The sequence below is a fragment of the Anabrus simplex genome, chromosome 2, assembly GCF_040414725.1.
Source record: "Anabrus simplex isolate iqAnaSimp1 chromosome 2, ASM4041472v1, whole genome shotgun sequence".
NCBI lineage: Eukaryota > Metazoa > Arthropoda > Insecta > Orthoptera > Tettigoniidae > Anabrus > Anabrus simplex.
Window position 1 is genome coordinate 997257990 of NC_090266.1, and position 144179 is coordinate 997402168.

Here is a 144179-nt window from a genome sequence, read left to right on the forward strand (position 1 = left end):
ATTGATAATATCGGAAAGGTAAACAAATTGAACTATTCTAGTGTTATCACAAACAAGACATAATAGAGTATTTTGAATATCTAGGATTCCACGCTAATCCAGGCACTGCTCACGCACGACACTATATGGTAGTCAAGCTAAACATTTAAACTCCGATGTAACTGATGTAATTATTCTGACAATAGTGAAGATTTGTCACTTAAGTAAACAGTTTTACAGTATTTAAATTTGGAACACCCAACGACTCAAATATATATTAATGTTATGGAACTAACACATATCTAGGTTATGTTAGCCGGGTGGTCTGTAAAAACAGCAGGGCGGTCTGCCCATTAAAAATGTTCTAGGGAGAACACTGCCCATGATGAATTAATAGTGGCGCTCACGATCCCTGCTGTCTTCTAGCCCATACACACACATCTCGTTATATTACCCCCATTTAGGGAGAGAGACCGATGTCTTTCAGAATTGTAGTAAATGTGAAGGGATGCATAAAACTGGATCGTAAGAGGCTGGTGGACCAGCCCGTATATAACAAATTCTAACTTGTACGTTTGGGAAGTTCCACCTTTCCACCACTTTAAAATCTTACAATTTTTCTTAGATTAAAATAACATTAATTTATTTTTAAATTAGTCCGTACATGTTATATTTTTCATGGAAATAATCTGTTATGCCAAGGGTAAGTTAAAAGCTATTAAAAACTATTTAAAATAGTATATGCTTGGCCCACTTTGTCAAGACTTATCTAATACTGTATGATTTCTATCAAAGAACAAACCCTGAATTAGACAACTTGATAAATCTGAAAATAAGTCACCCCCACTAAAACTGATACAGCTTCTCAGACATTGAGTAATTAATCATGAATTTCATTCTCCAATTAAAAACCTAACTACTTTTAACTTTAATGAGATGGAACAAGATATCCTAAGCAAAGGTCCTAAATAACTGGGTGAACCCTTCAATGCACAATAATTTTGTTACCACTATAGCAGAAGCAGAATTAGAACATCCCTTTGGATAAACAGGATGAGGTTAGGTATGAAATTAAAAGAAAACTGAATAAGTACACAGTAAACAAATAAAAGAAAATTTCACTGGGCCCAAAAAACAGTAAGTATATTGATTTTAAGATTACTGTAAACAGCCGAAGATGGCCTAATGCAGCCGAAACAATGTCCTGTAAATTTAATAAGATGCTTTTATAACTTTGAAATAGTAAATAACTTATAAGTATTGACTAGGTGGAACCATTATACTAATTTTTCAATTTATATAAATAACTATTATGGTTATGTTACTTTACCAGCAGGTGGTAGAACCGGCACTAATTTAGTTTAAATTGTACAAAACTGTTCACATATTTGGAGAAGAAAGGATTCTATTAGCCTGCAATATATCATTTAACATACTCCTCTCCCAATGTAGGCCTAATTTCAGGGGCAGAGCTGAATATTCTGCTACCAATTTCTGATATTGTATTCAAGCTTACAAGTTCTATTATACCATTAGATACAGAAATCAAAAGAATGAAGAGAATCTGTAAGATGTCATGCATTTTAAAATGCAAGGCATGTTATTCCTGGAAATATTTTACACTGAAACAGTACCAGTAGATAAAAACTTGGCAAAACAGACAGCTACACAATGGAATCATAGATGATATCTATATACAATAGTTATAGTCTACTGTTGATTATATTGAATACACTGTATTATTCCTTACCTTTGGATAAATTACATTGTGCATATGTAGTGCAATCAAGTGAATATCACAGGAAAAGAAAGAAAATATAGATACATAAATATTTTATTTGCAGAAATTATAAAAATAGAGTTTTACAAACAATAAATATAAAAACCGTGGAAGGATACCACAATCTTTTTCTGAATCGTCTCATTGTAAAATGTTAAAAATGACACAAAGCCCTTGGTGAAATTCAGTGTTTGTTATTAAAATGATTGCCAAACACAGACAGAATACAGGCAATAAATGAAGCTGTAGAAAAGCGTTATTACTTAGGATCCATGCCACGATAAGAAAACAGTACTGTTTAATGGATTGAGGATTAGTCCCATTTCCTTTTTGACTTTCTTCTTTTCACTAGGGGTTTATATCACACCAGCATGACATCTGTGGAAAGGATATTCTTGTTATCACCAGAATATGTCATCTGTGAATCGTCGCTTGTTTGGTTTCCAAAGCCAGGTGTAAGACCGGTCAAGTGAGATATTTTATAGCACTTGTTATGTAAAGTATTGACCTTGGCTAGATTATTGATCTGTTTTTTCTCCCATCTTTCAACAGCTGGCTCCAGAAGAGAGAGTTTTATAGATGACTGAAAACCTCGCACCAATTAAGTTAATCAACTGACGTTGTTATAATTACTATGGTAGTTACCTTTGAAGGCAAGTGATACTAGTGCGCTTGCGTGAGTGTGTGCGCGCACGCATATATGTATTAGTATACTCGATCAGAGGTATGAATCAGCGACCCAGCAGCATTTATTTATATTTTTTAATCATGTCCTTGTGTGGAGTGCTAGGCCGGAGACAAAGAGGGACATGCAAAGCTAAAATCTGTGGAAAATTTCACTCAGGAGGTAGTGAGCCAGCATGAGTTTGCAAGAGTGATAGAGAGAATATGAATTTGAACACAGACCACATGTCCTAACCGCAGAGCCAGGCTGAGTAGCTCGGAAGGTAGAGAGCTGGCCTTCTGAGCCCACCCTGACAGGTTCAATCCTGACTCTGTTCGATGGTATATTTAAAAGGAATCGAATATGCCAGCCTTGTGTCGGTAGATTTACAGGCACGTTCAAGAACTATAGCAGGACAAAATTCCGGCACCTCTGTGTCTCTGAAATCCATAAAAGTAGTTAGTGCGATGTAAAATCAATATTATTTCCTAGCCGCAGAAGCGAGTACAGGAGAGATTTAATATATAAATTTAATTCACTTATGAATCTGAACATTAACAAAAGAAATAAAAATTACACAGTGTATCAGTGTCCTTTATGGACAAATATTATCGGGATGCTCGTATTAAGCATCACTGATTTTGATAAATGACGCATAGGAATGACGCTTGGGCAAGGAAATTTCCTCTCCAATATCTGTTCACCAGATGTTGGAATTTCATCTGCCCCAAATGTGAGTGACCAGGAGGTCACGTGTTTGAATACTACTCCACGTGGAGGGGTTGGCTGTGCATCCATGTTCCAGATGGATGTTTAGTGTATTCACCAAATATTGTAAATTGCTTGTTGTATTTTAGATGTGTGTCAAGTTTGTTGTGTGTTATTTCTTGATCTTGTGTGTTTGTTTGGGTACTGTGTTCGATTCCCTCGGACCAGTCATGTGTAGATGTCGGAGTGTTGTTTATTGTTTCATGCTGATGTCTTTTGGGGGGAATAAAGTACTTAGGGAGGTTCCTCCTACTCAGTTTGGGTGTTGTTTGCATTAACTTTGATCACAGTGTCGTTGTGGAGTTTATAGTAACAAAGATTGTATACAGAATGGTCTCACTTAATCAAATATTGCCTTGGTAATTGATTAAGGGGGTGCTTCCTCACCTGGGTGACAAAGGAGAACTCACAAAAATGGAAATTTTGATAAGGTTTGGCCAGGAGATCAATCCTGCATAACTTGTATAGATTTTGTAACTTTGGTTTATTTTGTGCCATTTTAAGTATCTGCAAAGGGGTGCAATAAACCCATTCTTACAGATTTGTTTACTTCTCATTCACTGTAGTTTTAGCTGTTCCTGTTCCCTTCCCTTCATGTTAGTTTTATCAGACAGAGCCCCCACGAACCAAACACGACCTGAAATCTGCCGGTGCATCTTAAGGGACAGGCGGTAGGGGACAGTATTCAATATTAAGGGAAGATAGTGAAATATTTAATGTTAACATTTCAGTGACAAATTTCCAGAAGATAACCAAATTTCAAATTATCAATGGCATGCAGTGATGTAACTAGAGACATGCACACTAATTTGGAGTGTCATTTTAACTACTACTTTCCACGTTTCCTGCAAGACAATATAAAAGAGTCTGAGATCCCCCACTTCATGTTGAGCCTCTAATTAAGATGGACATATTTGAGCACTGAACAAATGTATGTATTGTTTAAAAGCAACAAAAGTTGAACAGCAGTCAGAACTTTTGTTAATTTTAATGTACAAGTTTAAAGTATTTTTAGGTACTTTCTGGAAATTAAACAGCTACTGTGTAGACAACTATATCACGGATGTGAGCGGAGACTGTCATTCAATTTCAGTGCCAGATTACTTGGATTAACGATGGTGTTCATCAGGGACTTAAAATCTTACCATGAGGTCTTAAACAGGAGACCCGATGCTGGCAGGTTTAAGATGTGAAGCTACCCAACTGTGATAGTCATCAATCCCAAGGCGACGATTCAGCAGTCCAGGATGGAAAATTTAAGATGTAAGTCCACTCATTAACCCTGCACTTTGTAAAATTTGAAACTGTTCTCATTAAAATAGATTAATGTTGATAAATTACCATGTGATATGAATTATCAAATTAACACATGGCAAAATCATCAAAAAACATCATAAGTGCTGCAAAAGCACAAAATAACATAAGCATGGAATTGCTTTACTTTTTTTAATTGGCTTTACATCACACCGACACAGATAGGTCTTATGGCTATGATGGTATAGAAAAGGGCTAGAAGTGGGAAGGAAATGGCCGTGTCTTTAATTACGGTACAGCCCCGGCAATTGCCCGGTGTAAAAATGGGAAAACATGGAAAACAGTCTTCAGGACTGCCGAAAGTGGGGTTTGAATTCACTATCTCCTAAATGCAAGCTCACAGCTGTGCGCCCCTAACCGCATGGCCAACTTGCTTGGTGGAATTCGTTTAAATAATTATTATTACTTATCCTAAATGATACGCTTTAAATTATTATTATTATAGTTATTACCATCAATCCTTGCCTCCTCACCCTCAACTATAAGTGAGGTTTTATTTAAGATAAGATTCTAACACCTCATACTACAAGGTATTGTGATTTATGGATTTAAAAAAAAAATACAATTTAACAACCACACAGAGAATTAATCATTGTAATGTATCGAACAGTAGTGTAATATTAATATTTTACAAATGAGTATGTCAACATTCTAATGGTGAATTTTTTTCGAACAGTGGAACTCAAACCGGCTAACCATGGTGTCAGACCATATAGAAGTGATGCATTAACGATCATAGCCACCACACAGGCTCTTGTTAGTTGATTAATGAAGTATTCAACGTTTCTCAGTTTCACAATCGATGAGGAAAGGGGGCTAGCTAAGTAACAGGATAGCAATTACAGCAAGGGCATATACATCATCCCATCTGCAATTATAGCAATGAGTTATTACGACTATTAAGATTATGTGCTTTCAACTAGCTAGGACCTAATGCATCACATTAATGTCTGTTGCATTAAATATAATCATCAGTATTTGTAGCCAAATATTTCTTAAGAATATGTGTTACCTCTTACTGCCCAGAAACTCCTTTGTATGGAAGCATTAATTAGTGTTTTTCTCTGTGCACCTGTGTCCAAGTCATTACCGATTATCAGAGACTTAGCAATAAATTTTGATACTCTAATTGTGTATAAGCTTTTCTCTCCATTATCATTTTTATTAATTGTAATAATAATAATTTCGTGTGGCTATTTCTAGCCGAGTGCAGCCCTTGTAAGGCAGACCCTCCGATGAGGGTGGGCGGCATCTGCCATGTGTAGGTAACTGCGTGTTATTGTGGTGGAGGATAGTGTTATGTGTGGTGTGTGAGTTGCAGGGATGTTAGGAACAGCACAGACACCCAGCCCCCGGGGCATTGAAATTAACCAATGAAAGTAAAATCCCCGGCCCGGCCGGGAATCGAATCCGAGACCCTCTGAACCGAAGGCCAGTACGCTGACAATTCAGCCAACGAGTCGGACTTCATTAATTGTGCTCATTGAGGTTAAAACTTTGGTGAAAAATTAACTGGAACAGCTAATAAAAACTAATGACAAAGACTACTCACTGAAACACATTAGCTTGAAGAAATCCAATCAAAAATGCAAGCTGAGCAGTTAAGGAAATTGCTGAAGCACCACAGATATTTGAAAGTAGTACATTTAAACCTTCTTAGGACATTTCTGCAGGGGACAAGGAAAGAGAACGTGTTAGCAAGAAAACGTACAATAAGAGGATATGGAAACAATAGATACAATTTTTTCCGACATGAGGGCATTTTGTGCCGTGTATCCACGGATAGAGTGAAAATTATATTTACCATTTCTAAAGATGAGAGGAGACACATTTTCTGCTGGGGATTATACAACAACAACAACAGTGCACTGAAAGGTGTCAAAAAACACCAGTCAACAAATATGAAAACATTTGTAAGGGGCCTGTAACAATATCAACGTATTCTTACACACACACACACACACACACACACACACACACACACACACACACACACACACACACACACACACACACACACACACACACACACACACACACACACACACACACACACACACACACACACACACACACACACACACACACACACACACACACACACACACACACACACACACACACACACACACACACACACACACACACACACACACACACACACACAACCCCCCCCTCTCTCTCTATATATATATATATATATGTTATTAGAAGTCTTCTATTTTGGACTGATCACAGTCTTAAACAATGAATTGCAGGTTACACTCAACCATGTGCAAATGCGAGAGAATGACGCTGCCTGCAATTTTAATGCAACAGAACTTTGACTAAATAGAGTGATCGAGTCAAAGCTCAAAGGTGCAAATTCAACATTCGCGCAACCTCTGCAGCTGTAAAGGTGCGGATGCCAATCCATTTTTCTGAAGGATTTTAATTTTGTTTCATTAGTAAGGAATTTCACAACTATTTCCATACCCATAACTAGGCAATCTCAAGACAAATATGCACCACACTAGTCAACTTCACACAATTATGTTCCTACAACCCACATGTAGGCTATCACATGACAAATACAGTTTTCGCTATCATTCCCTGCATGACTCAACACGAAATAAATTTCTATGATCTGTTCAGGGTAACCTGATGCCCAATGTAAACAAATATACGTGGTAAAGCCTGATTGGTTGCCAGCTCTGCAGCATTGTTTAAACAATATTTCCTATTTTATTACATTTATGGCATTTTTTAACAAATAAATCCAATCAAGAACATTATATTTAAATTGTAAACTTATTTATTACATTTTGTCATGAGAGATTATTTCATACGACAAATATTGCACAAGTCTGAGTGTACAGTCATTTTGTATTACAAATAGCATCTGGGGCAGTCAAAGCTGAAATTCTTCAAACAGCCAAGTCACTGAAAAATATTGTAATAAATATGTCATAGATGACTTAGCAGAGAAGGCTAGACATTATGTCCTAAGATTACAGCCTTTTTATCACTGCGACTTCAACCTCATAGAATTAGTGTGGGACCTTGTTAAAGGTTAAGTAGAAGGCACAACACAATTTTTAGGTTAAGGGACTTGCGTGCCTTAGTTAACAAAGGACTTGCTCATTTAACAGTAGAGAAGTAGCAGACGTGTTTTGACCTTGTGGTGAAGGAAGAGGGAAAGCTATGGGAGTTAGACAGGATTACGGCCTCTGTGGTTGACGAGTTTATAATTAGTGTAAATGCTTCGTCATCAAGCGAAAGCGAGAACTCTGACATGGATATGGAGGGAATCAAGCCACTGCCAGAAGACCACTAATGTGACTACGCAAGTAGAACGTATTTTGATTGTATTGTTTATTTATGAGTCACATCTGCTTATTCTTGTGTCATTTCTTCAAATTTTTATTGACAACAGAAGTTCAGTTACATGGCTTAGTGCGGTTTCTTTTTATGAATGTAATGCTGCAGGTTAGATCTCGAAGTAATCGTCCCTTTAATGAAATTGTCGATTGTATATCATTTGTCATGCACTCGGCAATTTGTACTATAGGCAGTGAACTTTTAGTGGTACAACTCTCCACATGACGAGACAATTCTAACCAATCACAGAGTTTTCTCAGCAAACGCTTTGTTTATATTGGGCATCAGATTACCCCGAATTTTGCATTCTATTCAAGCATAAACAGGCTTACTGTGATATTCAGCAACCTCACTGCTAACTGGCAAACAAAACTGAAAATTCCTGAGGCTAACAGCTTGCTCTGAGAAGATGCAACTTATCCTGTGAAGTTTAGGAATTCAAGGAATAATCCTGTTATCACGCAACTGTGGAAAAGGCTCTTACCAGAGTTGGAAATTACAATGCTTCCACAAGATATAGCAAACAACAATTTTCAGGGCTAGGAAAAATGTGATCATACTAAGCGGTAATAGCGAAAATTCATGACGAGACAAGTGCAGAATTTTTATTTAGATTTAATGTGATGAGAACAATGACTTCGAATTTATGGCAAGTTAAGCAGGAAAACGTGTTAAAGAGGAACACATTAATGAGGTTTCACTGTATTTATATAATAGGATCAGTGGCTGCTCTAAGGCCACTTGTTTCTCCAGCTTATCTAGGAAACATGAAAATACAGATAAAACAGCTGGACAATCATCTACTAACAGTTATAGAACCTGCGGCCAAAATAAGATGGCATGCTTTTATAGGGGAAAGAAAACTTAAAACAATGGTTCTGAGAATGAGAAGGAATTTTATCATGGAATGGACTTTACGTGAAAAAAAAAAAAAAAAAACAAGAGAGAGAGAGAGAGAGAGTGTGTGTGTGTGTATGTGTGTGTGTGTGTGTGTGCTGAAGACAGACTGGGAAGACCTAGCGGAAAGATAAGATACAGACAGCCAATATGATGCTGTGAATTGTGAGGTGATCCCTTGCACTTGATGCCTTGGCAAGTTCAGTGCTGTATTAGAGAAAATACAGCGCCAAGGACTGAACAATAGATTGCCTTCACATTGGTTACTCTTTCTAAACTTACCTCTGTCATCAACCTAAACCTTGCATGCCTTAAACTCCATACATATTCCTTGAGCTTGCTAGTTTGAATGATGTGAATCATCACATGTATCCTTGTCTCAGTCCTTTTTCCTCCTTAGTTGCTCCTCACTTATGTAGTTAACAGATGTTAACCACTACCATAAATCATTTTCCGAATCATTTGAATGAACACCGTTCAATATACTCTCCAATACGTGAGGCATATGGGCAAATCCAGTAGCTGTTGCTGATGCTGAGGCCAGGTGTTCTTGGCGCATGTGCTCATTGAACATATCAGGGGCAGAAATCTTATTTTTCCAAAGTTCGAAGAACTCATCTGAAGACACAGACATATTTCCTTTACCTTCTTGTTTAAGAAATTCAAGCCATACCTGTAAATAAAAAGGAAAACAAGATCAAAAGGAGAGAAACAGATATCAAAAACCATTCAGAAAGTTTGAGAAGAAACTCATAATAAAATATCTGGAAATTTTTTACCCACTGTTATAATGAATCTTAAATACACACCTCAAAAATGTTTTGAACCACCTGTATTATTTTTTTTTGTTTGTCAAAGATGTTTGCTCTAAGACTTGTTGCATGACAAACAGACATCCGAATGATGTGTACGAGGACAGTTTGAAAAGTTCTCAGAATCACCGCTAGATGTCAGTGCTAGGGCAACGAGGTTCCCACGCAATAATCACACATCCTTTGTGAGTGAACACGTAGCGCGTCAGTGCTCTAGCTGCAGGAGTGTGGTAGTGACGACTCTTTGTTGTTGTTCCCACGTAGTGATTTGTGACAATGGGAAAAACTGAGATTCGAGCAGTGATTAAATACTTTGTAAAGAAAGGTATGAAAGCAAAGGAAATTCATGCCGACTTTCAGAACACACTGGGGGACTCTGCTCCTTCATTTTCAACTGTTGCCAAGTGGACCAACGAGTTTAAATTTGGTCGGGAGAGCTTGGATGATGATCCGCGCAGTGGACGGCCAAAAAGTGTTACGACCTCAGAATTTATCGCAAAAGTGCATAAAATGGTCATGGAGGATCGTCGACTGAAAGTGCGGGAGATTGCTGAAGCTGTAGGGATGTCTTCTGAAAGGGTATATTATATTTTAACCGAAGAATTGGGTATGAAAAAATTATCCGCAAGATGGGTGCCGCGGCTCTTGACAATGGACAATAAACGCACCAGATTGGAAATGTCCAAACAAAGTCTGGCCCGTTTTCAGTGCAACCAACAAGATTTTTTGCGCTGGTTTGTGACTACAGATGAAACTTGGGTCCACTACTATACCCCAGAGACAAAACAGCAGTCAACGCAGTGGAAACATGCTGATTCACCACCAGCAAAGAAAGCAAAGGCAGTGCGTTCGGCCGGAAAGGCCTCAGTTTTCTGGGATGCAAAAGGCATTCTGCTGATAGATTATCTTCCCTACTGGCCAAACAATTACGGGGCAATACTATGCAAACCTCTTAGACCAACTACAGGAAAAGATACGCGAAACAAGGCCTGGTTTGGCAAGGAAAAAGGTCATCTTTCATTAGGACAATGCTCCGCCGCACAAAGTGTTATTGCCATGGCAAAACTTCATGAACTGGGGAACGAACTGTTGCCACATCCACCTTATTCACCTGATTTGGCACCATCAGACTTTCATCTATTCCCCAAGCTGAAAATTTTCCTCAGTGGAAGGAGATTTCCTACAAGAGAAGAACTGACAGCCGAATTGGAGAGGTATTTTGCAGGCCTGGAGGAATCTCATTTTTGAGATGGGATCAAGGCATTGGAACATCGCTGGACCAAATGCCTTAGTCTACAGGGAGACTATGTTGAAAAATAAAAGCAGTTCCACCGAGGTAAGATACTTAATTCTAGTACATTCCGAGAACTTTTCAAACCACCTACGTAATGCCGATTGCTAGTGGATGTGGAGGTAATACACGCGGTCTCAGAACAGTCCTCCAGAAGTGTCCGCTGTTGATGTCACCTGTGGACACAGCATGATAAGAGCACATTTGTGTCCTGTGCAGTATGTAAACTTGCCTAAATAAGTCGTTACTGCTTTTGACCATACGCCCATAGTGACATTGCGTCAGCAAGGCCCCTCTGTGAGGGCAAAAACCAGCCTGGTTGGTTTACACCATAGTGACATTGTCAGAATATACAGCCACTATCCTGTGACACAAAATGTTGAAGATCATCCTTGCAGTGGTCGTCCGTGGTCAATGACAGCAATGACAGCAGCTGACGACCGTTACATGCGAATCCTGGCTCACAGCAACCCGGCAGACACCACAATAGAACTGCGTAATGCCTTAACGCAGGCAGTTGGTAGGGCTGTGTCTATGCAGAGAATCAGAAATCATCTCCATAGAGACCACCCACACTCTAGAGTTCCTTGGCGAGCACCTACACATATACTCAACACCATGGCGCCAGGTACAGATGGGCAAGGGAGCACTTGGACTGGACTCTGGAAGAATGGTGGCAGGCCCTCTTCACGGATGAGTGCCGAATGTGTCTGACACCGGACAATTGCTGGAGGAGGGTTTGGAGAGAGCTAGGTAATGCCAGACAAATCCTGTGTGCCATCACACATGCCCATCAGTGAGGCGGATCCGTCATGTTTTGGGGCATCATCCTGCATGGACGCCAGATGCCACTCATCGTCGTAGAGGGCAATATGAATGCTAAACAACATTGGAACAGAATCCTCGGGCCCATTGTCCAACCATACTGACAATATTTCGGCGACAAATTTGTTCTGCAAGATGACAATGCGCGCTCGCAACGCTCCAATCTTGTGAACCTCTTCCTCAGAGGCGCCCACATCCATCGGATGAACTGGCCTGTGGTGTCTCCAGACATGTATCTCATTGAATATGCCTGGAATATGCTGAAACAGGCAGTGCGACGACGAACGAATCCACCGCTCACCCTAGCTGACCTCTGGAGGGTTTTTATCATAGAGTGGGACAGGGTCGACCCGGACAGTCTCATCCGCCTTATGAACAGCATGCCACGACAAGTGTGATCATGCTTCACTGCACAAAGTGAAGTAACACCATACTGAGAGGCAGAATAAGATTCACACGTTCGATAGGTGGATACACGTTGCCGAAAAAAGTGCTTGTGTTGCGCCTGTCATTGCTTGTTATGTACATCAATCGTGTTATGCTTGACATAAAGTGTGTATCTGCATCCCATACATTCCCTAGAGACATCAGCAACCTAGAAACCTGTAACAGCAGGTGGTGCAGAACTTTTTTTAAGGTGTGTATAAAGAAGCTGTTCAATTTGTCTTTATATAAAATGAAAAAGCGGAATTGCCTTCACTGAGCAGTACTGATAAAACATTTCAGTAAACCTGTAGATACGTGCAATACTCACTGGAAAACAAAAATAACCTGTAAAGAATAGAAAACACAAAACTCTCTTCAGCTTATCCTAAGTATTTCTGGGGTCACCAGAGCCACCTGGCTCACTTTGGTTTTGGCCAGGGTCTAAGGTGAGATACCCTTCCCAAAACCATGCGATTTTCATTGATAAAATTCCAACCTGGGATTGACCAGAAATGGAACTGCGGTTATCCAAGTAGAAAGCCATCAGCTAAGTCACTATCCTGATCACACCTATTTATAAACTGTTGAACAGTCACTATAAACCTATAAATTAGTTGGTCAGAGCGTGGACATATACGATCGTATGAACCATGTCAGCCCCTTCTATACTGGTTCATGTCTCTTACTCATACATATGCACAATTTGATTCGGAATGATGTTTCTTTTATGAGTATATGACAGAATATAGCAAGGACATTGAAAAGAAAACAACCACACACATTGTAGGAACAGGACAGCACAAAAACACAAAAATGTTCTGATGTGAGGTATACTGTAGATAGGCAATATATGAGGCTGTGAATTGTCAGAGAATGCTCTGAATAGGTTTTCCTAGGTTGCCGTTCTACTTAGGAAGCCTGAATGATGATGAGAATAATAATAATAATAATAATAATAATAATAATAATAATAATAATAATAATAATAATAATAATAATAATAATAATAATAATAATAATAATAATAACCTTCACTGTTAAGTCACTGTTACAAATTCAGTTGTCTATGTAACTGGACACGAGAGATATGATGCCGTTAAGAATGGCCATTTACCAAACAGTTCTAGGAAAATTTTGATCATGGAAATTACATTTCTGTCCAAATTAATTGGAACACGACAATAACACAACCATTTTACTTTTTTGTTGCTACTGTTGCACTTATTCACGTAAAAAATAAATTAAATCTGTACTAATACCTTTGCTGGCGAGACCTAGTGTTTACAGTGCACTATGTCTTCTGGTATGGGCTACAACAATTTTTTTTACTTCACTTATCTGTCAAAGTCTTATCCTTGGCTTTGACAGCATGAAAAGTGACTGAGGTATGAGTGATGCTAGTAATGCCATTCCTTATGCAGCCAGTCCCTGCTGTAAATGGTGTGAAAATGTTGCTCATAGTGTTGGCTAGTGCATGCATTTCAGTGGGCTTGGCAGACTGATACGTAATAGCAACTTCTGGCTCAATGAGGAAAGCAACAGGAAACTACCTCACTCCTCATTTCCCTAGTATAAATCTTCAGTGAAGCCTAGGCCATCTATGACAGCTAATGATGGAGCTGCTGATGATTCAACCAGACTTCGGGCTGAGGACTGAACAATCTGTACTAATAGCTAATATGTCCTCCTTTCGGTTTTATAAGTTGCTTTACATCACAGGTGTCAAAACCTGCCTGCCATACGAGCAGCGCCCGTACTAGAAATACCTGTGCACGTGAGCTCAAGTCTCTTCCACTCAGTCGGTTTGTACTACCCCATGTTGCTGACTCAGGGTTGTGCACAACAATCGATGACAGGCTCCATGTTACCTGTTTTGGTCTACACATAATGGTTAAAACATACAGCTACATAGGCTGTGGCATAAGGATTGGCACAGTAATTTGTTAGTGTGTGTTTGTATTTGTGTACTTTTTATCAATATTGTTACTTGGGGAGATACTACTTTTATGGAAGCCAATTTTTCTTTGTTTAATTTGATAAAAATATGACGTTACATCACGGAAGTGATATAGAAGTGGCCTAGTATTTGGAGTTATTCTGCTTCATAACAGACTTGTTCATAGGAGAGTTGACGATTTTAAGCTATGAAAAAAAAAAAAAAAAAGAACCTTTTTATTTAGCACTTCATACTTTATGGCAACCTTTAAAGTAATAATTTATTTTCTTAGTACACAGTGAATCACCCATTTTATGCACACATAGTGTTGAACAAATTTAATTATGAATGTTTCAATATGAAAGAATGTGTGTACAGGTACTGCTAGAGTACCATATTTATGAACGTGTAATGTACACCCCTCCTGGCGTGCACTATCTGATAATGTCCTGGGCTAGCACTCGTACCAGCTGCTTCTCTTGCGAGCAAAGCTGTCAAACAGTTTGTGACCTTGACATACCTCCTTTACATGACTTGACATAATTCCACAAGTTTTGAGCACATATTTCTTAGTTCCATCATAATGAAATCACACTGTAACTAGAGACTGTATCATGCATAATTTTGTGGAGCAGTTCGAGGTTTGCAAGTCCCCTTTTGCAAACAGCCCATGTGTTTCCTATTGGATTAATGTCAGGGGAGTTCCCTGGCCACTCTATGACAAGAATATTGTTCTCGCTGGTGAATTTCTTCACTTTCTTTGAAGTATAGCAAGGAGCCAAACCTTGCCAAGAAATTCCATTACCATTTGGAAACTCTTCTGCAGCTCACCAACAGTTCTCCTTTTAAGTATTTGGATGAACTGGTTACATTTCATTATCTTGTCAAATGATACTAAGGCCCAGTTTCTTCAATGAATGTTAAGTGTTAACAATGCTGTTAAGGAGACTTAACACATAATTCAACAAAATGGCTGTCTCATCAAAAATTATTAAATCTAACAAATTGTTAATACCTGTGTTAAATTAACATGGCAGCAGCACTGTGTTAAACCTCTTAACAGCTGTTAACATTTCAAAATGGCAACATGTAGAAGACGTGCTTTACTGATGTATGAAGACCATTTATAAACTGAATAAGGCAAAGGATGACCAATACTAAGAAAAAACTACTTTTTAGAGATGTCAGAATAAAGTTTTCTACAATATCTAATTACCAAAGCCATAATGAACAAGGTACTAGAAGAAATTAAAAGTAGGTTAAAGTTTCCTACAGATTGAAGTTTATCAGTGTCTCCAGTGAAGCATCTGCTTATAGTTCTTAGATATTATGCTTCAGACTCTTTTCATGTAATTGTAGGTGACTATGTTCATAAATGCAAGACAAGAGTGTGTAGAATTCTGCAAAGAATTCCTGCTGCCATTGCAGCATTAACAAAGCATTACATTATTTTCCCTGCAGTAAAAAAATGCCCAAAAATCATTCAAGACATATCAATTATCACATTTTCTTGGTGATGTAGGAGCCTTAGATTGCACTCATGTAAAAATATATTGAATGTTGTGATATAACAGTCCGTTCTTTCATTTATGAAGCACACTTTCAAATTAAATCTATAACAACATTTTTCTTGCATTCATTATGTTGACATCTTAGCGGTCTCTGCTAACCATACCTTACCTATAATAATGTCAATCATGTGTGACAAAATACTATTTTAACATACCACTAGGAGTGCTTTATGTAAAGAAACAAAAGACGCTCAATGCCAAACGCGTTCAGAAATCTCACGGAAACGTATTAATTTGTCTCCAACAATAATTTTTTTTTTACTAGTGGCTTTACGTCGCACCGACACAGATAGGTCTTATGGCGACGATGGGACAGGGAAGGGCTAGGAGTGGGAAGGAAGCGGCCGTGGCCTTAATTAAGGTACAGCCCCAGAATTTGCCTGGTGTGAAAACGGGAAACCATGGAAAACCATTTTCAGGTCTGCCGACAGTGGGGTTCGAACCTACTATCTCCCGAATACTGGCCGCACTTAAGCGACTGCAGCTATCGAGCTCGGTAAACCAACAATAATTGTTCTGTAACTAATCTCGGAAATGTGTTAGTGAAACAGGATACTTTTAACCATAAATTAATAACAATTGTTAGTTAACATATGTTAAGTAAAACTGAACACACAGTTGAAGAAACCGGGCATAAGGATTAAGGTCCTTCATCTGTTAAACACCCCCAAAATATAATCTTTTTCAAGAGGGGTTTCATATGCTTCCAGTTCTTAAATTTTCAAAGTCTCTATCTCAGTGCATGCCGCAATATGTTTCAGCATCTTGTCAGTGATCATCAGTTGCCAAGTACTGATGTAAGTCTCATACACAGTGTTTTACATGGGGAGTGGGTCCGTGGTCATCTTTGAACACATTGTGTAAATATCTACCAGACAAGCTTGTGAATGGTCGGCTGCTGAGAGTGCTCTCGTATTATCATAGTGATGAAGTAGTTATAACCTACTGTAATTGATCAATTTGTGTGTATGTGTGTGTGAGTGTGCGTGCGTGCGTGAGATAGGTCCATTCCAATTAATTGTGGTTCCAAGTCCCCGACCTACTTTGTACTTTTGATTATTCATAGAGTAAAAATGAATAATCAAATTCCTATATCCCGATATTTGCAATTCAAGTCCCTGGCATAATTTCGACAGACGTTTGAGAAATTATTGTACGCATCCTCTTATTTTTCAGTATTTAAGAACAGTTTTAATCGCCGTCCTGTGGATTAGGGAAAATAATAGTAATCCACCAGCTGTAATAATCACACAACCACATTTCAGTTGAGAATTGTTTTGTAGATACGGTATATTAGATAGTATCTTGTCTGCTACATTTGTGTATATCTTTGTATATGGTAACCCTTTCGATACTTCAGCATTTTACTAAATGGCAGTTTTCATTTCTATTAGTGCATAATAGAATAAAATTGTATTGATAATAATCTGTCTACGCATTTAGCTTCATTGGCAATCCTTGAGTAGTTCTTGCGAATAACAAATTTTAATTGAAATTTTCATTTCTGTTTGCGCTTAGTAATAACCTATTGTAATTAGGATACGTCTGAATGTAGTTTAAAAATTATTGTAGTGTATTGTAGTATTCTGTTAGAAATTAGCATGCTTATTCTGTTATTGTGAGATATTTTGTGTAGTAGAAGTATCTCTCTAGAAACTCTCTTACTAGAATTCTGTTGCAATTAGGACAGGTTTAACAGCAGTTTTGAATTGTATAATTCTTGTGTATCCCTTTCGAAATTCAGTAATTAATGGCAGTTTTCATTCTGTTAGGGTATTGTAGTATAAAAATATAGTACGACTAAGTGTTGCAGTGTAGTAGTATATTAATTACCTTATTGTCGTGTGATCCTTTAGTACTATCCTGGAAAATATTTCTTTCCTTTCTTTTTTTTTTTTTTTTTTGCATAGAGTAATTTATTAAGTTATTTCATCTTTTCTTTTTTCATTATTCCGTAAAGAATGGCTAAGGAATGTAAGTGTAGGAACTGTGGGTGTGGCCAGGTATTAAGGAATATGAGGGAGGAGTTGAAGAGTTCGAGGGAGATAATTAGGATTCTCTCAGAGGAAGGAAGGTAGGTGACCCTCAAAAAATGTACTGCAAGTAGAACAGAGGGAAGATGAAGAACAGGGAACTGTAGCCCAGAAGTGTGGAAGGAGGAGGAAAGGGAAATGCAGAGTAGAGGATAGGAAAAGAAAGGTGGAACAGGGCCATGGAAGGGAAAAATGGAGGAGGAAGCAGCTCCTGCAGCCATCAGGAAAGATAGGGGAAACTAGGAGGGGAGGGGATCAAATGAGGTGGGTAGGGTTGAGGCTCTGGTTGTGGCAGATTCCATTGTTAGACAAGTGGGGAAAGTGTGTGGAGGAAAGGGAACCAGGTTAGAGTGTTATCCAGGAATTAGGTTAAGGCAAGTTGAGGTAAGTAGAAGAAAAGTAGAAGAGGAGGGAAAGGAGAAAGTGGTAGTTTGTCACATTGGTACCAAAAACGCAAGGCAAGCATGTATAAGTACCAACATAGTTGGGGATGTGTGGAATTTGGTTAATGAAGCACGGGTGAACAAGGAAGTGGAGATTGTTATTAGTGGAATACTGTGTAGGAGGGTACTGACTGGAAGGTGACAGGATTTAAATGAGACTATGGAGTGGGTATGTGGGAAACTGGGAGTGAGATCCGAATGGGCGCGAAGGAAATACGGGTCTGCGCTCAAATGGCCTTCACTTAAACCACAGTGGTACATACTGTATAAGTTAGGAAATTTGTTTAGAAGTGTTACTGGGAGGTACATTCCGAGTACTTTCGCATTGTTTTTGCTTTAGAACAACGTAAGGTGCAAGCTTTCTGCCATCAGCTGTAACAGCAAGCATTACGGCGCATCGTTTTTAGCTTCCCGTAGTGCATACGATAACACTCGATGTTCCTTTTGTATCGATTGTTCGACTTTGTGGAATATCGAAACTTAATGGCGTCTGATGTGCGTTTCCTATTTGGGAGAGCAAATATTCCTTAACATTACGCTTCTCAATCACAAAGTGGGGAAAACCAATTACTTTTTGGTTGAAATCATTCGGCATTCTTTGGCATAAAGTTGTTCTTCGTCGAAGAGAGAGCCCATTTCTCTTCACAAAATTAATCATCCAGCCTCAGCTAACCTTAAAATCCGAGATACTGATTCCATGTACAGCAGCTACTTCTAGTCCTTTAAAATACATCATTTCGTGAGAAACGGCATATCCATCGTTGCGAAACAAAATCACGTATTTAAGTAGATCCTTCTCTACTTGCGGAAACTTGCCACTTTTGGTCCGCGAAATGCTTTGCGAGACTTGTTGGTCGCTTGAAGTGCAATTTTCTGTTTCCGCCAGTAGCGCACGTTGCATTCGGACACTGAATACTTGCGGCCCGCTGCCATATTCCCGTATGTTTCAGCGTAACTGATCACTGCGAGTTTATACCATGCCGTATTACTCAATACTTGCTCATTATAGATTAAGAAACAGTTTTGAGATTACACAAAGCACATGTACTGCACCCGAAACACTCGTAAAATATGTTTGTACCAGACTGGAATAGAGCGTCACCAGTCACCTCTGTGCTGATTCTCTCACGGAATTAATGCAGTGGTGTTTCCTACCGGCTGATAACAGCACGCTGCCCAGTATTTGGAATGCCCGGTTTTGCAATAGGAAGGCTGCTACTCCAGTAGTTGACATCTTTATTTCAAAACGCATCAGGAGCTGCGTAATGGATGTTCGAAAAAGTGGGTGCATCAAATACGGGAACATTTCTTTTTCTCCACTTTGGATCCAAAAATATTGGGATGCGTAAATTATGCAAGGGCATTAATTATTCAAGAAAATAGGTACAAATTGCAAATAATATACTGAAAGAATTTTTTTTAAATGGCAAAATTAGGAATTTCTTTTACCACAAACAGGTGCCTCTAATAATTAGGGGTCATACAAATTTTAGCAAAAAACAGAAGGGTATGTATAGGTACTTTAAGGCAGAAACAGGTTCCAAGAAGGACATTCTAGGAATCATTAATGAACAAGGGGAGTGCATATGCGAGGATCTAGAGAAGGCAGAAGTATTCAGTCAGCAGAATGTAAATATGACTGGTTACAAGGATAATGCCCAGATAGAGAGGTGACTAATACTAAAGAAGTATTAAAATTTACCTATGATAACATTTACAATAAGATACAAAAGTTGAAAACTAGAGAAGCAGCTGGAATTGATAAGATTTCTGGTGGTATACTAAAGACAATGGGTTGGGATACGGTACTATATCTGAAGTACTTATATGTTTATTGTTTGCACGAAGGAGCTATACCGAATGAATGGAGAGTTGCTATAGTAGTCCCTGTGTGTATAGGAAGGGTGATAGACATAAAACTGAAAATTACAGAGCAGTTAGTTTGACAAGCATTGCATGTAAGGTTTGGGAAAGCATCCTTTCTGACTATTAGACATGTTTGCAAAATTAATAACTGGTTCGATAGAAGGCAGTTCGGGTTTAGGAAAGGTTATTCCACTGAAGCTGAACTTGTAGGATTCCAGCAAGATATAGCAGATATCTTGGATTCAGGTCAAATGCACTGTATTGCAATTGATCTATCTAAGGCATTTGATAAGGTAGATCATAGAAGACTACTGACAAAACTGAGTGCAACTGGACTAGACAAAAGGGTGACTGAATGGGTGGCTATATTTCTAGAGAATAGAACTCAGAGAATTAGACTGGCAAAGCTTTATCTGATCCTGTAATCATTAAGAGGGGAATTCCTGAAGGCAGTGTTATTGGACATTTATGTTTTCTTGTATATACATAGTACAGTCATTAAGTTCTGAGACTGACCGCATAATGGCACTGTGGTGCACTATAGTACATAGGTGGGCCATGGTATGGTACAATGTCAGTCAGTCTCTTGTCCCTGCAAAAGACAGTTGAATGCATGCACTGGAAGCAGACATACGGTCATTCTTGTGACGGTGATTTGAATGCGCCTGTCGGACCATGACATGTCACAGTTTGAGCAATGAGCAAATATCAAGTTCTGCCAGAAATTAGGCAAAAGTGCTGCCGAAACGTGTGAAATGATGCAGCAGGTTTACGGTGAGGACGCAATGAGTCGCAGTGTTGTGTTTAGGTGGCACAGATGTTCTGTGCAAGGACGGGACAGTTTGGAAGATGAGGTGCGTACTGGTCGGCCACAAACAGTTCGAACGGAACGCAAGATCCAAAAAGTTGCAACGTTGGTGCGTGCTAACCGCTCCCAATCGGTAGACGATCTCGCAGCAGCAATAGGGGTCAGCCATGATACTTGCCACAAAATTCTGACAGATGACCTCAACATGTCTCATGCTACCCAGCACAGTGTGCCACGAATCCTGTCGCAAGACCAACGTGATGATCACATGAAGATTTGTCGTGACCTCATCAGTAGTACTGACGATGATCCAACGTTTCTCAACCGGATAATAACTGGAGACGAAACATTGTGTTTCCTTTATGATCCGTAACTGAAACGACAATCCGCCACCTGGAAAACGCCACCACCACCACCACCACGACAGAAAAAGCCACGACAAGACAGGTCAAAGGGCAAGGTAATGCTGGAACTGTTTTTTGATTCAAATGGAATCGTTCACATGGAATTCCTCCCAGACGGTGCAACGGTAAAGAAAACCCACTACAAGGAGATCCTTGACCGTTTATGCACAGCAATTCGCCGTAAGCAACCTGGGCTTTGGCGGACAAAGAATTGGCTTTTGCTACACGACAACGCCCCTGCACATCGCTCTGTCCTTGTCCAAGAGGAACTTGCAAGGCAATAGGTAACAGTTTTGCCACACCCTCTGTACTCACCTGATCTCGCACCATGTGATTTTTTTCTCTTTCCTCGCCTGAAAGCACTCCTACGTGGGCGCAGATTTCAGTCATCTGAAGAGGTCATGACGGCCACAAGAAAAGCTATACGGGACGTTCCTGCCAACTGATTTCAGCGGTGCTTCCAGCAGCAATACCAACGTTGGCAAATGTGCATAACAGACAACGGTAACTATTTTGAGGGAGGATGTGGTTCTGTTTAAGTGGTTAATGGCTAACGGCAACTATTTTGAGGGTGGATGTGGTTCTGTGTAGGTGTACGCCATGTAATGCGGCATCATGTGCATCATACAGAGTCGTGTGGGTGCTTATCCTCCAGGTGTCAAGTCTCAGAACTTAATGACTGTACTAGGTATAAATGATATGAGTGAAGAACTGGTATCAGAGATAAGGTTTTCAGCTGATGATGTTGTTCTGTATAGAGCAATAAATAAGCTACACGATTATGAGCAACTGCAAAATGACCTCGATAATGTTGTGAGATGGATAACAGGCAATGGTATGATGATAAAGGGGGTTAAAAGTCAGGTTGTGAGTTTCACAAATAGGCAAAGTCCTCTCAGCTTTTCTTTTTTTTCTAGTGGCTTTATGTCGCATCGTCACAAATAGGTCTTATGGCAACGATGGGATAGGAAAGGTCTATGAGTTGGAAGGAAGTGGCCATGGCCTTAATTACAGTACAGCCCCAGCATTTGCCTGGTGTGAAAATGGGAAACCACGGAAAACCATTTTCAGGGCTGCCGACAGTGGGATTTGAACCCACTATCTCCCAGATGCAAGCTCACAACCGCGCTCCCCTAACCGCACGGCCAACTTGCCCAGTACCTCTCAGTTTTAATTACTACGTTGACAGGGTGAAAGTTCCTTATGGGGATCACTGTAAGTACCTATGTGTTAATATAAGGAAAGATCTTCAATTGGGGTAATCACATAAAAGGGATTTTAAATAAATGGTAGAGATAACTGCATTTGGTTATGAGGGTATTTATGGGTTGTAGTTGATGCAAGTGCGATAACAGGTATAACTTGAAAACAATATTCTCTCACCCATAGGTAACTAATACAGATATCGAGCTCGAACAATAATAATAATTATTATTATTTTATGACTATTATTATTATTATAGCTGTGAAGTGTTTACATCCATTTAGTATTAGTATTATTTACGTAGTTAAGTTACGAAGGGCATGAAGATCGGAGCATCTGAAGAAGTACTGGGAGGACCGCAAAGCCCGAACAATCCCTTCAGAGAGACCTGAACGACGGACTGACTAAAGTGATCCTATGTGGTCATAAAAGAAGAAGAAGAAGTTAAGTTATTTGTACGGACGATATGATCATGCTGTTTTTGAGGTTATGTCATTAAAGAGGCAATGTATATAGATTTTTACATCAGTTAATGTAAACACGTGTAAATTAATATTATAATTTATTCTTACCTGTATATATAAATTGTAATCCATAATTGTGAAACACACTGTAACTTCCAGAATGGTAATAAGGCAGTAGAACGATTGCGAATATTCTATACATTGTAATCTATGGATTGGACGCTCTAGCATATTCATGAAGGTAGTTTTTTTTGTAATGTATCTTTCTGGAAACCTTGCCAGACGATCTTGACAGTGAAGTCAGTTATTGTTTGGGAGTTATTGAGAGTTACTGTTAAAGGAATTATGGTGTAGCAAGGTTTTGCTTGTGATCACGTGTACGACATGCTTTTAAAGCAGTGAACTGATTTATTTGTGTTTCAATGTTGTCATCTCGATGTGCAGTGATTGGCAGTTGTGTTTAAATGGCGGTTTGTGATGTGAATGTTTCGTTTTTGACAACAGTGATTAAGGTTATGTGTATTAATTTGTAAATATATGTGAAAATATAATTTTATCAACTGACAACATTTCGTGTGCGTCTTTGCGGATACGTTATAGTAAGGATGTAAAGGAGACGGCATATAAGTCTCTGGTAAGACCCCAACTAGAGTATGGTTCCAGTGTATGGGACTCTCAGCAGGATTTTTGATTCAAGAACTAGAAAAAATACAAAGAAAAGCAGCTCAATTTGTTATGGGTGATTTCCAACAAAAGCGTAGCGCTACAAAAATGTTGCATAGTTTGGGCTGGGAAGACTTGGGAGAAAGGAGACGAGCTGCTCGACTAAGTGGTATGTTCTGATCTGTCAGTGGAGAGATGGCATGGAATGACATTAGTGACCGAATAAGTTTGCATGGTGTTTTTAAAAGTGAGAAAGCTCATAATATGAAGATAAAGTTGAAATTCAAGAGGAAAATTTGGGGAAAATATTCATTTGTAGGAAGGGGAGTTCAATGCACCTCCAATTTCTTTGCAATCATTTAAGAAAAGGCTAGGAAAAGAGATAGGGAATCTGCCACCTGGGCGACTGCCCTAAATGCAGATCAGTAGTAACTGATAGAACTGATGATCATTCACTACACCAGCTACCCAGGTTGCGCCATATGAATATCAAATTTTAATATCTGTGGTAATATCTGAAAGTTGACATAATGTTCAAAGGCTCGCCTTCCGAATCATGGTCCAAAATTTAGGGGGTCAATAGTATCTTGCTCGTTCATTAGCCGATGCACAGCCATAATAAACAGCCTTATCTCTACCACAACTTGCAAGAAAAGTTGCACATTGATACTATATTTCACCAAGCAACAAGGAAGTTTTGTGTCAGTACTCGTAGTATTCAAACATCAATAATGTGACCAATATCAAAGGCTGCTTCCCCTCCTGCACAGCTGGCGTGCACAGTTACCTAATTGTGACACAGATGTGGTTGTTGAGAAAGCAGGAAGAAACAACAGACCTGTAAAGCACGAAGTTGTACTAATGGATATTTTGCTGTCAATGATGGGTCAAATCTGATCAAGTTGTGGTTCTAGGTATATGTAGATTTTTCTCTTAATGGGTTGTTCCCAGAAATATGAATTATGTGTGGATGTTTACTATTATTATTGATGAAAAGTCATAAAAATTTAGGATCCCAAGTAAAATAAAAGGAACAATATACACGAAAAAGTTAGCAAACGTTCCAGTAACGACCCAGCCGTGGTTTTAGTTTTAACAATTTATCAGGATTACTTCCATTACTACTTCTACTTATGAAACTGCTACATTTTTCTTGCTAGTGTTTTAACATTGCACTAATACATAATCGGCAACAGTAAGATGAGAAAGAACTACGAGTGGGAAGGAAGCGGTTGTTGCCTAAATTAGTATGGCACCCAGCATTTACAGGGTGTGAAAATGGGGAACCATGGAAAACCAACTTCAGAGGTGCCATCGGTGGGCTGGGTTTATATCAGCCATCTCTCAAATGCAAACTAATAGCTTGTATATCCTGTACTGTGTATTCACTTCCTCAGTGCTTATAACTCTTACCTCCTCCTCAGGCACTGGAGTAGGTGCAGGTCTATTACCACGCTGTCCACCACGGTTAAACACGCGAAGGTGATTGAGGAGGTAGTCGTAGAGATACATCTTATCTGGCTCAATACCATGGAATGTGATTGACCGATCACTACAACAACCAAGACCCTGAAATAAAAATGTACAATATTAATGTTTCTTGTATATCTTCAAAACCAAAATATATTCAGAGAATTTTGGTTCTATTAACACAAGTTATTTCCAAATGAACTACAAGTCATTAACATTTATGGAAGGTAAAACTTCATCTTTCTAAACAACCAATCTATTCAAACTTTTGTAGCCTACACCACAAAACAACAGCTATCTTTGGCTGAGCATATCCTATGTCTGCCATGACAGTAGGTGTATAATAATGCACATGAATACAAATCTAACTGGATGTCTGGTTAGTAGGCATGGACATTTGCTAGGGAAGTATTAGAAGAAAACTGGAGGCAGGTTCCCAGTAACTCAGCTGCTGCTATCAGACTTGAACCATAAATTTTTTTTTTTTTTTTTTTGCTAGGGGCTTTACGTCGCGCCGACACAGATAGGTCTTATGGCGATGAAACCATAAATCTAAAATGCAACAAAGAGCTCCCATGCAATTTACCCATTGAACTACAGTGTACAAATGAGCATGATGATTATAACAGTCCAAATCAGTTCATAGCACAGTACAGGTTTCTGGCAATATCACTGTACCTTCCAGGCAATTTGAGCTTGATTTAAACAGCCATAACTTATCTGCTGCCAAATGATGCGAGCTGAGGAAACATTATTCCTCATGTTGATCTGAATTACTGTTATTGTGCTGTTTCAGTCTGAATAATCTATTTTCACAACAAGCAGTAAATCTTGACTGTAAATGCATTTCAAATTACAGAAAGAGCCACTTATAATAGCAAACCATTGCACATAAAAATAACTTATTCTGGCAGCATGAGAATTAATTTTCTACTAGATATCAGATAATATCCACTCCCTGCCACCGACTCTGGATTCTTCATAAAACAGAGAGAGAGAGAGAGAGAGAGAGAGAGAAACAGGAGGTGGGGGGCTGCAAAATTACATTTTTGAAGTTCGTGATTAGACTGCTCAGTGTTAGCTAGAGAAGTATACTAACTACCATTCAGAAGGCCCAACTCATGACGGACAGCAGGCATATTAACAAGGCTACTAACCACATGAACCATTAAACAATTACAGAATTTGTTTACTTCATATTATCTCTAATCTTTCCCTTGTGAAGTGCTGTTTACAACAATACAGTGAGTATTCAGGACTAAATTACAATAGATATAGAAAATTTACAAAGAAAACAGACTTGATAATTTATTGTATAATTGATAGGTTTGTCAACAAGTTGTTCCTAAAAAGATAATTATGAGACAAAACGTAAACTGTAATGGCTATTGTAGAATGCACTCGTAGCAGTTTAACATGCACGTAGCAAATTTTAATGACTCAATAATAATTTCAGATATTTCTGAAAGCTACTTTTTTTTTTAAATTCCTGAAGCAGATCAAAAACTTCACTGGAATAATGACCAAGTCACATTCCATTTACCTGTTATTTACTGCAAAGAAGAAACTATCATCAAGTAATTGCACATGATAAATTTCATTTTTGAACCCATATTGTCAAAAAGTATCAACTTGTGAAAACCTTAACAACAAATATTCCACCTTTACAATACTGTAATCGCCTTTATTAATAAGACTACATTAAACTATATTGGTGATGAAGCTTCCGTGGCCCAGGCGGCAGCGTGCCAGCCTCTCACCGTTGGCCCCCGTGGTTAAATCCCGGTCACTCCATGTGAGATTTGTGCTGGACAGAATGGAGGCAGGACAGGTTTCTCTCTGGGCACTTCGGTTTTCCCTGTCATATTTCAATCCAGCAACACTCTCAAATATCATTTCATTTCATCTGTCATTCATTAATCATTGCCCCAGAGGAGTGCGACAGGCTTCAGCACCCAGCACAATTCCTATCCTCACCGCTAGATGGGGGTTTCATTCATTCCATTCCTGACATGGACGAATGACTGGAAACAGGCTGTGGATTTTCAAACTATATTGGTGATACATATTTTGTCCTCTTATGGAACATCTTAAGTCTCACATAAAATCATTGGAAATATGGTAAGGACACATTAAAATTAGTGAGTAAAAAGTCTATGCATCTATGCATTAGCGTCTTGTCAACCTTGAATCTTAAAATAACACAAACATGAACATGATGTGAACCATGAAGTACAGTTATTGCACAGGTTAAAATGTTGTTACATGCGTGGTATTGCACAAATATAATACAGCATGAGTGGCTATGTGAATTAAATTAATCATATAATTATCCTCACATTGTGAACATTTGCACATGTTCTTGAATGTGTGCATAAAATAGTGTAATATTAATGCCAGTTTAAAATAGCTTCTTGTGATGAGTTGAAGAAAGGTGGGCTTATGTTGAATGACGCAAGGTAAACTTGGTTGTGTTGTGCTGTCCTGTGCTGTCCACTTCACAACAAGTGTTGAAGCTAACTCAGTATAACATAAATTCTCCCTTCAGTAGGTAGAAGTGTGTTGCTTTACCGTGGCCAATCCGAAGATGACATAATACCACTACTTCTCTCTGAGAAACCTGCAGGGACGTCTTCAATACCTTCATAGTTCCTTTAATCATTCTCAGCTTATTTGAAAGAGGGATGGCCTGCCACTAAACTCCTAATGGGACATTACTAGATGTCTCAGCTGAGATCAAATATCACTGGATGGAACCCTGTGAGGTATTAAATGTGATAAATATCATGTGAGGTATCGGGGGCAGTGTGACTGCCTCCTTGACAGCACTATCAGCTAACTCGTTTCCTGATACACCCTTGTGGCATGGGAGCCATAGAAAAGTAATTTTGGTGCTAAATCTCCACAACCAGTCCAGCAGGTCCTGGATCTGCTGCACCAGAGGGTGCCGCAAGAAACATGGATCAATAGATTGTATCGAGCTCAAGGAGTCAGTACACAGCTGAAAGTGCCAACGTTCACTGGACAGTGCATACCGCAGAGCTTCATGGATAGCACAGAGCTCTGCTGTGTACATGATATAGGTTTTAGGTCGAGACCCTTTCATATTTCAGATTAGGTCCAAAGACATGGTGAACATACAACATTTAAGAAGTTATGGTGTAAGCCACTTGGAAATTAATAACATTTATTTTGAAGTCATGCAAGGTAATTTAACAGCACTTGTGAGGAAGAGGAATTGTATGGAAAGTTCAGGACAGATAATGTACTTGAATATTTGGCAGGTTAACGGTAGACGTCATTTCTGCACTATTTAAATAACATGACCTGGCAGAGAGAAGCTTCTACTGATGTTATTCGAAGGATGGAAATAAGCGGATAAATTCACATTTTACTTATTTGATTGGAATCCGGGGACACGAATGGAATTATGACATCAAGACTGCAGTAATTAGTGGAAGAGAATAAGAATAGTTGGATCGATATTACACCGAAGTGATAATGATACATGGCATTACCCTCATCATGGGACAATGACTACATGTCGCTATCATATGGAAAGGCACACACACATTATTTCTTTACTTCGGTAACTGAGCGGGAAGGCTGCATGTGTTTGTTGGGAAGCCGACTTCGCTGGACACTAAAAGGACAGTCTCTAATGTGATGTAGAAAGGAGTGTCATGCATTACTTGATGGAAGATTGCTGTATAAGGTGGACGTGAAACAAGATTTCTACTCAAGTTAACAATGAATATTGAGATATCTACAAAGTAACTCAACGCAATTAGATAAAACATGCACGGGTACTTTATGCAAGGAGAGTATCATTGTTTATTAGTGCAACTATATGGTCATGTGTGAGACATGTTCTTTAATATCATGTTAAAATTCCAGTGCTCAAGATACCATGACCGGATTGCAATGTGCATGGATTAAGAAACGAGTATGATGGCAGAGTAGAAGAAGATGACCTGGCCGTTGAGATGATTCCATGCTAATGCTAATGCTGATACTGATGACTATGACCTGACAGCGACACATTTGAAACTAATGGAAAATTCTAAATTCCCATGGAGGGAATTAGATCACCTGCATACACCCCAGCGTCAGTGGGTAGGGTCTGACACATCCCACTCTGATGAGTCTAGTGTCGGACCTAAGACGAAACGCTGGTTAATAGAGCAAACACCTAAAAAGCCTTACATCTGATATGTTTTTTGACATTTTGACATTTGAAACTAGCCGAGAAATGGGGGCTCGAGCACAAAAGATAAGTTCGTAATTTCACTTTCCTTAATGTGATACTGATCCATTATGTGATATTGATTTTCTTTGTGTATTTCCTCTTTGCAGGCATAGACTTAGTAATTTTAGAATATGTGCATGTGTGTATATAATGTGAAAATTAGGCAGTGATGGAGATAATAACATCTTCTGTATATACTATTCAGCTAAATTACTAATTGAACAATTTAAAGTCATCTAAAATTCAATGAGAGATGTAATGAAGCAATTTATGATTTTATTTAACGCGAGATGCAGATGCAACATTTTAATTGAGTAGACGATCTTCTACATTAATAATCTGGGAATCACGTATAAATATTATGAGGAACAGCCAAATTTTTCTGTATTCAGTGAGCTAAGTTATGTTTTATGGGGCCACGATGAAGTTAAATTATTATAATTTGAAGCACATAGGTATTCTTCTTAACAAACTACTAACTTTATCATATTGTATTTATGCTTTAATTTTGAATTTGGCACTTTATTTAGATTTGATTTAAGAGAAACTGATTTAAAATTTAAAACAACATCTTTTGGTACCATTTGGCTAATTTTGAATTTCTTATCTGACCTACAGTTCAGACCTGGTCACAGACAATGAACTATAGAGCTCCATATTTCTAATGTGTCGTTTCATAACTGCATGCATTGAATCAACCTCTAGAACAGCACCAAGACCAGGTTCTTGGTATTTTTTTTGTACAGCATAATGTTTATGTTATGATTGTCCCTTTCCAAAACATTAAGGCAATGGACATATGTCTGACGTTATGTTGGCACTGTGAATCTTGGACATGGAACATTATGGCCTGGAAATTAATAGGATATATGGACAAAGAACGAAACAGTTCAGCTGATATCAGGTGTTTTAAATGGATCTCATCCCTCCCTGTCATTCACAGCATAGCTCTGGACATGGAACAGTCACTGAGCTTCATAACTAATATTTTAAGAGAAATAGACTCAGAACAGTATGATTCTAGACCATTAGCTATAGAGCCTTGAGCAAGCTATGGTTACATTTTGTGTATATCAGGATTAACCTGATAGGGAGTGTTCCTTCTGCAATAATTGTACCGGGAGGTAGAGGTACACCTCAACGCCGCGCATTAAAAATTAGCACCTAAAGGAACTCCTCTATCGAACTAAAGTAGAAACTACTACAACAAGAACTTAGAACTTTAATCAGAAGATGTCACCACCAAAATATTATGTAATTTTGTTATTGTGCAGTTTCCTAAACTGAGTGAATTTCTCCTTGTTTTATTTGCCATTCATCAAGAAATTTGGACATTCCTCTACAGATGACACTACTAAAAATTATGATCAGGCACCCTGGTGCAAGGTGAAAGAACTTATAATTTAAAGTAGTTTCATATTCCTAGGTTTTCCAAAACTGATCTATGTTCATTTAGTTTTGGGTTGGCAATTCTTCTTTTCTCCTTCTGCCAGTTTTGAATCTGGCCAATGAAAAATTTCTGTAATTAATTTCCAACCTATCACAGGCTTCTTGTTCGATTTTGAGTGTTACTTTTGAACTTAACCAATAAAATTAAGAGGGTGTGTCCTGATTAATCTTGAATGATCTCGAACCTTCCCTGAGGGTTTATAAACTGCGACTTTTCACGTTTCTTGGCCAATTGATCGTCGTCTGAGTGTGTGTCGTCGGCAGCAGAACATCTGTAAGGTAATGGCCACGTAACTTACATCTTTCTTGTTTTAGCTACCTGCGCAGCTTAATACGAGGGGAAAGGTCCGAATCTTTAGTTATGTAACCTGCTTTTCTAAAATGTAACTTTCTTCCGGCTGATGTAAGCAGTTCATAAAATCTTTAACTCTAAACCGGGGATAGAGACTGAAGTACCCTCTCGAGCTCCCCTTCATCTTGGTTTGAGGTGACTTCGTTTTGTAATGGTTTTCTTCCTGTAATGTGTTAAAGTGATTTCCATGCGAGCCACCTCAGTAGTTTGGGAATAGCCCCTGCTTCATCAGCCGAGAGCCCTATAGGTTTTAATATTTCATTATCTGGAGTGCATTGTTCGCCTCCATTCAGTTTGTGTTTCTGGCCGTTTACTTAACCTGGTCTTTTTCTGAAGGCCCTATAGGTTGTGTACTAGACACCCCTGTTTCAAATTGTACTTGGGCCATCGAAGGCCAGAGAGTATAAAATTTCGATGTTGCCTTGAGTAGGCTTGAGAAAAGGAGAGCCTGTTATAGCTCTTTTCAAGTTTCGTGATTGTGAATGGTGCCTCTGGAAGGCTTGACATTTGTAATTGAGGGAGCAAGTGCTCTTGTTTTGGGGGGGATTTCTGCCCTTGACTTAATGGTTCTCAATTTTTAACCTAAATTGTGTAAGCTGGATCCAGTATCTCTGGAATTGTAAAACTAGGGGCGTGAAGCCCAGAATCTGTAAATATCAAGAATCTTGGATTTTCCCAATCTTGTTTAATGACTGCAATTTGTACCTGTAATGTTGTTATGAAAAAGATTGTTAAGTTTGTTTTCGGAAAAGAAAGTTAACCTTTTAAAGTCTTAACTCAATTTTTGATATTACAGATAGACCCATTCACCCCAGCACCTTCTTTAACCTCTTCCTTCTCCATGGGTAACCCCGTAACAAGTGGTAGCAGAGCGTGGTTGAATGGGTCTCAATTAAGCCCTTTTTGAGGGCTAAACATAGAATCCACACTGAACTCTAAAGAATTTTCTCATTCGCTAGAATTTTTTTTCTAAATTTGTAAATTTTCTATCATCATGTCTGGCCCTCGTGAAGTTCTCCATTCCAGGTACTTGCGCAAGGAGGAACTAATTTATGAGTTACTTATTAGGAATGTTCAATCCGAAGGCATGGTTGCGGCAGATACCACCAAACTTAAAGAGCCATTAGAATTACCTATTTGTACCCCAAATTTTGGGGAAAAAGAAATTGTTGAGGCTCTATCCACTATCACGGACAACACCACCGAGCTAGCGTCCGTAGTTAATTTTTTTGAAGTAAGCGATCCATCTCCTAATCAGCTTAAGAGAGTACAGGCTAGACTGTTCCATTTTTATAACAGGGTTAGCGATCTATTGTCTCTAAAGTTAAAAGAAGATCATGCCAAGGAGGCTAGTAATTTAGTTGACCATCTATCAAAAATGTCAAATAGAGTTGAAATGAAATGTCGTATGGCTTTTAGTGCCGGGACATCCCAGGACGGGTTCGGCTCGCCAAGTGCAGGTCTTTCTATTTGACACCCGTAGGTGACCTGCGCGTCGTGATGAGGATGAAATGATGATGAATACAACACATACACCCAGCCCCCGTGCCATTGGAATTAACCAATTAAGGTTAAAATCCCCGACCCAGCCGGGAATCGAACCCGGGACCCTCTGAACCTAAGGCCAGTACGCTGACCGTTCAGCCAACGAGTCGGACTCAAATAGAGTTAATTAATTGTTGACTGGGGCAGCTGCTCCCAAAACCGACCAAGCCCCTGTGATAAACAGTGTGAGTGAGGAAGATTCTTACAAAATGGTAGAAAGTAGAAAATCTGAAGCAACGCAACAATCATCAGCCCCCTTTTAAACAGAGTCTGGTCATCCCAAACAAATTCCACCTTTCTTCTTGAATAATGCTGTATCGGAAGCTTCTCAACCTAGGTCGTCACCAATTATGTCACCCTGTTTTAGTAGTTTGCCCCATCCACTGGCTATGTTACTTAGGGGAATTTCAAAATTTTCTGTAAGCTCCACCAATGACGTCATTTCATTTCTAAGATTTTTAGTTGAATTTCAGGATCATGCACTAGTGTTTTCTCTCTCTCACTCTTAAATTCTCCAAATGATGTACCCATATTCGGTAGGCGTCCTGTCGGTCAATGCTATAGCTGATAGATCATTTATAGAAGATTTCCACGCCCACCTGTTGGCAAATTTCATTTCGGCTAGGGCAATGTCCTCTTTAATACAGAAGTACTATTTCAGAGTGCAGCAACTGGACGAAAATCTTGCAGACTTCATTCAAGATATCAAATTTTATACCCGAGTGTTCGCTCTGCATTTTTCTGAGGACCAGATTGTGCAAACTATTGTTGAAGGTATCTCACCACCTTATGGATCTTATTTATGTTTTGAGTCTCGTCCCCAAACTTTGGCAGAATTAGAGGCTATGGCTGTCCCAGCCGAAGGGGTGCGGTATGCCAACACCTTAAGAGTCGCTAAGGAGCCCCCTCCGTCTTCTAGTAATTTTCGGCCTCCACCTCGCCGACCTTTCACCACCCGTAAGTGCTATGCTTGTGGGTCTACGGATCATCTGCGTAATAAGTACCGAGTGATAAAATCGAATGGGGCAAAAAATGGAGCAGGGTCATCACAAGGATGTTTCAAATGCGGCTCTTTTACTCATCTAGCCAAGAATTGCCCCAATGCCAATAGCACCCCCTCCAGCTCAACTTCTGGTGCAACCTTCGCGAACTCTAATAATCGAAAGTGACTAGTGTCATCGGCTGAGTCGGCAAGTTCAGCTTACCAAGGCTCAGCCCCCGTTAAACACACCAAAAGGTCCGGTACGGGGAAAAGTTCTTCTAACCTATCATTTGAAGGTCCTAAAGAATGCCTCAGAATTGCGTCGGAGACCCCCGCACTTGTACCATTTCTTAAAATTGAATTGAATAGTGAACCGGTCACGGCTCTATTAGACTCGGGGAGTGTTTGTTCTATTATTTCGGCAGAATGGTATGCTAAATTAAAGAACATTTGTAAGTTTCCTGACTATTTTTCATCTTCAGTCCAATGCGTTTCGGCTAATTCCTCTCCATTAGAAATTTTAGGTTTCATCCTTGCCAAAATCCGAATTTCCAAATTCACTTGGAAAATAAAATTGTTTGTGGCTAAGCACTTGTCTTGCCCCATAATATTAGGAGCGGATTTCATGTCTTCAAATTTCCTAATGATTGTAAAATTCCTTTGGTTAAATGTAACTCTGTGTCATATTCATCTGTTTCGCCTACCCAGGATGAGATGTTACACCTTAGACATCTACCTGAGGAGCAGGCTGAAAGTATTTGTAAATTGTGTCAGTCGTTTCCGGATGTATTTTCTGATACTCTTGGTGTTACTGACCTTATTGAATGCAAGATTGAGGTTACGGATTCGATCCCAGTTAGGTTTCCACCTTATAGGCTGTCTCCACCTAAAATGAAGGCTCTAAAAGAGATCGACCAGATGTTAAAAGATGGTATTATTTGACCCTCTAAGTCGGCGTATTCATAGCCTATTTTTCTGGTGCCGAAACCCCAAGGTGGCTTCAGGCCTGTCATTGATTATAGGGCTCTCAATCGGAAGGTGGTGTTACAATTTGTGCCTCTTCCCGACCTTCACTCTTGTTTTTCATGGTTTCGGAAAGCTAAGTTCTTTTCCATCCTTGATCTCAATCAGGCATACAACCAGATCCCTCTAGCTGAAGAATCGAAACATCTAACAGCTTTTGCCACGGATTGGAACTTGTATGAGTACAACTGCGTGCCTTTCGGGCTCCCCACGGGGGCAGCTGTTCTCACTAGACTACTAGATAGGGTCTTTTCCGACATCAAGTTTGAGTACTTGTATCACTACCTTGATGATGTCGTCGTATTTTCTGAGACCTTTGAGGAACATCTAGATCATCTAAAGGAAGTACCCAATCGCCTTCGTAAGGCCGGGTTGACTGTCAAGTTATCTAAGGTAGCTTTTGCTAAACCTTCTATGTTATTCCTAGGGCATATTGTGTCGCCCGATGGTGTTTCTATCGGTCATTCCAGAACACAAGCCATCCGTGGTTTCAAACCTCCTAAGGACATCAAAGGTATTGCCAGGTTCATAGGCATGGTGAATTTCTTCATGAAATTTATTCCTAACTTCGCTAACAGAGCGGTGCCCTTGAACTTACTTTGTAGGAAAGACGTCAAATTTGAGAGGGGACCTTCTCAACAAGCCGCTTTTCAAGACCTGAAATTAGCTCTCTGCAACACCCCTGTCTTTGCTATGCCTGATTTTTTGAAGAAATTCATCGTTCAAACCGACGCGTCGTCATCGGCGGTGGCTGCTATGCTTCTTCAAGAGACTGAACTCGGAATGCGACCCATTGCCTATGGATCTAGGACACTATCGGCTCAAGAAGCCAAGTAATCCATCTATGAACTTGAGGGTTTGGCAGTCTTACTTGCATTAGAGAAGTTCCGACTCTACCTGGAACATGTCAAGTTTGACCTGGAAACAGATAACCAAGCCTTAAGCTGGGTCTTAGCTAGGCCACGTCGTACTGGTTGTATAGCTCGGGCCATCAGGATTTCGGCCTTCCAGTTCAATGTTAGGCATATAAGAGGATCTGAAAATGTTGTTGCGGATGGACTAAGCCGCATGTTTTCTCATGATGTGGAGACCACCGAATGGGAAGATAGTTCTCTTGCCATGCCCATTTCTTCGGGTATTAATGCCATTCTAACTGATGCCCCCATGTTGTTTAGGGATATCCAAAAATATCAACGTGAAGATCCTGTGCTGGCCCCTATTGTTGATACCCTTTCTTCTGGGGAACATGTCGTCCCTTATGTATTGAGAAACGGGGTTTTGTGTTGCCCGTCAAGGCATGATCAAAAGATAAAAGTAGTGGTTCCAGCTGTTCTTGTGCCTATGATCTTCAAGTATTATCATGAGACCCCTTTAGGTGGGCATTTAGGCATCTTCAAAACTCGGGCAAAGATCCGAGAGATGTTCATTTGGAAAGGTATGGACAGCGAAATTCGTGAATTGGTAAAAGTTTGTAAATCTTGCTTGGTTAGTAAACCCACCTTGTCCACTAAATTAGGTCTATTATCATCTCACCAAGCGTCGCGTCCCAAGGAACGCCTCTATATAGACTACGTTGGACCCATCCCCCAATCAAAGGGGAACGCCAACAAATTCATTCTAGTGTGTGTAGATGGTTTCACGAGATTTTCCTGGTTACTTCCAACTAAGCTGGCACCATTTCTTGTTTAAATACTATTTTTGCTTCTTTTGGCCCCTATCAATATATCGTTTCTGATAATGCTAAGGCATTCACATCCAACTTATTCCGCAAATTCTGTTTTGATCTGTCTATATCACATGTAACTAGATCGGCGTATTATCCTCAACCATCTCTGGCCGAGCGGGTCAATAGTAACCTTAGATCAGGTCTCATCGCATTTCATCATGAAGATCATTCCAGGTGGGATACGTCCCTGCATTGGTTGGCCTTTGCTTTAAATTCGGCGGTTCATGAGTCCCGTAAGTTCACACCAGCTTCTCTGATGTTTAAATTTGTTCCTAACACGCCGCTCTCTAACCTTTGGTCACTTAATGAGGTATTACCAGAGACAATAGATCCCGATAATATTAGAGATCTATGGAAGAAGGCTAAGGCCAATCTTAAAGTGCCCCATGAGAAGGTTAGGAAAAGATATGATCGTGGACGGAAGCCCACCAATTTAGAAGTCTGAGATCAAGTCATGGTTAGAAACTTTGTTCCCGCAGGCAAGCTTGCCCCCAGATTTCATGGGCTGTGCATTATATTAGATTTTTGACGCCAGTTACAGTATTGGTAAGCAATCCAGCCACAGAGAGGATCTTTAGAGTGCACCACTTCCAGGTGAAACCTGTGTAATGTCATTGTTAACTTTAGCTGCTAAATTTAGCAGGAGATGGAAGGTTATATATTTTTAAAATTATTATTATTATTATTATTATTATTATTATTTGAGGCCTTCTGCCCTTATTATTTTATTAAATTTGGTATATGATCTTTATGTAAAATCTTCCCCTCTGGTTTTCCTACTATTTATTCCTTGGTGGCCATTACCAAATCCCTGCCTCCTGCATCTCCACACTATTGGCACACAAGCACTTTCCATGCCGCCCGCCCCTCTGCATCACCAATAATGATCGTACTCTCAAGTCTCCAACAACACTTCTCTGCCGCCTAGATCTTACTGTTTCAGTGCCCCATCAGCCGTTCGCCGCCGTACTGCAACACCTGGTGAGAAAAACAGAAGTGGGGTAAGGGCCCACTCCACTCCCGTGAAGACTCCTTGTGAACGGCGCGCTGGAGTCCATCTCCGGGCAAAGGCTGAAGTGCGGTGACCCTACTACCAACTCATCTGGGGACTGTACAAATACTTCTAATCTGCGGCGACCATCACCACGACTACCCCTCTCATAGTAGCGGGACAGGTGTATCTCAGGGTACTTGAGGGGTCCGGGCAACCTCTACTGGGCATCGGCAGCGGCAGCAGGTATTGCCGTCAAATATATCAACATGTATTTAACTGCCACAACAACAAGGACAATCTAAATCTGCATTTAATAATTTTTTCTACAAATCAACTTCTGAAAAGGACTTAGAAATTTTCAACTGCAAATGTTTTCTTAAAATTCTTCTGCGTCACCACAAGGAAGGACATTTGGGGGGGGGGGGGGGGAGGTCTGTACCGGGATGTACACCTCAACGCCGCACATTCAAAATTAGCACCTAAAGGAACTCCTCTATCCAACTAAAGTGGAAACTACTACAACAAGAACTTAGAACTTTAATCAGAAGATGTCACCACCAAAATATTATGTAATTTTGTTATTGTGCAGTTTCCTAAACTGAGTGAATTTCTCCTTGTTTTATTTGCCATTCATCAAAAAGTTTGAACATTCCTCTACAGATGACACTACTAAACTATCTATGTTCATTTATTTTTGGGTTGGCAATTCTTTTTTCCTTCCGCCAGTTTTGAATCTGGCCAATGAAAAATTTTTGTAATTAATTTCCAACCTATCACAGGCTTCTTGTTCGATTTTGAGTGTTACTTTTGAACTTAACCAATAAAATTAAGAGGGTGTGTCCTGATTAATCTTGAATGATCTCGAACCTTCCCTGAGGGTTTATAAACTGCGACTTTTCACGTTTCTTGGCCAATTGATCGTCGTCTGAGTGTGTGTGCTTTAGCAGGAAGCGGGCGGCCTCTATCGTCGGCAGCAGAACATCTGTAAGGTAATGGCCACGTAACTTACATCTTTCTTGTTTTAGCTACCTGTGCAGCTTAATCCGAGGGGAAAGGTCCGAATCTTTAGTTATGTAACCTGCTTTTCTAAAATGTAGCTTTCTTCTGGCTGATGTAAAAAGTTCATAAAATCTTTAACTCTAAACCGGGGATAGAGAGTGAAGTACCCTCTCGAGCTACCCTTCATCTTGGCTTGAGGTGACTTCGTTTTGTAATGGTTTTCTTCCTGTAATGTGTTGAAGTGATTTCCATGCGAGCCAGTTTTAATATTTCATTATCTGGAGCGCATTGTTCGCCTCCATTCAGTTTGTGTTTCTGGCCGTTTACTTAACCTGTTCTTTTTCCGAAGGCCCTATAGGTTGGGTACTAGATACCCCTGTTTCAAATTGTAGTTGGGCCATGGAAGGCCAGAGAGTATAAAATTTCGATGTTGCCTTGAGTAGGCTTGAGAAAAGGAGAGCCTGTTAGCTCTTTTCAAGTTTCGTGATTGTGAAAGGAGCCTCTGGCTTGACATTTGTAATTGAGGGAACAAGTGCTCTTGTTTTGGGGGGGATTTCTGCCCTTGACTTAATGGTTCTCAATTTTTAACCTAAATTGCGTAAGCTGGATCCAGTATCTCTGGAATTGTAAAACTAGGGGCGTGAAGCTCAGAATCTGTAAATATCAATGATCTTGGATTTTCCCGATCTTGTTTAATGATTGCTATTTGTACCTGTAATGTTGTTATGAAAAAGATTGTTAAGTTTGTTTTTGGAAAAGAAATATAACCTTTTAAAGTCTTAACTCAATTTCTGATATTATAGATAGACCCATTCACCCCAGCACCTCCTTTAACCTCTTTCTGCTCCACGGGTAACCCCGTAACAATAATAATAAGTCATGTTGAATGTGGTATAATTCTCTTGAAATGCGTGGCTCAGTATTTGAGGCAAAGTCGTCGGGTTTATGAGATGTAGGCTAATGTGACTGATGATAGGTTCAGACGCGAGGTCTTTGAATGATAATGATACTAATAACAATATTGGATCCATTGGTATTGACTTGACATTGATGGATTGTGAAAGTTATTAGCAGATATCTTGATGTTCGGTAAACCTCATAAACATAATGAAATGTACATATACTAAGAGTCTTTGATGATATACATGATGAATAGTCAGGATTTGTTACGTCGATGTTGTAACTAGTCAAGAGTCTCCTAAGAGATACACGAGGTAGAACCATTATTGATAGCAAGGATGTGCGTATACTAGTGTCATTAAGTACTCTATTAACCATGTTGAGTTCATCACAGAAACAACTGATCTGGGGAATCTAATGAGTGGATCCATAGCCCATGCTGGAGGAGAATACGTCCATTTTTCGTATTAACGTTGTCTAGGAATATTTGTTTGAGTGCATGCTAGTAATATACAGAGCCTAGATTTCTTTTACAGGTATTCTGAGACCAGGATGCAGAAGCAGATCTTCAGAACTATGATGTTTTTAATTTTATGTGACTGACTAGTATATTCATATGGGAAGTGCATCGTCAACCAGATTGAAGGTATTATAACACGTATCCAAACCTTATTTTTTTCTTCGCGGGGGTTCGTACTACTCCCATGTATATATTTTACTTTTCAGGTGCAATGCTGTGTATGGAACTCAGTGTGTTCTGTTTACATACATTCGTTTTGTTGGTTACTATGGCAACAGCCAGATGTCTTATCGCTGTGTCTAGACTTGTCATTGTTGTGAACCGTTGCCAGATGATACTGTGACAGTGATGCCACATTGATTCTTGAATCTTTTTCAATCAGATTTTTCTTTCTGTATTTACATTTTTAAGGTTAAGTTCTCTAGAAATGAGGAATGCAATGAGGAATCGTGCAATAACAGACCTATCTTAAAATGAATGTACATGCAATATTTTCCTCTAGAGGATGGAAAAGTATTCACAGTATTCATTGGCCTTGTATAATGCATTCCACAACTAATCATTTAATCAAGTTTTAGGAGTCCTTCAAACTCGAGTTCAATTTCATCTGTAAACTTAACTATGCGTTCTGGATGGAAATGTTATTTTTTTAGTTATAAAGCCATTGCTTTCTGTGATATTAATAGTCAGCTAGTGCTAATCTAAAGGCAAATATGATACTTATCTTCGTTATTTAAAATTATTTCTTTGTAAACTGGATTGTCAGCCTAATTTCCACCCACACTTTGCCATGTCTGTGAATAAACCAGACCAAGGTCGCAATTTTTACCATATCATGTATGCCTGTTTAGGATATAATCACCTCAATCCTACTGCCCAGGGGCGTATATAAGGGGGGGGGGCCCAGGGGGCCTGCCCCCCCCCCGAAAAAATGTATAAGCCTTGAAGAACCGGACCAAAATGATGGGAATTTTCGATCGTTGTTGAGATTCAGAGCCAACAGTTAGCAGTTTATGTGCCATACCTGGACGATTTTTGTAACTCACTAAAAGAATCCTTTGAATCTCACAAGGAAATAGTTGCATCCTTACAAAACATCCTTCCACAATTGTGTATCGTAACAGATTTCGGTTCATTGGAGGCTGCTTTCAGTTTCTACGAAGGAAATCTGTCACATAAAGAGATTGTGCAAAGTGAGTTTATGTGGTGGAAAGAAAAGTGGTCGTCGCCATAAGACCTATCTGTGTCGGTGCGACGTAAAGCCCCTAGCAAAAAAAAAAAAGAAAAAAAGAAAAGTGGAGTCAGGAAAATCCTTCAAATCTTCCCAAAATGGCTGTAAGTTCTCTAGAAAAATGTGACAAGACTTTCTTCCCCAACATTTATACCCTTCTCAAATTACTCCCCGTTCTTCCTGTTTCTATCGCAACCGTAGAAAGAAATTTATCTAGCCTAAGGAGACTGAAGACTTACTTAAGGAACAGCACATCTGAAAGTAGACTTAACGGGCTTGCTTTACTCTCTATCCACAGAGACATTATAGTTAGTGATGAAGAAGTTCTTGATCAGTTTGCAAGTGTACCAAGGAACCTGGACTTCGTTTTGTAACCATTGGTGTACTGTATGTATGTATCAGCCCAAATCAATGTTTCCGTTTTCCTTTCCAAAGTGTTTGAAATCGTCTGACCTCTTAAAATTACTTAATCTAACCTTACATCAATCTTGGCCCCCCCCAAAAATATATTCTATATTCGCCACTGCTACTGCCTGATACCGACATTGTTATTATGCCATTGCACGAGAGACAGTTGCATGTCTCAGACCGTCATACCACTGTCACCTGACAGTGTTACCTCAGGTTAAGTATTATGTGCCGTCCCCACGGGCACAAGTTAGAATAAGAAGAAACCTCTTATTACTGGCTATGAACACACAGCCTACTGCCTTCAAACCAACTACGTAAAAAACCACTGACTCTGGATACTGGCAACAATGGACATGAAAAGCCTCCTAAAAATGGAGGAGTCTGTGTTCACTTTTGGCCGGCTTGCAGATCTAGAATGATTTCAAGTCATTATATTAACCACGGAGGTACCTTACTTGGTCACCTAACAAGCTGAAGGTACATCAAACAATCTCTGAATGCTATCCAAGCGTATACCAACCAGCTGCACCGATTGTGGATAGGCAGCATACAGCCAACTGTTTTCATTGTGGAATATACAGGGATAGCTTGGGTGAAGTGGCATCTGTTGCAAATTTGCAGCACAGGACAATAGCATCTGCTGGTGCATCAGATGTAAAGGTGGCACACCAGATTCAGTGAAGAGACTGACAACCTAACTCTGCTGTGGTGGATGCTATTCAGTTTATCAACAACGCTTCTCCCTGCTGATCCATATGCTACACTGCCATAGTCTAATCTAGATAAAATATGTGCTCTATAAGGACAAATTGGGGCAAATATTCGTTTATAGAAAGGGGAGTTAGGGATTGGAATAACTTACCAAGGGAAATGTTCAATAATTTTCCAATTTCTTTGCGATCATTTAAGAAAAGGCTTGGGAAAAAAAAAAAAAAAAAAAACAGATAAGGAATCTGCCACATGGGCGACTGCCCTAATTGCAGATCAGTAATGATTGAAAGCGTAAGAGCACTGTGCGGTCAGCCCCCCATGTAGTGCCGCTAAGAAATCTAAATATATGGAGTTTCTTAGTGCATTTGACTTTCAATTCATGCACGTGCAGCTCCCACAATAATTTACTATAGAAAAGGAGCCCAAGAAATCAGTACGTGTCTACCTGAGTGACCACCCCTAAATAAAGCTCAGGATGGGGATGAAGAGTACGCTTCTGGCAAAAGTGAACAGCACAGGTCTTACCAGTTGAAAACCAAAAGCCATGTTCTAAGGTACACTGTTCCACTCTCCTAACAGCGCACTGTAATTGTCACTCTGCGACTATCATATTTAGTGAGCAATAATGCAGAGCAAAATCATCTACATATAGCAATGGTACTACTCCTGAACTAGCAGAAGTGATACTGTTCATGGCAATCGTGAACAGAGAGACACTGAGAACCGATCCCTGTGGGATTCCATTGTCTTAAATGTGATATTGTGAATAAGCCCTTCCTACCTGGACATAGAACAGACGGAGTGACAAACAATTTGCAATAACAACTGGCAAGTTACTCCAGAATTTCCGATGATGCAGGGCTGAAAGTTTTTCATATCGCCATGTGGTGTCATATGTCTTTTCCAAATTGAATAAAACAGCTACTAAATGCTGTTTTCAGAGAAATGTGCCCTAGATAGAACTCTCTAGGCATACCAAGTGGTCAATGGTGGAGAAAGCAGCTAGAAAACCACACTGGTATTCAGACAGAAGTCCTCTTTTCTCCACACAACACACAAATCGTCGATTCACCATCCTCACAGTTTACACACACAGTCAGTGCGACAAACAGGTTTGTAACTGCCTGCATATTTAGGGCCTTTGTCAGGCTTGTGGAGAGGAATTACCATGCCCTCTTGCCACTGTGATGGACTCACCCTTCACCCAGATTCTGTTCAACACCCCAAGAAGATATACTAGGCTATACTCGCTGAAGTCTTTCAACATCTGGTTTTGGACATTATCTGGTCCAGGAGTTGTGTCCTTGCACAGCGTGGAGGTGCTCCTGAGTTCCCACTCCATAAAGGGCTCATTATAATCCTCCGAAGCATGTGTGGCAAAGCATATATATTGGGGTTCTGCCTCCTGTTCCAGAGCAAGGAAATAAGGATGGTAATTCCTGGAATCAGACACATCTGCAAAATGACTTGCTAAATGATTAGTAACCGTGGCTGGATCAGTGACAATACTGCCTGCAATGGACATTCCCAGTACTAAGGATGGTCCTGGTACACCCGAAATGCGTCAAAGTTTGGTCCATATCTGAAATGACAGTCTATGTGACGTCATGGATGACAAATATCTTTCCCACGAAACTTTCTTACTCTATCAAATAAGAACTCATATCTTAGAGCAGAGTTTTTTAAAATGTTACCAAGATGGCCAGAGTAGGCTACTTACGATAGCGTTTATGAGTGTGACATTGCTCTTTTATAGCTTCTACTATTTTTTCATTCCAACAAGGAACGAGTTTCCGTCAAGGAGTCCAGCCCCCACACAGAAAATGGAAGGATACCTCAACAGCAGCAAGAAAAACTTGTGTGCCTAAGTTACATCATCATCTATGCTCAGGCTATTTGGGTTGTTAAAGGCAGCTAGTGATGTGAATTTTACCCAATTAGCACGCTTTAGAATCCACTGAGAAGGAGCCTCGACAGATTTCTGCTTCAACAAAGTAAGAACAATAGGGAAAATGTCACTGTCACAGAGGACGTTGTGTACTTTCTACAGAAGCAGGGGAACAAGCGCATGGCTGCACAGACTAACATCAATGGAGGAGAAGGTAGTATGCACTATGCAAAAGTGTGTTGCTTCCCCTGTACTCAAAATGCACAAATCCAGCTCTCCTAACTTCTCCAACTCCCTTCCTCTTCTCTCGAAAGGCACTTGGAAGCCCCATAATGGATGATAGGTATTAAAATCACACAATGAGAGGGAACGGGGTGGGAGCTCATCTACAAGACGGAAATAAACAGTACAAACTGTAGTTGTAACAGGAAATGAAACACGTACTGCTATTGCCTCCAGCTGCGTTCTCAGTGGAACCACTTCGCTGTAGGTGTCAGAACAAGTGAAAATATTAATGCCACGGGAAGCCCGCTTAGCATAATCCTATTCTCTTGAGTATGGTCCAAAACTTCTGAAGAGTGTATGATGACCTAGTCTGAGATTAGTTCCTTGAATACAGACTAATTAGCTGGCACAGCTCAGTAAGGTACCTATCACACCTGTAACAATTCCAATTGAACAGTGCCATAGTGTGGACTTAATGAAGATTTTAAGTTATAAGCAGTGAGACATTAACCAAAGCACTAAAATCTCCATCAGAGTCAGATTCCCAGCCCTGGTTGACGATGCCATCTCTGCACGCTTGGGCGTGTCTTTCGCAAACCTCTTGGGGGAGGGAGAGTTTGTCTTCCATCACCACGTTACCAGAAGAGGTTAAGTGAGCCGAGTACTTCTCTGATACTTTTCTGCTGCGGGAAGTCCTCCTATGGGGGAAGCACACAGATTTTTCAGCAGGTGGATCTGCTGGTGTTAATACATACCTTCTAGTTGGAGGGCATGCTTTCCCCCTTCACAGGAGGAGAGAGGGAGTGCCTGGTAAGGGCTTCCTTCTTCCCCACCTTCTCTTCAAGTTTAGACGAGCTGGGATTAAGATTCCCAGCCCTGGTTGATGATGCCACCACTGAAGGCTTGGGCATGTCTTTTGCAGACCTCTTGGGGGACGGCAAGTTTGTCTTCCTTACCTGCTCTGCCAGATTAAGTTTCTGAGCTGGCACAGGCTTCTTTGTGATCGAAGACCTTGTAGACTCTGTGCTATAATGCCAAAGTCGAATGGCTTAACAGGTGCATTCAAGGAATTAAACTTACGGCGCACTTCCTGGTATGAAAGACCATCCAGTGTCTTGATCTCCTGGATCTTCTTCTCACTGAGATAGACAGGACAGTTTCTATCTCGAGGAATGAAGACCAGGGCAATTAGTGCACCTGTTCCATCCATGAGTTTCTCTTCCACATGTACCACACACAGACTGATTCGAACAACGGGATACCATGTGTCCGAACCATCGGCATTGATAGCACCGCATGAGAGACGGGATGCATGGCATCACATCGCAACGATGACTTTCTCTGGTAATACCAACAGCTTGAAAATAAAGGCACCGGTGGCAATGTCTTCACTGTTGACTTAGTGCATAATGCATCGGACATGTCTCACGCCACAGTTCTTCATGTCTTCCATCAGCTCATCGTCACTGTTCAAGATGAGGTCAAGGTGGAAGATGACACCGTGAACCAGATTCACGGACTTGTGTTGTTCCATTCTGAACAGGATTTCACCAAAGTGGTCGCAATGGAGCAACCATCTGCTTGGAGTGTAGTGCACATCTTTAGGAACAAACTACCTCTGCACATTTGCTTCAGATCTTCAAGTTCGTCGCATTCACCTTCGATGTGTTGACTGAAAAGAATTAATTTAACCAGCTTGAAATCTTGCCCATCAGTTCTGGTAGCAGCCAGGAACCTAGGAAAGCTGGAACCCAGACTTTCATGCTGCACTTGCTCCCAGGAGGTTGCCCTCCTGCTAGAATCAAATGTTAAGGAATGTCTAATATCTGTACTTTGTTTCATTACTTCTTATTAACTGAAATAACTTGCAATACCTGTGTAACAATACTGTAGAGTAGTTAAGCAGAAATCGTCTCATAGTCACTTTTATCCTCGTACGCACATACAAAATCGCACTGATCGTACAATGTTTGGAAGTGTTTGTTGTTTAATTTCTAATATAAAACTGTCTCAAAAACAACCATGTATTTTTTTTTTGCAAGCTGTTTTACGTCGCACAGACACAGATAGGTCTTACGGCGACGATGGGATAGGAAAGGTCTAGGAGTGGGAGGGAAGCGTCCGTGGCCTTATTTAAGGTACAGCCCCAGCATTTGCCTGGTGTGAAAATGGGAAACCACAGGAAACCATCTTCAGGGCTGCCGACAGTGGGGTTCGAACCCACTATATCCCACCATGTACTCTAATATAGCAAAATGACTATACATCTACACTGATAGTCCAGATCCCTGAAACTTCAGAATGTCCTGTCATATTAAAATACTTTCGAAAGCTTACTTTCTACTATCATGTTAAGTGGATTACTGGAGAAACCACATTACTTATTAACTTTTTGTACTTATGTACATTCATCCACATTTCCTTCTAATACCTACTACAAAGTTTTATAATTAGTTTTTAATAAAATGAACTACTTTATAACATCTTTCATTTCGTTTTGTTCTTGAGAAGAATTAATGGCTAAACAATCTCAAATTACTCAAGGTTACTTTTGACTTTAATCAATAACAAATAAATATACCACCAGGCCACTAATAAGCCAACATGTAGAAGAATCAAACCATCAATATTAACTCCTGTATAAAACGTATTAAGGTTTTGTATTCTCTCGTTAGCAATAACAATTTCATTTCACAATGGTATTTACCACAAAATCTATGACAAAAGAAGTGTAGTTTTCTCATATCTGCATGGTTTCCTTATAAACTTTTAGGGACAACCTAAAACAGTAACACGACTGTCTCCAAATGCTGGAGTCTCTAGGATCTACAGTCTTTTATTGTTCACAATCTTAAATACTAGTAGAGATGATTACACAACATTTAAAATAGTGAGACAATTCAGTTTATGGTGAGGAAGAGGGGGATAAACAAATTATTGCATTTTTATTTCTACCACATACAAACTAATAAACAAACCCCATGGCACTACAACCTTAATTTTTTTTAAATTCATGTGGCTATTTCTAGCCGAGTGCAGCCCTCGTAAGGCAGACCCTCCGATGAGGGTGGGCGGCATCTGTCATGTGTAGGGAACTGCGTGTTATTGCGGTGGAGGATAGTGTTATGTGTGCTTTGTGAGTTGCAGGGATGTTGGGGACAGCACAAACACCCATCCCCCGAGCCATTGGAATTAACCAATGAAGGTTAAAATCCCCGACCCGGCCGGGAATCGAACCCGGGACCCTCTGAACCGAAGGCCAGTACGCTGACCATGCAGCCAACGAGTCGGACACTACAACCTTGATGTGCCTTGGTCTACCAAGCTACCACTGTTCAGCCTGAAGGCCTGCAGATTATGAGGCGACGCGTGGTGAGTGCAATGAATCCTCTTGGCCGTTATTCTTGCATTTCTAGACTGGATTACTGCCATGTGAAGAACATAAATATTGCAAATATCTAGATGTTCAACAGAATTTCCACTTTATAGAATTTGAATACTACACTGGTAGAAATGAAAAACACTGAGGGCCGGTTGTATAAACATAGTTGATCCGAGATCAGAAAATGATCCTTTCCAAGGTGCTTGTTGTGTTGTATAACGTTGATCTCGAATCTAATGATCCAGAACAACTTTGATCCGTCATCATAGAATTTTGCTTGGCAATGTCGTAATCAGTGTGGGAAATTCGCACTAATCAGGAGTATGTTGGTAGTAAAGTCACGTTATTTCCCTAGCAGAAGTTTTCTATAATGAGAACTGGTTGGCAAACATGAACACAGTCATTTCAATCAATCTGATTCAGCATGTAATAATCTCTCATAATATGAATATATCTGATCTAATAATGCAAAAATTAGTTATATTTCCCCTTCTTTCTTTTTCACAGTACGCAGACATCGTCTTAAATTTCACCTTGATCGTTGTCATCAGTAAAATTATACAAATACACCGCAATTGCCAAACAGATCACTTTTCACTGATCCAGAACACAAGGTAAGGTAAGGGTGTATTCTGCCCGAAGGCAAGTCCGAACCTCCGCAGAGGTGTGCCTGAGCCGGAGTTTACGTACGGTAGGGTGGCCAGTTCCTTTCCGCTCCTGCATACCCTTATCCCCCACCAAGAGCGCGTGGCAACCCACCCATACCTTGACCATGCCCAATGTTGCTTAACTTCGGAGATCTCATGGGATCCGGTGTTTCAACACGGCTACGGCCGTTGTTCAGATCAAAAGCATAAACAAAAATTATACTAACATACATACATACATACATACATTATCATTATAGACTGTTATGCCTTTCAGCGTTCAGTCTGCAAGCCTCTGAGAATTTACTAAACGTCGCCACAATCCTCGATTTGCAATTAGTGTTGTGGCCTTATTTAGTTCTATACCTCTTATCTTTAAATCGTTAGAAACAGAGTCTAACCATCGTCGTCTTGGTCTCCCTCTACTTCTCTTACCCTCCATAACAGAGTCCATTATTCTCCTAGGTAACCTATCCTCCTCCATTCGCCTCACATGACCCCACCACCGAAGCCGGTTTATGCGTACAGCTTCATCCATCGAGTTCATTCCTAAATTAGCCTTTATCTCCTCATTCCGAGTTCCTTCCTGCCATTGTTCCACCTGCTTCTACCAGCAATCATTCTTGCTACTTTCATGTCTGTTACTTCTAACTCATGAATAAGATATCCTGAGTCCACCCAGCTTTCGCTCCCATAAAGCAAAGTTGGTCTGAAAACAGACCGATGTAAAGATAGTTTTGTCTGGGAGCTGACTTCCTTCTTACAGAATACTGCTGATCGCAACTGCGAGCTCACTGCATTAGCTTTACTACAGCTTGATTCAATCTCACTTACTATATTACCATCCTGGGAAAACACACAACCTAAATACTTGAAATTATCGACCTGTTCTAGCTTTGTATCACCAATCTGACATTCAGTTCTGTTGGATTTCTTACCTACTGACATCAATTTAGTCTTTGAGAGGCTAATTTTCATACCATACTCATTGCACCTATTTTCAAGTTCCAAGATGTTAGACTGCAGGCTTTCGGCACAGTCTGCCATTAAGACCAAGTCGTCAGCATAGGCCAGGCTGTTTACTACATTTCCACCTAACTGAATCCCTCCCTGCCATTTTATACCTTTCAGCATATGATCCATGTAAACTACAAACAGCAAAGGTGAAAGATTACAGCCTTGTCTAACTCCTGTAAGTACCCTGAACCAAGAACTCATTCTACCATCAATTCTCACTGAAGCCCAATTGTCAACATAAATGCCTTTGATTGATTTTAATAATCTACCTTTAATTCCATAGTCCCCCAGTATAGCGGACATCTTTTCCCTCGGTACCCTGTCATATGCTTTCTCTAGATCTACGAAACATAAACACAACTGCCTGTTCCTTTCGTAGCATTTTTCAATTACCTGGCGCATACTGAAAATCTGATCCTGACAGCCTCTCTGTGGTCTGAAACCACACTGGTTTTCATCCAACTTCCTCTCAACGACTGATCGCACCCTCCCTTCCAAGATGCCTGTGAATACTTTGCCTGGTATACTAATCAATGAGATACCACGATAGTTGTTGCAATCCTTCCTGTTCCCTTGCTTATAGATAGGTGCAATTACTGCTTTTGTCCAATCTGAAGGTACCTTACCAACACTCCACGCTAATTTTACTACTCTATGGAGCCATTTCATCCCTGCCTTCCCACTATACTTCACCATTTCAGGTCTAATTTCATCTATTCCTGCTGCCTTATGACAATGGAGTTTATTTACTATCCTTTCCACTTCCTCAAGCATAATTTCACCAACATCATTTTCCTAATCCCCATGAGCTTGACTGTTTGCAACACCACCATGATGATTTCCTTTTACATTGAGAAGATGTTCAAAATATTCCCTCCACCTCTCCAGTGATTCCGTGGGATCTGTTATGAGTTCACCTGAATTACTCAAAACACTGTTCATTTCCTTTTTCCCTCCCTTCCTGTTGTTTGAGTCATCAGTCCATAGACTGGTTTGATGCAGCTCTCCATGCCACCCTATCCTGTGCTAACCTTTTCATTTCTACGTAACTATTGCATCCTACATCTGCTCTAATCTGTTTGTCATATTCATACCTTGGTCTACCCCTACCGTTCTTGCCACCTACACTTCCTTCAAAAACCAACTGAACAAGTCCTGGGTGTCTTAAGATGTGTCCTATCATTCTATCTCTTCTTCTCGTCAAATTTAGCCAAATCGATCTCCTCTCACCAATTCGATTCAGTATCTCTTCATTCGTTATTCGATCTATCCATCTCACCTTCAGCATTCTTCTGTAACACCACATTTCAAAAGCTTCTATTCTCTTTCTTTCTGAGCTAGTTATCGTCCATGTTTCACTTCCATACAATGCCACGCTCCACACAAAAGTCTTCAAAAACACCTCTCTAATTCCGATATCAATGTTTGAAGTGAGCAAATTTCTTTTCTTAAGAAAGCTCTTCCTTGCTTGTGCTAGTCTGCATTTTATGTCCTCCTTACTTCTGCCATCGTTGGTTATTTTACTACCCAAGTAACAATATTCATCTACTTCCTTTAAGACTTCATTTCCTAATCTAATATTTCCTACATCACCTGCCTTCGTTCGACTGCACTCCATTACTTTTGTTTTGGACTTATTTATTTTCATCTTGTACTCCTTACCTAAGACTTCATCCATACCAATCAGCAACTTCTCGAGATCTTCAGCAGTCTCAGATAAAATAACAATATCATCCGCAAATCTCAAGGTTTTGATTTCCTCTCCTTGGACTGTGATTCCCTTTCCAAATTTCTCTTTGATTTCCTTTACTGCCTGTTCTAAGTAAACATTGAAAAGGAGAGGGGACAAACGGCAGCCTTGCCTCACTCCTTTCTGGATTGCTGCTTCTTTTTCAAAGCCCTCGATTCTTATCACTGCAGACTGATTTTTATATAGGTTGTAGATAATTCTTCGTTCTCGGTATCTGATCCCTATCATCTTCAGAATCATAAATAGCCTGGTCCAATCAACATTTTTTTTTTTTTTTTGCTAGGGGCTTTACGTCGCACCGACACAGATAGGTCTTATGGCGACGATGGGAGAGGAAAGGCCTAGGAGTTGGAAGGAAGCGGCCGTGGCCTTAATTAAGGTACAGCCCCAATCAACATTATCGAATGCCTTTTCTAGATCTACGAATGCCATGTACGTGGGCTTGTCCTTCTTGATTCGATCCTCTAAGATCAGACGTAAAGTCAGGATTGCTTCACGTGTTCCTACATTTCTTCTGAAGCCAAATTGATCTTCCCCCAACTCAGCTTCAACTTGTTTTTCCATTCTTCTGTAAATAATACGTGTTAAAATTTTGCAGGCATGAGATACTAAACTAATAGTGCGATAGTTTTCACACCTGTCAGCACCGGCTTTCTTGGGAATAGGTATAACAACATTCTGCCGAAAATCGGATGGGACTTCTCCTGTCTCATACATCTTGCACACTAAATGAAATAACCTTACCATGCTGGTTTCTCCTAAGGCAGCCAGTAATTCAGAGGGAATATCATCAATTCCAGGTGCCTTGTTCCTATTTAGGTCACTCACAGCTCTGTCAAACTCTGACCTCAAAATTCGGTCTCCCATTTCATCAGCATCAACAGCCCCTTCATGTTCCAGAACGAAATTATCTACATCGTTACCTTGATACAACTGTTGGATATGCTCCTGCCATCTTTCTGCTTTGTCTTCTTTCCCTAGAAGTGGCTTTCCATCTGAGCTCTTAATATTCATGCACCTAGATTTCCTTTCTCCAAAGGTTTCCTTGATTTTCCTGTATGCAGCATCTACCTTTCCCAGGACCATACAGCCTTCGACATCCTTGCACTTCTCCTTCAGCCATTCTTCCTTAGCTACCTTGCACTTTCTATCCACTTCATTCTTTAATCGCCTGTATTCTTTTCTGCCCTCTTCATTTCTAGCATTCTTGTATTTCCGTCGTTCATCAATCAGGTCTAGTATCTCCTGAGTTATCCACTGATTCTTAGTTGATCTTTTCTTCCTTCCTAACATTTCTTCAGCAGCCCTACTGACTTCATTTTTCATGACTCTCCACTCTTCCTCTACTGTGTTTCCTTCGGCCTTTTCATTTAGTCCTTGTGCAACATGTTCCTTGAAACAATCCATCACACTCTTTTCTTTCAACTTGTCTAGATCCCATCTTTTTGCATTCTTTCCTTTCTTCAATTTCTTCAACTTCAGATGGCATTTCATGACCAACAAGTTGTGGTCAGAGTCCACGTCTGCTCCTGGGAAAGTTTTGCAATCCAACACCTGGTTTCTGAATCTCTGCCTAATCATAATGAAGTCTATTTGATACCTTCCAGTGTCTCCAGGTCTCGTCCACGTATACAGCCGTCGTTTGTGGTGTCTGAACCAAGTATTGGCGAGGACTAAATTATGGTCAGTGCAGAATTCAACCAGCCAACTTCCTCTTTCGTTCCTTTGTCCCAATCCAAATTCTCCTACTGTGCTACCTTCTCTTCCTTGGCCTACCACTGCGTTCCAGTCTCCCATCACAATTAGATTCTCGTCACCTTTTACATATTGTATTAAATCTTCTATCTCCTCATATATTCTTTCAATTTCTTCATCATCCGCTGAACTAGTAGGCATATAGACCTGCACTATTGTGGTGGACATTGGTTTGGTGTCTATCTTGGCGACAATAATTCTTTCACTATGCTGGTCGTAGTAGCTTATCCGCTGCCCTATTTTCTTATTCATTATTAAACCAACTCCTGCATTACCCCTGTTTGATTTCGTGTTAATTCGGTAGTCGCCTGACCAAAAATCCTGTTCTTCCTGCCAACGTACTTCACTTATACCAACTACATCTAACTTTAGCCTATCCATCTCCCTTTTCAGATTATCTAACCTACCACAACGATTCAAACTTCTAACATTCCACGCTCCGACTCGCAGAATGTCAGTATCCATCTTCCTGATGATCGCCCCCTCTCGTGTAGTCCCCACCCGGAGATCCGAATGGGGGACTAGTTTACCTCCGGAATATTTTACCCGGGAGGAAGCCATCATCAGTACATCATTCATACAGAGAGAGCTGCATGTCCTCGGGAGGTGGTTACGGCTGTAGTTTCCCGTTGCTTTCAGCCGTGTAGCAGTATCAACACAGCTAAGCCATGTTGAGTATTATTACAAGGCCGTATCAGTCAATCATCTAGACTGCCGCCCTTGCAACTACCGAAAGGCTGCTACCCCCCTTTCGATGAACCATTCGTTAGTCTGGTCTCTCAACAGATACCCATCCGATATGGTTGCACCTGCGGCTCGGCTATCTGCATCATTGGGACACGCAAGCCTCCCCACCGCGGCAAGGTCACATGGTTCGTAGAGGAGGCCCTCCCTTCCTAAGATTCTTTATTACTGTCCAGAAAGGTTTCCCTGCTGCTTGACCTAGCCTTTCCAGGTTATTACCAAAATCTTCCCATGACTTCTTTTTGGATTCAACAACTATTTGTTTCGCTCTGTTTCTTTCATCTACGTACAAATCCCTGTCTGCCTCGGCCCTTGTTTGGAACCATTTCTGATAAGCCTTCTCTTTACGTTTACAGGCTGCTCTCACTTCATCATTCCACCAAGATGTTCGCCTTTTCCCATCTTTACACACAGTTGTTCCTAGGCATTCCCTTGCTGTTTCTACTACAGCATCCCTGTATGCCACCCATTCACTTTCTATATCCTGAACCTGCTTACTGTCTACTGTTCGAAACTTCTCACTAATCATATCCATGTACTTCTGTCTAATTTCCTCATCCTGGAGATTTTCTACCCTTATTCGTTTGCAGACAGATTTCACTTTCTCTACCCTAGGCCTAGAGATACTTAATTCACTACAGATCAGATAATGGTCTGTATCATCGAAAAATCCCCGAAAAACTCGTACATTCCTAAAAGATTTCCTGAATTCAAAGTCTGTTAAGATATAGTCTATTATGGATCTGGTACCCCTAGCCTCCCATGTGTAGCGGTGAATAGCCTTATGCTTGAAGAATGTATTTGTAACAGCTAAACCCATACTAGCACAGAAGTCCAGCAAACGCTTCCCATTCCCATTAGCTTTCATATCTTCCCCACATTTACCAATCACCCTTTCGTATCCTTCAGTTCTATTCCCAACTCTCGCATTGAAATTGCCCATTAGTACTATTCTATCCTTGCTGTTGACCCTGACCACGATGTCACTCAATGCTTCATAAAACTTGTCAACTTCATCCTCATCTGCACCCTCACATGGTGAATACACGGACACAATTCTTGTCCTAATTCCTCCCACTGACAAATCTATCCACATCATTCGCTCACTTACGTGCCTAACAGAAACTATGTTGCGTGCAATGGTATTCCTGATAAAGAGCCCTACCCCAGACTCTGCCCTTCCCTTTCTAACACCCGTCAAGTACACTTTATAATCTCCTATCTCTTCCTCCTTATCTCCCCTTACCCGAATATCACTTACTCCTAGCACATCCAGATGCATCCTCTTTGCTGACTCAGCAAGTTCTACCTTCTTTCTTCCATAAGCCCCATTAATATTGATAGCTCCCCATCGAATTCCATTTCGTTCGCCAAGTTGTTTCCAAGGAGTCCCTCGCCTGTCAAATGGGAGTGGGACTCCATTACTCCCATAGGTCCGAGGCTTGCTTAAAGTGTTCTGAGCTCGGTAAATTCATGAAGCAGGATGCTGCCCTACTTGCACATAGTCCAAGTGAGGATCTCTCCTCTAACGGGTTATGGACCACCGGTGAATTGTGTAGTCCTGGCCACCTGAGCACAAGGAGGGCCACGACTCAGAATATGTCCGAGATGCCCACTCCCATTCCATAGCAACTGGTATCCCGACTCTCAGGACCACTTACTAGGCCACTCAGCCATTGCCCATGGTTCACGAACTAGGACGTGACTACAGTAACCCACAAACATGAACCATGAAACATGAAATTATACTAATATAAATGAAAAACGTGCATGGTACAAATTGAACAATATGAAAGCGTTACAAACTGCAATCTCCAATAGCCAAAAGAAAATAGTCATACCATTACATTTTCATTAGTAGTTCCCTAATGTATTTCTCGAACTGAGGATCTGTATTTCTTAATAACTGCAACGGACTAGCCATTTGAGATGTTTTACTTACACTGACCACGCATCATGCATTGACAAAAATACTCTCGTAACTGCTGACGTGAAGTCCACAGATAAGAAGGTAACAAACTACAGCTCCCTGCAAGATTTTTAATTAAAGTAGTCCAGATGTTTTATGTTTAGTGGGAGTCTATGAGACCTCACGTCACCGGTTAAAAGATATAACAACATTATAAAAACGACGAAAAATCGGTATTTATTATTCAGCATGCTTATATTAAATGCATACCAGTACCTAAGATATTTATTATTTAGTACAAATGTAAATATTAATGGTAAATACTCCATAATTTCAGATTGGGTGTTCACTAACTGTTGGTGGGACTCATGATTCAAAGCCTGACGAAAGAAATCTTAACATTATAGCTGCAGTGAAAGATCAATTTGAGCCTGATGAAAATCTGTTTGATTCGAGTTCTGTTTTATTTGATAATTCATTTCCCATACTGAAAGATATATCTACAGTAAAGGTGCCATGCTACGAAGCAGTAGCGGTGATTGGGAATTAAAAGTGCGGGGGCAAAACATGTACAGACAAAAAACAGTACCCAGGTATGTGAGATATAGCCCTACAAAATGGTAAGGTTTTTGATGCTCTCTGAGTTAATTTCGACAGTGAGGTAAAGGCTGACAGGTTTTTTTTGTTGTTGTGCTATTTGCTTTACGTCGCACCGACACAGATAGGTCTTACGGTGACGATGGGACAGGAAAGGCCTAGGAATGGGAAGGAAGTGGCCATGGCTTAATTAAGGTACAGCCCCAGCATTTGCCTGGTATGAAAATGGGAAACCACGGAAAACCATCCTCCCGGATGCGAGCTCACAGCTGCGTGCTCCTAACCGCACGGCCAACTCACCCGGTGGCTGACAGTTTACCAACTTAAGTGCAGTGATAATAGTTCTTTTACGATTTTGATTCAATACTATACAATGAAACTTTCAGCAATGGAACAATATTACACATTTATTATGATTAAATAGTAGTAGGGCGTGATTATACAATTACAATAATTTAGTACTTGACTACACTCTAAAGAAACTAACAGACATTAAAGTGACTGCCAAACTGACAAATGTGCGCGGCAAGCGGGTGAATCATACCTTGGTGCCCATGAGGATGGCAATATCTATATATATAAACTAGCAAGATACCCGTGCTTCGCTACGGTATTATACTGAAATTTATAATTGAATGTTGTTTTAGATATATAATCAGCCGAAATTCGCGATCTGAATCGTTTTCTGCGAGAATCCGCCAAAATTCGCGATCTGACTCGTTTTCTAATAGATTATGGCAAGTTTCCTCCCATTTTTCAATCTTTATTTCCAGCAATCGATTTCGTACTTCCCAGGCTAGGTCCAGGTATTCCACCCTGTCAGTTGGGTCCCTAAATCTTTGCCATCTTTTCTTATAAGCATTTTTAATATGGAACAAATCCTTCAGGAGATCCGGCGTGGTGTCGTCTTGGGTGCCTTGGCGGTACTGAACCCGCGGCTAGACTGCATTCTTAGTCATTACCCGTCCAGGACCCGTTTCTACCGCGGTCCGCACATTTGACGACGGTCCAGAACATTATTATTATTATTATTATTATTATTATTATTATAGATGTTCTGGACCCCACAGCAAGATGCAAGACCGCTACTTGGCGGTAAATTACATCTGCTGCCATTGTTATTGTTGAGAATGTGACCAGCACCAATGTCGCGCGTAGGCAAGTGTGCGGGATTTCTGGCGATACGAATGACATACTTCCGTGCATTATTGACGTTATTATAGAGGTGAACATTTGGACGGTCAATCTCATTCCTATCGTTTATTTCAAATGTGTTTAAATTTTTATTCATATGCCAGGAGAATCTACTGTAATATAAGAACGTTCTCCGAAGGAAAAGTTGGCTGTTGAAAACGAACCCAGGAAAGATTAAAAAGATCGGTTTATGATCAGAATAAGTACATCGAAAATATACAGCCTGTTTCCAGTCATTCAACAGGGTCAGGAATGGAATGAATAAAGCCCCATCTAGCGGCGACAGTAGGAATTGTGCCAGCTGCCGAAGCACTCCTCTGGGGCAATGATCGATGAATGACAAATGAAATGAAATATTGGACAGTGTTGCTGGAATGAATGATGACAGGGAAAAGCGAAGTATCCGGAGAAAAACCTGTCCCGCCTCCGTTTTGTCCAGCACGAATGTCACATGGAGTGACCGGGATTTGAACCACGGAACCCAGCTGTGAGAGGCCGGTGCGCTGCCGCGTGAGCAACGGAGGCTCCTTATAAGTACATTATGAACAGCAAAATCAATTGGTCTCACCTCCTTTTACACCCCACCGCCGTTAAGTTTATTTACCCTCCCCCAAAAAAAAAAATTAAAAGAAGGAGTGTTTCTTTATGTTTAAAGGAGATTCCAAACCCCAATGTTCACGTCTATTACCTTGAGTTTTGAGATATAAGTATCCCCATAAAAATAATTCGCTTTTTTTACTTCCTTTCACACTTCTCCCCCTCCCCCCTTAAGTGAATTTTCCGGCAAAAATACTTGTTTCTTTAATAGTAAAGGATCTTCTAAATAGCAATTATCATGACTCTAACTTCTTCAGTTTTTGATTTATATGTCCTCATGAAAGGAATTAAACTCCTTTCCACTCCAGCCCCCCAAGATGGTTTCCCCCACAAAACGCGTATTTCTTTGTTTTTAAAGGAGATGAAAATATCAATTTTCACGTCCGTAACAACTTTAGTTTTTATTAGATGTATGTATTCTCATACAATTAAGTCAATTAATTTTAGAATTCTTCCCCCCCCCCCCCCTCATTGGATTTTCCGAGAATACGCGTTTCTTTATTTTTAAAGGAGATCCCATATACTAATTTTTAGTTCTGTAATATATTCAGTTTCTGAGATATATGTATCCTCATTAAAGGCATTCAACCCACTATTCACCCTTTTACACCCCTCCTATTGGGATTTACAGAAAACGAAAAAATACTTATTCCTTTACTTTTAAAGGAGATTCTAAATACCAATTTTTACATCTGTAAACTTTTAAAGTTTTAAGATATAGACACAATCATTTTAAAAATTCAGCCCCCTTTTCACCCCCCATTATCCGGATTTTTCAAAAACGAAAATATACGTGTTTCCTTATTTTTAAAGTGGATCCCCAATACCAAATTTCAGGTCTGTAATATCTTCAGGTTCTGAAATATAAGTAGCCTCGTTAAAGGCATTCAACCTCTTTTTCACCCTTTTCCACCCTTCCTATCGGGATTTTCCGAAAACAAAAAAGAACGTGTTTCTTTATTTTTAAAGGAGATTCTAAATACCATATTTTACATCTATAAACTTTAAAAGTTTTGAGATATAGATACACTCATTTTAAAAATTCACCCCCCTTTTCACCCCCATTATTTGGATTTTCCAAAAACAAAAAAATACGTGTTTCTTTATTTTTAAAAGAGATCAAAGGTACCAATTTTCAGGTCTGTAATATCTTCAGTTTCTGAGATATAACTATCCTCATTAAAGGCATTCAATCCATTTTCACCCCTTTTCACCCCTCCTATTGGGATTTTCCGAAAACAAAAAAATACGTGTTTCTTTATTTTTAATGAAGATTCTAAATACCTATTTTTACATCTGTAAACTTTAAAAGTTTTGAGATATAGATGCACTGTTTTTAAAAATTCACCCCCCTTTTCACCCTCCCATTAATTGGATTTTTCAAAAACAAAAAAAATACGTGTTTCTTTATTTTTAAAAGAGATCAAAAGTACCAATTTTCAGGTCTGTAATATCTTCAGTTTCTGAGATATAAGTACCGGTATTCTGATTAAAGGCATCCAACCCCCTTTTTTACCGCTTATCACCCCTCCTATTGGGATTTTCTGAAAACAAAAAAATACGTATTTCCTTATTTTTAAAGGAGATTCTAAATACCAATTTTTACATCTGTAAACTTTCAAAGTTTTGAGATATAGATACACTCATTTTAAAATTCCAACCCCCTTTTCACCCCCTTAGCGAAGGAATAACCAAAAATCCTTTCTTAGCGAGCACCTACATCTTAATATGAATCTATGTCCAAAATGTCATTTCTTTATGTCCAGTAGTTTTGGCTCGGCGATGATGAATCAGTCAGTCAGTCAGTCAGTCAGTCAGGACAAGCTATTTTATATATATAGAAGAACATGTCCTGACTTGAGATTTTGAGGATACATTTATCTTACATTGTAGGTGCTCACTAAGGGAGGATTTCTGGATATTCCATTACTAAGGGGGTGAAAAGGGGGGTGAACTTTTAAAATGAGTGTGTCTATATCTCAAAAGCTTAACAGTTTAAAGATGTAAAAATTGGTATTTGGAATCCTCTTTAAAAATAAGGAAACACGTATTTTTTTTGTTTTTGGAAAATCCTCTTAAGGGGTGTAAAAAAGGTGAAAAAGTGTTGACTACCTTTTATGTGGATACTTATATCTCAAAAACTGAAGATGTTACAGTCTTGAAAATGGGTATTTGAAATCTTTAAAAACAAAGAAATGCGTATTTTTTGTTTTTTGTTTTTGGAAAATCTTCTCACGAGGGGGTAAACAGGAGTCACCAAGGGGGTAAATTTTTAAAATGAGTATATCTACGACATATCACAAAAATGTAACAGCTACAGACATGAAAACTGGTATTTGGAATCTCCTGTAATAGTAAAGGAACATGCATAATTTGCTTTCTGAAAATCCACTTAAGGGGAAGTGTTTAAGGGGGTTAATTTTTAAAATGAACAATCTATAGTATATCTAAGAAATTTAACATATTACAGACGTGAAAATTGATATTTTTAATCCCTTATAAATATAAACTAACACAATTTTTTTGTTTTCAAAAAAACTTGGGGGAGGGTGTAAAATGACTGAAAGAGGATTGAATTATTTTTAATTAGGATGCTGGTATCTCCAAAACTGAAGATATTACAGACATGAAAATTGGTATTTAAGGAATCTCCTTTAAAAATAAAGAAACGCATGTTTATTTTATTTTCAGGAAAAGCACTTGAGCACTAACAGACATTAAAGTGACTGCCAGACTGACAGAATGACTTAAAAAGGGGTTGAGTCATTTTATTAGGATACTGGTATTCCAAAACTGAAGTTATTACAGACGTGAAAATTGGTATTTGGAATCTCCTTTACAAATAAAAAAAACACATATTTTTGTATTCGGAAAATTCACTTAAGGGGGTTGTAAAAAGGACTGAAAAGTGAGTTGAGCTCTCTTTATGAGGATACTTATATCTCAAAAACTGAAGATGTTACAGACATGAAAATTTGTATTTGTAATCTTCTTTAAAAATAAAGAAATATGTACTTTTGTTTTCAGAAAATCCACATAAGGGGGTGGGGGAGGGGTGAAGAGAACTGAAGAATGTGTTGAATTATTCTTATGAGGATACATATATATCAAATACTGAAGATGTTACAGACATGAAAGTTGGTATTTGGAGCTCCTGTAAAAGTAAAAGAACATGCATAATTTGTTTTTTGAAAATACACTTAAGGAGAATTGTTGAAGGGTGCGAATTTTTAAAATTAGCATATCAGTTTATCAGAAAACCTTACCACATATTACAGACTTGAAAATTGGTATGTTTAATCTCCTTTAAAATAAAGTAACATGTATTTTTTGTTTCGGAAAAACACTTAAGGGCTGGGAGTTGGAAAAAGGGGATGAATTCTTTTTATGAGTATACTTACGGTATATCTCAAAAACAGAAGATGGCACAGACATGAAAAATTGTATTTGGAATCTCCCTTTTAAAAAAAGATACACGTATTCTTTGTTTTCTTTTCGGAAAATCCAATTAAGGGAGGGGAGAGATAAATGAATTGAAAAATGAGTTGAATTCATTGTTTGAGGATACTTATATCTCGAAAATGGAGGATGTTACGGACAAGAAAAATGGTATTTGGAATCTCCTTTTAACATAAAAACACACGTATTTTGTGGCGGGGGAGGGGGTGGAATCTACTTAAGGGGATGTAAAAGGAGTTGAATTATTTTATGAGGATACAAATAAGAAGTGGTCTTAAAACAACACAGCCCTAAGGGCGTTTTGACTGGGGGGTGAGGAATGATGACAAAAATATGCATTTATACGAAACCGTTTGAATTATGAAGTTAAAATTTCATATGATATCCTAGGTGTTAAATAACAGAAGGTTTGAAACAAATGTAACCAATCAGAGACTTAAATGGGGGTTAAGATCCAAAACCAAATATATTCATTCATGCCCTCCTCCGAAACGGTTTAACGATCGAAGACATAATTCTAATTCCAAATCCTATGTGTGAAATTGGAAATATGTTTTAATGTTCCAACCAAAAAGTGTTAAATGAGGTTAGCTCGATAAGCAAAATAATTTATCCCACCAAAACTGTTTGATGTACAAAGTTGTAATTTTATGAGAAGGGTGTTCTTTTATGTCCTAGGAGTAACATATCGAATACTCCAAAATATTTCTCCCCTAAGGGAGTTAGATGGGGGTTGACCCTCAAAAACTCAATATCCATTCTTCCGAAACCCCTTTAGACACTAAGGTTTTTTTTTTTTTTAATGAAGTTTGCTCTTCTATACTGGTACCCTAGATGTTAATAAATATTTAAATCATTCACCCCTTAAAAATAATTAAATCCTCCATTACTGTTCGACGTACAAAATCAGTATTTCACAGGTTGGTCGCTTTTACATCCCAGATTTTAAATATGATAGGGTTTTAAACATTCAAATTTTTCCGTATGGGGTTCAAATGAGTTAGATCAGAAAATAAATAATCATTTCCCCAAAAACGTTTTACAGGCTCAGCTGACTGTGGACTCTCCAAAATGTAAAACCTTGAATAATAATTTTCTATTTTCAGTTTAAATCTGTAGCAAAGCACGGGTATCTAGCTAGTACTGTATATACCTGCTACCCTTCCTCACAGCACATGCAATGTATCCACAATATACTGTGGCGCTATACACATCGGTTAGCCGGGACGTAGGACATTTTGTGTGTATTTCCGCTACCATAATAATTTTGTTGATAATTAAAGAAAATAAAGAAGACAATTAGCTGATTAGACAAAAGGGCTTGTACAGATCACCTTTTTTAATAATTCCTAGTTTCAGCCGGCTAAAATGGAATAAAAATAATCTTTTTTCCACAAAGTGGGGTGGCAACTGCTCCCCCCCCCCCCTCGCAATCCCCTAATCGCCGCAACTGCTATGAAGAGATTGTAACCAAAACAGATGGGACAGATTGACACCATACAGGTGGAATCAGTGACTAAAGGCAGTGATAACGTGGAAGTAAACGTACTAACCGAAATATTGTCAACTCCAGCACACTCAAGCATGTTAAAAATACAATGAATGACTGTAAATCTATTATCGTCAGTTCATTATCACTTACCAATGTTTACGAAACTAATTTGATGGATTCAGTTCTAATATAGAGGTAACTACAGTTACCAGTCGTTGCGCACCGATTTCTGTTCTGTTGTTAAACATATCACCATGTTATGTCACTGATTACTAAGTATCTACAGATAACTGTCATTCCAGAAACCGGCCATAAATCCCTGGAACATCGGAGTACGTGGCTGGTTTCTATTCGATCGTCTCATTAGAGTGTCGCGAAGTCCACCTTCCATAACCTCAACAGTGTGTTTGGATAGACGGAATCTCATTTTAAAAGCTTTGTCGCTAACTTCTAAGAATGGGTTTCCTCTTTCTTGGAATACTCGAAGAGACCGCCGAAATTCATTATCATCATCTGAAGAAAAATTGGATAAGTCATCTGTCATTCAAAGACAGAATCGCAATAAAAATTCCTTCATCAGATTAAATACCGGTAATAATGCAAAACCTCTTTTTCTTTTTATTTTCTTACCATGATTATTGTGACGGCACTATTTTTCACTACAAAAGCCTTCTTTTAACGTTGATAAGCGGCCTACAATACAAGAACACTACTTGATCCGAATTCAGAATTTGTTGGATCAATTTTGATTCGAGATTAAGGAAAAATGATCTCGGATCAATGTTTATACAACACAAATTTGAGGATCAACTGCTTTATACAATCGGGCCTCTGAAAAATGTAAGATGAGAATTCCAAAAACGAGGTGGTTATAAGAAATATCCATGCAAGTGAACGATTACAGCAACAACACCTTAGTAGTTCAGAATTCTGACACAAGATGGGAGCATTATGGAAGAGCTGCTATGATCACCAGGTGCAGCTGGCAATAAGGAAACTGTGTGAATTATACATTCGAGGTACAGACATGTGCAGTAGTGTGCCATGCCACAATGATGGACTCTCAGTGAATTTTAAAAAAATATTTTCTTTGTATTTACAATTCAAGTTGCACCAACACAGATAGCTCTTATGGCGATGGCGGGATAGGAAAGGCCTAGGAGTGGGAAGGAAGCAGCCGTGGCCTTAATTAAGGTGCAGCCCCAGCATTCGCCTGGTGTGAAAATGGGAAACCACAAAAAACCATCTTCAGGGCTGCCAACAGTGGGGTTCAAACTCACTATCCCCCGGATGCAAGCTCACAGCTGTGCACCCCTAACCGCACGGCCAATTCGCCCGGTGCAGTGAATTTTAGCACTTATTACTTTAGTCATAATGTACTTCTGAGAAGGAGGATGGTCTACAGACCAAATGACTGGGAAAAGATGTTGCAATGGTGCACCAATGCTTTCTGCAATGGCAAAATTAAAGCATACACACTCATAGAACAGGTACGGGAACGCCTCTTCAAACTACTGAACACGAAGACTGACGCAGGAAGTGGATTTCAACTAAGCACAACATGCATTTGAGCTTCAGTTGCTGAAATCATCTACTGGAGGCAGGTCTTCAATTATGTATTTCCACTCAGCCCTGCCCACTGAACAGTACTCCCACAGGGGTGTCGTAAACAAAGTGGTTGATGAGAGTTACGGCAGTCTGTAGCTTCCAGTGATAAAAGCTGCTTCTTCCTGGGTATAAGTGATGGATGCATGTGTATCTGAACTGACCTCAAAAGAGGCACCTGGTACCATGTAACCATTTGAAACACACCAGCCCATTCAGAGCATTCTGGTATGGGGAACCATGTCATGTATGGCTTGTCATCATCAACAGTACCTTAACAGCGTAGCTGCAACAAGTCATCCAACTTACCTGCTCCGTTGGATGCATGACCAGAGAGAATATGAGCAGTGTGGGATGGGACGGGACAGTGCATCAACTGTTTCCAAGCACAGGTGATTAATTTCAATCAGTTGACTGTGCAGCTGGTGCAGGCATGGGATGCTGTACCAAGCACTATGCTCAGTATCTGTAAGGCGCTATGCATGCTAGAATCTGTTCATGCATAGCAGAACATGGTGATTATGCCTAATATTACTGTGTGTATTGTGGCATACCCCTTCATTAATGTAAGTGAATGGATTGTCAAATTACATACATCAAGAACTTTTTTGTTGTGGTAGATGCAACAGAGTACAGTACCGGCACATTAAAAAAAAAAAAAATTGGGCATTATTCAGAATATTCCTATAAAGTGATGATTTATGGCTTAAAATCAAGCTTGTTTGTCTGCTTTGCTAGATTTCTGTACATATAATGTATACAAGCTCACAATTGAAATCTCTGAAAACTTCCTTTCCAAAATTCTCATTCTTGTCCTCGTAACTATTCTGTGTCATCAGCTCGGAGTTAAAGAAAAAGAAAGGGGTAGTCTTCATTTTGCTCTTAGTTGTCCTTCCAAATATTTGGTTACTGGAATACACCAGAATAGGGTGCAGGTTTTCTCACTCTTGAGTAAACTAACTGTCCTTCTGAAGGGCAATCTAACAGTATCCGTATTGCATGAAGTGCCGTTACTGCCAACATAGTAACTAACAAGTTGTAAATAGATAACCGTCATAGTTAATTTTGGGTTAGTGTATGTTAAAATTTAACTGCATTCATTGTTTTAATACAATATGAAAACCATAAAACCCTTTGTTTGTGCTACCAAGGCAAGTGAGTTCATAGTTGTTGCAGATGATTGTTTAAAGGGGCCTAACAGCTGTCATTGGCCCCTAATGATATGACGTCCAATGAAATGAAACAATAATTAAAACTTCAAAATGTATCCACTGACTAGAATCTAAATGAATTATGATGAAAAAATGACCATGAATTCAAAACAATCAGTAGATTCAATTCACAAAGCTGTATTTTCTGAGGTGATGCTTGTTGTTCAAAGGGGTCAAAATCCAGGTCACCGGCCCCTCATAACAATACTAATCACTGGTAAAGCAGAACCATGGTGTTCCTCCTATAGTGGTACTAATTACAGATAACATAGACGCATAGTGTTCCTCGCATGGTGGTACTAATCACGGGTAATGTTGACCCACGGTATGTCACACATCATGGCACCACTCACAGATAACACAGAACCATAGTGTTCTTCACATAAGGGTACTACCCACAAGCAACGCAGACCCATGGTGTTCCTCACTTAATGGGGCTAATCACGGCCACCGGCTAGATCGTTGGTGTTCCTCACATAGTGGTACTTATCATTGGCAATGTAGATACACAGTGTATCACACATTTAATTAGGCTGACAATGGTTGGCTAATGTTGTGTGTGAACAGTGCTCCAGTAAATGCAAGTTATTTTATAAAAGATTGTAAGTTTAGTGATTCGAACCTGGACTCACAGATTCTGTAAGTGTTACGGATGCTATGGAACTATAAATATTGGAGCTAATCCTTCTCTAAGAGTTAAATTTGTGATAATTTTTGTTGGGGTTAAGGCAAAATGTATGTAAATCAAGGCATCAAAGTAATTTAATGTGCTTTTGAGGGGTCACGACACACATATACTGTCTTCAGTTTCGATTCGATGTATCAAGTCAAGGTAACTTGAACGTGTTGTACCGGTGTCACAACACACTACACACATCACTTGCCTATCGGTTAATTTTATATTAAAGAATAGATATGAGTACCTGTGCAAAGTGAGGGAAAGTGGTACGTAGGCAGGACATAGCATCTAAAATTGAGTATCTGTAGCAGTTATTTTCACAGTAAGTGTATGAACCTTAATGATCAATATGTAGAATATTTGAAATCCCAGGATCAGATGTGGAGAGTGGAGCAGTGCAACTCTCAGCGGCGTAGGAGCATGCAAGAAGAAGCGCAGTCACTTGCGTCAGCACCATCAGTTGGGGACATTTAAAATCTGCTGCTAACTTTAACTGAAGACATGGCTACAATGAAAAAAAAAACCTGGTGAAATAGAAAAACAGTGAAGTAAATCGATTGATGTGTGTCATGAAAGGCTGGACGAGCACAAACGAATTCTAGATAATCAGCAGGCAATAATTAATCAACAACAAAATATTATTGATAACTTATTATCTGAAAACAATCAGCTTGCAAAAGCTTTCAGTGAACTTACAATCAGATGCATTAACAACAAGCAATATTCTAGGATTAACACACTCGAGATATACGGTGTTCTGGAAGTACTGAATGAAAATGTCAGTCAGATGGTCATCAGTGTCACCAAGGCGCTAGATGTAGAAATAAAAGACGGTAGATTGATGCATGTCATAGGCTGGAAAAAGTTAATAATCCTCCAACTCGTGGCATTATTGTATAATTTGTTAGAAGATGTTATAGGGAACAGATCTTAGAAAAAGTAAGATCAAAAGGAATTTTATCCACAACTCATCTTGGTCTTTCCGTCCCTAGTCCTATGTACGGTATATTAATCAGTCATTAGCTCCTAATAGGGAAATTCTATTTGCTAAAGCTAAACGATTGCAACGTGATAGGGAATATAAGTATCTGTGGGTGAACAGGCGTAGCAAAATTTTGATGAGGAAGACTGATGGAAGTCAAGTGCATGCTATTCGTTGTGAGGGAGATTTGGACAAATTGTAATTTTTTCATCGTAATGATGTTACTCTTTCAACTTTGATTTTTCAAGAGCCATGATGATGAGTTTTTCATTCATTATCAAAATGTAAGCGAATAGTATATATGATAGTGAATCGCAGTATTTGACAGTAGATATTTAGTATACAGAAATGACAGATCCTTTAGTAACCGGCAAGGAGCACGGCAGGGAAGTCTTGACTGCCGTTAAAAAGATTTTTAAGGCAAAACTATTATCCGAGTACTCTAAAGAGCATTGTGAATCACTATTTGTATCTCAAAAAATAATAATAATAATAATAGGAAGTTATTTATAAATGTTGTATACATTACACCAGCATATGGTTGCCATAAGGTTCAGGATGAAATTCAGGACACCACATAGGTGCCGACTCCATGGGAGCACTTGTTTCCATGCATATAATGGTACGGGGACGCAATCGTGTTTATGCTCTAGTAAAAAATATTTTATACATTCATCCTTGCCATCGTGCTCAAGACCAAAAGTTGGCGCCTGTGGTTCCAAGGAGTGTATTCGGGTAATTCCATGTGAACTGTCCCATCCACTACCAAAAGACACACTTGTTATACACTGACTGACAGAGCAAATGCAACACCAAGAAGGAGTGGTTCGAAAGGGATGAAAGTTGGGGAAAAAACAGAGACGGCACGGACGAATAATTGATGTTTATTTCAAACCGATATGCAGGTTACACAATGCGCACGGCATCGACTCAGTAGGATGTAGGACCACCGCGAGCGGCGATGCACGCAGAAACACGTCGAGGTACAGAGTCAATAAGAGTGCGGATGGTGTCCTGAGGGATGGTTCTCCATTCTCTGTCAACCATTTGCCACAGTTGGTCGTCCGTATGAGGCTGGGGCAGAGTTTGCAAACGGCGTCCAATGAGATCCCACACGTGTTCGATTGGTGAGAGATCCGGAGAGTACGCTGGCCACGGAAGCATCTGTACACCTCGTAGAGCCTGTTGGGAGATGCGAGCAGTGTGTGGGCGGGCATTATCCTGCTGAAACAGAGCATTGGGCAGCCCCTGAAGGTACGGGAGTGCCACCGGCCGCAGCACATGCTGCACGTAGCGGTGGGCATTTAACGTGCCTTGAATACGCACTAGAGGTGACGTGGAATCATACGCAATAGCGCCCCAAACCATGATGCCGCGTTGTCTAGCGGTAGGGCGCTCCACAGTTACTGCCGGATTTGACCTTTCTCCACGCCGACGCCACACTCGTCTGCGGTGACTATCACTGACAGAACAGAAGCGTGACTCATCGGAGAACACGACGTTCCGCCATTCCCTCATCCAAGTCGCTCTAGCCCGGCACCATGCCAGGCGTGCACGTCTATGCTGTGGAGTCAATGGTAGTCTTCTGAGCGGGCGCCGGGAGTGCAGGCCTCCTTCAACCAATCGACGGGAAATTGTTCTGGCCGATATTGGAACAGCCAGGGTGTCTTGCACATGCTGAAGAATGGCGGTTGACGTGGCGTGCGGGGCTGCCACCGTTTGGCGGCGGATGCGCCGATCCTCGCGTGCTGACGTCACTCGGGCTGCGCCTGGACCCCTCGCACGTGCCACATGTCCCTGCGCCAACCATCTTCGCCACAGGCGCTGCACCGTGGACACATCCCTATGGGTATCGGCTGCGATTTGACGAAGCGACCAACCTGCCCTTCTCAGCTCGATCACCATACCCCTCGTAAAGTCGTGTGTCTGCTGGAAATGCCTCCGTTGACGGCGGCCTGGCATTCTTAGCTATACACGTGTCCTGTGGCACACGACAACACGTTCTACAATGACTGTCAGCTGAGAAATCACGGTACGAAGTGGGCCATTCACCAACGCCGTGTCCCATTTATCGTTCGCTACGTGCGCAGCACAGCGGCGCATTTCACATCATGAGCATACCTCAGTGACGTCAGTCTACCCTGCAATTGGCATAAAGTTCTGACCACTCCTTCTTGGTGTTGCATTTGCTCTGTCAGCCAGTGTATATGGTGTTAATGTTAAAAATCAAATAGAAAAATAACAAGAAATCATACTTTAAGTAAAATACCTACTTTACAGACCACTCCAAAATTAAATAATATTCAATTTTTTTTTTGCCTAGATTTTTAAGTAACAGATGGGACATTCCCTTTCAAAAGCATTTAAGCAAAATTTTAAATTATTTGCTCTGACTTTTAAAATTAAGGACATTCAGGGATTTTTACAAATTCAGTCAGGACGTCGGGACACATGCTCAAATTCAGGACAATCCCGCTTTTTCAGGACGTATGGCAACCCTACACCAGCATCTTCTTTAACAGTGTATCAGGACTACTTTGGTTATTTAGAAAGCACTGACTATCTTATGATTTCGGACTGCGTTATCGTGGGTACTGATTATTCTTTTACAGAAGGAACTGTGACTGGTTAATGACTGGGTCAACTGATATCATATTTAGGTTTACCGTCGTACAATAATACTCTTAATTACAATATTGATTTTTTTTTCTAGTGGCTTTACGTTGCACTGATGCAGATAGGTTTATGGTGACAATGGGATAGGAAAGGCCTAGGAGTTGTATGGAAGTGGCCGTGGCCTTAATTAAGGTACAGCCCCAGCAATAAAATTACAATTCTGGGACGCTGGATCTTGTACTGGTCAGTTTTATAGTTGACGTTAAACGTGAGGAATTTGCTCTTGTGCCTGACGACTTACATCACCCCCCACTTTGTTTATCATTAATTTCAGTAAAGAGGTGTTCATTATCAAAAAATATAAATCGAGAATACTATGATTTCAAGAAAGCGGATTTTCTACAACTGTATTATGAGTTAAGAGATACTGATTGGAACCCGTTGTATACGTATCAGAACATGGATTAGGCTGTGGATTTCTTTTACTCGTCAATATATAGATGCTTTGATAATTGCATACCTAAGAGTCATGTCATTGAAAATGAAAACCTACAACCTGTTTTCCAGTCATTGACCAGGTCAGGGATGTAATGAATGAAGCAGATATAGGCTGTTAGTACGATGGGGTCGCCACTCCCAAAGTGATTTATTAATAAATGATAGATGCTATGAAATGAGAATGGAGAGTGTTGCTGGAATGAAAGATGACAGGGAAAACCGGAGTACCCGGAGAAAAACCTGTCCCGCCTCCGCTTTGTCCAGCACAAATCTCACATGGAGTGACCGGGATTTGAACCACGGTATCCAGCAGTGAGAGGCCGACACGCTGCCGTCTGAGCCATGGAGGCTCCCAGTCATGTCATTAAAAAGTAAAAATTTCTAGTCTGGTTTAATCATGATATCATTCAGATAATCAAAAAGAAAAGAAAAGGAAGTGTGCCAAAAAGAGGAATTTCTCCGAGTACTATGATGATCCATTCAAACAGCTTAGATTTGAATTGAAAGTAAAAAATTAATTCTGTATATCGAGATTACATCAATGAAGTAGAGGTTACTTTAAAATGTGATATAGAGCCGATGACCTTATGTAACACATTCCTGGAGGCACATTAAAAGTAAGCGAATCAAGAGGAACTATGTTTGAGTATAATGGTGAGAGCTACGAGGACAGTAATGTTGTTCATGGCTTTGCTCGATATTTTTTGTTCAGTTAACATCAGACCAGATTTTAATTACATATTGAATAATTTAGGCTTGGATGACATTCCCGCGTTTTCCTGTATGTCAATGAGATATCTGTTGAAGAAGTGAAAAAGGCTATTAGTGGTAAATTAAAGCCTAAAAGATCAAGTGGTCCTGATGGCATACCACCATATATAATTAGGGCTTGTGCCGATTTATTGGCTAATCAATTAATTTTCATTTTTTAATCGTTCTATTCACACTTCATCCTTTTCTGAGAAATGCAAAATAGCTAAAGTTACATCCATCATTGGAACAGGTAATTTTGTAATGATATCTAATTATCGTCCAGTGTGCATTATCAACACCATAGCTACAGTATACGAACATAGCATATTGCACAGTAAGATTTATAACCATGTTAAGATTCCGTTATCTGAATTTCAACATGGTTCTGTACCCAACAGATCAGTTATCAAAAATCTTTTGGGCTATACTCAAAATTTGTATGATACCATTAATACCAACGGAAGGACTGATGTTGTTTATATGAATTTCGAAAAAGCATTCGATAGAGTCAACCATAGAATTTTAATTGCAAAAATGTATAAATATGGTTTTTGTAAACAGTTGAAGCAGTTAATGTGTTCGTATTTAAAAATTGACAGCAGTTTGTTTCTTTTAACAATGACATTTCAGATAATTTTATCAGTCCTTCTGGGATACCACAAGGTTCTAATCTTGGACCTCTTTTATTTTTAATTCTAATTAATGATTTACCAGACGATATTTGCCCTTCTCTGATTACTTTTTGCAGATGATTTGAAACTTTACAAATACATTAGCGACCACAAAGACCAGGACGAGTTGCAAAAGGACATAGATAATGTCATTTCATGGTGTGATATAAGTTTTCTTTGATTGTTAGTAAATGTAAATACATGACGTTTGCCAGGAGGAAGGAATTTGAAGTCTCAGTCTATCATATAGGCGAGCCAAAATTGGATAGGATTTTAACGTTTAAGGACCTGGGTATAATTTTTGATGGTAAGCTAATTTTCAATGACCACATCAATACAATAACAAAGAATGCTAACCGAACGCTAGGATTTTTGATAAGAAATTCAAGACCTTTTACCCAGCCCTCTGTACTGAATAAATTATACGTCTCCTTAGTAAGGTAAATATTTGTATTATCGTGCTGTAATAATTTGGAGCCCATATACAAAGCAACAAGTGAATGCTATTGAAATTGTACAAAACAAGTTCCTACGTTATCTTTATTTTAAACTTTTAATACTTTTTGCCATTTTGACACATCAACCCAGTTATTGAGGAATATATTTCAATTTCGTTCATTGAAAACCAGACGGTCCTTAATTTCTATACATATACTAAGAAAAATTGTAATAGGACAATTTGATTCTTTGGACTTGTTAAAGCTCATTTCATTCCATGTTCCGCAGCCAAGATCGCGTCAAAAACATTGCATCAGTCAAATTCACCGTTCCTAAAAATGACAAGGCTTTATAACACTGTAATAAAAGAAGTCGATATATTCACCAAATTGGATGATGAATTCAATAAGAAACTACAAGCCTGCCTTTACAATATGTAAACTTTTGATAATTCTTTCTGGTATTCAACATATATCCCAGTGTACTCATGTGTGTTTTAAGTTAGTTTGTTTTTTTGTATTGTCTTTTGCTTTGTATTACCGTGTGATTTCTTAGTGCATTTTTCATTTCTTTTAAATAGTAAATAGTATCATATATAATGCTAATATTCATTTGGTTTTATGTTGTTTTTAGTTGATTTTTAACTTTGTTTTTTGTTAAATTTTAAGTTCATAGATATAGATTAATAATGAATGTTGAGAAGGTACTTAATTGTAATTGGGAATAAAACCTGTGTACTTTCAGATATATAAATATATTATGGTACCACCCACAGGCAAATAGACCCATGGTGTTCCTCAAGTTGCGGTACTAATCACAAGTAACATAGACTCGCGGTGTTCCCCACACAGGGGTATTAAACACAGGTAACGTACTACTCGCAGGTAGCGCAGACCTATATTGTTCCTTACATAATGGCACCACTCATGGGTAATGCAGACCCATGGTTTTCCTCACATAGTGGTACTAATCACAGGAGCAGCCAAGAACTGTGGTGTTCCTCATATAGTGGTACTAATCACAGGCAATCCCCAGACTGTCCCATGCGCAGTCTTCAGTACAGCTACTCACTAGACACTCTGATATAACAACCATCACAACTCTTTGTTCAGACCTGGGTGGAACACTAGTGACTACCAACACCTCTGTCGCCCTCAGCCCAGCCACCGAACCCCAACACACAGAGCCTCACACTGACTACACTACTGAGTCCTAAACTGACCGACTGTCCGTGGCTAGCCTCCCTTTTTATAACTCGGGCGATGAGTACCAGAATATTTGCAATGTGGCTTGAGACAGAACATTCTTGTTGCATCTCCCAGAAACTCACAGGTAAACCAGCCGACGAAAACAATACACGGAAAGGCTAGCCCCGTCCTAGAGGCTGACCGGGAGATCCCCGGTCATCTGACTCACTCGCCCCTTCCAGAAAGTACTGATTGGGGCTGGCATGTAGCAGTCGTTTAGTAGGAGTAAGGGCTGTGAGTGGTTCACAAGTTACAGAAGTGAAATTAATAAAATAAGTTATTATTTTGTACTGGTGTATAATAAAAGAAGACATTTATTCATTTACCAGTATTTATTTATTTTTGACTTTTAGCAGTGGTGATACTATTGGAGTATCTCCTGAACCTGCAAACAGTGACTCAAGTGAATGTGAAGAAAACATCACAAGTGCTGGTAGTTTTACAGCAATTCACAAGGGAAACAATTATGGCTATGATGGGCCCCGATTGTTGGACATTAACTCAGAGAAATTACTTCTTTCAGAGAAACAAGTGGCTTTATGCAAAAAATAAAATGCTAGGTTGTGAGATGTGCCAAGATATTACAAATTTATGTCCAGAAAAACAGATGGCTGTGAAATTTTCTACAGAGTGGGCCAGGAATAAAATCAGTACCTTTCAACAAGGTTGAAAAAAACAATCAAGGTCCTCGAGGAAAAAGATTTACGGCCATAAAGAAAGTGTAGCCCAAACAACAGCTTTGAAAATTAAAAAAAGAAGCTAAACACAAAGCTTTGGGAAAAGTGTATTTGAAAGCTCTGTCTCGTGAAAATGAAGTTACTGCTAAGGTGTTTCCACAATCGCATAAAGTGGCAAGAAAAGAACCAATCATTCAACAACTTTGAAGATGAAATAAGCCTTCAGGAGCTTAATGGTGTAGATATGGGCCGCATTCTTCATTACACCAATGCCTGCATTAATTAACCTTGGCAATGTACTGTGGAAAACTCTTGTCAATCAAATTCTCAGTTGCAAAAACAAAATTTCAATAATTATCAAGAAACAACCACTTTTATTATCAAAAGTGCTGTAATAGTTTATATTTGTGTGAAATTACTTTGCCTGCTCTGATGGAGCTTTTCCTTGATTTGATTGAACTTAATGATGTAACTGCCAAATAGATTTTCTGTTCATTAATGAATCAACTTGAAAACCTTGGAATGTCAATAGACTACTTGCAGGATTACCTCTTGTCTGTCACTTGTGATGGAGCTGAAGTGATGTTCAGTGCACATAGCGGTGTTAGAAAATTATGGCAAGACAGATTCCTAAATGTCATTCTGTGGCACAGTGCGAATCATTGTCTGGAATTATTCACTAATGATACGTACAATAAGTAGTATGGCTGCAGTAAATAGATTTAAGAGTTTTATGGACAAACTGTATGTCACATACCATGCTTCTCCAATAAAAATGAAAAGGCGTATGGCTTTTAGTGCTGGGAGTGTCCGAGGACATGTTCGGCTCCCCAGGTGCAGGTCTTTTGATTTGACGGCCGTAGGCGACCTGTGCGTCATGATGAGGATGAAGACGACCCACACACCCAGCCCCCGTGCCAGCAGAATTAAACAATGATGGCTAAAATTCCCGACCCTGCCGGGAATCTAACCCGGGACCCCTATGACCAAAGGCCAGCATGCTAACCATTTAGCCATGGAGCCGGACTCCAATAAAAATTCAAGGCAACTACAGGAGTGTGCAGCAACATTAGATTTGCAGTTCCTGAAAATAGGAAGGGTATTGATACACGATGGGTAGTATCAAGCTTCCATAAAGTCCATACAGTGTGACAAGATTACCCAGCACTAGCTTGTCATTTCGAACAAACACAGAACGATGCTGCAATAAGCAAACAGAGTGATGTATTTAAGAGGGCCTGCTGAAGAAAATTACATCTTGCCATTTTATTTTGGATTTGGGGCTAATGTGTAACACACTGACGAGCTAAGAGATTTAAGTTTAGAATTTCAGGAAAAAGAAATATAACCCTTTGGAGTCCAATTTTCTGTCGCATGTTCCAACAGTCTGGTCCAAATTAATTTTTCACATTTTTACCTAGTCAGATTAAACTTGGAACTTTTTATTAGTAACTATAATTATAGTATTATTATGATTATTATATTACATAAACGTGAGTCTAGTGAGTTACTTACAGGTTTACACAAAAGTCATCAGTGCAGGAGTGAAAAATAACATAAAAAACTTGAGTGATACAGCTAGGAGGAACCTATGGTCCTCTAGTTTCCTGACCTGATGAATAACAGTCTAGGACACTCACTATCATGAAATGTTACATTCCGGTAAACACTATTGTCGTTTGTATTCCCATTTGTATGTGCGGAAGTATTTTCAGCATCACTGTTACTCAAATGATCGCTGAGAAGCGTCATCATTGCCATGTGCCGTATCACCTCCTTCCCCCGGCCCATTACCTTTGTGCGCCTTCTTGCTTTTGTAGCAGTCACTGGGAATTCCTCTTCTGAATCTTCAGAAACAGCATATGATGGTCCGGGATCATTCCGTGCTTTTTCACACACAGGTCCAGTCAATGAAGTTTCACTTGCAATGCTGGAGTTCATTATACTTTCATCTTCACCTGACACTTCTCTAAATTAATCTAATTCAAATAAATAATCATCATCACTGCTGTCTAAATAAACATGCATACGTATTTCTCCTTCATTCATATTTGCCACTTTTATATCGCAAATTCAACTGAGACAATTCGCATTCACAGATAAACACGCCTAGTACAACACGTGTGCACATTACTCAATGTAAACAAAACACAGCTGACAGGCCGCGAGTAACCATGACGATACACGGCTACATATATCTCGTATTATTTCCATGGAGATAACAGAACGGCTTCCTATGTGCACAAAAATTTGCTCTAGAAACTTCAGGGTTATCGATCGACCTCTATCAGATCAAAGAACTTCAATAAATAACTTCTTAAATAGAACGAAACATAATGTTGAGGTGACCTCGACGCTAGACCAGTTACAATAAACCACGATGTCAACGTTGGACCGGAAAAGGTTAAAGTTGTACAAAGCTGACAAGAAGATAAGGCACACGATAAATGTGTTTGAAAAAAAGAATTGTCAATGCTGGTCTATATTACAGCATCTCTCTCAAAAGTGAAAAGAACATGACTTTCAAAGAGGCTTAACTTAAAAACAAAAGAAACAAAGCAAAAAGCATAACTGTTCAGAGAATCCAGGCAACTTTTATCAGAGCCTAAAGGAATCCTTAGAAAGAAGACCCCTAGAGGGGACGTACTCTATGATGATTTTCCCGATTGGGCCCAAGTCTTGGACTCTTGTTACTGGCCAGAAAAGACAGGAGGACAAGTCACCATTTGAGTAAACGAAAGAGAGGTTGTTCTTGGTTTTTGTGAGTATCTTAAGGAAGATAAACTGCTGGATAGACTTTTGCTGTATCTTCCAGTGAATTTGAATGAAAAAAAGGGTTTTCGCAGATGAAACCTCATACTGACACCATCCACATCATCTTTATCAATACAAACCACCTCTGCACTCATGTTCATAAAAATAGTTGGACCTCCTTTCGCCAGTTTCAAAACGGAGAGATATTTGACCAATCGCTGCTGCAAGGACGACATTCCGCTTTGGATAAAAAGTAAATTATCAAGAGAAGATGATGGTACATCTGTAGATATGAAGAAAATGTGGGAGCTTCTGTGAAATTCAGTTTATGGAAAGTCTGGGTGAGTACCACCACCCTTTCTCTTAGGAAAAAAAAAAGAAAAGACTGCATACATTTTTCAAATCATTTGCATAATGTCATTACCAACAGTGTATTCACACAATATAAAACAAAAAATCTTGTGTCTTTGCTCAGACTATGGTATATCTCCTTGTTCCATAATGCATGGTGTGAGCCCCCAGTGTATCTCAGTTGGATACATAACACCAGGCAACTCTCGAGGTCGAGGTCGGAAGATACTCGGAATGAGGATATAAAGGTTAATTAACAATAAGCTCTATGGATGAAACAGTATGTTTATGTCAGTTTATACCAACTTGGTCATGCAAGGCAGATGGAGGATAGGTTACTGACGAGAATAAAGGACTTGGCCATGGAGGGTAAGAGGAGTAGAGGAAGACCAAGGAGACTATGGTTAGACTTAGTTTTTAATTATTTAATGATATGAGGTGTGGAACTAAATGAGGCCACAGAGCTAGTTGGAAATAGAGGAATTGAGGAGATATGTAGTTAATTCAAAGAGGCTTTCAGATTGAATGCTGAAAGATATGTGTATGAATTTATTGTTCAATATGCATTCTCACTAAACAGGAACAAATATAACACTACTCTAATGTGCACAGTGATCTAATTCACTTGAAAACTTGAGAGGCAACATAACTTAGTAGCCTACATGTTTTCCCAACTTCGAAGTGGAATAAATTCCTCATAAGTCAGGCAGAAGAGGATCAGTGGTAAAGTGTTGGCCTCCGGATACCAAGATCATTGGTTCAAACCCAGCAGAGGTAGTTGAAATTTTGAATGGAGAAAAGGAGGAAAAAGAGAAGAAGAAAGGACAACATTAAAACATTACTTTGAAAAACATTCTGAGGAAGATTGCTAAGCCTGGCTCAGTCTGGTGGAATTTGAAGGCATTCAAATATGCCACAACTTCACATTAGTAAGTTTACCATCGTGTAAAAAGTTTCCTTTGATTTAAAATTCTGACACTTCAACATCTACAAAAATCATTAGTAGTTAGTGGGGGCATAAAACACTACATATAAATGTGCCTTTTTTCCTATACAAAGTAGATATGTTTGATAGGAATCAGGAAGGGCATCCAGCTGTAAAAACATACCATATAAATTCATCTCATCTCATCCTTAGCCCCACATCAGGAAACAGGACTAAGGGTAGACATACATACAGTAGATATGATTGAGAGTGACATTTGTTCTTTACTGACTCCCTGATGAAGACAGCTGGGTTATGCAAATTAACTTCTTAACAGAGTGAATGCTTCTATAATTTAGGACACAACATTGAAAAGTGTGTCTCCAAAATATTACATCACACATTTCACTTTCTTTACTTGAAGTATGCCTTGATTGCCAGTTAACATATAAAACCAAGCTGCTTAAACTCTTCAACCTATTAGAAACTAATGGAAAACACCAATAATTCTTGAAGATAATAAGCAACGCAATAACAAAAAATGAAATGAAACAACATATGGATGCTGAAGGATGTGCACGTTATTTTGTTTCCTGAACTGGTGTTCCCTCAATAAACAAACTGTGGTGTTTTATCATTACCATAATATTCACACTGCCTAAGCAAATTTAATCAGTGTGATCAGTTTATTACATGTACAGTACATAATTACTATGCAGTTCGGTTAACTTAATCTAACTCTGAGAGTCCAACTCTGTCACTAATATTCACACTGTCCAGAGGTAAAGCCAGTGTGACTAGAACAGCCTGAACACAAGATAACAAAATTCAAAGAAATATAGCATTATTAGTGTGTTGTAAAATTTTCTTGCAGTACTGCCACTCCTTTGACCATATTTCTCATGAAATTTTGTGAATCTGATAAATGGTCCCAAAATATTTAAGGGAAATTTTGCACATTGCAATGCTTCCCAGACAACTTAAATTTGATATAAGAAAGCAGGACAATGGAAGTAGGCTATACTGGTCTCTAACATATTAAAACTCTACTCGATACAATTAAAAACTGGGAAAATATACATAGTAAAATCCTTAAATCATAAAATTACAATTTCTATGTACAGAATAATACTTTCTAAAACAATAAACTATAATAAAATCCTAACTGAGATCAGCTGAGGGTCAACAGCTATTGAAGGACAACGAACATGATTTATCTCACCTCTGTCTCGTAATGATACAGGTATCCAAGTCTGTGGCTAATGATAAGTGTAAACAAATATGAAAGCAAGTATTGAGATAAATTTAAGGTACAAGTACTCTCATATACTCTTTATATAAATATACAGAACAAAGACAGAACAGTATGTATGCCATCAGTTAATGATGAAATATTTGTATCATCCCTTCAATGAAACCAGTTCTTGCAATCGTTACGCTGTATCTTCCCATTAACCTCTTACTGATTCACAGCCTTCATACACAATTGCACACACTTACCATTATTGATAAAGGACTACTAGCACTTTCCTAAGCAGAATCGTGTTGGTATGACACGAAAAACTAGTTTCAATATCGATACTCATGGAACAGCATTAACAGTCATAAGAATCTAAGCTGGAAACAAGGTACATAAATAACAACATTTACAGTACTCCTTTCTACATAACATGACTATTTAACGATTAGGTATTAAAAAATGAAACCAAGAATAAGAAAGGTTAGTCATAATTTTGGAGTCTCTCTCTCTGTTGTAGACTGTATTAATAAATTACTTACTGCAACTTGATTGCTGAATCATAACACAGTACAGCAGACCAAATGAATCAAGAGAGTGGATTATAAGAAACTAAAATTCCCACAATTTGTCTATGTTAGTTCTCAGAATCTCACCCATTTCTGTGAGCAACTGCTGTACCATGAGGAATGACAGTTTGTTAAATTTAGCAGCAAGAATTTCTTCCAGCAAGATAACGTCTATAAATTATCATACTGTCCATGTAAATAATTATTGAACTCCAAGACAATTAGTGTGATTCTTGGACTTAAACTGAAGAATGGTTGGCACTGTAAGCTCATATAATACTTTACTGAAGTAGAGGTAGATGCTACCAAACTATTTTAAGCACTGGAATTAAATCAACCATATTTCAGAAATGCACATATTAAGGGTAATTTGGTAATGTTTGAATATAATTTAGCTTGAATTGCTCAGAATAAAATACCAATATAGCATTCAGTAGAGGAATGTTAGTACATCATCTGCAATGAACGTAATTATATTTTCAATAGGTCCTTCATCACGTTCAGTTATTAGAATTAGTACTCTGTCCTCCCATGCCCCATATTACAATACATGAAGACATATTTGCAAACACACAGGAAAGTGTAAAGATCAGTGCCCACTGGAAAAAAAGTAGTACTTCACAAAAGAGTTCACGAGATCTTGCTACTAATATTCACACTTCCCAGGAAAACTTAAAACAGTGTGTCCAGTTTATCATATGCACTGCTCTTGTACTCTAGTAAGTTGCATATTCTTATCTTTTACCTGGAACCCACACTGTCCAACTTAGTAAATTCAGTGTGACTAGCCCAGCCTAACTACTAGGTAAAGAATATGTTATTGAAGTGTTCTCAGTATGAAGCAAAGAGAAAATAACAGATAACATAATTCACTCCATACTTGGAAGAATCATCTATGCAATTGAGTCCCAAATACTGAACACAAAATACCTGTGTGTGCATCAATATAATTGCAAGTAACTTAATAAAATATTCCAACCACCTGGTGAGGTATCAGAAGGTCAACTATTGGCTTCAGTACTGAATTAAGAATGAATGTTATTGCAGCCAGGTATAATGGATAGACAGACAGGAAAGCATATCTGCTGTAGTAACTATAAATTTAAAACTACTTTCATGCCTGCAACAGCTGCCATACTGATAAGTCTATAGAGGAAAAGACAAAGAATGCCACAAAGCAAGACAAAGAAGAAAGTATCACATGCTGGAGGAAGGGAAGTTGCACCTGAGGGACAAGATGTAAAGAACTAGTCAATAATTAGTATGAATATACATAATAATTACAACAAATCAAAATCTAATAATCCTGAAACATTTAAATTGAGGAAGGGCAAATGTTATTGGACATAAACCTACCTTAAAAAACAATATTTTTTTTCTACACAAAAAAAAGTTTTGCATCACCTCTGTGTGTGTCATTTAACTGTGTTACTATCTTGGCCTGTCCTATGTAGACCAGAAAGACAACCTTTACGATGTTTGTAAATATACATACAACTGCGTGCACCCCAACATAGAGGTAGAACGCCACTCTCGAATGGGAGGCAGTATTTCATGTGAAGATGTAGCATTCGTTCGGAAGCATTAGAGGTGTGTTCTCAGCAGTGGAGTGAGTGACTAGGATGGCACGGCGTGCAACATCAACATGGGAATGTGTACACATAATCACATTATGTCAAGAAGGATGGTCAACAAGGGCAGTTGCTCAATGTGTGGGCTGTAATCAAAGCGATGTTATATGAACATGGAAGCAGTACAGGGACATAGGAAATGGTGATGACTTGTCTCCCGCAGGTCATCCGGGGGCTAAGAATGCACTCAATGACCGTTACCATTGAATTTCAGCTTGTAGGAATCCTGAACGCAACGCTACCATGCTGAATAATGATCTTCAGGCAGCCTCAAGTCACCATGTTTTAACACACACTGTGAGAAAGAGGATTCATAAGGCACAACTTCGCTCTTGATACCCATGGCGAGGCCCAGCTCTCAAACCTAGACATCATGGGGTGCAGTATAGATGAGCCCAACATTATGTTGTTAAAATTTGTTTTACGTTGCACCAACACAGATAGGTCTTGTGGCAACGATGGGATAGGAAAGGGCTAGGCGTTGGAAGGAAGCATCTGTGGCCTTGATTAAGGTATGGGTATGGTGCCAGGTGTGAAAATGGGATACCATGGAAAACCATCTTCAGGGCTGCCTGAATAAAAGCTGACAGCTACATGACCCAAACCATGCAGCCGGTACGAGAGATCCACCCACCATCAGCTTCAAGATAACAGAGTCTACATATGGTAAGCTAAAGGCATAAGTTACTGCAAGTCTTCGCGCAGCAGTTCATTTTCTTAGAGTTAATTTCATTCATGGCCAAGTCGCACAGCCTTGATCCGTGAACACTCTTCGTCTTTTTTCGTTGGGGGGGGGGGGGGGTGTGTGTGTGTGTCGAATAGTGGGAAGTCCCAGGAGGATGAAACTAATGCCCTTTCACTAATCTCTTTCCTAGGAGTACCCGATGAGTCGGAAAATCTCATTTCACTACACTGGTGGCGGAAAAATCTAACTGATTTGGAGGCAAATTTTTCCTCCAAGCCAGAGGAGAAAACCCCTCTCCACTGCTAATTTGAAACAAAATGAATGTAGAATTTAATAAAAGTGAAGAGGAAGACGCTTTTCTTAAGACACGTCTCTTTTCAGAGTTGAATTTTGAATTATTTAGTGAATTGTAATGCTATAATTTGATGATGATGATGCTTGTTGTTTAAAGGGGCCTAACATCGAGGTCATCGGCCCCTAATGGTACGAAATGAAAGAACAAAAAATTCAAATTCATCCACTGACCAAAATAAAATTTAAAAAATGTCATGAAGAATGAATGGATGGACATGAACCCTACAAAAAAACAAAAAAAACAAACAAACAAACAAACAAACAAACAAACAAAAACAGTGGATCAGACTCAAAAAGAAGGTAGTTAATTAGAATATTACTGATCAAGGGACCATTTATTAAGCACAATGATGCTTGATGTCTGAAGGGGTGCTAAATTCACGTCTAAGGCCCCACAGAATGGTACATGTCACGAGTAAAGTAGAACCAGGGTATTTGTCTTTTTGGGGTACTGATCAAAAGTAGCGAAGACTCACGGTGGTCCACACAAGTTGGTACTACTCACAAGTATTGCAATTCGTACAGGGAACGCAGACATATGGTGTTGCTCACACAATGGCGCCACTCATAGCCAACGCAAACCGGTAAGGTTCCTCACCTAGATGTACTAGTCACGGGCGTTGGTATTCCCGTGGTGTTCCTCACATAGTGGGTACCAATCACAGGCAACGCTGACCCACGGTGCCGCTCATATAGCGGTACAACTCACAGGCTACGCCCAGACCCGCGGTGTTGCTCACATGGGTACAACGCACGGGTACTGGAATCCACCAGGCCAGGCTTTTTACTGCAACTAATCACAAACCCATTTCGTACCAATTTAGTGATACTACTGGCAAGTACATGCAAACCCATGGTGTTACCCGCATGATGGTACGAATCAAGAGTAGTTTCATAGTTCTAATTCAATCATCCCTTGGTCGCCCCTTACGACAGGCAGGGGATACCGCGGGTGTATTCTACATGTGCGTCCCCCCCCCGCAGGGGGTAGTGTGTTTGGTCCGCGAGAGCTATAATTTGGAACAGGCCTAAATTGTAATTCTAGACCAGGTCATACTACTATTACTAAATGAGCCTCTGCCATATCAGCACACTGTTCATTCAAAACAGCATGTCAGAGTAGGGAACGAATAGCTGGAATACTGATGAACCAGTGTGTTACATACCAGCAGTATCAGACAATGTATGAACCAGAGGAATGGCATGCTAAAGCAAAAAGTTTTCTAACTTCCCAGCTCTTTTCCGCCAATATTGAGTCAGGCTGTTATACTCGGTACGCAACAGTAATCCCATCTATAGGAGTTGAGGGCATGATAAGAGGCAAAGAACATCATAACAAACAATGGTCAATGTAATGTTATTGTTGATCAATGTTATGCGCTTTTGATATTGTAGGCCTTCACATTTAGTTTTCTTCCGACTCTGAAATACTACTCTTATCACAGTCGGTACAGTAAAACTGAATAAAACATAAATGATCGGAAATTGTATTCTCTATAACTTTTGTTATGTAGTACTTTTCTATAGGAGCAATAACGAAGGTATTTAAAAATTAAATTTTAGGCGCCTACCCCTAAACTACCATTTCACCCAGGTTCAGTAAAATTGTTGATAGCTTAGACTACAGTTTTTTTCTTCCCCGACTCTATATACCGATTTTTATTAAATTCTGTTCACCCATTTTCTCGTGGCTCGGCGTTGATGTGAACTTAGCAACAAAAATCGAAATTCATGAATATCAGTGTTATCATAGCCGGTACGGTAAAATTGTGTAAGACATAAATGATCGGAAATTTAATTCTATGTAACTTTAGTTATGTAGTATTTATGGACAGGACCACTTAAAATATAAATATTTGAGAATTGAATTTTAGGCCTTCCCCTAAACTACCATTTCGCTCAGCGTGAATAAAATGATTTATAGCCTAGATTGTAATGGCTCATCCCCCGACATTACATACAGATTTCCATTAAATTCTCTTCAGCCATTTTCAAGTGATGCGTGTACATACATACATACATACATACATACATACAGACATTACGGAAAAGAAAAAAGTGCATTTCCTTGTTACTGTGGACATGAACGATACAGAAATACCTTTTTCTTTCAAATTCTGAGCAATGTACAGACAAAACTCTTATTTTATATATATAGATTTATGATATATGATGTGTGATGGTTATTGTGATAAGTGTTTTAGTAAAGATATCATATGTTTAATAAATTCTTCATTACTATGAACAAGGATAACTTTCATGTCCCTGAAGGTATATATTACAAGTCTACAAAGACTCCTTTCAGCACAGTATAGCTTCCCTTGTATCTGACAGTAGCATAAGTGATCAATTTTCAAAGGTAGGTTTCCTGATACATCACAAAGATACAAGTATTCCACAGTTTCACAGGAAACCATTTCATCTCTGCACGAGTATGGACACTTGATTTCAAGAAGTTCATTCTCACCTAGAACTCAAGTCAGGTGAAGCACACAAGTATGGATGTTCTACGCTTGTGAATAATTTCCACTCATGTGCCTCCATAGAATAAAGTTCCTCGAAACCTTTTATGCCACACCTTCATAATTTCTTCCATGAACAATAGCAGGTGTCGACAATTCATGACATGATGTTACTTGAGCTAAAAATTGTTTCATGTCATTCCTCTCTGTAAGGTGACAAACACGTTTAAGCAATGAGCTAGGTATTCTGATGGAGCATTTTGTGAACCTAAGTGGATTTGCACTCTGTCCTCTAGCTTTAAGTTCCACATCAGTACAATCCCCTGGAGAAACATCTTTCAACTTTTTAGAAGTTAAGAATTTCTCGTTGCCAGGTCCAAAATAATCATGATCATTATAAACAGTTTTAAGATGTGCAGAAGGATACAACATTAAGATTGACATGGGATTTGGGGACGGGTAATTTGCAGTGAGGTTTATGGATACATTTCTGAAGTACTCATTGTATGATGAAGTATTTCGAACCAGTGTGGCCGGGGATCATGACTTCTTATATCTTGAACAGATGACTTGACCTGGACTGTCTACTGCATTAGCCTTAATTGGAGTGACTTTAAATTATTTACACTTGTGGAAAGATTGTAGCTGGCTGGTACAGGTTTCCTGACAAATGAAGGTCTTGCTGGTATTAAAATCCAACAAAGCATGTAATGTAGTACATATACGTTTTAAATGAGCAAATGGTCCCATACCAGCACTACATTCACACTGGCACTCCTCAATTAAGAAGTCTGCTATTTCAAGTCTACATGGTACATCACATTTTTCCTATACTCTGATGTAACTCTGCCATTTAGAAAAGTAAATTCACCTTCCTCTGCCATTTAGAAAAGTAAATTCACCTTCCTCTGCCCAACACAAGCATCTCTCTTTGTACATTTTACTACCCACACCTGAATCACGTTGCTCACAATTCTTTAAATATCTTGAAAAACACTGGACTGTCACAGTTGGAAGGTCTGTACTTTCATTAATGTCCTTGTATACTACTGCAGTTGGTACTTTCATTATGAAAATATCCTCCCCCTCATTCTGCCGATTTTCCACATTAAATGTGGCATCATAATCTTCAAGCCTATAAAGGATAAAATGTGAAATGCTACGCGGATATTGACGATTAAAGCATCCAAAAATTGACATTGTACTAGGCCTAGGCCTATGTCAGGTTAAGAAATATAGCAGCAATAATCCAAACAACAAAAACTTTTTATAAGTTCACCCTTCCTTCCATGAACTTTTGCACTACTTCTTCTTCTTCTTCTTCTTCTGAGTTCCACCTTCAGCTGAAATAAATTCCAGTTCCCACAATTCTTTTTCTCACTCATTTCAATGCCTGACAGAATAGCTGACTGCATTAGAAGGAATGAAGCATGTCCGCCCATTCATATGCACCGGTCTTTGCTGCTCTCTTGTGGCGGCAACACGAAGTTTGCCTAGAACACTCCCTTTATTATTTAAAGATCAGTTTTTTTGTAAATTTAAGAAATGAAGCTTACAAATAATACAATATACAAAACATGAAATATGTTAATTATAAATTGCCTTTGATAGCTGAGTTTAACTTTCATCTGTCTGTTCATCTTCTGATTGCTGGGCGTTTCCTGTGAACGTTACTGATACATGTAATATGCAGCATCTGCTAACCATGTTATTGTCTACTCTTGATTTATACATTCTCCACACCGGGCTTGATAAGATCAGCGCTTCCTGCTGTTGCAATTTTAATGACAAGCAATGTATATTGTAATGCAAAATCACACTGTACAGACTAGCACACTTCAGATCTCTACATGAAATTCATCAAAATTACTCCTTCCTATTCCAGAAAACATACTTTACTTCCATTCATGATAGGCCTATATCAGACTTCTAAAGTACTTCCAAGAAGCAATGTATAAAATACGGAACAGAATTAATGATAAATTTTGAGATCTTCCATAGAAAGCTAACTTGTCTGTCATTTTTCTTTTAAAGACTGAAATGATCAATATTTTACATTGACCTTAACATCAAGAGAAAGATGTTCTCCCATTGCACAAATATACATCTCCCAACCAGTTTTTACACAACAGAGATGCCAATGAAGATAAGCAAAAAGGACCAAAAGACAAGAGGTGACCCAACACCAACTTCCAATTTAAAGATATTCAAGAAGTGCGATAGCTTATAAAAAGCAAAACCAATCCACCAATAGAATATAAAAGTCTTCTGAAGAAAACCAAACTTCCAATTTAAAGATATTCAAGAAGTGTGATAACTTATAAAAAGCAAAACCAATCCACCAATAGAATATAAAGGTCTTCTGAAGAAAACCAAGAGATGCTTTTTTTTCTTGGAAACTACCTCTATCACAGGGTAGACACTCCTCTTCCAATAGCTTGACAACATGGACAGCCTGCCAGGAAATAACAGTTGGTTGAAGTTGTACCCATGGAACCGACTGCGACCATGTTGGTCTCTGGTATCTCTAGGAGATATACCAAGGTCTCCCAGATGTTTCCCTACCATATAAAAGTTCCTGATTTAATACATGTGGCAAACATATCAAAAAATGATTAGTTTACGAAAATAATAAAGGCTATCTTCTTAAGAAAATTTTCTCATTTAGTAAAATATGTTAGAAAAATAACATAGAAAATCTGTAAAAATAATTTACCCCATTTATTTGGAAAACTTCATAAATCCACTAAGCACTCTCCCTCTCTATAGTGGTTTTGACGTTGCACTAACACACTGAAGTTTCTCGGCGACGGGGAAGTATATCGGAAAGAGTTTGGATTGGAAGGTAGCGGCTGTGGCATTAATTAAGGTACAGCCCCAGCATTTGCCTGGTATGAAAATGGGAAACCAAAGAAAACCATCTTCAGGGCTGCCAACAGTGAGATTTGAACACATAAGATTAGTTTCAAACCATGCAATGATTATTCTGATAAAACTGTCAACATAACTCACCTCAGCATTTCCTATGAAGATACTGAATAACAAATAATTTGTATATTTTGTATATCTATGATGGGCAATAATTGGGTAACCTAACAATTGGTCTCAAATTTTTAGCATTACACCACTTCTGTATTAAATTAGATTAATGTACCAAGAGATAAGTTTCCTTGACTTTTACAAGATATCTATGTATACTATTACTCATTAATTTAAATAAACCTGATAATTTACATGAAAACATCATTTTCATCAATCAAGATTCATTATTATATAATGGATTATTTTTAACTATGTCAACGAATTGCACAGTATTTTAAAATGCCAGTCTAAACTTTGCTGCTATGACAAAACAATGATCACTTAAAATGGAGAAAAATTACCTGGTGTAGGCCTATTCTTAACTATGGAAGCCTAGAACTGGATGTATATTGGCTAGTTCAAGGATCAAATGTATCTGTCCATGTGCAGCAGATATCTGTGCTATCCCCTGCATTACTATCAACCTAACAGTGTGCATCAAGATACTGCCAAAGTAAACTGTAGAATGTAGTTCAGTTTGTTGGTAATAATATGGTTTCCATGACTCCAAGGGTTGAAATATCACTTGAAAAATGTGTTGCTCTTGATTGGGTTTGCTGCCCCTCACATCAAGATCGCTCCTCAATCAATCATTACTGATCTGCATTTAGGGCAGTGGCCCAGGTGGCAGATTCTCTATCTGTTTTTTTCCTAGCCTTTTCTTAAATGATCGCAAAGAAATTGGAAAATTATTGAACATTTCCCTTGGTAAGTTATTCCAATCCCTAACTCCCCTTCCTATAAACGAATATTTGCCCCAATTTGTCCTCTTGAATTCCAACTTTATCTTCATATTGTGATCTTTCCTACTTTTAAAGACACCACTCAAACTAATTCGTCTACTGATGTCCTCCCACACCATCTCTCCACTGACAGCTCGGAACATACCACTTATCTTGATTAATTAATTTCATTATGTTCCGTATTGATATCTACCATATATCATAGAAAGAAAGAGAGATCCACCTGATCAATACTTATTTATTATTAAAATTTTTCTTTTTAAACAGAACCGGTTTCAACTCCTCACAAAGTCATCTTCAGCTGTCATACATTCACATTAGACTACACATTCTCAATAGTAATACCTTGCCAAATTTAAAACAATTTTGTATTGAATGACATTAAATAGTCATGTTTTCGAGTGGTTATCCTGTTCGTATATTTAAGTTCGTTCGAAGACTAATAATAAAAAGATAACTATTTGAAACACATTAAAAGTTTACATTATATAGTAAAACACATTGCTATGTACATTTGTACTATCACCTTTCAAGTTATACAGATAACACAAGTTCTTAAATCAATTCGTCAGGTGTAAAAGGGTAATATGCTTGAATACAGCTGTATAAGCTCTTATAATGTTGTGTTAGGCTTTATACCTTGTCACGTGAAGAAACATGTGTCGGAAGTTAGAATGACATATGCATAATGAAACGTATTACTTCATAATAATAGTAAAATAGGTAACTTAAAAACTGTGTTGATTGACATATTAAATATAAACCATGTAAACACATTAACTGCAAACAAGGTAAAAGTACACTCCAAGATGCAAACGTCTATTCAAATACGTTTCATTATGCATATGTCATTCTAACTTCCGACACATGTTTCTTCACTTGACAAGGTATAAACCCTAACACAACATTATAAGAGCTTATACAGCTGTATTCAAGCATATTACCCTTTTACACCTGACGAATTGATATAAGAACTTGTTTTATCTGCATAACTTGAAAGGTGATAATACAAATGTACATAGCAATGTGTTTTACTATATAATGTAAACTTATAATGTGTTTCAAATAGTTATCTTTTTATTATTAGTCTTCAAACAAACTTAAATATACGAACAGGATAACCACTCAAAAACATGACTATTTAATGTCATTCAATACAAAATTGTTTTAAATTTGGCAAGGTATTACTACTGAGAATGTGTAGTCTAATGTAAATGTATGACAGCTGAAGATAACTTTGTGATGAGTCGAAACCGGTTCTTTTTTTAAAATTTTTTAAATAATAAATAAGTATTGATCAGGTGGATCTCTCTTTCTTTCTATGATATACATACCACTTAATCGAGCAGCTCGTCTCCTTTCTCCCAAGTCTTCCCAGCCCAAACTTTGCAACATTTGTGTAACGCTACTCTTTTGATGGAAATCACCCAGAACAAATCGAGCTGCTTTTCTTTTGATTTTTTCCAGTTCTTGAATCAGGTAATCCTGGTGAGTGTCCCATACACTGGAACCATACTCTAGTTGGGGTCTTACAAGAGACTTATATGCCCTCTTCTTAACATCCTTACTACAACCCCTAAATACCCTCATAACCATGTGCAGAGATCTGTACCCTTTATTAACAATCATATTTATGTGATTACCCCAATGAAGGTCTTTTCTTATATTAACACCTAGGTACTTACAATGATCCCCAAAAGGAACTTTCACCCCATCAACACAGTAATTAAAAGTGAGAGAACTTTTCCTATTTGTGAAACTCACAACCTGACTTTTAACCCCGTTTATTATCGTACCATTGCCCACCGTCCATCTCACAACACTATCAAGGTCACCCTGCAGCCGCTCACAATCTTGTAACTTATTTATTACTCTGTACAAAATAACATCATCTGCAAACAGCCGTATCTCTGATTCCACTTCTTTACACATATCATTGATATATATATATAAGAAAACAAAGGTTTACTGCCTTGAGGAATTCCCCTCTTAATTATTATAGGGTCAGATAAAGCTTCCCCTACTCTAATTCTCTGAGTTCTAATTTCTAGAAATATAGCCACCCATTCAGTCACTCTTTTTTCTAGTCCAATAGCAGTCTTTTGCCAGTAGTCTTCCATGATCTACCCTATCAATTAGCCTTAGATAGGTCAATCGCAATACAGTCCATTTGGCCTCCTGAATTCAGGATATCTGCTATATCTTGCTGAAATCCTACAAGCTGAGCTTCAGTGGAATAACCTTTCCTAAACCCAAACTGCCTTCTGTCAAACCCTTTATTAATTTCACAAACATGTCTTATATAATCAGAAAGAATGCTTTCCAAAAGCTTACATGCAATGCATGTCAAACTGACTGGCCTGTAATTTTCAGCTTTATGTCTATCACCCTTTCCTTTATACATAGGGGCTACTATAGCAACTCTCCATTCATTTGGTTTGTTCATTCATGATTCCTGGTATGTCCTTCTTTCAACCTGTTTCTGCCTTAAAGTACCTATACATACCCTTCCATTTTTCACTAAAATTTGTATGACCACCAATTATGATTGCCATCATGTTATCCTTAGTTGACTACTTTGCTATATTCAATTTCCTAGTAAGTTCCTTCAATTTCTCCTTACTTCCATAACCATTTCTAACTATTTCGTTACCGGGCGAGTTGGCCGTGCGCGTAGAGGCGCGCGGCTGTGAGCTTGCATCCGGGAGATAGTAGTTTCGAATCCCACTATCGGCAGCCCTGAAGATGGTTTTCCGTGGTTTCCCATTTTCACACCAGGCAAATGCTGGGGCTGTACCTTAATTAAGGCCACGGCCGCTTCCTTCCAACTCCTAGGCCTTTCCCATCCCATCGTCGCCATAAGCCCTATCTGTGTCGGTGCGACGTAAAGCCCCTAGTAAAAAAAAAAACAAAAAAAAAAAAAAAAAAACAACAACTATTTCGTTCCAACCTGCACCTTCTTCTTAGTCGCCTTACTTCTCTGTTATAACATAGTGGATCTTTACCATTCCTTACCACCTTTAAAGGTACAAACCTATTTTTACATTCCTCAACAATTGCTTTAAACCCATCGCAGAGTCTGTTTACATTTTTATTTACCATTTTCCAGTGATTATAGTTACTTTTTAAAAACTCCCTCACCAAGCTGGACAGCTGCAGTCGCTTAAGTGCGGCCAGTATGCAGTATTCGAGAGATAGTAAGTTCGAACCCCACTGTTGGCAGGCCTGAAGATGGTTTTCCCTGGTTTCCCATTTTCACACCAGGCAAATGCTGGGGCTGTATCTTAATTAAGGCCACGCCCACTTCCTTCCCATTCCCAGCCCTTTCCTGTCCCATCGTCGCCATAAGACCCATCTGTGTCCATGCGACGTAAAGCTACTTGCAAAAACTCCCTCATGCCTGTTTTATCAGCCATATGGTACTCCCTAATAGTCCTAATTTTAATACCTTCCTTTCTTTCACATTTATTTTTAACTACGACAAAAACAGCTTTGTGATCACTAATACCATCTATTACTTCGGTTTTTCTATAGAGCTCATCTGGTTTTGTCAGTACCATATCCAAAATATTCTTCCCGCTAGTTGGTTCCATCACTTTCTGAATCAGGTGCCCTTCCCATATTAACTTATTTGCCATTTGTTGTTCATGCTTCCTGTCATTCGCATTACCTTCCCAATTGACATTTGGTAAATTGAGATCACTCGCTACAATCACGTTCCTTTCCTTATCGTTTCCCACATAGCTGATTATCTTATCAAATAATTCTGAATCAGCATCAGCGCTATCCTTTCCTGATCTGTACACTCCAAAGACATCAAGTTGCCTATTATCTTTAGAGATGAGCCTTACACCCAGAATTTCATGTTTTTCATCCTTTTTCGTAGCTTACAAATTCTTCTTTCACCAGAATGAATACTCTCCCTCCTACCATTCCTATCCTATCTCGACATTACACACTCCAGTTCCGTGATAATATTTCTGCATCATTTCTCAGCCATGATTCAACTCCTATTACAATATCTGGTAAATATATATCTATAAAATTACTTAATCCAATTCCTTTGTTTACAATACTTCTACAATTGAGCACTAACATTTTTATGTCATCCCTACTTGATTTCCAGTTCCCTGTTCGCTTAACACCGCTCCCTAGGCCACCGCGTTTCCCTGAATGTACCTGCCTATAACCCTTCTAAACAAGTTTCCTACCTTATAAGTACCACTGCGGTTTAAGTGAAGGCCATCTGAGCGCAGATCCCTGTCTACTACCCACCCATTAGGATCTAGAAATCTCACTCCCAATTTCCCACATACCCACTCCATAGTCTCATTTAAATCCCCAATCACCTTCCAGTCAGTATCCCTCCCACACAGTATTCCACTGATAATCTCTGCTTCCTTAAACTTCATCCATGCTACATTTACCAGATCCCACACATCCCCAACTATGTTGGTACTTATACCTGCTGATGCTCTTGGCATCATCGCCAGTTGACCTCGTAAGACCAAAATTAATATCCTTGGACAAATCAAAAATCAAACCTGGGTCTCTAGTTAGAAGGCAGAGACTATACCCACACACCATGTGGCTAACTATTGGCTTCCTTCATATAGCATAAAAAGCAAAGATGACTTAAGTTGATGTATGAGGAGAATAAGAAGTGTTCTAGTAGAGTTAATTAACACGAATAAATGTTTTCTTTTGAAAAATGGTCCCATATAGTACGACTATTTTCATTAATCAGAATTTTCATCTACTACTTGTTTGCAAAACTGATTTGATTCCTGTTAGAGTCCTGATAGGCTGATGTGGATATGTATAGTCCACAGAAGGCTTGCAAAATTCTGAACCACCGTGAAGGCACAAGTCCGATAAAAGTGGTTGTAGAAAAGGCTGAGAAAATCAGAGAACCATAGAATTCTGCAACAAAAATTATACTACGTAACAAAAACTTGTTTATTTCTTTGTGTTTATTGTATGAAATCAATGTGCTGAACACGGCTATGCTGTTAGTTTTTTCAAATGTCTGTACTCTTTGATATTTTAATGATTTATGAAAAATTGTCAATTTACCAATTTTTCTGGCAATCGTAGCTGTTTAGGGTGATCACCACTAGATCACTTTAATGTGATATTTCACCTTTTTTGGTATAACTTACGTCTGGATGGGTTCAATATATCGACTTCTTTAAAAAGCCAACTGTACGTAACTTATCAATATACACTGCTGTGCAAAACTTAAGAATGAGATAGATAAAGCAACATATCAACTACTCGGTGGAAACAAATGAAAGTGGGGTAACATATTGCCAGAGGTCTCTCATACGAGCATAGAAACCTGACGTGAGGTCAGCGTGGCTATACCGCCAAATGCATCTGGTCCCACAAAACGAGGCAGTTGAAGGAATGAGACAAGACAGTGTGAGTCAATCAGCCAGCTGTTATGGTGCACTGTGGTGGTGTTATTCATTACAACACGGCCCAGAGACGTCTGGATGACTTCACACGAGAAAGAATCATTGGGAAACTGGAAAACAGGGCAAAGTGTGACGAGTGAGTTTGGTATTGCTCACAGCATTGTTTCATGTGCATGGAGAGCATTCCGAACCAGAGACACTAATGCCCGAAGGAGATGAGGGGTTCGACCACGGTCAACTACAGCAGCAGATGACCGCTACATTGTGCAGCAGGCAAGAAGAGACTCACATCAAACAGCGGGTGCAATTGCAATCACATTTAACAGGACTGCAAGGCACCCAATCTCACACCACAGTAACACAGCGACTGCACGCGGGTGGTCTGTTTGCCTGACAGCTATTATGTTGTGTTCCACAGACACCCATACATCGGCGGCACCGTTTGCAATGATGCCAAGAGCGTCAGGTCTGGACCGACGAGGAGTGGGGTCACGTGCTCTTCTCAGATGACAGCAGATTCAGTCTGAGTAGTGATTCTAGACATACCCTCATCTGGTAAGAGGTAGGAACACATAATGCACCCAGGAACATTGTCGAACATGATCATTTTGGTGTTCCAAGTGTTATGGTGTGGGGAGGCATAATGTTGCATGGACGTACCGACCTCCACATTTTTGAATGGTGTACACTCACCGGTCAACGTTACTGTGACAGTGTACTCCTTCCCCATATGCGTCTTTTCAGGGGAGCATTCGGCCCTGACTTCATTTCTATGGATGACAATGCACAACCGCATCGAACAGCGCAGGTGGAGAAGCTCTTGGAATGAGAGGATATTCAGCGAATGGACCAGCCTGTCCGTTCCCCTGACTTATATCCCATCGAGCACGTGTAGGACATGTTGGGCAGACGTATTGCAGTACGTCCACATGTACCAACAACCATCCAGCAGTTGTCAACCACGCTGGTGGAGGAATGGAACGCCCTACCACAAAAGAACTCCATACCAATCTTGTGGCCAGCATAGGAACACGTTGCAGAGCATGCATCATTGTCCATGGTATTCACACATCCTTTTAAGAACCATGTCCCTTTCTTTTGTGATGTCCAGGCAGTAACTTATGTGTAATTTATTGTCTCATTGTTTGTCTCACCGCATATTCCTTTCACTTGCGTACCAAACCATACTGTAGCAGTTCTACCTATGTACGGTTCAAGTTTCTTTGAGCTATGTTACTTGGCAGTGACACAACATGCAAAAGTTACTTTTGTCCCTAAGTTTTGCACAGCAGTGTATATTGATATTTTTCACAAAATGACTTCCTGTCGTTTGTGAATATAATGCAGTTCTGTGGTTATAACTAATGTTAATTGTTAACTTTTAATGTGAAATGTCAACATCTAGAAGTTGTAAATTACCAGTAGACATGTTCTGTTATGTTTGTGAACATTACATTTGGATCCAAACAAATGAAACATAAAAATGTGGCTGGTACGAGGTTCTGTGAGGTGTACCACGCTTATTTCGGTGTGCATATTCAAGACCAACATGTGACATGTGGCAGCTGCCAGTCCACTTTAGAGGGTTGGCTACGTGGAACAAGAAATGTATGCCATTTGCAATTCCCTGAATATGGCGAGAGCCTACTAATCTAAGCCTCATCAGACAAATGTTCCCCAAGTTATCTGAAGCCAAAAGAAAAGGTAGAATTTTCACTGGAACTCACATTTGTGGGATGTTAAAATCAAAAGAACTTGTAGATGCAATGACTCTTGATGAAAGAAATGCTTAGGATGCTTTTAGAATGGTAGTGCAACAGTTTTTGGTCAATGGTAGAAGTGAAAATCACATGAAACTGATAAGAGAATTTGATACAGAGTTATAATGTACTTGGATGTAGAATGGCGGTAAAAATGCACTGTCTGTTTTCTCATACAGGTATTGATTTCCTTATGCTAAATTTAGGAGCTGTAAGTGCAGAACTTTTTTGTTTTTTGTTTAAAGGGGCCTAACATAGAGGTCATCGGCCCCTAATGGTACGAAATGAAATAACCAAAAGTTCGAATTAATCCACTGAACAAAATAAAATAAAAAATGTCATGAAGAATGAATAGACGGATATGAACCCTACAAAAAAAAAAAAAAACGTGGATCAGACACAAAAAAAGGTCGTGAATAATAGTATTACTGACCAAGGGACCATTTATTAAGCACAATGATGCTTGATGCCTACAGGGGTGCAAAATCCACGACTAAGGCCCCACAGAATGGTACATGTCGCGAGTAAAGTAGAACCATGGTTTTTGTCATGTTGGGGTACTAATCAAAAGTAGGGAAGACTCACGGTGTTCCACACAAGATGGTACTACTCACAAGTATTGTACTTAGTACAGGTAACGCAGACCTATGGTGTTTCGCACACAATGGTGCCTCTCATAGCCAACGCAAACCGGTAAGGTTCCTCACCTAGGTGTACTAGTCACAGGCGCCGGTATTCCCGTGGTGTTCCTCACATAGTGGGTACCACTCACAGGCAACGCTGACCCACGGTGCCGCTCATACAGCGGTACAACTCACAGGCTACGCCCAGACCCGCGGTGTTTCTCACATGGGTACGACGCACGGGTACTGGAAACCACCAGGCCAGGCTTCTTACTACAACTAATCACAAACCTATTTCGTACCAATTTAGTGATACTACTCGCAAGTACATGCAACCCATGGTGTTCCCCGCATGATGGTACGAATCAAGAGTAGTTTCATGGCTCTAATTCAATCATTCCTTGGTCGCCCCTTGTAGTCGCCTCATACGACAGGCAGGGGATACCGCAGGTGTATTCTACATGTGCGTCCTCCACCCGCAGGGGGTAGTGTGTTTGGTCCGCGAGAGGTATTTTATTTCCCTCAAGTCCGCCGGCAAGCCGGTTAGGACCCCCCTATCCGCCACCTGGGACGCTCCACGTGGGAGTATCACCTCTCCCCCTGCTACGCCTGCGTAGCAGGTTCGTGGAGTGCAGAACTTAGTGAACACTTTCATCAAGACATTTACTGCATGGAAAGAAGGTATCAGGGACGTTGGGACTGTGCTATGATGGGAGACTATGTATGGGGTAGGCCTATAGTACGAGCAGTGGGGTCGGAAGAACATAAGAGAAAAAGCTGTTCTAATGTACGTTTTTGAATGTCACCATTGTTGTATGAAGATTCAATGTTATTCAATATTTTTGAACTTATTCTCACCAATTCTTGAGGTACTTACTGTTAGATTTCTTCTATAGGACTCTAGTTGTATTAAATAAGCAATGCAATATTACCATTTAAAAAATTGAAAAATTAACTATGACATCCAAAATATTGGTACCTAAGAAAAACTAGGCCTACCTACTTATGGTCACTATGAACATCACCAAATTAAGCAATAAAAACACAAAAGGTAAGATAAACAAAAACTTCTGTCAAATTTTGTTGCATAATGTTATAGATAGATTTGACGTGTTAGTATAGCAGCACAGCTTGTAGTTCAAAACTGGTCTATTTAGCCATCTAAGAACCCATAATGGGCAACACTGATGAACTCTGAACCCTTATACTTGCCACAGGATGAATATGGCTTTGATTTACCTGGAAGGTGTTTTCTTTACAAAGACCAACAAATAATGATAATTGAGATAGCATTAAATCGCAGACCAGGCCAACTCCATAGACATGCCACACAAAGAATTTTAGCACTATATGAACAAGTTTTACTATGAGCATAACAAATTCGATGGGTCCTATAAAGCCAAGAGTTAAATCTCTCACATAACAGACACGCATGTTTAATCCTTTGTGGTTATTCCAACGAAAGACCAACGGGGTCAGGTGCTATCCCAAATATCTTACGGTAAGCTTGACACTCACAAACACTATCTACCGGAAGCTATGCAAGTACTGATATGCAAGTGGCTGAAAGTCACACCAACATGGAAAGGTCTATAGTCATGTTGGGATGGAAAAGGGCTAAGACTTAGAAGGAAGCACCTGTGGCCTTAATTACTTGGCATGAAAACTGAAAATCATATCCAGGGCTGCCAACAGTGAGACTCAAATGTACTACCTCCCAAATGCAAGCTACACCACCCAAAATACACAGCCAACTTGTTCAGTAGCAGGAAATATGACTGGGCAGAAGTCAAGGTGGGTTCAGGATTTTAATGGACTGTATGCTCTAAAGATTTAGTTTAATTTTTAAAGGAAGGTAAATCTGATAATCAGCTATTAACAGTCAGATCTCTGGCGATGGCTAACAGAACACTCATTAGCCAAATCACTCGGTCATGGCAGAGGAATCTCTTAAAAGCACTCTATCAAACTCTACACGCATTGATTGAGAATCTTTGTGAAATATTCAGTCTAATCCCAAATATACTTTATCCAGATTCTAACCTGTAATAGACCAAATATTTTAAATCAACCACATAACATATTCAACCAAAATTAGTTTATAGTGCAAAATGGACAAGGTGCATTAAAACGAAGTCTACAACTGCTGCAGACATAAGTGACATTTAGGAGGGGGAAGGAAAAGATGCACCAAAACATTGCAAAATATATCAACCAAGCCATTGCCTGCAGTGACATTTTATTTTATTTTCATTGAAGTACATGACAGTTGATTTTTATGATCATAGTCATGGGACCTCCAGTTTTCTGTGGAATCTGAACTACATTTCATTTCAATAATCCCACCCGTTTTGTCCGGGATTCAAATTATGGCCACCTTGGTGACTGCTGCCAATTGATGATCAAGCCCTCCTCTTGAGTGAAGTTAATGCAAGGATACAGGAACAACATTCATGTGTTTAAAATATAAAAGGGCAGAATGCAAGGGCTAAAAACAAGGAAATGTTTATTAAATATCCATTCTGAAAAATAATGTTCAAAAGAAACACACAATAAAAAGCAGTTGAAACAAAATTAGTCTTGTTTCTCAAGGTCACCTCTTTCCCATATTAAAAATAAGTGCACCAAACAAAACTTCTCACTCCTTGGTCATAACTAAGAGTCTAGAGCCCTAGTGGACTTACACATTTATTCTCTTACTGTCAAATAAAAATGCTCCTACGCTAACTGGGAGGGCTGAAAATGAAACTGTTATGACTGTTTATAAAGCCACTGTAAATTAAGAGATACTGTAAATTGGTAAATGTGGCAAAATCTCAGGATAATGAACCTGAGGAGGGGATTATGTTTTATATCTTTTAATCTAGGGCTATTATATGATTCATATACGAATTCCTGAATTTTGTTTTTTCTATTTGGATGAAGTGATTGACATCTTTGAGCAATGTGACAATTATTCTCTCTCTATTAGGAAATACACCTGGGATTCATTTCTACACATTTTACACCAAAACTGGTATGTGAAAATACATGAAGAAATTGCATCACCACATCCTAAGTGTAGATATGGGGAAAGCGCTGTTTTTATGGCAACTATGGAGATAATGGCAAAATGAACAGAGTGGTTGATATTTCTCTTTCAATTATACTATTTAATTAAAGAAGTTTGATAAATATTCTCACCTAAATAGAAGTCCTCATTTTTCCAATATTTTCCACCATCTCGACATTTCCCTGTTGAATTGAATGTGGACTGCAGGGCCTCCATAGCACCTCTACTGAGTACATAACCTGCTTGACCCATATTATACACTTGACCCCAGAACGTAGAAGGGTGACCCATGTAGTACGGGATCGTATGATCCAAAGGTGCAACATAATACCTTAAATTTTCCGGAATTACAAACAGATCGTCCGGTACAAACAATATCCACTGAAGAATCTTCATGTATTCCTTCCAAATGTATCGTATGGAATCGCACAGGTAATGAAATGAATTATTTGCTTTAAAATGAATAACTGGAAAACTGTCTTCTTTGTGTAAACTAAAATAAACAATTTCATTGCAACGTTTACCCCAAGTATTGTTTATTGCAACAGCATTTTTTACTTTCCGAACATATACGGCACATATTACAGATATTTTACCCAATAGGTAGTTTGATTCTGTTTCCCTCCGTGTTTCTCCATATACAAACTCATCATCATCTAACTTAAACCTCATCAAACCCATCATCGAAACCCAGTTCTCATAGCCGGCAGGTACTGTGGGTTTTCGAGGTTGACAACTAGTCCTTACATTTTCGATGTTGTCCGTTTTAATAATAACTAAAGCACACAGGACGCCAATAAAAAAACCAACTAAGAATATGGTTTTACCCCCCCTATAAATAATGTACAAAAACTTCATTGCCGTCCTAACTTTTAAATCACTCATTCGGCCATTCCTAAGAACCCCTTCCTTTTTACTTTGCTTCAGCCACTGCCTGCTCGATCTGGATCCGATGGCTGCTTATAAACCAAAGCTTTGCGTCCTAAACAGCCAAAGTTTTCTCGTAATATACCAATGGATGTCTGGGAAGCGCACCTTCGTGCAATTCTTCAGGAGAGGGACACGCGGCCAATCAATTTTTATGTCGATCCAACAGTTATCCCGAATGACTCAGAGAGATTTACGCCTAAAGAAATAGAAGAAACTGTTAACAGCCTAAAAAATGGGAAAGCATGTGGTCCAGATAACATTTATAATGAACATTTGAAAGGGATATTCCCAGTGTTGAAAGAATCCATCTGCCAGTTATTGAATGAATGTTTACAACAGGGTAGGATACCAGACAGCTGGGCTAAGTCCACAATAAAAATGATGTACAAGGGCAAAGGTGATACAGCAGACCCTAATTCGTACAGAGGAATTGCCCTGGAATGCACTCTCTTAAAGACACTGACTCAGTTAGTATGTAAGCGCCTCACAATATTAATAGACGACAAGCTCCCAGATTCCCAGTTTGGCTTCAGAAGAAGAAGATCAACCATTCAAGCAATCGATTGTCTACAGCAGTATATTAATGAAGCCCTCGCAATTCCAAAGGGAAAACTTCATGCAATCTTTATTGATTATTCTAAGGCTTTTGATACGATCAATAGAGTTATCGTATTAGAGAAGTTGCGAAATATCATCGGGCCTAGTTGTTATCTTCTTCCAATCATCAAGAATCTCCTTACAGATAACTGGGTAGAGATTAGTGATGGCATCACCAAGTCATATCCGATACTTCAAACCATTGGCGTCCTTCAAGGTGACCCCCTAAGCCCATTGCTTTTCATTGCCGCCACAGCTGACATCGTACAAAGAATAGATTCAGAAAATGTCAATATTCTCATGTATGCAGATGACATGGTTCTGACGTCAACTTCTCAGTTTGATTTGCAGACTACTTTTAATAAAGTTACGAAATGGGCAGAAGAGAACCAGCTGAGGTTAAATGAAAATAAGACTGTCTCTCTGACCTTCAGAAAAGGAGGAAAACGGGGAACATTCTTAATCAATGACCAACAACTAAAGTCAGTCACAAATTTTAAGTACCTAGGAGTCACTTTTCAAACACCGGGGAACGTGTTCTCTTTACATGTAAAAGACCGACTAAATGCTGCCATAAAATCCATTAACGACATCAGATCTTTGAGCCATCTCTCACTATCATGTGCCATCGAGTTATTTCATCTTAAGGTTAGTCCTGTAGCCACCTATGGATTAGAAAACATATGGATATATCTTGGAAAGAGGCAACTACATAGTATAGAAAAGGTGAAAGCATTCTATTTAAAGAAAGTACTTTGCCTGTCAAAGTACACTCCATCACGCCTCGTATACCAACTGTCGAGGGAATTATTCTTTGTGGAAGAGCTGCGTTTGAAACTACTGCTCCCGGCCACTCCAGCGTATAAGGAACTCCTACAAGAGCTTCAACAAAAGAGAGACAGCATATGGTGGGACTTTTACCAGTGTGATGCGATGATCAACCGCAACTGGACTCAGGGAGGCTATGAGTTGAGACACGTTGTGACCAGACTCTCAGTCCATGGGTTTCACCAACGCCTGTGTATTAAAGCGAGCTTTCATGAGCCAAGTCCGGACTGCAGGTGCAAAAGATGTGGCGAACTCTGTGAACGCTATCACGTACTTAAGTGTAAACTGAGAATAGAATCCTTAACAAAATTTTGTACAGACGACTGCTCATAAGAATTATTATCATTATTATTTTCCATGCACATTTGTGCGCAATAAAACATTTATTTATTATAAACCAACCATCGGATGCAGATCGAGCAGGCAGTGGCTTCAGCTCAGCTGTGTGTTTCTTCTTCTTCTCCTCCTCCTTCTACTTGACAGGTTTGTTTGGGCTTGAGTCGTACTGTTACCCAGTCACTATACGCACTTTTTATCTTCTCATGGTAAATGAGACTTGATATACACACGCATCACTCACTCAGGGTTTTTTAATCACACGTAGATTTGTAATATTGTTGGTAACGTCAAGTTATCTCGCCACTGTATTTAACACCAAAAGAAATTAGAACTGCAATTCCCATGCAAGATGCGAAAAAACAATGGAATATCGTATGTATATAAACTTAATTTAATATGGTCAAGAAGTTGGTATACTAGTGAAATAATACGTGGTGAAGGTTCAAATAATAAGGATTGAATGTTTGTTGGTAGCGGTATGTTAAATTTTATTAATTGCTTAATTAAAAGACGTTGACTATACGCATATTGCTGACATTGAAAAAATATATGATTGTTATCTCCGTTTGGCTGTCCACATGTACAGTTTGGGAGGTTAGAGATGTGAAATCTATATTTAAAATCGGGAGTTCATGCGTGGTCAAAACGCAAGCGTATGATATTAATTATATGACGTCGCGTGTAAGATCCATTTAAATACCATGGTTTTGTAGGAATATAGAGCTGCACTTGATAGTAGTATTTTTCTTTGATACTTGACGAGTGGTGCCACATGGTTTGCCAAGATTGACGAACTTCATGTTTGAAAAGGGGAAAATAATCTGTAATCGGAACTTTGATTTGTAGGGGGTCAGAATTAGAATGACTTGCTTCTTTAGCAGCTACATCAGCTTGATCATTACCTGGGTTATCCGTATGCCCTTTTATCCAGATTAAGGTAATACATGCTCCTGACTGCTCGAGTTGATACGGTATTTGTTTGACTTCATATAAATAACCATTATAAGACTGTATGCAAAGCGTGAAGAACACTTTGAGAGTCAAAAATATTGACTTTCGAAAATTCGTAAAGTTGTACGTATGATAGAGCTTAAAGTTCAGCCGTGAAAATAGTTATAGTGTTAGGTAAATGATATTGAAATCCTTCGCGCATATTGGAGTCAAAGAATGCTGCCCCTACGCCATGCTGGGATTTTTCTCCATCTGTAAAAATATTGACGTCGTGTGAATTCGGTGGTACCTTAAGTTTCTTTATTGTTGACAGGATTACTTCTGTACTGTATGAAGAGTGGGGCAATAGGTAAGGAGAGTGAATAATAATCTGAGGCTTAAAATTAAGGGTTTCGTAGGAGTATGAGTGCATAACTAAATGAGGTGTTCTGAGGACAGAGTCTTGAATATGCTGCAATTCAGAGTACGCCATATATATCGCTGGATATCTGCCATTTTGGGGGGGGACGTTGTTGATAATATTCAAACACAAGTTGCATTTTGGGTATAATAAGTGAATTCGTTCGGCAAAGTGTTTCATAATGTATTTTTTGGCTAACATTAAACGACGAATATAGAGAGGAGGCTCACTTGTCTCAACTAAAAGCGCATGGGTAGGAGTGGTTTTAAAGGCACCAATACTAGATCTCAATGCAATATGTTGTATTATATCCAATTTCGATAGAGTATTTTTTGGTGCTAGATCAATTATATACGCACTATAATCCAAATAAGCACCTATGGCAGCTCGATACAGTAGTAATGCAGAGGATGGGTCAGCTCCCCAGCTACGCCTAGTGACGGTGTGAAGAATTTTAAGGTAAACCTCCGCTTTTCGGTGTAAAGCCTGGATATGATCATGCCAATTAAGATTGCAATCAAGACAGATACCTAAATAGGTATGCTGATTAGTAAATGGAATGCTATATCAGTCAAAACTTATTGGACTTTTATCGAAAACACGTTTAGAAGTAAAAATCATAGCTGCACACTTTGGAATCGACAGTTGTAAAACCGTGAGTAGTTAACAACTGAAAAACTTTGCTCATAACCTGTGATATCGTTTTCTGGCATTCATCTATGTTGGTATGAGAAAAATAAATCACAAAATCATCTGCAAAGGCCAAAACTCGCGCTAAAGTAGTTATTATGGATTCTAATTCTCGCATATATAATGCAAATAATACTCCACTTAATATTGAACCCTGGGGTACTCCATGAGACGTCTGGCGACTAGGAAATTGGTGCTGTGCAGATTTTAGTGTTATTGTACGATTAGTAGAATTGATGCAAAATGGAGATGAAGTTAAAGGGAAAGCCGGACAGAGATAATTTTTCCCATAATATATGTAGTAAAACAGAGTCATAAGCACCTTTTATATCTAGGACTATAGCTATGGTAGATTGCTTTCTCCACCGGGCTAACAAAATATCAAGGATGAATATGGTAATTGGAGCTTGCCTACTACGCCCCTTTATAAAGGCAAATTGGTACTTAGAGAAAAGATTATAATAATACAATACCCATATTAATCGTCTAAGTATAATTTTACAAAATGTTTTATGACTAGGCTACACGAACTTAAAACAATCCCACGGAAATGTTCTGGAACATCAGTGAGTTTTTGAGGTTTTAATATAGGTTTTACAAAAAAGTTGTTCCATTGCACGGGGATGTGAACTCAATACAGAATATCATTTAAATACCGTAAGAGGAGATGTTGAGCCTGTGAAGGCAGTAGTCTGATCATATTATATGTTATGGCATCCGGTCAAGGCGAGGAACCATTTGTCGTTGATATCACCGTTTGAAGTTCGTGCAAGGTTATAGGTCGCATTAATATGGAGAAATGACGATGTGCTGGTGCTACCGGTGAAATAAAAGGGGGTAGTGTATAATAAGGGGTGATTGATTGAAGAAAATCAACTAGCACGGTCCGGGAAAACGAATACTGGGACTGATGCTGAAAAGTTCGTGTTATCATACGTATTGAATTCCATAATTGAGAGGGAGGGATATGTGACGTTAATGATGATAGAAACGTTTTCCAAGCATTGCGCTTTTTAGTGTTAAAAATGAGTTTGGCTTAAGCAATGTGTTTTTTAATTGCAAATAATTATCTTGAGTCATAGATTGACGATAAAGGTGGAATAATATTTTACGCCGATAAATTAGTTCATGACACTCCTTATCCCACCATTTTATTGATTGAGATGGTAGAGGATTAGTTGTCTTGATCGGTTTAAAGGGGTGATAAGTATTTAGGTATTAGTAGTATAATTGGACAGTTCGGCCGCCTCCTCACGCGGGAAATTTGAATTCTGGCGGGAAATTTGAATTTTGGCGGGAAATTTGAATTTTGGCGGGAGATTTGAATTTTGGCGGGAGATTTGAATTTTGGCGCGAGATTTGAATTTGTAAACAAAGCCACGTGCTTTTTGACAGCTGTCATCGACAACAACGCATCGCTAACCTCACTGCTGCCATCTTGACGGGCCTAAACCTCAGTAGTGCCAACTTAACCTAACTAGCGCGAGGTAAACAAAGCCACGTGTCTTTTTGCCAGCCACGTGATTTTTGACAGACAACAACGCATCGCTAACCTCAGTACTGCCATCTTGACGGGCCTAAACCTCAGTAGTACCAACTTAACCTAACTAGCGCGAGGTAAACAAAGCCACGTGTTTTTTGACAGCCACGTGCTTTTTGACAGACAACAACGCATCGCTAACCTCAGTACTGCCATCTTGACGGGCCTAAACCTTAGTGGTACCAACTTAACCTAACTAGCGTGTGGTAAACAAAGCCACGTGCTTTTTGACAGCTGTCATCCGCCATCTTTAAACCACAGAGCACTGTGCTGCCCTCTTTATCGTAGTAGATGTAAATTCGTCACCTGTCATCAGCAGTGCTGCCATCTTGGTGGGCCTAAACCTTAGTGCTACCAACTTAACCTCACTAGCGTGAGATAAACAAATCCACGTGCAGCTGTCATCCGCCATCTTTAATCCATAGAGCAACGTGCTGCCCTCTTTGTGGTGGCGGATAATTTGAAAAATGCTTTTTGATAGCAGCAATCTTTGAGCACCATGCTGCCCTCTTTAGCTACTTACCTTTGAAATGTGGTGGCGGTAAATTCCACGTGCTTTACAAACCTATATGCTTTTCCGACAGCTGTCATCCGCCATCTTTAATCCAGAGAGAACAGTGCTGCCCTCTATGTGGTGGCGGCAAATTCCACGTGCTCTTGTTTGGAAACAAAGCCATGTGCTTTTTTGACAGCTGTCAACCGCCATCATTAATCACCGTGCTGCCCTCTTTAGCTACTTACCTTTGGCAGCTGTCATCCGCTATCTTTAATCCAGAGAGAACAGTGCTGCCCTCTATGTGGTGGCGGAAAATTCCACGTGCTCTTGTTTGGAAACAAATCAACATGCTTTTTTGACAGCTGTCAACCGCCATCATTAATCACCGTGCTGCCCTCTTTAGCTACTTACCTTTGACAGCTGTCATCCGCCATCTTTAATCCAGAGAGAACAGTGCTGCCCTCTATGTGGTGGCGGCAAATTCCACGTGCTCTTGTTTGGAAACAAATCAACATGCTTTTTTTTGACAGCTGTCAACCGCCATCTTTAATCACCGTGCTGCCCTCTTTAGCTACTTACCTTTGGCAGCTGTCATCCGCTATCTTTAATCCAGAGAGAACAGTGCTGCCCTCTATGTGGTGGCGGCAAATTCCACGTGCTCTTGTTTGGAAACAAATCAAGATGCTTTTTTTTGACAGCTGTCAACCGCCATCTTTAATCACCGTGCTGCCCTCTATGTGGTGGCGGTAAATTCTACGTGCTTTACAAACCTATATGCTTTTCTGACAGCTGTCATCCGCCATCTTTAAGCTGTAAATCCCCGATTCTCGTGTTATAAGTTGTAAAACAGATTCTTAATCCGAGTTCTTTGACGTCAGGAAGGGCAACCGTTCGAAGACAATAGTGTATGATGTAAGAGGCTGGATACTACTAGTTTTGCGTCAGGAAGGGCAACTCAACAAATTCTTGCGATTGAAAATCTTAGTTTTGCGTCAGGAAGGGCATCCGGCTGTAAAACAATAGCTCGTGATACAGCGATTTAAAATCTAAGAAGATCATCTAGCTGTAAATCCCCGATTCTCGTGTTAGAAGTTGTAAAACAGATTCTTAATCCGAGTTCTTTAACGTCAGGAAGGGCAACCGGTCGAAAACATTAGTGTATGATGTAAGAGGCTAGATACTGCCAGTTTTGCGTCAGGAAGGGTAACTAGTCTTAAAACAAATTCTTGCGATTTAAAATCTTAGTTTTGCGTCAGGAAGGGCATCCGGCTGTAAAACAATAGTTCGTGATACAGCGATTTAAAATCTAAGAAGAGCATCTAGCTGTAAATCCCCGATTCTCGTGTCAGAAGTTGTAAAACAGATTCTTAATCCGAGTTCTTTGACGTCAGGAAGGGCAACCGGTCGAAGACAATAGTGTATGATGTAAGAGGCTAGATACTACTAGTTTTTGCGTCAGGAAGGGCAACTAGTCTTAAAACAAATTCTTGCGATTTAAAATCTTAGTTTTGCGTCAGGAAGGGCATCCGGCTGTAAAACAATAGTTCGTGATACAGCGATTTAAAATCTAAGAAGAGCATCTAGCTGTAAATCCCAGATTCTCGTGTTAGAAGTTGTAAAACGGATTCTTAATCCGAGTTCTTTGACGTCAGGAAGGGCAACCGGTCGAAAACAATAGTGTATGATGTAAGAGGCTAGATACTGCTAGTTTTGTGTCAGGAAGGGCAACTAGTCTTAAAACAAATTCTTGTGATTTAAAATCTTAGTTTTGCGTCAGGAAGGGCATCCGGCTGTAAAACAATAGTTCGTGATACAGCGATTTAAAATCTAAGAAGAGCATCTAGCTGTAAATCCCCGATTCTCGTGTTAGAAGTTGTAAAACAGATTCTTAATCCGAGTTCTTTGACGTCAGGAAGGGCAACCGGTCGAAGACAATAGTGTATGATGTAAGAGGCTAGATACTACTAGTTTTGCGTTAGGAAGGGCAACTAGTCTTAACACAAATTCTTCTGATTTAAAATATTAGTTTTGCGTCAGGAAGGGCATCCGGCTGTAAAACAATAGTTCGTGATACAGCGATTTAAAATCTAAGAAGAGCATCTAGCTGTAAATCCCCGATTCTCGTGTTAGAAGTTGTAAAACAGATTCTTAATCCGAGTTCTTTGACGTCAGGAAGGGCAACCCGTCGAAAACAATAGTGTATGATGTAAGAGGCTAGTTACTCCCAGTTTTGCATCAGGAAGGGCAATCGATCGTAAAACGGATTCTTGCGATTTAAACTCTGTAAAACATATTTTTAACCCCAAGAGAATCGAACCCGAGACTGCCGGGTGAGAGGCAAGCACACTAAACCAAACTGTAGGAGCTGGCAATTCTCTTTCTATATAATAATTTCATGTAGCTATTTCTAGCCATGTGCAGTCTAAAAAAAAAATCCTAGTCTTGTTACATCAGGAAGGGTAACTGGCTAAACACCGGATTTAGAATAAGCAGACTCTAGAACGAGAAAAAATATCTGGGATGTGTTTTTGAAGCATGCCTACACACACGCGCGCATGCAAGCTGCATCCGGCTAGCCGGCTCCTACCTGGAATGCGTTTGCCTCAGCAGGGTACGAAGTCCGCTACACGCGTACAGTTCACATTAAAATTATTAGCAGCTTCTCGAGCTGAGCTCAAACACCCCCCCCCCCCCGTTCAATCATAGTACAAATACGTCAGCTTGTAGAACTTGTATATTGCGGTACCTCAGCGTTTCGTGTTGTTGCTAACAGGTAGGGGGTACTGTGGATTTAGACTTAGCTTAGTAAAACTCACGACAATCTCCGACCTCAGTAGGTTGAGACTTGGTTTCTTCCGAACATTGCAACTTTAGTCTATTGATAAATAGTTGTTCTCTTCAATCCTCATGCTATAGAAGAGGTCAATCTTATAATTTCAAACTTACAACCATGTCTGATCTCTATATGTTGAAACTTAGTTTTTCCCCCCCTAAAATTGCGATCGCGCGCTAATTTTCCAAGGCTCGATCCGCTGCAGAACTCTTAAATTCTGACACCTCGGCATCAACAGGAGGTTCGATTCCGGCTTAAATACGTCAGCCTGCGGGACTTCAGGAGAGCTCTTGTTGCATAAACACTTCGTTCCGACTGTACTGCAGTTGTCAGCGATTTTCACATCCGCTTGGTAACAAGCAGCATATTTACTCGCTGCAGTCTGCGTGAAGCGCTCACAGTTCTCTGTATGCGTTTATTACGTACACACATCTCCCGTCTAAGTACTGTCTGCTGTGAATATTATTCTTCAGCCTTTATCTTAAGGTAAGGTAGAACTGTTAGTTACTTTTTGCAAAGCAACTTCTACGCTAGGTAATAGACATCTACATTCATATATGTTTGTTCTTTTCTTTTTTAGGTACCGTTCGAGTTACAGTCTTGAAAGTACGCATTTTATTCATCCGAGTAACAGTCTGCAGCACGTGCATTTTTAAGGTATGTTTTCGAACTTTGAGTTGTAAAGATAGCTAGGTTAACTGATGTACCCTACACTACATTCATATATGTTTCTTCTTTTTAGGTACCGTTCGAGTTTCAGGCTTGAACGCACGCATTTTATTCATCCGAGTAACAGTTTGCAGCGTGAAGATTTTAAGGTATGTCTGACCTCTACTCGTTGAAACTTGGTTTCTTCCGAACATCGTAACTTTAGTCTATTGATAAATAGTCATTCTCTTCAATCCTCATGCTATAGACGGGGTTAAATTTATAATTTCAAACGCACACATAGCTATGTCTGTCCTCAACTGGCTGAAACTTAGTTTCTTCTAAAACATCGTAACTTTAGTCTATTGATAAACAGTTATTTTCTTTAATCCTCACGCTATAGACGAGGTTAAATTTATAATTTCAAACACACACATAGCTATGTCTGTCCTCAACAGGCTGAAACTTGGTTTCTTCTAAAACATCGTAACTTTAGTCTATTGATAAATAGTTGTTCTCTTCAATCCTCATGCTATAGACGAGGTTAATTTTATAATTTCAAACACATACATAGCTATGTCTGTCCTCAACAGGCTGAAACTTGGTTTCTTCTAAAACATCGTAACTTGAGTCTATTGATAAATAGTCGTTCCCTTCAATCCTCATGCTATAGACGAGGTTAATTTTATAATTTCAAACACATACATAGCTATGTCTGTCCTCAACAGGCTGAAACTTGGTTTCTTCTAAAACATCATAACTTTAGTCTATTGATAAATAGTCGTTCTCTTCAATCCTCATGCTATAGACGAGGTTAATTTTATAATTTCAAACACACACATAGCTATGTCTGTCCTCAACAGGCTGAAACTTGGTTTCTTCTAAAACATCATAACTTTAGTCTATTGATAAATAGTCGTTCTCTTCAATCCTCATGCTATAGACGAGGTTAATTTTATAATTTCAAACACGCACACATAGCTATGTCTGTCCTCAACAGGCTGAAACTTGGTTTCTTCTAAAACATCGTAACTTTAAGCTAATCATAAATAGTTGTTCTCTTCAATCCTCATGCTATAGACGAGGTTAATCTTATAATTTCAAACACATACATAGCTATGTCTGTCCTCAACAGGCTGAAACTTGGTTTCTTCTAAAACATCGTAACTTTAGTCTATTGATAAATAGTTGTTCTCTTCAATCCTCATGCTATTGACGAGGTTAATTTTATAATTTCAAACACACACATAGCTATGTCTGACCTCAACAGGCTGAAACTTGGTTTCTTCTAAAACATCGTAACTTTAGACTATTGATAAATAGTCGTTCTCTTCAATCCTCATACTATAGATGAGGATAATCTTATAATTTCAAACACGCACACATAGCTATGTCTGACGTCAAAAAGCTGAAACTTGGTTTCTTCTAAAACATCATAACTTTAGTCTATTGATATATAGTTGTTCTCTTCAATCCTCATGCTATAGACGAGGTTAATTTTATAATTTCAAACACACACACATAGCTATGTCTGTCCTCAACAGGCTGAAACTTGGTTTCTTCTAAAACATCATAACTTTAGTCTATTGATAAATAGTCGTTCTCTTCAATCCTCATACTATAGACGAGGTTAATTTTATAATTTCAAACACACACATAGCTATGTCTGTCCTCAACAGGCTGAAACTTGGTTTCTTCCGAACATCGTAACTTTAAGCTAATCTAAATAGTTGTTCTCTTCAATCCTCATGTTATAGACGAGGTTAATTTTATAACTTCAAACACGCACACATACCTATGTCTGACCTCAACAGGCTGAAACTTGGTTTCTTCCGAACATCGTAACTTTAGTCTATTGATAAATAGTTATTTTCTTTAATCTGCATGTCATAGAAGAGGTTAATCTTATAATTTCAAACTCACAGCAATGCCCGACCTCTATACATTGAAACTTGGTTTTTCCGAATATCTTAACTTTAAGCTAATCATAAATAATTGTTCTCTTCAATCCTCATGCTATAGACGAGGTTAATCTTATAATTTCAAACTCACAGCAATGTCCGAACTCTATACATTGAAACTTGGTTTCTTCTAAAATATCGTAACTTTAGTCTATTGATAAATAGTCGTTCTCTTCAATCCTCATGCTATAGGCCTGGTTAATTTTATAATTTAAAACACACATAGCTATGTCTGACCTCAACAGGCTGAAACTTGGTTTCTTCTAAAACATCGTAACTTTAGTCTATTCATAAATAGTCGTTCTCTTCAATCCTCATGCTATAGAAGAGGTTAATCTTATAATTTCAAACTCACAGCCATGTCCGACCTCTATACGTTGAAACTTGGTTTCTTCCGAACATCGTAACTTTCGCCTAATCTCTATTGGTCGTTCTCTTTTCAGATGTTCCCCTGCTGTGAGGAATGTAATGTAAAGTTTACAAGGCGAGATAACTTCATGCGCCTTATGAAATCAAAACACCCTAGCATAACATCTGCTTTATGTAAAGTTTGTAGTGTGTATTTCGCTAACGTAGAGCGATACGAGGCTCACTTAGTAGAGGTACATCAAGTATCTACTCGCCCTCAGGTAGGGAAAAAGCATGCAGCTACTGATGTAGCTGTAGAAAGTACTAGTAGTAAAAAACCTAGGAAAAATGAACTTCAAACTATTCAGTGCGAGCACTGTAACACTGATGTACCATCTTCGCATTTTCAGGGACACTTACGGAGTAATGCACATAAAAATAATGCGTGTAGAAGTGGTAGTAACGCAAACATCGAGGAAATTAATACAGCATTTAAAAGTAGGATTGCTAGTTACAGAATTCGCACCAGTCAAAAGTTTCAGAGCACTTCAAACTTTTTAAATTACGTTCAACCGGATGTACAACAGCTTCTTGCTAAATCTTTGTCCAATCATAATTTATTTAAAGTTAATTTTGAACTTTTCGCCTTGTACATTAAAAGCACGGATGAATCCGAAATAACGGACATTAAATCATTTAATACGAAGAATTTTGTCATAAGTGAGTCGACTAATTTTGGTGATGTACTTAGGGATGTCTCTAACATTATTTCAACTAAGAGCGAGGAATTTCAGGAAAAGGAATCAGGGTGGGCTTTAGTTGAAATAATGTATCTAGAAGTTAACATCAATAAGTACAATCCCATGCGAGGTTCATCGTACATCGAGCTGCCGACATGGATTCAGCGAAAAGAAGCTGTTGTAAACATCCAAAACAATGACGAAGCATGTTTTGCATGGGCGGTGATGTCGGCTTTAAATCCTGCTAAATCGAATGTAGCGAATAGAACATCATCCTATCCACACTATTCAACGCAAATAAATTTCGATAGTATAGAATTTCCTGTGCAGATAAAGGATATTAAGCGCTTTGAGGAACTAAATAACATTAGCATTAATGTGTATGGTGTAGAGAAAAAGTCTGTAGTAGGTCCTCTGTATTATACATGTCATAAGAAGAGTACCGGTACACATTTTAATTTACTCTATATTGAAAACAGTGAGAATAGCCACTTTTGCTGGATAAAAAATCTGAGTAGACTTGTTGGTAGTCAGTTGTCGAAACATGATGGTAAAAAGTGGCTATGTGATGGATGCTTGCAGTATTTTAGAACTGAAGATCAGTTAGCGAAGCATTCTAAGAATGACTGCAATCATGTACGTACAGTGATACCTACTACAGGCAATAATGATTTAAAATTTACAAATTTTCACAAGCAGATGTGGGTACCGTTCGTGATTTATGCAGACTTTGAAGCCATCCTCACGCCATGCAACACATGCTTACCTAATCCTGACAACTCTTTCACTAATACTACGCACATGCATGTCCCGTATAGCTTCGCGTATTACATCAAGTGTAGTTACGATAGTACGCTTAACAAGTTAGAGCTGTATCGAGGACATGATGCTGCTAAAGTATTTTTAGAAAGACTTGAAAGTGATGCAGTTCGTCTTGGTCGTATTCTAAATAGTAATATTCCTATGAAGCCACTCACCGAAATTCAGTTAAATGATCATGAACGTGCTACAAAGTGTAGCATTTGTGATGGGGAATTTTCCGAAAATGACCCTAAAGTTTTTGATCATGATCATTTAACTGGTTTCTACAGATGTGCCGCTCATTATAGCTGTAATCTTAAGTATAGAGTTCCTAAATTTATCCCTGTAATTTTTCATAACTTATCTGGTTACGACTCTCATTTCATCATTTCACAATTTGGAGCTTCAGATGAAAAAGTAGATATAATCCCTCAGAATAAAGAGCGGTACATTGCGTTTGCAAAGTCTGTAAAAGTAGATGCTGAGCATTCTATAAAACTGAGATTCCTTGACTCGTTTCGCTTTATGGCGAGTAGCCTCGATAAACTTTCTAGTCATTTACAACCTGAACAATTTACGGAAATTCGACGCGTTTTTCCCGAAGAAGCGCAGTTTAATTTACTTCGGCATAAAGGTGTTTTTTGTTATGAATATCTCGACTGCTTAGAACGCCTCGAAGAACGTGCCTTACCATCGAAACAATCCTTTTACAGCTCGCTGAATTCAGCAGATATTAGTGATGATGACTATTTACATCCACAACATATCTGGGAGCAGTTCCACATTCAAACGCTGGGTGAATACTCCGATTTATATTTAAAGACAGATGTACTTTTGTTAGCTGACGTTTTTGAAAATTTTCGCTGTGTTTGCATGAAAACCTACAGCCTTGACCCATGTCAGTATTTTACTGCGCCTGGGTTAAGTTTGGACGCGATGTTAAAACACACGCAGGTGAATTTGGATCTGCTAACTGATATTGATATGGTGCACTTTATAAAATCATCTATTCGAGGTGGTCTAAGTCAGTGCAGCGGGCGGTATTCCAAGGCAAATAATAAGTACATGCCGAGTTTCGATTCTAGTCAGGAATCTCAGTATATCGTTTACCTCGATGCTAATAATCAGTATGGGTGGGCGATGAGTCAGCATCTACCGGTGAGTGGTTTCCGCTGGCTAACGCAGTGCGAAATTGATGCTTTACAGCTACACGCCCTTGGTGATGAAGCTGATAAAGGCTATTTCCTCGAAGTTGACTTACAGTATCCTAAAGAGTTACACACTTCTCATAATGACCTACCGTTCTGCCCTGAAAATATGAAGCCCCCGTACATCGCATCAACGACGAAAATGCTCATTGCTAATTTGTGCGATAAATCTAAGTATATCATTCATTACCGAAATTTAAAACAGTGTTTGCAGCATGGTTTGAAGTTATCCAAAATTCATCGCGTACTAGAATTTAATCAGTCACCGTGGCTAAAGCCATATATCGATCTGAACAATAATTTAAGAACGAATGCGGTTAACGAGTTTGAAAAAGATTTCTACAAGCTCATGAATAACAGTGTGTTTGGTAAGACTATGGAAAATGTTGACAAACGCGTTGATGTAAAATTGATTACAAACTGGGATAATATTAAGAAAAGGTATGGTGCTAACTATTTAATAAGTAAACCAAATTTCCACAGCTGCACCATCATACATGAGAATTTAGTTATTATACAGATGAATCGTGTTAAGGTTAAGTATGACAAACCTACCTACGTCGGCTTTGCAGTACTTGAATTGGCTAAAACACTCATGTATGAATTCCATTACGATTATATGATGAAGAAGTATGCGCATAATGCGCAATTGCTCTACACAGATACCGATTCGTTTATTTATCAAATCAAAACTGATGACTATTACAATGATATAAAGCCAGACTTGGGTAGGTTTGATACAATATCATCTACCGCTAGTGAACAAAAAGGTTCTAGGTAAAATGAAAGATGAATGTGCTGGGAATATTATCGATTCATTTGCAGGTACTAAATCCAAGTCATATTGCATAAAACTCTTAAATGAATTACAAATAAAGAGATTGAAGGGGGTTAAAAAGAATGTCGTTCAGAATCAGCTAAGTTTTGAAAACTATAACAATTGCATTAAAAGTAATCCACCTGTTTTGCATAAGCAAATGTCTGTCATTAGAAGCAAGAAGCACCAGTTGTACACTCATTTAATTAGTAAGGTAGCCCTTAGTAATGTTGATTGCAAACGGTTTGTCATTCCAAATTCTACCAACACGCTAGCCTGGGGGCATAGTAGTATTGATAGGTACTACTTTACATAAAGCAGATGTGTGTGTAAACATTATGTTAGAGGTGTGTACTTACGTTACGCTGTCTTACATCACAATTCACTGTACATATTGTAGGGAGAGGTACGCTGAGAGCGTAGTTCGGCAAGTTTAAACTTGTACATTCAAGAATTGCGTCGAGAAGTACGCAAACATCACAAGGGTAAAATGATTCGAGATAAAACTTGTACATACAAGATGTAAATAAATAATGTAGAATTGGCATATTCTTTTATTTTAGGTTAGGTATTACCTTCCTCCCGCTCCTTATTAGCAAGATAGAGTTTTTGTTTATTACTCAAAGAAGAAAAGCAAGAAAGAAGCTGTTGAGCAGATTCGTAAGTATGTTATTGTCTAGCTCATGTTGAGAAGAGATTTTTTTTCTAAACAGTGTTTGATTGCAATGCAGTGCCAAACAAGAGCACGTGAAATTTGCCGCCACCACATAGAGGGCAGCACTGTTCTCTCTGGATTAAAGATGGCGGATGACAGCTGTCAAAGGTAAGTAGCTAAAGAGGGCAGCACGGTGATTAAAGACGGCGGTTGACAGCTGTCAAAAAAGCATGTTGATTTGTTTCCAAACAAGAGCACGTGGAATTTTCCGCCACCACATAGAGGGCAGCACTGTTCTCTCTGGATTAAAGATAGCGGATGACAGCTGCCAAAGGTAAGTAGCTAAAGAGGGCAGCATGGTGATTAAAGATGGCGGTTGACAGCTGTCAAAAAAGCACATGGCTTTGTTTCCAAACAAGAGCACGTGGAATTTGCCGCCACCACATAGAGGGCAGCACTGTTCTCTCTGGATTAAAGATGGCGGATGACAGCTGTCAGAAAAGCATATAGGTTTGTAAAGCACGTGGAATTTACCACCACCACATTTCAAAGGTAAGTAGCTAAAGAGGGCAGCATGGTGCTCAAAGATTGCTGCTATCAAAAAGCATTTTTCAAATTATCCGCCACCACAAAGAGGGCAGCACGGTGCTCTATGGATTAAAGATGGCGGATGACAGCTGCACGTGGATTTGTTTATCTCACGCTAGTGAGGTTAAGTTGGTAGCACTAAGGTTTAGGACCGCCAAGATGGCAGCACTGCTGATGACAGGTGACGAATTTACATCTACTACGATAAAGAGGGCAGCACAGTGCTCTGTGGTTTAAAGATGGCGGATGACAGCTGTCAAAAAGCACGTGGCTCTGTTTACCACACGCTAGTTAGGTTAAGTTGGTACCACTAAGGTTTAGGCCCGTCAAGATGGCAGTATTGAGGTTAGCGATGCGTTGTTGTCTGTCAAAAAGCACGTGGCTGTCAAAAAACACGTGGCTTTTTTTACCTCGCGCTAGTTAGGTTAAGTTGGTACTACTGAGGTCTAGGCCCGTCAAGATGGCAGTACTGAGGTTAGCGATGCGTTGTTGTCTGTCAAAAATCGCGTGGCTGTAAAAAAACACGTGGCTTTGTTTACCTCGCGCTAGTTAGGTTAAGTTGGCACTACTGAGGTTTAGGCCCGTCAAGATGGCAGCAGTGAGGTTAGCGATGCGTTGTTGTCGATGACAGCTGTCAAAAAGCACGTGGCTTTGTTTACAAATTCAAATCTCGCGCCAAAATTCAAATCTCCCGCCAAAATTCAAATCTCCCGCCAAAATTCAAATTTCCCGCCAGAATTCAAATTTCCCGCGGGAGGAGGCGGCCGAACTGTCCAATTATATTACTGGTATTCAGTCAAAAAGGTGAGGAGGGTAGGAAATGTTATCGTGTTACCGCGCTCACGTTGTAATATATGTGTGACGTATTCGCGATATGTCTGAGTATTAAAATTTTTGTAGGAGCGTATATTACTAACTTGATCCGTTTTTTGCGTTGAGTTAACAGATTTACTAAGACCGTAAGTGATAAGAATGGGAAAATGATCACTAGTATGGGTATCAGCTAAGGTAAGCCATGTGGTGGATGGGACCACGTGTGTACGACAAAGCGTTAAATCAACTGCACTGGGAGGGGAATCTGGGGGAGAGAGAGACGAGTGGGAGACCTGTCATTAATAATTGTAAAATTATGTTGATTGGACATTAATAGCAAGTTAAATCCTTTTGACGTATCCGCTGAACCTCCCCAGTCAGTATGGTGACAATTGAAGTCGCCAAAAAGGAAAACATATTGGACTTGGTCAAATTGCGAGAAAAAATGCGACCATTGACCTTTTGTAATATATATGTGGGGGACAATATAAATTGATAAAATAAAGATTATTATAAATGAGTCCTATAACATAAGTTTGAGGTATTAAATAATTAATTGCTAGAGGAGTATAACTTAGTGAATTCTGAATACATATAGCTACGCCATCGTAACCATCACCATCATGTCTTATTATTTGCTAACCCGGTATCTGAAAAAGAGAATGCGATGTAAACCAAGTTTCTTGTAACATTATGAAATTAGCCTGGGATTATTTAATTAGCATTTGTAATTCGTGCCGTTTAGGAATTGCACTCCTAACATTCCATTGAAGAATGTTGATCATAAACAGTTAAAATATCAGCTAAATGATCCCTCAATTTATAAATAACAGGACTGAGTTGTGGCTCATTCCCCAAGATTTTAATTAAAATTAAGATGATGCGCTGAATTTCTTTTTGAAGATGATCCTTCGTTTGGGCGAATAATGGGGCCTATGAGGCCGACATATCTCTCTGAACTCGATGTTGGGAGGAGGGGGTAGTAGGTAGCACTGTCCCATTTGCTGCTGACGTACTTGGGTTAGAAGAAATCCTTTCTGAAGGGATGTGTTCATTACGAATGATAGATAAATAACCCTTTCTATCATATCCTGGCTCAGGTGTAGGAGGCTGAGACTGCATTACTACCTGCGTGAACTTCCATTTACGCGGATTTTCTGAAGGCGGAGACCTATTTTCCTGTGATAATGGAGGAAACTGTGTAGGGTATTGATCTGGATAATAAACGGGAAGAGCTACTTTGGCTTTTGCCTCAGTAAAGGAAATGTGTTCAGTACTCATTATTTTATTCAGTTTAACTTGGTAGCGTTGTTCCGGACATTCATCAGAACCTGTTCAATGATCCCTTTTACAATAAGCACACTGGCTAAATTGTTCCGTACACAGGTTAGTGGCATGCAACTGAGAGCTTTTACCACATCAGTGATTTTTCGCCTGACATTGTTTCTCTGTGTGTCCATATCTCTGATATTTTCTACATCGAATAAGGGAGAAGATAAATGGTTCGACATCCAAAAACACTTTATATAACGCCACTTGTTGTGGGAGAGATTGAGCACGAAAAATGATCTTGACAGATCCTGTGGGTAGATACTATGTTTTGTCATTCTGTACGACCTTTCGATTAAGACGTTGGACTGCCTTAATAGATAATGGAGTTTCCAAATTGTGGAGAACGTCATCATTTGAAAGGTTCTTATCTACACCTCGTATTATACCTACACGGAGAACATTTGACGAAGGGATGTATGCCTTGATTTTTAACGATTCCAATATTGGATTGCGTAAGAACGCATTAGCTTGAGTAGCTGAATGGAAAATAACTTGAATCCTATTTCTGCCTTTTCTTTGAATCGATTTAACATTTAAATCTTGTTCATAAAACCGTCGCCCAACCGCCATAGGATGTAACTGACCTATGTTCTTGTCCGCGGTCGATTCTACGAATACTATAAAAGGACCATAATGAAATTTGTTATAATACTCAGGTATAGAATTCGATGGTTGTGTCTCGTTTCGTTGCCCCTGCTGTTGCTCAGAAGAACGATTCTTGTTTAAAGGAGTTTGGCCTTGTTGATCACTTGTGGTTGAGTTGGGTTGTGGTAAATGCACTGAATTGGAAGATTCAATATTTATGGATTCCTCATCCATGGGTACCTCAACTTCTTTCTCCACGATTAATTGATCGGATCTAAGTGGCATATGACCCCCACTGGAGGCAGCCATGGCGTACTATCCCCTCACTACACACACTCGAGAACACTAATAACAAAACCCCGCACACGAGTAATTCTCAACACGAACTGTACTGCCGCACGGCGAACACACAACTGCGGGCTGTGTGTCAGTGCTTAGCCTACAAGGAATACAAGGACTGCTCACTTTTTCTTCTTCATCTTCTTCTTCTTCTTGCAAATGTAATTTGGGCTTCTTGAATACACTTTGCCCATTAAGTTAGCGACTAGAAGAAAATTAGGCAGTTGCGACGGTAAGTTCTCCATTATCAGTGGGTTATGTAATCCAGCTTGCATAAATACACTAAAAATATTAACCATGGGAGCACCCGCTCTTCCGTTAACTTCTTCTTTGCAAGTTCGCCTAACCGGGGATAGTACCTTTACTGTGAGAGGTGTGGAACGTGTAATATTCTTGAAGGATTACACAATAAAAAGACACACGGACACAAGGTGCTAATCTTCACGTCAGAGTGACCCTTCTCGACGCGTTCTCTACTTACACTAACTGGGCCGGACCGACATATAAGGGATAGTGAACAGGTGAAGGACGAAGGGAACACAGTTTAAGGAACAAAAATAAACACAAAGCTACCAACCTACTTGGTGATGTCGGAGGAATTCTAAAGCGGCGAGTAATATGAGTAATGAAATCACGGATCTTTAAAGAGTATCGGTAAGCAAAAATACGCGTAAAAGTTTCTAAATATATTACTAAACATGAGTTGCATATCGATCAAGAACTACGTATGCTCCAAAACGTTAGAACTTCTTTATTCTGTAAATTGGTTACCTAAAGGCCTGCTCACTCGCAGTGCTCTCTTCAGAAACAGTGTCCGCCTGGCAGTGCGCGTCTTGACCAGGGTAGCGCTAGTATATCACCTCACACGAGCACTCACTAGCATTGCTAACGAGAGTTAAAACCAGCACAAATTTACCTCTAGACTATACTTCCTGTATATATAATTTACTGAGCAAAATGAAGTAGAAAATAATAAATGTTCACATTTTACCCCTAGGAATTCAATTCAGCTGTGGATTTTCATTTCAGATAACACACATAACTGTCGAAATTTATGTCTGGCATTTAAAAGGATATAAGGTCTGTATTAGAGATTTTTACTATCGCACCATAGATTTTCAGTGAAAAGGAACGACATTAACCATTTTCCTTGATATTTTCTTCTCATAAATTGTTTTTCTCACGAAGTATTCTCAGCGATACTCATCTGTGATGCCATTGCGTAGTTACTGACAGAGGGGCGCAGAAACTTCTGCAGTATTATTCTGCTTAGTTCCTCAAGATGATCACTTTTCCCACACTGTAGAATAGGATTCTTAGAAACATGTGGCGACAGTATTTCGGTTAATGTTTGTGTTATTTTTTAACTGCCTAGCGTTACCAATATCATTTCGTCCGTTACTTGCCCCAGTTTTATCAGCAGTGAAACAAAACTTGACTTTGGATACCTGAGGCCACCTCTGCCTATGATTTTTATTAATGACGTTAGTGGACCTGGTCTCTGGATACTACTAATTTTATCAACACACTCTTGACATGGAATGTGGTCTTCGACAACTGTTACCAATTTCCCTCCAATATACGCCATTGCAGCACTCGACATAGAAACGCATGATGCTCCTTCGGCTTCATTTTGGGTGCTTTCCAGTTGTGTATGAACATTTCTTTCTAACTCAGGATTCGTTGCTGCCGGTTCATCCGCGTGTGTGATTTGTTCACTAACTAACGGTTGTAAAAGTTGGAAAAGATACATTTTATTTAATTTGTTCCGAAAAATAAGAAAACCATTCAGAAGCGTATAGGAGACGATTTATTCCTTTTCTGGTTATTTTTCACGAAAAACTGAAAGGTGAAAAGGAACTACTTATATATTATGTCGCTTTACGTTCCACAACTATTCCTCTCTTCCTCCTGCATAGACGAGCACATTAACTTACGATCCGTGATAAGAATGGGCAGCTGCAGTCTTCGATTATTCCAAGGTTCAAATCACAGTTTCGATACTGGCAATTCTCAATGTGAGTTTCGTGTAGAGTATGCCACGGGAATAATAAAAGCATGAGAGAGCCTTCAAGTCCTGGGGTACCTACTCCAATATTTGTGCCAAATATGATGGCCATGACACCCAAGGTGTCTGACATTGCTTATACCTTCCCAAATAATATGCTAATGTTGACGGATCATATAACTTCTAAATATTTTCATTCCTCCCCTGAAGAGGGAGGCGGGCTTCACAGACTGTGACACCGTCTCTGGCCAGGAGATGTATATCGATGATAATATTTTTATCATCAGAACAGAAGCAATAATAATAAGTAACCTAATTTTTGCCGTCACATGGTCTGGGTATTTACTGTACCATACCTTGTCTGCTTATTACTTTAATCCATAATTCCCTAGTTGGCTCTTGGCAGGGGAATTCGTGGAAACTAGTTTCAGAAACATTATTTCTAGAGCCTTGTTTACAAAACGGTACGCAATAGTACACCATTGTAATATAATTGATGTATTTTAACAATACGACGTCACCAGTAACCATACAACGTGTAGAAATACCGCCAACCGAGGTGTTTATGTGAGGTTGGATTGCAGCGCCTCTAGCGACAAATATAGCATCCACAGGGCGGATAGCTGTGAGTGGCTATTGGGCAGGCCTTGTATTCCTTGTTGGTTACGGTTAGTGCGTTGCCTACGTGACGTTACTCGTAGCCCCTGCTCTTTTGCCAACGAGCAAAGTTCGGTGATGTAGTCCTATATACCCGCTCTTTATCTTCTATGGTGGCTTCAGATTTCGTGGTTGGTGGAAGGGAATCAAAACGACTTGGGCGGAGTCCGACCACGGGGAGGAGCCAAAATTCGCAGTAGTGGGTGGGTAGTGTGAGCAGAATTCAAATTTTGTGAAGAGAAGCCCATTAAATTATAAAAGAAGAAGAAACTTTGTCCTCTGTAACGCTTCTTCATCCGGATCAAATGCTCTATGAACAAAGGCCTAATTTTTATTTTATTTGTGGTAAAATTCTGTGAATGTGTAGTTGTAAGTAGTTTTTTACACCTCGTGTTCTGACCATCCCTGTTTTCATTTTTGTAGTTTGGGGTAAAGTTCGTAAAAACCAGTGCTTTTATTTTACGGCAGTAGCGTTTCACTGCACTCCACATGTTTTGAGTGTGGCTCTTTTAAATCAGCCTCGTGTTAGCTGCCATTATTTAATTTAACGTATAGTGATGCTTTCTTCTGTTGCAGGTTATGACTTTCGAACATCGCTGTTTTCTGTGTTTAATCCGTAGTTAGTGGCAGCAATCTTCATATTTTTGCCAAGGAACGTTTCGTGTGTTTAAAGTGCTCTACTATAAGGCCTATTTTTTTATTTTTGGTAAAATTCAGTGAATGTGTAGTTTTGAGTAAGTAGTTTTACACCACGTGTTCTGATCATGGTATAAGTCCAGGATTCGCCGGCACGGGCGAGCACGGGCTCCACGGCTGCTGTTCGTGCGTCTATATGACGTCATATATGACGTGTTTGGCTAGAGTTGATGTTTGCAAAGGTGGCGGATAATTCGAAAGTACTTGTAGCGGCCGCTAAATGTATGAATCAATTGTCTGATATATTTGGGTTTTTGAGACTGCGTAACACAATTAACGGGCATCGGGTTGCACTTGTTGGTTTGTGAAATAGATATTAACGGCGCGATATGATAGGGCTGGCTTGAATTCGCGAAACTTTATGAGTATTAAGTAGGTCGTGGTATTGGCAAAACCATTGGTCTGTGGGCAAACAGGCCAACAGGCCTCTAGCATCCCTTACGAAAGCAATTGTGATCCATCGAAAAACCACTGGTAGTGACAGGTTAGGTTGTGATCCACCGAAAACCACTGATAGTGACAGGTTAGGTTAGGTGCTACAGCATTACTAAATGAGCGGGGTGATCCACCGAAATTCACTGATAGTGACAGGTTAGGTTAGGTTTGGTTAGGTGCGACAGCATTACTAAATGGGGGGGGGGGTGATCCACCGAAAACCACTTATTGTAACAGGTTTGGTTAGGTGCGACAGCATTGCTAATTGAGCGACCGTTGTTGAAAGTACACTTCTGGTCAGCAATTGGAAAACAACACTGTACATCGGGAGTGTATGGAAATCACTAAGACAGGATATGAATTTATGAGTACTCACCATAAGTGCAGGAACTGTTGCGACAGGAGTGGCACAAGATGGAATTGTTGAGCTGCCATAGTAGTACTCTCTGACGTGCAAGTACGGATGGAGTACCGAACTGGAGATTGAATTGTTTTCGGTTGTTGTAGTTCCTCTTCAAAACAATAATCGGTACGACGAGCCAGGACTGGGTAGAATGTTGAGTTCTTTCTTGCTAGTTGTACTTCCTCTTAAAACAGTAATCACCACTATCACAGAGCTGGACAGACGACAGGAGTGTTTGTTTCTAGTTGTACTTCCTCTTAAAACAATAATCACGACCATCACGGAGCTGGACAGACGACAGGAGTGTTTCTTCCTAGTTGTACTTCCTCTTAAAACAATAATCACCACCATCACGGAGCTGGACAGACGACAGGAGTGTTTGTTTCTAGTTGTACTTCCTCTTAAAACAATAATCAACACCACCACAGAGCTGGACAGACGACAGGAGTGTTTCTTCCTAGTTGTACTTCCTCTTCAAACAATAATCAACACCATCACAGAGCTGGACAGACGACAGGAGTGTTTCTTCCTAGTTGTACTTCCTCTTAAAACAATAATCACCACCATCACAGAGCTGGACAGAAGACAGGAGTGTTTGTTTCTAGTTGTACTTCCTCTTAAAACAATAATCACCACCATGACATAGCTGGACAGACGACAGGAGTGTTTGTTTCTAGTTGTACTTCCTCTTAAAACAATAATCAACACCATCACAGAGCTGGACAGACGACAGGAGTGTTTCTTCCTAGTTGTACTTCCTCTTAAAACAATAATCACCACCATCACAGAGCTGGACAGAAGACAGGAGTGTTTGTATCTAGTTGTACTTCCTCTTAAAACAATAATGACCACTATCAGAGAGCTGGACGCACGAGTGGAATGTTTTCGTGTAGTTGTACTTGCTGTTAAAACATAACTCGACACTACGGCGACGGTATGATGTCTATTACGAAGGGAGAAACGGCGAGAACTGCCTGTCGTGTTGCACACATGTGCATTGAGAGAACAGGATCATGGAAGATATATTGAAGGGAGTGGTGAATGTTGGCGAGCCTGTTCAGACTTACCAGTCAATCTCTCGGACGATTTCCAAAAATTTGTTGAATTTATCTTCGCCTGCTACTTTGCATTGTTTATTAAACATGTACGTCGCGAGGTAACCGGTGTAGAGGCTTTTCCTGCGATTATATTCCGGAACGGATGCTTTGACATGGCACCATGTAGATTCTATTGTATTTGTGTGCGAACCAGTTATTTTGTCAACGAACTCGACTGAATGATTAACTGTCAGGTGCTCATATTCATGTTTTTTGAGAGTGCTGTAAGATTTTCAGCAGTCTGTGATGATGGTGGTCCCGGGCTTTATCCACTGTTTTATTGTGGATATGAGGGATTGGGCCGTTCTGTCTTCCACGGTGGTGAAGAAACACTTGCCGGAACCCCTCTCTACACCGCCGAAAACCCACTGGCCTTCCACGAAGTGCCCCCTATAATATTTTCTTCGGCCGAATTTGCTCTCGTCGACCTCGACAATTGTATTCGGTCCGCCGATGGATTCTGATGTTGTTTCTATATAGTTATTGAGTACTTCTCGGTAGAAATTTGTCCAGTCGGTGATGGTGGTTTTCGAGAAGCCGTATTCGCGAATTATATCGGCCGAGTGGGTATTCTGCGCTATTTCATACGTCAGCTGTATGATTTCCGGAATTGTGAGGTTACTTTTGGAAAACCAAGACTTCTGACGTACGGTTCTGGTGGTTTTGCACCTCGATTCCCTTGGTCCTTTATTGCAAGCCCATCGTACGCCGTCGCCTGTTTGTTTTGTGTCTTCCAAGGTCATGTTGGACTGACACTTGGGGCACTTTATGGTGTCTTTAATTAGTCTGGTTTCCCGTAGGAATGCCATGACCATTTCTTTGTTCGATACAAGCTGTTGGAGAAATCTCCTATTCGGTACTCCGGGCTTCCCGAGTACGAATTTCGAGTAAGAGGAACGCGGAATGAATGTGGATTTTCGCAGTTCCTCTTGATATTTGTTGACTACTACGGCGATTCCCGACATATTGTTGGTACTGAACGTCCACTATGTATGCCTATACTGTGCCGAATGACTGGAAGGAACGTGGATACATGGTCTCTTTTTATACGAGGAACGTCTGGTGGTAATGAAACTCGTGACTTGAGTTTGATGTATTTTCGTTTCAGTTTGAAATTTAAGTTGGCAACGGTTGAGGGAGAGAGAGAGAGAGAGAGAGAGAGAGAGAGAGATCCGAGAGTGCCATCTTTTGGGGTAAATATGAAATTTTGCGATGCCATCTGTTTCATTTCTGGTGTACTACGTGTATCTATACGTATGTACATATACATATCTCCTTAATACGTTTGAGTGGCAAGTAACCTGTTAGCCGAGTGGAGAACGTGAAGGACTACGGAGTTGAAGATCGTTGGTTCGAGACAGTCTGCCGGCAGGAATTTATGAGAGATAAGTGAAATTAATATAATATGAAAGTATGTACGTGATAGAAGAAGTATAATATGTGATATGTGGATATAGGTGAAGTAAGATGGGAAGACAACGAGTGTGAAGAAACGGACAGTGAAACGGGAAAATTCATCAATAAACTTTTGATATGTCCTCACCTGAAAGCCCCTACTACCCAGGGGGTCCCGTAAGTATGTCGTCATAGCTGTGCCGGCGAATTCTGGCGTTGTTCCCTGATCATCTCTGTTTTTAGTTTGTGGAAGTAGCGTTTCGCAGCTATCCACTAGTGATGGGCTGCGAATGGACTCGCGAAGAGTCGAGTCTGGGATCGTAAAACTCGAGTCCGAGGACGCTGGCAGCGTTATCTGCGAGCCGTGTATGGAAACAACACGATGCTTAATATTTTAGGTAGGCCAAGGACAAGTATTGTGTCCGTTTCCAAATAATGCACAGTGACATAATGTACAAACTGATGTACATTATGCCGTATTTACATGAATGTATAGGCCTACACAACAAAACCATATTGTAACGTAAACTAAGGAATGTGTGGACATAGGTGCTTATGAGCTGCAGTCCGGCTCTATGGCTAAATGGTTAGCGTGCTGGCCTTTGGTTACAGGGGTCGCGGGTTCGATACGCGGCAGGGTTACGAATTTTAACCATCTTTGGTTAATTTTTCCGACACGGGGGGTGTGAGTGTGTTGTCTTCATCATCATTTCATCCTCATTATGACGAGCAGGGCGCCTACCGGTGTCAAATCGAAAGACCTGAATCTGGCGAGCCGAACATGTCATCGGACACTCCCGGCACTAAAAGCCATACGCCACTTCATTTTACCGGCGCACAGTGTGAAATTGTAGAGATCAGGCAGAACAAACGTACATTTTCGACTAATCTATTTATATTATAAAGGGCATTATTGTACGCTCGTGACTATACAAAGAATACCTGACCGCAAAGCTTTTAGAGCTGTGTGTGGTATATCTGATCTCTACAATTGTGTGAACATTGCGCCCCTTACCGAACCTTGCGTCTCGCACTGTCAATTGTCTGCAGTGTGTTCAGATGAATCTACGTAACTAGCGACTGTGTTAAGATATTTTTAATGTGAAATAGGGATGGTCCGCCTCTGTGGTGTAGTTGTTAGCATGATTAGCTGCCACCCCCGGAGTTCCGGGTTCGATACCCGGCTCTGCCACGAAATTTGAAAAGTGGTACGAGGGCTGGAACGGGGTCCACTCAGCGTCGGGAGGTCAACTGAGCAGAGGTGGGTTCGATTCCCACCTCAGCCATCCTGGAAGTGGTTTTCCGTGGTTTCCCCACTTCTCCTCCAGGCAAATGCCTGGATGGTACCTAACTTAAGGCCACGGCCGCTTCCTTCCCTCTTCCTTGCCTATCCCTTCCAATATTCCCATCCCCCGCCAAGGCCCCTGTTCAGCATAACAGGTGAGGCCGCCTGGGCGAGGTACTGGCCATCCTCCCCAGTTGTATCCCCGACCCAGAGTCTGAAGCTCCAGGACACTGCCCTTGAGGCGGTAGAGGTGGGATCCCTCGCTGAGTCCGAGGGAAAAACCGAACCTGGAGGGTAAGCAGATTAAGAAAAAAAAGAAATAGGGATACAGCTAGATTGCTATCTTTCTTTCTTAATCTGCTTACCCTCCAGGGTTGGTTTTTCCCTCGGATTCAGCCAGGGATCCCACCTCTACCGCTTCAAGGGTAGTGTCCTGGAGCGGGAGACAATGGGCCGGGGGATACAACTGGGGAGAATGACCAGTACCTTGCCCAGGCGGCCTCACCTGCTATGCTGAACAAGGGCCTTGGTGGGGGATGGGAAGATTGGGAGGCATAGACAAGGAAGAGGGAAGGAAGCCTACAATGAATAGTTAAATCATGTTCCTAATCTTTACTCCGTATCTCAAGTTACCAAAGTCTAACCTACTGGGCGATATAATGCAAATATGCAAACTCATATCCTCATCCCGAGGTAGTGCAGCTCCTTTCGCGAAAACCCCCATTGCAGGTGAGCTGCATGTGCCATTTCAATCACATACCAGCCTTCCGAACATTCTAAAATTTCTGAGCTGCATGTACCATTTCAATCACATACCAGCCTTCCGGACATTCTAAAATTTCTGGCGGTACCGGAAATCGAACCTAGGCTTCCAAGGATGGTAGTTAGTAACACTACCCGTTACGCTACAGAGGTGCTGTAATGAGCGCGTACAACTAAATATAGACGAAGGAGAAAAGGAAGAACATCGTGTGACAAACTAAACGAATGGCACTTCCAAACAAATAAGTTACGCTCATACACTCGCGTGTTTCAAGTTATGGTCATCCTTTACGTAGCTGTTGTAATAGTGCTTAATTATTGGGGCATTTCTTCCGACTGCTCGGCAACAGGTCGCAGTTATGGATCGTGACGTCACAGTGGGGACTCGAGTACTTCGACTTGTGTCTCGGGAACGCAGGATGAGGAGCCATTCGGAACATCTCGGAACACTTCGGCTCTCTTCGGTTCCACGAACTATAGCTCGGTGCGGCTCTTTTAGGTTCATGAACTAGGCTGGATTGGCTACTTGTGTCTCGGGAACTTCTGCTCGGGAACCCAGGATGAGGAGCCACAATCCTCTTTGTGAGGAGCCATTCGGAACATCTCGGCTCTGTTCGGTTCCACTCGAGATGTGGCGCTTGCAGGCTGCTTAGCGCGGCAAGTTTTTAAGTATGAGATTCTAATCCCGTATAATTATTTCTTCTGGCTCAGATATTGGCTGTTAGTGTTTGTTCTACCACTTTCCTCTTAATAATATTCAGACAACGCACTGCACTTCCAACCACCGCAGAAACATGCAATTGTGATTGCTAGGCCTCTGATCTTTTGGTGTTAAAAGGTTATTTTATTTGCCTAAAAGACCCAAGTAGGTTCTAAAATACTTTTAGGCAGCTTCAATTGTACGTATTTTAATATGTATCAATTAAAATGCCATACTTATTTTGCTAATTGATAATAACTCGTTAAGGGGAAATAAACAACTTTACTCACCTCTTTGCTGCAAACGTCACAGGAGCAACTCCTGTAACCACTTTTAATTAAAGACGAGTTGGAACCTGACACTTTCGGCATAATTCACACACTGAACAAACGGGAATACCGAAATGTTTTCACAGAATGAAATGCAGTTCTTTTCTCCAGCAGATCAATGGCTACTGCCTCCTGCCTCTTGACAAACTATGGGAGTGTTGGAGGTTTTAAGGCATTTCGGGGTGTGTGATTTCCAGCTTCCCGATTGTAATTTTGTTTAAGATACCGAAAACGAGTCAGCAAATATTTTATTTTCTCGGAATATACTGAAATGCATTTTTAGCCGATTTAGGGATAAAAATACGACTTATAGATATAGGCTTTAACGCCAGTTTGGACATTTTTAGGCACTATAGGACCACAGTTTCTAACCTTACAAATACATAAAATGTGTAAATACAACTTCATTTTAACTCATTCCTTCAAGAACAAAATAGGTCTTTCCCTAAAATCCTGGTGATTACATCCCTCCATATAGAGTTGGCGTCAAGAAGGGCACTCAGTCGTAAATTGGGGCCAAATCCATGTGCGAGCCAGGTCGCACCCCCTACTCCACATATATGAGAAAAGCAGAAGGTTGAGAAGAAGAAGAATTTGGTTTGTTTTATGTATTTTATTTTAATTCTTCATCAAATAATATATTAACACAAATTTCTTAATATTCACAAACAAGAGGACAATAAAATAATAATAATAATAATAATCGTATGGCCTCAGCTACCGTGTGCAGGCATTTCAATTTGACGCCAATAAAAATATGTAATCAGTAGCTAACACACAATTTGACCACCTAAAAAAAATCAAGGACAACTTAAATAAAGGCAATACTACTGTACAGCACTCAAATATTCTCAGTTTTTGTTACATGAACAGCAGACATTGAAATTAACCTGAGCCCCAAACTACTAACTGCAAGAGCACTCCCTAAAATACACAAAATAAACATACCTGTACCTACGAGGCCCATTATCAGTTTTAGGAACAGTCCCACCTACAGAACTTCAATTTATTCAAAAATGTCTAGTCATTTTTCAGTTACCTTATTTTTCCATTTATTACCACGATATCACCAACATGCATTTCAACATACCGATAGCTGAATCTCAATAATAATAGCAAACTGATCAAAATCGAAAGAATTCTTTTATGACTCCTTAAATTTCCTATTGACAACAACTACTTTTCTTTTACGAATACCATTTATGAACAGGATGGCCTTCGCATGGGATCCCTTTTCCAGCATATTAGCTGGTATTTATCTTCATAAATTGTTTTTCTTACAAGTTGCTTTACATTGCGTCAACACAGATAGGTCTAATGGCGACAATGGGGTAGGAAAGCGCTATGAGTGGGAAGGAAGCGGAAGAGTCCCAGCATTTGCCTGGTGTGAAAATGGGAAAACATGGTAAAACATCTTCAGGGCTGCCGGCAGTGAGGATCGAACCCACTATCTTCCGAATGCAAGCTCACAGCTGAGCGCCCCTAACCACAGACAAGTCACCCTTGGAAGTATTGTTTTAAGAAGTAGTACAAGTACAACTGGGCAATCACCCCTTCTTAACACTAAACAGAAGGAAAAGAAAGTAGTGGTTTGATTCTTCAAAAAATGAGCAAAAGAATTAGGATTGATTAAGGGGGTGAGGGTAAAAATATACTCTGCGTATTGCAAGCGTGATAAGATTATAAGGAAGTAGAAGTTATGCAAATGTTACGTGGAATTCCTTTCAGAGAACAGATGTGATAATTGTGATGTCCAGAAACACATCAATACGCCCCCAGAAGTACATTTACTTTTTATTACATAATAAAGAGCAGCACTCACCATTGCTTTAGAAGCTACTAGCATTGCTACCGGCCGGCGTAAGATGGAGTGTGAAATAATTCCCAGCAATGATAAGAATTACATACCGTCAACAACCAGCGCATAATAAAAGCACAAGTGAATACACCCTGTAAAGGAGTATACTGTCCGCACGCCAAGAAAGAAACGTCATTTAGTAACTGTAACATAGTTTTGCACATCCAGGCCAATCTCTGTATGAGAACAGTGGCCCTTTTGGGGCCACACTCCCTTTGAGAGGATTTTTTCTATGGCCGCGGTGGATAATCTCTGTACGGCAAGAAAAGACAAAAACATAATTCTGTGCTTGTCTTAGATCCCAAGTAGACAAGTTGGCAGTCTTGTGCACCACCCGATCACGCCGTCCATGAGAGGTCCACCAACCCACACGGATCAGTAAATATATATTCACCACAACACGAATACTTACCTTGTGGACTCTACAGGAACAGGCTGAAAACTGCCTGGATCTGAACTCGTGCCTCTTAAATTACAGGGAGGAAATGGTAGAGGCATAACCCCCAATAAAAGGAAAGTGATCCAGTAAAAGGGTTTATTAACATAAAAATGAAATTAAACAAGTCAATGAACAAAAGCTGGGGATACAAATAACAAATAATTTAAATATTCTGTCCAAGGAATAACATATACATAGTCAATTTCCTTTCAATTCTGAAAAAATTATCTTTTACAAACACTAACAGAGTTGTCATGGAAGCGTTGCGATGAGTGAGAATTACATCAATAAAATAAACCTTTTCACGAAACATGAAGTCAAAATAGGAAGCACCCCCTTTCTCTCTGTGAAAAGTAGAACAGGTGCAAAAGAACACATAACTCCAGAAAATTGCATAATGGAGTATACAGCAATGATAGGCCTCAACAGCCACGTCCATTCAAAAGACGCAGGCCACTATAACAATAGCTCCATTGAGACTCACATCCCCAGCTATCAGAAAGGCACCGAGAAGCAAAACTCCGGCCGAAAAAAAACAAGAAAAAAAAGTAGGAAGATGATAGGTAGCCATAGTTACCGAGATCAATCAATATCTCAAACAATGAAACATGTTAACTGAAAGAAAATATTTTAAAAATAAGCCGAAAAGAAATGCAATAAAGAAAATAAGGAAGGCACAAAAAATATATTCGCGAGATGCTGAAACCAACACAAATCTCATCCATCAATGCACACAGTCACACGCACACACAACCTAGAGACCAATATGAGCAAATCCAAATAAGTATAGGGGTCAAGCTAAGATATGAGAATGCTCGCACTGCATGACAAATAAAACCAGAGGCTTGTGAGCTTGAACAAGATACACATATCACAATGTCGGATGGCCACGCAGCAACCCAGGCTCACCCCAAATACAATAGTGATCCACACACATATAACGCATGATACATTCCATACTCATATCACCTCTCTTTTGGTGAACATGAGATGTGTATCATTAGCGTCAAAACATATCAAAATTTATAATGTCCATTAATGGACCATTTATATTGGTATTACAAGCTCAGCCAGTCGTAGACTCGAAGAGAATTAAACAGGGTCTCAAATCAAGGTCACAGGTACACACATAATTTACACAGATCGGTGTCAATCTTCGCTCTCGCATATAGTAAAGATACACACGGAACAAGCAATATGTAAATTAAAACACGAGGTCTGCAGCGACCAAAAAGATAGAGGTCTGCAGAATAGAATCTCAGAACGCAAGATCACAATAACTATGACAAACCCAGAAGAAAAATGTAAATAAATACCTTAAAAGTTTTGTAGAATGAAATCTGCAGATTATGTAATAATCAACATTACCCCAGCGACAGTCATTCTGCGCACAGATGTTTGCGATACAAGTGGTGACCCGGAGCACTAATGTTCAGGTGTGCAAGATATAGTTTCAATGAATTCGGATAGGGAAGGAAACCAGTCGCAAATATCTTTTTCATTTACCTGTTATCTATGGCGATATTAAACATGTTACATTATTTTAAAAAAGAAACACCTTTGTACCAATATCTTTGAACATACAGCCACCACGAAAATGTACAGTAAGTGTGATTACTGAAAGTACTTTAAAGAACTCTGCAAAGTGTGATGTGTTAGTCTCACACATATGTACATTCAGCTGAATAACTCTATATATAAAACAACGTCCTGAATGATTCATCTTCGTCGAGCCAAATATTTTTAATGCAATTATTTACATATGCATGACCTTCTTTGCTTTAATGTTTCTATCTCAAGTCCCATTCCTTTTTTTCATTTTCATCATTTAGATAATATTTAATTAAAACATTTAATTCTTTATAAATGAACACATCTTTACAATTTACACATACAAGAGGGAGTGACACTTTTGTCTCGAGAACACGGCGTGTGGAGCCGCTCGGAACGTTTCAGCTCTCTTCGGTACATCACGCAGTGCGTGGAGCCACTTGGATTGTTTCAGCTCTCTTCGGTACAACATGAACCAGGCTAGACTTGGCTAGCATAAGGGTGCGTCCAGACAGGATCCGTCTTGTCCGGCAATCCGTCTTTTCAGGCAACTGCGCTATGTGCGTCTTGAACAAACCTACCTGTGTTAATGGAGGTGGCCGCACAGAATGCGTGCGCGGCTTATCAGTCTTCTCCGCCGAGTCCGTCATCCGTCTTATTTCAAAAGAGTTTGTTTCTAGACGCAGAACGGACAAGACGCAGTGATTATAATGAGTAGTGAGCCATCCAAAGAAGACATTATTTCACGGGTGTTCAAGTAACCACCGCTGTGGGATTCATCCAACAAAGATCACAAGGACCGCAATGTAATCCAACGTATCTGGCGAGATTTAGCGACAGAATTAGGAGCAGACGAAGGTATGCAAATAATGTTATTAAAGTGCATTTAATTTATTATTGATACTGTATTTAATTAATATTAACTAATATTTCAAATTGTAATAATTCAGTATTGCAGAAGCAGAATGTATGTTTACAAAATGCAAGCACATGGAAGGTGTTTATTGTTCTATTTCTATAACAAACGGTACTGCCATGGAACTTCTCCCTCGGGACTACAAAAAGTACTGTGTGAATCTCTGCCTTATCAGTGAAGAGTGAAGATGCACTGGAGCCAGCGCAAGAAACTATTGAAAATGCTAGTAATGTCTCCGTTACGGAAATCGGTCAAAAAGCAGGACCCAGTCAAGACATCACACAAAACCCTAAGTCATTATCTATAGAAAGAAACACTCAAAGGCAAGACCTAAAGAAAAGAGGGACCGATCTGTACCGGCAGTCCATGTTGGAGTTTGAGGCTAAAAAATTTAAGCTTCTTGAGAGGGACTTAACTGAGGATGAAGATGAAGATGTATTATTCTTTAAAAGCATGTTAAAAGATTTCAAATCCCTTCCGAGAGAGAGAATAATGTTACTAAAGCTTAAATTTCAAGAGATGCTGTACAAGGAAATTACCGGTGGCTCAGTAGCTGACGGATTAAATCAACAACAATACTCCACGTAGCCAAGTACAACATTATCAACATGGAGTGAACAGACTGACACTAGTGTGGGTGATTACCAGGCACAGTTCTCTTTTATTAATAATGAATAACTCACAGTGATTTGCCATTATTTTGTATCTATCTGTAATTAATTTTTTAAATAAAAAGTCAATGTTAGTGAAACTCTAAAGAAAAGTCTTACCTTAATGTAACTACTAGCCTTTCTGCCGTAGAAATTGGATCACGGTAATTTAGTTTCGCTTTTGACAGTCTGTCTCGAATACTCTCATGAATAATGTGAAAGCAGTATTTCGACAACCTGAAGTACTCAGCAAATTTTTCATCGTGCTTCAAAAGTTTCGGAAATAATGTATGGTATTCGCCATAACTTCGTCTATCATTATTTATTTCATGACATCAACTTCTCTCTCCACACAAACTTAATTTCAGTGCAACATTTTCACAGAGCAATAACCTCCGTCCTATCCTTCCCAGTGACATGGTGAAGACTGACAAAACGGATGACTGATCCTGTGTGGCCACGCCGTATAAGACTGATAAGACGCTGTCGTATAAAACGCATCATGACGTGTTGCACGCAGCGGAACGGATCCTGTCTGGACGCACCCTAAGGTGCCACTGCGAAGTAACGCGCAGGAGAAGGTTCACGCACAGTTGTGATGTGTCTGTGTTCATGTTTTCTAGGCTTTATTAAAGTTTTCCTGTGATTAAGAGTGCCGGGGGCCTATGACCTCGATGTTAGGCTCGTTTAAACAACAAGCATCGTCATCATCTAAGAGTGCCGTAGTGAGTCGAAGGTATTAATACTGAAGGGGTGGATAGGCGTAATTATCTTGTGTTCATGTTCAGGTCCTCTAGGCATTTTAAAGTTTTCCTGTAATTTGTAAGAGTGCCGTAGTCAGTTGAAGATATTATTACTGAACGGGTGGATAGTCGTAATTTATCTTGCAATAATGGATAGGTATAATTGTAATTTCTGCAGCGAGTCATTTACTGTACATTAAAACTTACTGAGGCACATCAGTACCAAACACCGTGGCAACCAAAATGAGAGTTTTAAGTGCAACTTGTGTGATTTCTCCACTGCAAGACGTGACAGTCTTAAGCGGCATACATTCAGCATGCATGAAAAGGTTTCCGCAAAATTTGAGTCAAAAATACTTTCCCCATTATGTAAATATGACTGTGCATCACGAAGCGAGATGCTTCAGCATTACTCGTCGCAACATGATATAGATGTAGTTAATGAAACTGTGGAATTTTCTTGTGAGAGTGATTTCTATAACTGGAAATCTAAGGTCGAAAAAGATCATCTATGCGAGTTTGTATGCAGCAGGGGACGTTGGGTTAGAACTACAGATAACTGCTCAAAATTGTCATTCCACTGTCATCGTAATGGTGTTCATAAATCAAGAGGGCAAAACGAGCGCCACCAGAAAATATTGGGAAGTAACAAAATTGATGGATACTGCCCAGCCAGCATGGATGTCACATGTCATCCTTCTGGCAAAGTTGAGGTTTCATTCTGCAAAACGCATGTAGGTCATCAGGCTGAGCTAGGCCGGTTAAGACTTTCAAAATCAGAAACGGACGAAATTGCAAGGAAAATATCACTGCAGATTCCCTTTGACTGCATTTTAGACTCTGTTAGGTCTTCAATTAAAAGCAGCGAATTAGAGCGCAGCGATTTAATATCAAATAAAGATCTTCACAACATAGCGAGAGATTATAACTTTAAAGCCGAGGCAGTTAGACATGAGAATGACAGCACGAGTGTGTGGACTCTTGGGTGAAAGAAATGCAAGAAATAGATTCTGTAGTCCGGTTCTACAAACCTCAGCAACCGACGCGAAATCGGGAGGTTGTGGGTTCGGATCCCACTGGTGTCTGGTTGGCCATTTTTGTTCTGTACTTAACATCTCTTCAACACGTACTAAATGTACGTAACAAGACCTAATAGGTTGAAAGTCGGTTTCGATCTCAGGGAGTTAGTTTGGAAGCCCATCCACAGCTGCGCGAAGAATACTTTGTCTTAATTGTAATGAATGAGGCGCAGATTGAAATGTTACGCGATTATGGAAATAATTGTATTTTCATGGACAGCACACATGGGCTTAATTCTTACGGGTTTGAACTGACAACTCTTCTTTTGTTGGACGAGTTATTCCAAGGATTTCCTTGCTCGTTCATGTTTTCGAACAGAGGAGATCTTCCGATTATGGAGATCTTCTTAACAGTTGTTCTGGATACTCTCCGTGCTCCACTTCAACCAAATGTACTTATGTCTGATATGGCAGAAGTATTTCATAATGCCTGGTTGAAAGTTATGAAACCACCTCAACATCGACTGTTCTGCTCATGACATGTAGATCGAGCGTGGAGGAAAAATCTTTGCAAGATTAAAGGACGTGAAAAACAAGCCGAAATCTATAAAATCATTAGAACGCTAAGGCAGGAGAGAGATGAAGAGGCCTTTCGAAAGATGTTTGACGAGGCTCTACGGCTTCTAAAAGAAGACCCAGATACCTTAGAATTTGGTAAATATTTTGAAAATAATTATCGGGCATCTGCTCCAAGCTGGGCGTATTGTTATCGTCAACACTCAGGTCTCAGTACAAACATGCACTTGGAGAGAATGCATGGTGTGATCAAACATATATATCTAAAGGGAAACAAGCCCAAACGATTAGATGTTGCCATCCATGCTCTAATGAGGTATCTAAGGGACAAACTCTATGATAGACTTATTCATCTGAATAAAGGTAAAGTGACCTCAAAGCTTTCGTCAATAAGGCAACGCCACAAATCGTCATTTTAGCTAGACCCTGAAGATGCAATATATGACAATAATGTGTGGATAGTGCAGTCAAAACATTCCAATGAACTCTACGAAATAAGGCGAATGAGTGAAAGCTTGTGCAAGTGCGAATTGCTTTGTACCGAGTGCGAGACATGCCTCCACGCATTCACTTGCAGCTGTCCAGATTCATCAATCAAGTTCAACATGTGTAAACACATTCATTTGATATGCAGAATAGCAAGTAGAGAGCCTTCGAGTGCAGCTGAATCTACAGACAATAATTTAATCATCCACGAGGCATCCAATACAGATCGAAAACAACGTGCAATAATCCAAGAACTACAATACCCTGGAGCAGCAAAGGCATGTGACAGTAGAGCGAAGAGGCGAGAAATGTTACTGGATAAATTCAGGCACACCCTAGATGAGGCTGAACCCGATGAAGACTTCGACATTAGTGATAAACGTCTGCAAAATTTATTGCCAACCATTCGGGCCCGCAAATTTGCATCTTCACTACCTCCAGTTTCACCAGCAAAAAAATCTAAATTTGAACCTCAGAAAGATTTAAGCCAACCAAGAGACCTCATAAAAAGATGTCGTTATCCATCGCAAAGCCCACAGCCACAGAAGAGCAAGACATTGTAATAAAATTACTGTTACCTAAATCTGAATGGCAGTGACCAATCATGGGTCTTCTAAACACAGTAGAAGGTGATAAATAGCAATATTTATATTATAATTATTGGCAGGAGTGTACTCCAAAAATAGTTCTCAATTAGCTACTAATAGACCGGTAATTAAGTTAGTGAAGTGTGTGATTTGTGAATTTAAAAACTCAAATTCATACATAGAGTATAAACTTGAAGTAGGTCATCTGGAATCATTTTTCTTCAGTGGGGTTTTTCGAACTGACAACTGGAACTCAAGTCCATGATAAATATGTGCAGTTTCTGGGGTGGGGGACAGATTTTATTTGTACTATTCCTTAAGAATGAAGGAAATTCATACTTAAACGTGGCGTGCTAAGAAGCCCTCAAGTGCCACACCCACCGCAACAACTGACGTACCCAGTGTATACTTCGTGGAATCAAAGAGAGCAGAAACGTTCCGAGTGGTTATACACGATGCGCTCCCGAGACAAGGGTGAACTGGTATGCTTTAGTAGAACAATATATATTGCAAGAGCAACAGTTTTATCGCTGTCAGTGAATCGCCTTCCTTCGCTCTTACGAACAAAGTTTTTCACCTGACCCTTAAAAAAATCCTTTCAGTATGAGCTGCAATTAAGGCTTTACTTTTCTCTAACCTGCACACCTCACCCTTCAATTTGTATAACATCATTATTAACACTTTTAGGACACCTTGCAGAAGTCTGTCTGTTGGCTGCACCTGAGCAGTACTGGTGGATGGAGATGTTCCATTTCTTCTTCTTCTCCTCTCTTCCTCTTGCGTGAACTCCCTCCTTTTCTTGATCTCAAAACGCCCTTCATGCTGCTGCCGGCAAGATTTTGTGTTGGCACAGAATTGGGTTTTAGCCTTAAAGAAAGAGTTCATTGAAACAAAGTTCATATTCATATTAATTATACACATTGCTTTTTGAATAATTCCATGTTCTAGTACTAGGAAATGCAAAACGGGCAGGTTATAATAAAACAGCATATAAATTACAAGAATATAATGAACTGTTGTGAAATACCATTCAATTTCATACTAGATGTGAAACAGCCCCAGATGTATAATTATACTATTAATTTTTGTGGTTCATGGTGTGGGTTACTGCTGTCACCTCCTACTTCAAGAACCACAGGTAACGGCTGAGTGGCCTATAACCTGGTCTTTTGACTCAAGATACCCTAACATTTTCAGTGTCATGGCCTGCTTTGGGCTCAGGTGGCTATGACCCATTAAGGGAGAGGTCCTCACTAGGACTAGAAGTAAGGTAGCATCCTGCTTCACAGAGTGGTAGTAAATAGAAATGGCATATGGCTTTTAGTGCCGGGAGAGCCCAGGGACAACTTTGGCTCGCCAGGTGCAGGTCTTTTAATTTGACACCCATAGACGACCCATGCGTCGTTATGAGGATGAAATGATGACGAAGACGACACATACACCCAGCCCCAGTGCCAACTGAATTAACCAATGATGGTTTAAATTCCTGACCCTGCTGGGAATCGAACCCAGGACCCCTGTAACCAGAGGCCATCACGCTAACCATTTAGCCATGGAGCCGGACACAGAGTGGTGGTGGTGGTGGTGATTATTGTTTTAAGAGGAAGTACAAGTGGGCAACCATCCTCTATATAACACTAATCAGAGAGAAAAAATGGAAGGGGCCCAACACTTCAAAAATGAAGGTATCAGCCAAATGAAGACAAGGGCCATGAAGAACATAAACGTGAAAAATGTCCTAAGCCTCCATACGTAGGGCCTATTGCCGATGGGGTTGGAAAATAACAAGAGTTGATCAAGGGAGGTTGGATAGGATAGATGAAAGTGAGGAGCCTGGCATAAGTAAGTGGAAGCAATTCCAGGACTCAGCTAAGGGCCCCTTGGTCACGAACCCACGCTCTAAAGTTCAGGGCCCCTGGGGCCCCTTTTAGTCACTTCTTATGACAGGCAGGGGATACCGGGTTTGCTATTCTACCACCCTCAACCACAGGGGAAGCAGACCAAGCTTAGAACACTTCAAGCAAGCCTCGGACCTATGGAAGTAATGCAGTCCAGGAAACAGGCGTACGATATAGAAAGAGAATGGGTGGCACACAGTGATGCGGTAGTAAAAGCAACAAGGGAATGCCTAGGAACAACCCTCTGTAAAGATAGTAAAAAGCAAAATCTTGTCGGAATGCCAAAGTGAGGGCAGGTTTCAGCGTTCAGTTACCACGGGCCAAGTATGCAGTGTATATGCGCTCCACGCGGTAGAGCTTGTGATAGGTATCGCACTCTTACCTGTCTTCAGAGAAAAGAATCGCTGACAGGTTTCTGCTGCAAGTAATATTTACTCCTCATTATGAGTAGTGAATTGTTAAGTTTGGTGCATTCATTATATACTATTATTAATAATAATAATTAATTGAAAGAAACCATACTTTAATGTGCAAAATATTCATGTTCAAATTATGTGTATGTTATTCTAGTGTAACTTAAAAAGAATTATGAACTGTAATTTAATCTTATGACCATTGACTGCAATGAAATACTAAATTATTTATTATTATTAATAATATTATTATTGCTTAACTCACAGAGGCTTGCAGACTGAATGCTGAAGGGCATAACCATCTGTAGCTATTTATTGAAACAGGAACGCCCGTACTTCAATTGTTCGGAGAGCATGGATGACGTCAAGGCGCGTACGGCCCATGCTTAGAGAGTACGAGAGAAGAGTAGTGCAATACATTTATGATTAATGGGGAACTTGCTGTTTATTCAAGAGATAAGCAAAGGAATTATATCACCTTTTACAGATGTATTGTGAGATTGCCCTTGAAGGTGCGGAGGAGACGTTATTCTGCGGCGTCGGCGTCGTCCTTCGTCACCGGTGTCGGCGTCGTTCGTGTTGTCTCAGCACTGGACGTTGACGAAGACTCGGACCTGAGGCAGATCGTGCAGCGTGAAACAGTTGTTAAGGAGCGGAGAAGTGAAGAACTCCCGCACATAATGCCAAGGGGATCTGGTGCGACATTTTTCTACCGCACCGCGAATTAAGGCGAAGCACTTTTGAATAGTTTCCCCAGTAATAGTGTTGGACGCACTTTCGAAGATGAAATCAAAGTCACAGTAGACACTATCGTACTTGAAATAAACAATGAAAGCGATCTGGAACCTTCCGAGATGCAAAAGCACTTCGCTCAATCTCAAAAAAAAATTCCTTGGATACAGTCTTTGCACTGTATACATAAGTACAGCACGCACATTCTCGTTGAAATAACTAGAGCTTCGTCGAAAATATGAAGAAATAGTTTATGACAGTCCAAGTCCTGTTACGTCGTAATTTTTCAGAGACAAGGTCATCACTGAGGCGCAATTTTTGACAGTTTCATGAGGGGATTTGACATAGTCTTCGAATGAAGTGAAGGTTGGCACAGTTTATGCTAGGAAATATTAACACTTTTCACGCGGAGCGATAGACACAGTCTTTGAGAGAGAAAAAAAGTAGGCACGTAACACTATTCGTAAAAGAACTGCTCAGTCGCTAGGACACAATTTTACGAGGTAGCTTAACACGGTAGAGGAAACAACTACAGCACAGTTTCAAACGTACAGTCTCTTTAAATTCACAGTCCACAAACGAAATACAAATGCACAGCTCTACAGACTGATAGAAACGAAATTAAACTTTCGTTCACGTGCAAAGTCCAAGTCCACGGAGAAGGCTTTCAACACTAACACTTTCGAACGCAAGTACCCATCCGGACAGAGTGACGAACCGTATAGCGACGTGCTTGCTTGCATACACACACTGAGTGACACACGCACTCACCGCATACTGCACACACTGCTTTACTCAAGGCTAGCGACTGCCTTTTATTGCCGAAGTGCCTTGGTAACGCGAGCTTGCATGTTGTCTCCCACAATACCTGCGCGTTCGGCGCTCGTTTGGTGTTAGCGAGTTCCTCTCAAGAATGATTGAACGTGAATGCTCGCAGGGCATTCCCGTTTCATCTCCCCCCTGCTCAGGAAAAAGAAAATTGCTGGACGATTTTCTTTTCGTTCATATCTTAGTAAAGTATTTCTTGAGGTTGGCAAAGTTGAAAAGTCCTCGACGTTGCTCTATGTTCCTCCTACCGTTCAATGATGACCCGAGTTTCTTCCAAGTACTTCATGGGTATCGGATAAGGCCGCTTCTTATAAGGTGAAGTGTCAGTAACATCTAAGTGCTGCTTAAAACCCTTGATAACTCCAGGTTTATCAGAAAATATATCTGGAAACTTCTTGAAAAGCTCTTGGATCGCCTCTGCTACTTTAATGTCATTATCATCATAATCTGGGCTTTCAGCTACACTGGCATAAATCGTGACGTTGTAGTGGTCCTCGTTAAACTCATCATCGATGGTGGACGCCATCTGGTCCTCTACGGGTCCCACTTCCTCGGGTCTCCCCTCTTCGTGGACGCTTTCTTCGACAGGCGGAGCCTCGCTCATCTTGCCTTCTACTATATCAATCGGGGTCTCCAATTCCGGATGCTTCACTTCATTACATGCAACCAACTGTAGCTCTACAGATTCGACGTGAAAAAATGTAATCATATTAGCAGGATGATCAATGATTCCCCCATGTTGAATGAGAAAGTCCGATCCAAGGATTAAATCAAATTTCATTTGAGTCAAAATCAAAAATAGATGTTGGAACTTAACACCACCAATTTCTATCTCAAGAAACGCCTGGAATTTGCATTTAATAGCCTTGTCAGGAACTATGCCTTTAACCTTAACTTGAGCAACAGGCAGGATGGAAATGTAGGTCGTCTCTTGCGCCACATCTATTAATTTCTGCGAAATTAGTGAGGCTTGTGATCCTGAGTCTAAACTTAATAATAATGATTGGTAAGCCGCGCTGTATCCGAGGCTGTCGTGGTGTTGAATCCTCATATAGTAAATCTGCATCCTCTAAATACCAATGGTTGATGAGTGTGCTACATATTACTTCTCCTCCCTCCGGGTTTTCAGGCAATCTCTTTATTGCTTCGTCAAAGTTTTTTTTGGTACCCGTAGCTTCGGGATCCATTTCCGTTCTCTCATTTCTTCTCTGCACTTCTGCCTGATATTCCAAAGAAGCTGCTCCAGGTAAGCCTTCTTCCCTGTTCTTGTTCCTTACATATTCCCTTGTCTCTCTCCAACGTTTCTCTAATTCTTCCCGCTGGGAGTTCCTATTATCATTGGGTTGGTTAGCTGCCTGCCTCCATGAAGGTCCAGATTGAAACGTAGCCCTCCCTCCGTAGGGACGATTTCTACGTCTTCTGTACCGAAACGGAGTATCTTGACGAGTTCCTCTTTCTTCTCGCGGTTCTGGATTTACTAGAACCGGAGTCTTCACTTCCGCAGAGTTAGCCGTAGTTTCTTTGGTT

General features: G+C 39.7%; 1 protein-coding gene across 1 annotated transcript; it reads right to left on the minus strand.

The window, feature by feature from the left end:
- Positions 1–641: 641 nt before the first annotated feature.
- On the minus strand, positions 642–100636 carry LOC136864617 (glycoprotein-N-acetylgalactosamine 3-beta-galactosyltransferase 1). The gene is made up of 5 exons (XM_067141854.2): positions 99882–100636; positions 87475–87632; positions 24922–25077; positions 9045–9435; positions 642–2863 (listed from the first exon to the last, which is right to left on the minus strand). The coding sequence occupies exons 1-4, from the start codon at positions 100633–100635 to the stop codon at positions 9199–9201; spliced, it is 1305 nt and encodes a 434-aa protein (XP_066997955.1). The 5' UTR covers position 100636; the 3' UTR covers positions 642–2863; positions 9045–9198.
- Between the last annotated feature and the right edge of the window lie 43543 nt (positions 100637–144179).

What these genes read in the sequence shown, in the direction of transcription:
- LOC136864617 (XM_067141854.2), bottom strand. Translation starts at nt 100,635, where the DNA reads ATGAGTGATTTAAAAGTTAGGACGGCAATGAAGTTTTTGTACATTATT. An exon ending in AAATGAGGACTTCTATTTAG is followed by an intron (nt 87,633 to 99,881) that starts GTGAGAATATTT and finishes TTTATATGGTAG; the next exon opens with GGAAACATCTGGGAGACCTT. An exon ending in GTGTCTACCCTGTGATAGAG is followed by an intron (nt 25,078 to 87,474) that starts GTAGTTTCCAAG and finishes TTTTTATTTCAG; the next exon opens with GGTCTTGGTTGTTGTAGTGA.